We start from the raw sequence: 126,107 nt of genomic DNA, 5'->3' as shown, positions 1-126,107 counted from the left end.
ATAGTTTGCACATGAAAATATTAAGTTATCAATGCATGCATCATAATTCTTGTGATTGTATGACATCATATATTGCATGATAAATTTGATATTTTCTTTATCATAAATTTGATGATTCTCTTTTAATTGGTTAGGATACTATTTGTAACATCATACTATAAAATGATTGCAAACCGTGAATAGATGTACCGTAGGATAGTTGACAATGAATTATCGCATGAATATATGGATGGTGTTGAAAGTTTTATTAAATTTGCAACGACAAGTGTCAGTATAGTGGATCCTACAGGTCGGATTAGATGTCCCTGCAAGATTTGTAAGAAAAATCAATTTGTAGAACCTCATGGCGTTAGACATCACCTATACAGGAAGAGTTTTGTGAGCGATTATCAGAATTGGACGTTTCATGAATGATGTGAATGATTTAAAACAATTTGAATATATTACATGACATTTTTTATTTGTTAGAATATGGTTCATGGAGCTTACAATGGTCATTAATCCAGTAGTAGCCAAACTCAGTCTTCATCTTCACGGACTCCTTTGATAGGTATATCATTTAACTAATTGGATGCTTGATTAGTTGAAATGTGCATTCTAAGAATTTTTAACGTATTTTTTTACAGATGATGTTTCGCCTGTACATGACCCACCTACACTAGTTTATCATACAAGTCAGGAGTCAACACAGGATGCAGAGTCTTCTCAGTCTGGCACAAGAAGATTCATTCGAATAGTGTATATCGATAATTGACTATAAGTATTTCATTTTCACTTATTGCATATCTTATAAATATTGTATATTGATATTTATTGTGTACCAATTCATGTGCAACATGAGGTTTGTGCCACAAGAAGTAGTACACGATATTGGAAATTCACTACTTCAACATCTACCAGGACCGGTCGCTCAATGAAAAGAGTATCCAAAAGAGGTGATAGACAGATTGTGGTCCTCATTCACGGTATACAGTTGTTTGTCATAGTTAATGTGTTTCATATTTAATTTTTTGTTATAATCGTGTCTACTAACTTTCTAAAATATATATATAGGCTTCGAATCGCTTCACGACTACGATGAAGGAACATGATACAAGAAAGTTGTGACAGAAGGTGACTGTCAATCGATTTGCAGACATGCTGCACAATATGAAGACTGCAGCAAAAAAAACATCTGACGGAATAAATGATCCACTACAGTGGAAGGGTCATGGCCCTATTACTGTCAGGAGAGATTATTGGGAGGGAATGTGCGATAAGTGGGCGGGGGATGCATTTCAAAACTGCTCAGCGAAGGTTGTACAAAATCGAGTGAAAATGCCCGAAGCCCATCTACACATAGGTAGATCTAGGACTTTTGGGAGCCACTTGAAGAAAATGGTAACTCATCAATATATATATATATATATATATATATATATATATATATATATATATATATATATATATATATATATATATATATATATATATATATATATATATATATTGTAAATTTTATAAGTATTGTTGCAAACCTGTTAACTAAATCTTCTATCATTTCACTTTGCAGGAAGCAAAAAATGAGGCATTGTGTTATAAAAGGATGTGTTTGTTGAAACACATAAACGTAAGACCATGGGTGAGTTCGTATCAAAGAAGGCGAGAATGACAACGATATGTATTTATTGTATTAATAATCATTGTAATATACAAGTTATCATAAACATTGTAATTCTTAATTATTAATGCATACTATAAATATTATTTTATATGAGGCATATGAGCAACAGATGGTAGAGCGATATGACGATGACTCTACTCAGCATCCATCATTTGATACGGCAACATGGGTGACTGCAGCAGGTGAACCCAAAAAAGGTCGTGTGTTCGGGTTTGTGAGTAATATAAACAACTCACCAGTCGTTGCTTCTTTCAGTCACGGTCGACAAACTTCTCCCGTCAACATCAACTTCAAGCATCCGATTTTTTCCGGTGATGATGTACGCCAGATCGTTAAGGACACAATGCGTGACTACTTCCATGAAACAATTGTTGACGTTCTCCGAGATGAGTTTAACAGTTTTTGCAGAATAGGGGAACATCGATTGCAGGTGCCTCTTAGGTATGAAAGTTTCATGTGATATATTGCATGTTGTTAGATTTCATATAACTTTGATTGCCTTAACTTAGGTGCATTGGATATAATTTATTTCAGTATATTTTGTTTATCAATACTGACCTTTTATATAATATTTCAGTATAATATTTTTACTACCTTTGAACACATATGAGCACGATAGAATCACATATACAGTTTTTTTATTGCCTTAGAACATATATGAGCATGGTAGAATCACATATACAGTTTTTTTACTGCCTTTGAACGCATATGAGCACGATAGAATCACATATACAGTTTTTACTGCCTTAGAACACATATGAGCATGGTAGAATCACATATATAATTTTTTGACTGCCTTAGAGCACATATGAGCATGGTAGAATCACATATACAGTTTTTTTGACTGTCTTAGAGCATATATGAACATGATAAAATCACATATACAATTTTTTGACTGCCTTAGAACACATATAAGCATGATAGAATCACACATACAGTTTTTTTGACTACCTTAGAGCACATATGAGCATAATATAATCACATATGTAGTTTTTTGCCTGCCTTAGAAAATATATGAGCATGATAGAATCACATATACAGTTTTTTGACTGCCATAGAGCATATATGAGCATGATAGAATCACATATACAGTTTTTTATTGCCTTATAACACATATGAGCATGATATAATCACATGTACAGTTTTTTGCCTGCCTTAGAACACATATGAGCATGATAGAATCATATATAAAGTTTTTTGCCTGCCTTAAAACACATATGAGCATGATAGAATCACATATAAAGTTTTTTTGACTGCCTTAGAACACATATGAGTGTGATATAATCACATATACAGTTTTTTGCCTTAGAACACATATGAGCATGATAGAATCACATATACAATTTTTTGACTGCTTTAGAGCACATATGAGCATGGTAAAACCACATATAGAGTTTTTTTGACTACCTTAGAACACATATGAGCATGATATAATCACATATATAGTTTTTTGTCTGCCTTAGAACACATATGAGCATAATAGAATCACATATAAAGTTTTTTGACTGCCTTAGAGTTCATATGAGCATGATAGAATCACATATACAGTTTTTTTGACTGCCTTAGAACACATATGAGCATGATATAATCACATGTACAATTTTTTGCCTGCCTTAAAACACATATGAGCATGATAAAATCACATATAAAGTTTTTTTACTGCCTGAGAGCACATATGAGTATGATAGAATCACATCTAAAGTTTTTTTGACGGCCTTAGAACACATATAAGCATGATATAATCACATATACAGTTTTTTGCCTGCCTTAGAATACATATGAGCATGATAGAATCACATATACAATTTTTTGACTGCCTTAGAGCACATATGAGCATGGTAGAATCACATATAGAGTTTTTTTTATTGCCTTAGAACACATATGGGCATGATATAATCACATATATAGTTTTTTGTCTCCCTTAAAACACATATGAGCATGATAGAATCACATATAAAGTTTTTTGACTGCCTTAGAGCACATATGAGCATGATAGAATCACATATACAGTTTTTTTGACTATCTTACAACACATATGAGCATGATATAATCATATATACAGTTTTTTTCCTGCCTTAAAACAAATATGAGCATGATAGAATCACATATAAAGTTTTTTTACTGCCTTAGAACACATATGAGCATGATAGAATCACATATAGAGTTTTTTTTACTGATTTAGAATACATATGAGCATGATATAATCACATATATAGTTTTTTGTCTGCCTTATAACACATATATATGAGCATGATAGAATCGCATATAAAGTTTTTTTACTGCCTTAGAGCACATATGAGCATGATAGAATCACATATACAATTTTTTTGACTGCCTCAGAGCACATATGAGCATGATTGAATCACATATAAGTTTTTTTTACTACCTTAAGAGCACATATGAGCATGATAGAATCACATATACAGTTTTTTTACTGCCTTAGAACACATATGAGCATGATTGAATCACATATAAAGTTTTTTTACTGCTTTAGAACACATATGAGCATGGTAGAATCACATATACATTTTTTTGACTACCTTAGAGCATATATGAGCATGATTGAATCACATATAAGTTTTTTTTACTGTCTTAAGAACACATATGAGCATGATAGAATCACATATACAATTTTTTTATTGCCTTAGAACACATATGAGCATGATAGAATCACATATACAGTTTTTTTACTGCCTTAGAATACATATGAATATGATAGAATCATATATAGAGTATAATTTATTTCAATATATTTTGTTTATCAATATTAACCTTTCTTTTCTTATGTAGGTGGCTGGCGATAATCAGCATAGTGGAGCTGAAGGGACAGATCAAAACAATGAATAAGAGGGCGCATAAAATCTTGGCGATTATTAGATTAATGTATTGAATTTGTTCTACCTTCTTTTTGTTTCAAAAATGTAAATGTTGAATTGTAAATAATTTGAACTTATGAATTTTACAGTGGATCGATTAGTTGTTTTAGTTTTTTTTATATGTATTTTGATATGTACTTTGTTTTTTATTCACAGGAAATATAAATTATATCACGGGAAATTTTTTCTCGATATTTAATTTTCAAATATTTTTTTAAATTTTTTCCTTGTTTACGACGGATTAGCGACTGATATATCAGTCGCTAATTACTATTACTGTTGAATGTATCAACGGATTAGCGACGACTATAAATCTGTCGCAAAACCAAAGCCATTGTATAGTAATGATGACCTTGCGACGGATGTTGGCATTCGTTATTTCGTAGCAACTTTGCAACGAAATTGGCGACAGGTACATTCTATCGCTACTTAGCGACAGAATGGGTGACAGATGTATTCTGTCGTGAATTAGCGTCAAAAAATTCGTGATGAAAGTTATCCGTCTCTAATCTAACACTAATTTGTCGCTAAGCTGTTTAGCGACATATTAGTGATGAATTAGCAACGAATTTAGGTCGTCGCTAATCCACGAGTTTCTTGTAGTGATAGCTAGAAATGATATTCTCGAAAGAATGTAAATTTCCACTATACTGAACAACCTTTCTCTATTTTGGAAATTGATGTCAATTGTTATAAGACTAAACAAAAAAAGTTTCTCTTTAATTGAGCTCCTTTTGCAACTGGCTCTTCAGCAAGAGCACATGACTAAAGACAAGAAGGGAGAAATCATGAATACTCAAGAGTCCTTCTCAACAACCTCTTAAAGGTCCAAGCATAAGGACCCATTCTTCGAGAAATTTAAGAAGAATAAGTTCAATAAGGGGCATATAGTGCAATCTAAGAACCCTAAATATGCAACTAAGGGTGCATGCTTCTTTTGTGTAAAAGTTAGGCATTTCAAGAAGGATTGGTCAAATAGATCCAAGAAAGAAAATCCATAAAAACAGGGAACTGGGGAGCATGAAGTTGTGTGCACTGTATCTGAATCATTGATCATTGATGACGATCTTCTAGGATGATGGATTGACTCAGAGGCGACGCAACATGTGACTCAGATCAAGGAAGAACTTGTGAAAATGAAGAAGTTAAAGTGAGGAGACCACAAGGTGTATATGGAAAATAACACCTATGGTCTTATAAGCTTCCATTATAAGGGACCAGTCTACTGCTAACAAATATACTATATGTACTTTGCATGAGAAGAAATCTTTTAGTAGTAGCGGATTTTGCCAAGAAAGGCTTCAAAATATGTTTTTGAGGTGACAAGGTCACTATTGAAAAAGATAGAAAAGTGAAGCTCAGGGATAGATAAGATGTTAACCATGGTCTCTTTTGTTTAAATGCAACTCCTTCAATAGGTAATGCAATGAATGTTTCTGGTTATATTGATTGTGCACTTAATGTGGATGTGTATTGATGACATTTAAGGTTAGGACATGCGAACGCTAACAAAATAAAAAGAATAATTCACATGGATTATTACCTTCACTTAAAAATGTAGAATTTAAAAAATGTGAACATGCATATCAGGTAAAATGACTAGACAACTACTTCCTAAGGATAACAGGGCATGTGACATACTAGTTCCAGTACATACAGATATATGTGGACCCTTAACAATAGAAACACATGAAAAAAAATCATATTTCATAGCATTCATAGATGATTACTCGAAGTATGAATATATTTATTTAATCTCTAGGAAATTAGAAGCTCTAAAAATGTTTAAGGCATATAAACATGAAGTTAAAGGATTATTAGGAAAAAAAAATTAAGTTACTAGATCTGATAGAGGAGGTGAATATAACCCTGATGAGTTTAAGACCTTCTATAGTAATAACAACATAACTCCCCGTACAACTATGCCTTATACACCTCAATAGAATGATGTAGCAAAAAGAAGAAATAAAACCCTAATGAATATGACAAGATCCATGTTGGCACATGAAAATCTTTTCAAAAAATTCTAGGAAGAAGTAATAATAAACATTGTCATGTATATTCTAAATAAGGTTTCTTTTAAGGCTATAGAGCATTCACCTCATGAGTTATAGACTCTCAGGAAGCCAAACTTGAGTCATTTGTAAAAATGGGGGTCTCTGCTCATGTGTTGATTCCTAGTTAGATGAGGGGCAAGTTAGATAGCAAGACTATCAAGCGCATCTTCATGGGGTATCCAAAAGGATCAAATGGATATCCACTATATAATCCTAAGAAAGGATTTATAAAAAGCAAATAAGTGAAATTCCTAGAAACCCAAGAAAGTGATTTTGATCTTAAAGATGATGGTGTCCTTCTAGATATCATAAATGACTCTTGGGTACCTACTTAAAAGTTAGAGCATAGTGAACAAATTGTAAATGCTGAACAAATTTCACAACCAGTAACTAGACAAAAAAATAAGAACTTCTTCATCTTATTTAAATGATTATTATACGTTATTGAGCGAGGATTTATATTATTCTATAAACTTGAATGAAACTCTTGATAACTTGAGTTTTGAGGATGCAGTTGCTTCTAATAAATCTGAATATTGGAATGAAACAATGAAAGATGAGTTGGACTACATAAAAAAGAATGTAGTTTGAAAACTAACTACTTTGCCTAAATGATATAAGACAATTGGTAGTAAGTGGGTTCTCAAGAAAAAATTCAAAGCTGATGAAACTATTGATGAGTTTAAGATTGGTAGCAAAAAGTTATTTTCAACGAGAAATGATTGATTATGAATAAACTTACTCTCATGTGGTCAAAATGATATTAATTCATATTGTTTTGGCATTAATAGCTTATTTTAATCTTAATTTATATCAAATAGATGAAAAAATGGTCTTCTTAAATGGTAAATTAAATAAAATTATTTTCATGCAACAACTGGAAGGTTGTAAAATTGAAGTCAAGAAGATAAAGTATATAAGTTAAATAAATTATTATAGAGACTTAATTTGTCACCATGACAGTGGTACTTGATATTTCATAATGTTATAACCAAGTTGGGTTATGAGGCAAATAGTCTGGACCACTGTGTATATGCTAAGAGTTGGAGTAAGTTTATTGTGTTATCCCTCTATGTTGATGACATATTAATTGCAGAAAATGACATAAATATGATAAATGAAACATAGTTATGATTAAGTTCTTGATTTAAAATAAAGGATATGTGTGAAGCCTTATATATCCTTGAAATTAAAATATAAAGAAATAAAAAATTAAGACTGCTATGTCTAAGTCAAGAGAAATATCTTGACCACATTCTAAAGAAATTTAGAATAAAAAGTATCAAAGCAAAAGACACTTCTCTAGTAAAAAACCTAAAGCTATGTAAAAATGATTGTACAAAAAAGGACAAGAAAAGTTTATAGTAAAAGGCTTAAAGCTAAGTAAAAATGATTGTATAAAAAAGGACAAGAAAAGTTGATTATTCTCTATACTTAGGCAATTAGAAGCCTGATGTCTGCAATGATTTGCACTATACCTGATTTAAGGTTTGTTGTAAGTCTACTGAATAGATATCAAAGTAATCTTGCGTAGGAAGCAGTGAAAAAGATTTTTTGATATCTAAGGAAAACTAAATAACTCAAGCCATGCTATCGGTCAGATAGACTAAAGCTTATGGGTTATTTAGATGCTGACTTTACTAGTGATAAAAATGAAGCAAAGTCCACATATGGTTATGCATTTATGTTAGGAGGTAGGACAATTGCATAATTATGCAAAAAAAATAAGGGTTTGTGACACAACATACTCAAGAAGCTGAGTATATTGCCTGTAACATGGCGACCACCTTTGGTGTGTGAATAAATCACTTTCTAGATTATTTGAAATTGAATATTCTAAAAAATCTAGTTCAACTTTAATGTGATAATAAAGTTGTTATAAGATTAATACAAACAAAAGCGAATAACTCTAAAAGTACACATAGAAGTTAAATATCAATATATTCATGATATGCTTATGAAAAATGAAACACCAGTGGATTATATTCCTTCAGGTGACATGGTAGTAGATTTGCTAACCAAAGCAGTCACTCAAGAGTTTTTACTAAACATGTGAGCCATATGTAACTCAGGTATGTTTAAATGGAGAGTGAATAAATTCATATCACTCAAAGTGTGAATGCAAGGTTCCTGTTGAGAACAAGCATAAAAAGACAAGGTGTGTATGCAAGGTTCTTGTTGAAAACAAGCATGAAAACACTGGATATCCCTTATGGCTAAGTGAGAGTGTAAGGTTGTGGCCATAAGAGGATCGTTAGGAGGCCACCCAAACGGTTACTCTCTACCAAAGGCTACAACTGTTCATATATATAATAATTAAAAATAAAATTATTTAAACTAAATTACCAAGATAATTAATTTATATTAAGATATAGTTATATGTATGAACATCAAGAGTTGTATCTCTTGGACTAAAGGAATTTCTCCCAAGGATATGTCTCAAATTAGCCTCTTACATGTTTATAAAAGTGCTCTGTGAAGCCAGGAATGGAATATGAGGAATCATATACAAAAGGACATAAGAGAAATTTGAGTTCCTTGGGTTTATAGAGAATTACTGCACAGTTGTGAGAGAGTTTAAAAAAACTGACCTTCCCTGGAGATTCAGGGCGTAACTGCACATGTGTTAGCCCACCAAATTCGCATTTCATCATAGTCTATTCCCAACAGTGATTTGCCATCCTCACCATTCACAAATTGTAGTGAAGATGTTAAATCACTTTCTTAAAGCTATTTGATGAATCACCTAATCTACTCTCCTAAGAAGGCATCATGAACACTTTTGTAATTGGCCTCTACATACTCTTAAAAAGCCCATTACTGTCTCTTGAGCATATTGCTATTTCTTATCATATAATTATGTTATTATCCCCAACCTTTTCTATTATGATACCCTGAATTTCCCAAGTTGTTATGTTTGCATCTTCGACGTAACTAATATGGTATCTACATGAGAATACTTTTTAAATTGACAAAATATAAAAGTTTGACCTAGATCTTGAGTCTTATTGCAACTTGAGTTATGTCGTTTGAACAGGTGAGTGAGACCCAATTGCCATATATTATGACTCTTGATGTAAACTTTTGGTAATTGCCATATATGAAGACTTTTCTTCTGGTAAACTTTTGGTAACCCATAGCAATGAGTGTGGAAAGGAAAAATAAGGAAGTTTCTTGGGTGTTAACGAAAAGTAAAAGAAAAAAAAGTCTTTTTTAAAAAATGAAGAGAAAGAAAGAGAGCAATGTTCTATCTTGAAGAAGGTAGTATGTATGCTTCTCATGAGGGTTTGAGAGAAATAGAAGAGAGAGAGTAGCGCTCTTGGTGTTGAGAGAGAGGTTCTCTCTTGGGCTTCTCTTGAGTTTGTGAGAAGGTGGTCTTTCTCAGTTTTAAATAAGGTGAAGTAGGTTCAGCACAATCAGTAGTTGAACTACACACATCGGTGGGTGTAGTTGGCTTGGTGATCTCTTGTTTAGTTTTAGTTTAGTTTTTTCTTATATTTGTATATGATCTGCTTATTAATGATAAAAGCTGTCCGTACTTTCTCCATGGATGTAGGTGTTTGCCGAACCATGCAAAATCTTTGTTCGTATGTATAGTTTACTTCTTTATTGGTTTTACTATGTTCATTTTTTCCCAATTTGTTGGTATCATATCTAACTTATTGTGATTCTGTGCACAAACCCCAAAAATTACAATAAGTGATATCATAATTGTGAGTTTGAAAAAAGATTTGAGGTGACCTCAAATATGATGAGTGTTTAGTTTGAAGTGGTGCAATCTGAGAACAAAGTGAACTGTGGTTTATGGCAAAGATGGCTAAAAGATTTGTTGATTAAACACGACATGAACAAGGCATTAGTTAGTATATCGAGTAAACCGATTATGGGTAAAAAGTGCAAAATGATGAACAAATGAGTCTTGCAAAGAGACGCAAACATTCCCCTTGTTGCGGTTCTTGGGTTGGGTTAGGGGAACTTTTGAGCAATTGCCTTTGCGGATCCAAACATGCTCACAAAGCACACAATAAGAATAGGACCAATAAAGATTTCATAAGAGACCATTTGAGCTGCAGATCATAATGCTCCGAGAAAGCCATGTTTCAAATATAGAGGAGTTCCAGTTCCCAACAATCAACGAGATGATCATAGTCGCACCCGGTCCTCTATGAACCGTAAGAGCATGTCCTCCTTGAAAATAAAATCCTACCTTGAAAATGTTTTTTTTCCTCAACGAGTAAAGCCCTAATGCAAAGTTTTAGGGGTGATTTGATCTCTACCCTACTTATTTTTCAAGCTTTTGGGCAAGAGCAAAAGCCCTCAATAGGGTTTTGACAAGACTTAGCTAATGATGAAAGGAGTAAAGTTCAGACATTGACTGAACTTGATTCATTTTATGAGTTAGATTGCTTGGGCCCCAAGGAGAGGGGGTGTTGATTGAGAGCTGATTGAAGAGAGTTCAAGCCAAAGTTGAGTGTTACTCAATTGCCAAATATGAAGACTCCTTGAAGTAAACTTTTGGTAACCCCTAGAGATGGGTTTGAAAAGAAAAAATAAGAAAATTCCTGAGTGTTAAGGAAAAGTTAAAGGAAAGAAAGAGTCTCTTTTGAAAAAGAGTGTACAATGAAAGGAGAGAGGAAGATGTTGTTTTAGATAAGGTAGCAAGTATGCTTCTCTTGAAAGTTTGAGAGAGAGAGAGAGAGTAGCTCTTTTGGTGGTTAGTATCTCTTGATGTTAAAAGAGAAGTTCTATCTTGGGTTTCTCTTGGGTTTGAGATATGATAGTCTCTCAATTTCAAAGAAAGTAAAGATAGATCTGGCATGGTGAACGTGTTCAACCGATTAATAGTTGGACTACACACATCAATACGACTTTAAGTGATTGACAATGATGAAGTTTAGGGTATAGTTGGTTTGATGCTCTCTTGTTTATTTTGGTCCTTTCTTGTATTTGCATGCGATAAGACTCTACTTTCTGTAGATGTAGCGGGTTTTGCTAAATCATTTAAATTCTTTATGTCTTGGGCATGATTTGTTTCTTTGTTGGGTTTATTTTATTTGTGTGTGTTCCCTAATCACATTGGTCTCAGATCTGACTTGTCGTGATCTTGTGAATGGGCCCTCAAAACCTCAACACAATTATGGATTTATTTAAGCTCAATTGTTAATCAATTTCACAATTCCATTTTTTGGTTGATCATGCCATTGGTTGGTATAAGCTTTTGGTATAGTCACATAAGAACTCGCTATCTCAACAAAGCAATAAAGAATTTTCACTATCATTTCTTTTATCTCCCTCTAGCTTTTCCTTATGACTCCTATTTTTCGTGGGTTCGTCCTTTGGACACCTCAATTTTGACCAAAGGGACTTTTAAGAACTTGATATTAGGTTGAGGGCCTGTTTGGAATCTCTTCGTTGGGATTGGCGTTTATGCATTTAGTGGTCTCAAGGTAAAATCTTGGTCAAACAACCTTGGTGATCCTGTTTGGAATCTCGACACTGGGATGGGCGTTTATGCATTTGGGATGGGAAGTGATGCCCTTTCTCCTTTGTATTTACACTAAATCTTGGATTTGGCAGCTGCCACTTCTTCAAACTCATAAAGTCTATAAATGCCCATCCCAGCTACAGATTCCAAACAAGCCCTGATTTTTCAAAGGCATGGTGTTTTCAGTTGAAAAAGCTTGACACTTTTGACACATTTTTAACCACTAAGATAATATTTTAGTATTTTGCACATAAAATAAAAAGCAAGTGTTAGCTTTCCCATGCAAAAAATAAAAAGAAATCACTTTATTATAAATCAAAATCAGAAGATGGGAAAGAAACAAGTTGATTTCTTTAAATACAATTTTGTAATACAACCATACCCAAGTTGAAAAATCACTTCCCTTTTCCTCTTTTCTCTCTCTCTCAGGGCATTTTCTAATACAGCCAAACCCAATCCACTTAACCCAAGTGGGGACCATCAGGACATTTGAGGATCAAGCCAAGTACCTCTTGGGCTTAACCCAAACTTGGTAAGAACTAGGTCAGATTGCCATCCATTTAGATCTAGAACTAGACTAGGGGTATAATATGATCTCAACTAACATTGGATCCGTTAGTGTTAGGGTTTGGAAATAAAAGAATAAAAAATGATCATACTGTATGACTAAATTGACACATTTTCATAAAAATCCTATAATTTTTTTATTCAAAATTACAAATACCCGATCTCATTAGGACCCTTTTACCCTTCAAAATTGTGAATTGATGGGTTATTGCAATAAAATTTTACCACTCGTTGGCTAGTTCAAACTCTCACTTAAATCTAGAATCGTATGTTTTCTTATGCGGACCATACAAACTCTTGTAAATTTATTTGCGAACATTCGATAAACTGAAACCACTAAAATCACAAATATCCTACTTATTCACATATACTTCACAAATTCACATAAATTTATTTGTGAACCTTAGATTGAAACCACTAAAATCACAAATATCCTACTTATTCACATAAACATCATGAATTCACATAAATATTGTGCGAACCTTCAGTTAGACTGAAACAACTAAAATCACAAATATCCTACTTATTTGCATATATTCATGAATTCGCACAAACATATGTGCAAACCTTCGGTTAGACTAAAACCATTAAAATCACATATATCCTATTTATTCACATATACTTTATGAATTCACATAAACATATGTGTGAATCTCCACTTTAGTTTACCTGAACATCACAACATCGCAAATATCATACTTAAATATTTGTGAATTTATAATACATATGCAAGGTTTCTTGTTTTTTGTGGAGTCTGCGAATCATATATAAACCCGCTATTTCAATATAAACTAGGGTTCTTTGTGGTTCCCAACCTGCTTCCCTTTGCCGTAATAAGTTGCCGAAAGAAAAGTAAGTTAGGGACCACAAAGAACCTTAGTTTATGCAAAAATAAACCTAAGGTGCAGACAACAGGTTTATATATGATTCACAAACTCTAAAAAGAAAAAGAAATATTGCATATTTGTTATGAATTCACAAATATTTAAGTATGATATTTGTGATGTTGCGACGTTCTGTTAAACTAAAGTGGAGGTTCGTACATATGTTTATAGAATATTTATGATTTTAATGGTTTCATTCTAATCGGAGGTTCACACGTATGTTTATGCAAATTCGTAAATATATACGAATAAGTAGGATATTTACAATTTTAGTAGTTTTAGTCTAACCGAAGGTTTACACAATATTTATGCAAATTCGTGATATATATGCAAATAAGTAGGATATTTGCGATTCTAGTGGTTTCAATCTAACTAGAGGTTTCACAAATAAATTTATGTGAATTTGTGAAGTATATGCGAATAAGTGAGATATTTGCAATTTTAATAGTTTCAGTTTATCGAATGTTTGCAAATAAATTTATGAGAGTTTATGTGGTTCGCATGGGAAAACATACAATTCTGAATTTAAGTGAGAGTTTGCACTAGCCAATGAGTGTGAGATGCAAGCATACAAAGCGAGTATGATTTATGAAATCTCATTCTGTATTTAGGTCCAACTTAAGTTTTGATCAAGATCCGAAAATTTCAATGTAAAACACATATACACTGTTTTACCCTCAATATCATTTCTTAAAAAAAAAACTTGAAAAAGAGGGAAGGAATCCTTGAAGGGTTAACTAATAAATTAACTCCCTTAACTCATTTGGGTTAGTGATAACCTAGGTTAAATAGATGAAAATTTGTTTGTGAATTTTGAACTGCTCTGCAAACATTTAGGTGCTTTTTTAAAATTTACAAAACTCAGATGCGTTTTTGGTTAATTCTCTAACATTAGGTGCGGTTTTGAAAAATTTCTGTTTTTTTCCCAAAACAAAAAAGACGATCCTTATTTGTTGAAATTGCAAGGCGACTCATACATTAAAACTGGGGTGGGAGTTGGTTCTGGGCTAAAAAGAAAAAGGAAAAAGAAAAACACAAAAACCAGGTCGGAGATGCGAAGCACCGGCGGCGAACCATGGGGAAGCAAAAGCAAAAGCAAAAGCAGGCGAGCGACGCCGTAGCGGAAGTCGCCGCTGAAGCAGGCGGCGCTGCCGGAGGAGTTGCACTTGGTGGTGGTGGTGGTGTGGATGAGGAGGCTTCGTCGGCCATCGACTTCCGAGGACGCAAGGTGAGGAAGGTGTTGAGCTCGTCGGGGCCGAAGAGGGAGAGGAGGAACGGCAAGGGCGATGTGATCATCATTCCCCCCCTGAAGACACTCTCCGAAGAAGGTGCTATCTCCCTCGCCATTCAGCACCTCAAGGCTTGCGACCCTCTCCTGGGTCGCCTCATCGACGGTCACCATCCTCCCATCTTCCACAAGCAGCACACCCCCTTCCACTCCCTCACCCGAAGCATCCTCTATCAGCAGCTCGCCATCAAGGCCGCCGCTTCCATCTACTCGCGCTTCATCGCTCTGTGCGGCGTAAGCCCCTCTTCCACAGCAGCTCTCTTGCCTCCACACCCCGCACCCCACCCCCCCTCAAAAAACAAAACTTCCTCTTTTCATTTCGTTTTTTTCCTTTGTTTTTCGGCGATTTATGTAGCGAATTGACAGAGGGGATCTTTCTCTTTCTCCTCTAGCATGCGAAAATGATTATGTTATTCTCTCTTGATTTTCTTGAGCGTTCTTGATTTTGATAACGAAACGCGGTTGATCCACTGGTTCCCATGCGTTCTCAGCTTTAATTAGATGAATGTAGAATTCTCTCTTTTACCGATCGATGCTTCCTTCAACACGTTGCAGATTTAGGGCCCCCTTATACTCCCTACATTTACATGTTGCCGCTTTCCTTCGAACGTTCCAAATGCTAGGAATTGGCTTTTGGATGGTGTTTTTTCAACCAAAAAACACGATTTTATGAGTCATGAAAATCTTGTACCTTGTGGGCCGTTGATTTTGAAGCCCTTGGACGAAACAAGAGTCGATTCCCACTAAACAAAACATGTAGACCACATCTGTAAGGTTAAATTCTTGAAAAAACAACAAAAATATGAAAAAAAAGATACTAGGCATTTGTACCTCATGGCGCTGTGACCAAGCTCTATGAAATCCTCTGCATTACGGCAACAACTGGTGTATATGAATGGAGCTACTCATTCTATTCCTTTTTTTTTTCATTTAATGAACTAAAGCAAGAAAGCATTTTGGTTAGAATGGCTTTTGCACACGTCTCTGAGATCTGGATTCACTTGCTCAGGGTGAAAGTGGCGTGCTTCCTGAAACAGTGTTGCGGCTAAGTCCACTCCAACTTCGGCAGATCGGTGTCTCTGAAAGGAAGGCCGGTTATCTTCATGATCTTTCAGCCAAGTTTTGTGATGGTCTTCTCTCGGATGCAGCCATACTCGAAATGGATGATCAGTCCCTTGTGTCTATGCTAACCATGGTGAAGGGAATTGGTATCTGGTCTGTTCACATGTTCATGATCTTTGCTCTGCACCGACCTGATGTACTCCCTGTGGGTGATTTGGGCGTGCGCAAAGGTGTGCAGATTCTGTATGGCCTCAGCCAATTGCCTCAACCCTCTCAGATGGACAAGTTCTGCGACAGATGGAGACCTTATAGGTCTGTTGGCTCTTGGTATATGTGGAGATTGGTAGAAGCGAAAGGAACACCAGTACCGGTGGATCAACTTCCGAGGCTTGTATGAACGTGGTGAGGTCTTTTCTCTACTGCTTGGCATAACGACTTTGAAGTGTCTTCCTTATTGCAGAAAATGTGTACTTTAGCTTTTCTTTCACTTGAGCATGATGGGGTTGCTGCGATAGGTGAACCCTGACATGATGATATGCAGAATGATAGTGACTATGCATAAGTATATGGGCTGGATGTTATTTTCTTGTCTGATTGTATTATCATTCAATATGTCGATTAATATTTATTATATGTTTGATAATAGTGACATTGGTATGCTAGTAAAAATTTGCAACTATCTGCTAGCATCTTGAACCCTTGAAGACACTTTCTGCCGCTAGGGATTTACTTTTGATCTATGTCACATGGGTGCGGGTGCGACACGGGTGCGGCACAATTTTAAAATTTTTGGACACGGGGACTCGGCAAAAAAAAAAAAATATATATATATATATATATATAATTTAATTTTATTTTTAAAATACCACAGCTGACAGGCACAACACTGTGCACAGGCACAGCACTGTGCACTGTGCACTGTGCACTGTGCACAGGCACAGCACTGTGCACAGGCACAGCACTGTGCACTGTGCACTGTGCACAGGCACAGCACTGTGCACTGTGCACAGTCTGTGACTGTGCACTGTGCACAGTCTGTGACTGTGCACTGTGCACAGGCACAGACTGTGCACTGTGCACAGGCACAACACTGTGCACTGTGCACTGTGCACAGGCACAGCACTGTGCACAGTCTGTGACTGTGCACAGGCACAGACGCAGCACAGTCACAGTCTGCACTGTGCCTTTTTTTATATATATTTTTAAATAAAAAATATAAAAAAATGGTTTTTTAGGGACATTTTTGGACTCGGTCAAAGTTGACCGAGTCCAAAATGTGGAAGGACTCGGCCTGGACTCGTTGACCGAGTCCGACTCGGCGTTGACCGAGTCCGAAGCCGCACCCGAGTCCGCACCCGTGTCGGGGCGTGTCGACTCGGGTGCAGCACCTCCTTAGCCGAGTCCGTGTGACATAGCTTTTGATGTTCTTATAGTCGTTGATTTGGTCATTCTCATGTAGAATTTGGTGCTTGATAGTGGGTCACCTTGATTGGCACACTATATACCCTCAAGCAATCAAGCTTGCTTGTGGGGTTGGCAACACAATTCTTCATCTTGGCATACAACCTATGTCACATGGGTACGGGTACGGAGGGTACGACACAACAATTTCAAAAAATGCGGTTACATGGACACAACTATATATATATATATAATGTATTAAATATCACATACAACAATAACAACAACAACAACAACTACGCCTTCATCCCAAAACAATTGGGGTCAGCGATATGAACCAAAAAAGAAATTCATTTTGGGTCTTCCACATGAATCCTTTTCCTCCAATCATTTCTATCCAATGCCATGTCCTCGGTGAGGTTCAAAGCATTCATATCCTTTCCTATCATCTCCATCCAAGTCTTCCTAGGCCTACCCCGACCTCTTTTAACTAATATATTTTCCCATTTCTCCAACCTTCTAACTGGAGCATCATTAGGCCTTCGCCGAATATGTCCAAACCACCGTAAACGATTCTCTCGCATCTTATTTTCAATGGGTGCAACACCTACCTTCTTACGTATCTCCTCGTTCTAAATATAAAAAAAAATCAAAATAAACTGAATATAATCTAAATATATATGCTATATCTAAAATATATATTATATACTGAAAATATAAAGTTATAAACTAAAAATATAATTATAAATTGAATACAAACTTGTATGTACGGAGGGTAAAATGGCGTGTCCAGGTGTCGACATGGGTACGGAGGGCAAAATGGAGTGTCCGTGTGACAGCATACAACTTGATGATGCTATACTTTTATTATTTGAAGGCACAAGGCAGTCATAGAGTTGAAATTGGACTAGATGCATTGCTTTTTCTAGGGTAAAACCATATCTTTTAAGTACTGTTTTAGGTTAAATTATCACTATCCTCCTCCATTTCAAGCACAATCTTTTTAGTTTCATTATCACTAACCTGGTTGACCAGTGCTTGATTTTCAGCATTTAATACTTGTGAACCAGCAATACGCTCCAAAGGTTTGCTGCTAAGTTGTTCTTTATGATATATCAATGAGAAAAAGTTCGTGGCTAACCTTGTAATCTCCTTGTGGTCATACACATGCTAGATGTTATTTGAGGAAATAAAATGGATCACATTATGCTATAAGTTTTTTTTTTAATGAAGCATGGGAGTAAGTGGTGTTTTTATCACCATCCTGCCATTGGTGGCATGACTTTTGGTGCCATAAGCTTTTCTTCAGCAGCAGGAACTGAAGTTCTTCAAGTTGTAGACCATCCACAATCAACATAATCTGGCTTTCATCAACCTTCTGCACCTCGGCCAATTCCGATCTAACCAACATAATTATCTTGCATTATTCCAAACAGTGTTGTAAGTATCATAGCGTATATGTATAGTATCTAGGGTGTCTTGATATGATACACACCTGTATCTCAAGACGGGTGTGTATTGTAACTTCATCAGGTGTATCTTACAATACACCCTGATATGTGGCATATCTTATGATACACAATAAATGCAATTTAAGTTGCATTTATCTTATTTTATTTTATTTTGAAACATATAAGGCTCCTTGGGGCCAGTTCATACTCATTCCTAAAGAGCATAAAAGTAATTTGGGGAGATTTCTTGCAAAAAAAGGAGATATTATAATAATCATGATTGACTCTATCTAGTTCATTTTTGTTTGAATTTTGAAAAAGTTGGCTATGTAAAAATTTTAAATATTGAAAAACACTTTATGATATTGCCTTTTTTTTTATGTAAACACACTATTATGAATCTTGTGACTTATTAGCTTAGTTTTATTGTTTAATATGCCTATTATTTCATAGTTTGCATTTTCTCTTGTGAGATATGCATGCCATTTATAGCATATTATGTTGATTATTGAATGTTTGATGTCTTATGCATGCCATTCATATGCATAATTGTTTTGATATGTGATATTATAGTTTTATCTTATACAATTCGTCGTTGTTTCTTATGTTATGATTTTTTTAGAAATTTTCCTTTTTTTTGGGATTTTTTTAAACATACAATATCTTATTTTGGGCCCAGCCAATACGAGTTGCAAAACAATATGTTTTTTACAACCTTGATTCCAAAATCCAATTTATTACAACTACTCTTGATCTCATCCAACTTCATCATGATTCTATACATAGGACAGCCTTGGAACTTCATAGGCCAAATATTTTATCTGAAGCCCTCTTTTACAGAACATCCTAAAAGACTGGAAGAGAACAATTATAGTATTAGAGGTCTCTCTATACCTACCAGCATGGCATTGTGGCCAGTGATATGCATAGGAATAAGTTCTACCCGCGTGAGAGGGTGCATGTTAATCTACTTGGAATTAACAAATGCTCGATCAATCTTGTTAGCTTTAAACCCCAATTTCACTTGGTTGTACCAAGTATATTTGGCCTCCATGCTGGTAATCTCCAAGAGACCACTGTTCTTGGGTGGCCTCATTGAAATCGTGCATCGATATATTGTTGATGTGTCCCCCATCTCTCGTCTGCCAACCTAACAGAGTCCAGTCTCCTAAAACCAGCCATAGTATATCTGGTCGAATCTCTATGAGAGTGCTTCATAATTCCCAGCACCTAATATAATATATATGGCCATAGACTCCCATGACAATGAATTAGATTATGGCTTTCTTAATCAAAACTGCTAATCTTAGTTTGCAGGGTTCCCATAAGAAAATAATCCAATTGATGGGGAAGCGTTAAAAACTTAAAGTTACCTCTTACTTGAAAGGTTGGGAAAAAAAGTTTGATCTTGTTCAATGCATTAGTTATCACCTTTCATGCTTTTTGAACAGCTGTATCTATCTCTTTCCGTGTCCATTTCTGACCAAGTCATCACACATTCCAGACAGGCTTCCCTTGTAACATAGATTGTTCAGTAGTTTCTTAACAAATCTCATTCTCCATCTGTTGGCTTTAAACTTGGTGCAACATTAAATGACCCATTAGCGTGCTGATAGTAATGGCTTGGCTATCTTCTGTATTGTTAAAATCTAAGTTGACTTTCAGAACTTTTTTCTCTTCTTTGTAGGCCCTACCGGTCTAAGGTGGTCATCCATGACCAGGTCAACCATGATATGATTGTCATAAGAGTCAACTAATTAATCCACTCTGGTCTTCAATCCAGGCTTCTTCAGTGACTTTCGGATCCAGAGCTTTGCCCCAGGGAATCCAATTTGGGACTAGGAGCATGTTTCTCTTTAGGAAGTTGGCTTCCTTGCTATTATCAGATTTACGTGTGTATATTTGATATATCCATTCATGTTATGGCTGAGGAAGGATCTTAGTAGTTAAAATCCCACATAGGTGCTTGCCTAGGCTGCCTTGGCAACCTAGGTGCAAGCCTACTGCTTAGAAGCGCCTAGGTGCTTAGGCAAGTGCCAAGGCAAGTGTTTGTTCTTTTGTAATGTTTAAAACATAAAAATCACGTATTGGTTCCGTATTTTAAAATATTAAAGTTTTTCAATTTTTTCTTATTTTTATATATATTTATATTTTTATTCAAAACAATTATATTTATTTTGTGAGCCTCTAGGTGATGCCTAAGCACTCGATTAGGCATAACCTAGCATCTAGGGGGCCCCACTCCTAGGTGCTGCCTTGCCCCTTTTGACTCCTAAGGGAAGGATCTTTTGATAATGATCCATACATTGAAGCTACCAAATGAGGATTAGTCAGCTGCTCCTTAAAAATAGGTAATCAAATTTTCAAATCTATCCCTGCTGGTTCTTGCATATTCCCATTATGACCACCAACTTTTGGTGAAATCCCAATCATCATCTCTCTCTTGGCCTGTTGGTTGACAGAATCTTGCACTTCTAGATCCTTAGATGCATGGCACTCCAAAGTTGCTTCGATCATGGGATCTAAAGCTTGTTCAGGCGACAAGGGTTCCATCTCCATAGAAATGCTGTGGATCACATTGAGTGAGTCGTGTGTAGTGATAAAAGGAGAAGGTTCGAGTCTTCATCCAGATGAAGGGTATGCCAACTAGGGGCAGACACTGAGTCTGAGTCTTCACTATCTTCCACTCCTCTGCAGGTTTATTACTTGCCTGCATCTGATTATTTCTGTGGTCTAGATATGCATGGCCTCCATGGCAGGTCGAACCACGACTGGAACAAAACATGATAAATGTTTCATATCTAATAGCGTGAGTGATATGCCTACTGTCCTGAAAGGTTATGTCTAGGTTCTGAACAAGATGAAACTTGGCATCCATCTTAATACACACACGAGCAAAAATCACTCTCTTGGTATCTAGTATAGCCATCAATCTCATGCAGATTCACATCCAAGAGTGTAGCGATCCCCATGAGGTCATCGATATATAGTTCTATTGATAGATCCAGGAGTCTGAATTAGCATCTCTGCCTTATTCATCTTAGATATCATTACGACAAAAACATTAGCTGATGGTGATCAGAAACAACCGGTCAGTTTCTCCAACTTGACCAAATAAGATGTTGTGACTCCTTAATTGATCAGGGATTATACTTGACCAGAACATGTTAAGACCTAATCCGGGGCTCTACTTGATTACAGCCGGATATGTGGCTGAAAAGAGAAAAAAGTGAAGATAAGATAGAACTCAAACAATGTAATCTCCATATAAAATAGAGAACCCAAGCAATTTAATGTAAGTTCCTATGCAATGCTATCAGTGTAGAGAGGCGAAAAACAATTAAAAGGCAAGTGTAGAAATGCATCTTTCCTCTTGAAACATAATGTGTACTGCCTAATAAAGGTTGTGGTGAATAATATTAGTTCTAACTCTAGGTGAGCTTAGGCCCATTATTAAACCCTACGCATGTTGATTTTTTTCCTAGTTGGCACCATCTTCCCTATGTTGGAAAATATATTGGGTTTCAGGAGTTGTCATTTGTCAATGGTATGCCAGTAAAGATATAAATTTCCATTAGTTAAGAATTTCCATGTACCTGAACTATTTCACATTCTCTAGTTTACTATCTTTCATTATATGTCATTCTAATTAGCATCTGCACCACACGATCTCTTATTGCTTCTCATGTATTCGGTAACACTGACAATTTATCTACCATGATTTTTCAAAATTTTCATTTTCAGAAGCTTTTTTTGCAAAAATCTCGACAAATATACAAACTTGAAAATCTCAAAAACTAGAAAACCGATGGGCGAAAACTCTAACAAGTTTTTTCCCAAGGATTTGTCAAGATAATTTTATATTTAACAGTATATTGATTTAAGTAATAAACCATGATTTTTTTATATTGTCACAAACTTATCAGCAGTTTTAACTTTTACAGAAACATCATACCTTTGTAATGAGTTTAAGGCTTTAAGCCTTATACTCTCTCTCTCTCTCAGAGTTGCCAGTCGAGGAAGCGGGAGCGGGAAGCGATACGGGAAGCGCAAGCGGGAAGCGAGGCACTTTCAAAAATTTAGGAAGCGGGAAGCGTGGGACCACTTAGGAGCGAACCGGGAAGCGTCTCGGAAGCGACATAAGAAGCGAACCAGAAGCGACCTAAGAAGCTATAAATTTCTAAATTGTAAATTATAAGCTACAAAGTTCTAAACTCTAAGTCTAACCTTAAAATTAACATAATCCACTACTTCACTTCATCATGCAAGATGCAAAATAAAAGTATACCAAAAAAATATTATAAGACCATGACAAAAAAGTAACATAAAAGTTTTTAAGTTGGACTACTACAACTACATCATAAAAAAAAATAATAATTCAAGAGTTCATTAATCTGTCATCTTTCTCTTCCCCTTCAAGTCAGCAATAGATCGCGAACTTTCTGCATCATCACGTGCATCTTGTCCTCCACGACCATGTCTTCTGCTCCTTCCTTCATTTCCTATAATGAATACGTTAAAAAGTTAAAATGTTCAAAAACCATAATTTAAAATATAAAAAACACAATATCAACATACCTTGCCTAGGTTTCCGGCTAAAGAAACGATCAATCCGACCATGAGGAACTGATGGTCGCTCTTGTATATCTGCAGTTCTACTAGCTCTGATGGATTGATTTGTATGCTCTTCAACTTCATTTGTACGTATAATTATTGGAGGTAATGGAGCTCTTGGTTGTGCATCTTTATGTTTGGATTTGGAAATAGTGCTTGATTGTTGTGCACTATCATCCAAATCTCTCCATCGCATATCCTCTAATCTCAACGTATTTTCTTCTACAATAGGAAGTTCTGGATTGATATCCCATTTTCGACTAGGCCCTTCTTTATAGCGATTGTTGCACCTTTTATAACAAGAATATAAAATATGAATGCTAGCTATGTCACATGGGTGCGGGTGCGGGTGCGACACGGGTGCGGCGCAATTCCAAAAAATTTGGACACGGGGACTCGGCTATATATATATATATTAAAAAATATATATTATAAATATATATATTTTAAATATTATAATTATATATATATATATAACAATAAATTAACACATAAAGATTGTAAATTTTAAAGCAAAAAAAAAGCAATTCTTAACAACACAAACTTACCAAAATATAACACATAAAGAAGCTTGTGAGTGTGATAAACAACAAAACTTATCATAAATTTGCCTCATCGTCTGAATTAGAAGGAAGAACATGATCGATGTAGTCCATGTTGAGATTATGTAAATTATGTTCTCCCTCCAAGTCAAAATCTTCTGGATTTACATCCCAATTCTTGGATGGTCCACAACTGCATCAAAAAATCACTATATTAGTATCTAACTTAAAACTTTGAATACAAATATGAAATATTTAAATACAAACTTTGAATACAAAGAAAAAAAAGTACCTATACTCTTCTTTGGTGCGGCGAGAAATTAATCGTAGATTTGAGTGAACATATACCAAATCCTCTGCTCTTTTGCTAGTGAGTTTGTTTCTTTTAATGTTGTGAATTTGAGCATATGTACTTCAATTTCTTTCACAACAAGATGATGTAGCAGGTTGAGATAACAACTTCATTGCAAGACGTTGCAGATTTGGTGTCTCTGATCTATATGTTGCCCACCAATTAAGGAGATCTTCCTCGTCCCTTGCCACAAGTGCTGCTAAAGAATCAAATCTTCCAGTAGAAAACTTGCCAAACTCTCTATTTACAACCTTAAACATGTGAGGATCATTAAAAACTCTTCCCAAATATATCATTCTATTTCTTGATATCTCAGGATCTTCATTTGGAGAAACACGACCAACACCTGCTGTCAACCATTTTTTTGCATAGTATTTTGGATTGAGAGAGTGTGCCATGCAATGCAAAGGTGTATTGCTTTTATCCCATCTTCTCACTAAAACTGAATGTACATGATTGTAAAATTCTGAATCATCAAGTGCAATATCTTTCTTCTCATGTTTAAAAATGATACTTTGAACTTTTTCAATCATATTGTCCCACATTTCATAAATTCTATGAAGCATGGGTACATCTCTGTCAACTTCTCTCAGCATTTCCCAAATAGGCTCTGTAAATTCAACAAAATATGTAATTTTATCCCACCAAAAATCATCACAGATGCATTTTTTGATAGCTTGAGCCTTGACATCATCTTCAGTACGATAAAAATCCCAATCTTGATCAGCCACCATCATCATCAATGCATTCTTGAGTTGCTTAATTCTTTTTATCATAACAATTAGAGAAGCAAAACGAGTTTCAGCAACTTTCAGTAACTTGAGATCAGAATGCCTATTAAATATAGAAAGGGCATGATGATGGTTTACAACAAAATTTGTAATATTTCGAACATCATGCTCTATTTCCTCAATCCATAAGCACATTTCATGTGCATGTGCATCATCTTTTGATGGATTGCATATACTCTTAAGTGCCAAATTTAAACTGTGTGCTGCACAAGGAGTCCAAAAAATATGTGAATATGTATCTTCACTTGCCAAATTCATTCCTGCACGACTGCAAACTGGAGCATTGTCAGTAATGATTTGCACCACACTTTCTTCACCCACTTCTTTTATCACTTCAACAAATAATCTCTTTAAATATTCAACATCTTTATACTCTCCAGATGCATCAACAGTCTTCAAAAAGATTGGCCCATTTAGTGAGTAAGCAATGAAGTTTATCAGTGGTCGCCTTTGTATATCAGTCCACCCATCAGAAACAATCGACACTCCATGTCGTTTCCATGCAAATTTTTGGGTCTCTAGCAAGTCTTCAATTCTATTTTTTTCCTCTGCAAGAATGACTGTTCTTAGTTTTTCTGAACTAGGAGGCACATAACCACTCAAATTGCAATTAGCCAAAGATGTAATCATATCTTTCCAGTATGGACTTCTAGCTACATTAAAAGGAATTGAGCTTGAGTAAAAGAATCGACCAATCTTTTTATCAATTTCTGCTCTTGCCATGTTTTTGAATGACGCTTGTATTGTTTTATTGCTTTCCATCTTTCTTTTCTTTAAAAGCTCTTCTTGTGTATCACTAGCAGTAGGAAAAGACAAATTAATCGAATCGCTTTTCATCTCTGCAATTTTCTTCTTTTCAGCTTCCTCTTGTTCTTTTTTTAATTGCTTTAACATGTCTTTATCAACCCCAGAACATGCCCTAATTCCTTGACCACGAATATGCAAAAGATGTGCTTTCACACGCGTATAAGAACCTGTGAAAACAGTCTTACATAAATTACAATGAAACTGCACATTCCCACCACCACCACTAGTAGCTTTTATCCCTTTTGTCACAAGCCTCCAAAGTGGTTGAGAAACATCTAATTCAGGGTTAGAACTTGAACCAAATGTATTGACACTACCGCTAGAACTCGCCATTATATCTGAAAAGTGAAAACTGAAAAGAAAATAATTAAATAAGTAAGTAAAATAAAGTTAATAAAACAGAGAATATTGGAGGGGTCGAGCCCCTCTTCTGCGAGCAGAGGGTGCAGGGAGGGGGGCCGAGCCCCTCCTCTGTGAGCAGAGGGTGCAGGGAGGGGCCGAGCCCCTCTCCTGCGAGCAAAGGGTGCAGGGAGGGGGGCCGAGCCCCTCTTCTGCGTGCAAAGGGTGCAGGGAGGGGGGCCGAGCCCCTCCTCTGCGAGCAGAGGGTGCAGGGAGGGGCCGAGCCCCTCCCCTGCGAGCAGAGGGTGCAGGGAGGGGCCGAGCCCCTCCCCTGCGAGCAGAGGGTGCAGGGAGGGGGGCCGAGCCCCTCCTCTGCGAGCAGAGGGTGCAGGGAGGGAGGCTACGAGTAGGGTCGACATACCTGACGGAGGGGGAGACGGTGGCTGCCTGTCGCCGGAGTTCGGATCGCCGGCGTGGTTGCAGGAGAAAGCTGTAGGGGCTGAGGGGGAGAGGCAAAATCGAGAGGGTAAGCCCCTCTCCCTGTCGATAAACCCCTTTTAGGGTTCGGCTGCCAAAAAAAATTTGGATCTGGGTCGGGTTTGGACCCGACCCGACCCGGATCCAAAACAAAATTTAAAACTCGAACTGGACAATTTTGGACTCGGTCAAAGTTGACCGAGTCCAAAATGTGGTCGGACTCGGCCCGGACTCGTTGACCGAGTCCGACTCGGAGTTGACCGAGTTCGGGCCGAGTCCAAAGCCGCACCCGAGTCCGTGCGTGTCGACGCGGGTGCGGCAACCCTTTAGCCGAGTCCGTGTGACATAGAATGCTAGTAAACAATCAATGATAAAAAAGAGAAAAAAAATACCAAAACAAAAGTACAACACAATTTAATTATACCTTCAATCGAAGATTGGAATGAATATACACTAAGGTATCAACACGATCTTCATTGAGCATATTTCTTTTAACATTGTGAATGTAACTATAGGTGCTCCACACTCTTTCTGCAGAAGATGTGCTAATAGGTTGAGATAAAACCTTAATGGCTAATGCTCTCAACTCCGGTGTATCACCACCATAAAAACGCCACCAATTAAGCACTGACATTGTAGGATTCAGTGCATCTATTCGTGCTGCATTTCGGCTAAATCTTCCACTTCTTGATGCAAAAGCCACAAGTTGTGACCTATAAAGTGTAGATAACTCTTCATTTCCAGAAGATATGACTTCAAGCGCAAGCATTGCACCGTCTAAGATATCATTATCCTTTTCTGCAAAAAAAATGTTTAGTAACTATAACAAGAGAAATGCAAATGAAATAATAAAATAATTAAATCATTTAACTTTAAACTTTATTAAATAGATAAAATTAAATTTTTACCAGGAGAAACTCGTTTGACCCCTCCTGCTGCTGGGATTTTGAGATACTCCGACTCGTAATATTTTGGAGTAAGCATGTGGGCTAGACTATGGAGAGGCACATTCATTCTATCCCATCTATTTGAGACAATCTTATTAATCTTTTCATATAAATCTGGTTGTCCTTTTAGATTGTCTTTGATTTTCCTCAACATGTTGTCCATGCCTTCATACACTTCACTAATTATAGGGCCTTCCTGATCACAAAATTTAATCATCTTATAGATGAGTTTTGTAATCAATAATGCTAAACGTACAGAATCCCAATATTCTTCATCAAGAACAGTTGTTTCTGTTGTAACAACCCTTTTTTTCATAATTTCATCCATGCATGATTGCTTCCAATCGCTCCATATATCTGAAATTACTGTGAGCCTTAAGCTCTCCCTCACATCAAGCAAGCGTTTCAAAGTAGTATAATGTGAAGCAAACCTTGTTTTTGCAATCTTTATTAATTCTAATTTTTCATTGCTTCTAAAGATTGCTAGTGCTTTTGAATGATTTGTGATATACTTCACAATTTCTTTACTCTGCAAATATGTTTCTCCCAACCAATGAAACTCATGTGCCAAATCCTTGAAGATCAAATTAAGTGTGTGCACAACACAAGGTGACCAAAAAATATACTTGTACGTTTGTTTTAATTCTTCACCTACTAACTTGCAATTTGCTGCATTGTCTGTAATCACTTGCACTACATTAGAAGGCCCCACAAGTTTAAATCCGTCTTCAAAAACTCGGCAATGTTTGCAGCTGACTGTTGCACATTAGAAAAATAGCTTGCATATAAGAACATAGAGCCAAAACAGTTTGAGGCAAGTATATTTATCAAGTGTTTGTTCTTGATATTTGTCCAACCGTCTGAGACAATGGAAACTCCAAACTCCTCAAACTTTTCTCGAAATTCATTTAACTCCCTTTGAACACACTCTTTCTCACTGTCAAGCAACGTTGTTCGCGCTTTTTCATATGATGGGGGTTTATATCCGGGCACTTTACTAACTGCAGATATCATCTCTTCCCAATATGGTGATCGAAGCACATTGAAAGGTATGCCATTTGCACACAAAAATCTGATAATTTTGTGATCTACATCATCTCTTTCTACCTTTTTAAAGGTATCACGAATATCAACTGTTTTTCGGCTTTCACTAGATGATGTAGTCATACTAATAGGCTTCTTCGGAGTATCAATTCTTGATCTCCTCAACTCAAATGCACTTGATGAAACCTCCACTCGACGAACTTGCCTCTTAATTTTTTTTGCCAATTCTGCATTTTTTGCAACTACAGGGCAAAACGCAATCCCAACACTTTGTCCCTTTGGAGATCACATGAGATGTGCAAAAACTCGAGTATACGACCCATGATAAATATTTTTGCAGTGCCTGCACATAAAAACTTGGGTTCCACCTTGCTTTCCTTGCCCACTCTTCTTTTGTTTCAATACATGGCGCCATAACACTGTTGTTTTATGCATGCTAGGTGGTTCATCATCTTGGTCATCTTCAGAATAGTAGTCATCCAAGTCATATTCTTCTTCATCTTCCTCATCAAAACAATTTTTGTTTCGGTCCTCAAACTGATATGGACAAGCAGAAGACCTCTTCTTGCCCTTCCCAACACCACTAGATGATTCATGCTCCAAATTGTACAAAGAATCGTCATCGTCATCAGAATTATCGTGATCATAGCTTGAGATGGTCATTAATGAAGCAAAGAACATGCAAATATATCTGCATCATAAAAGTATCAGAATCAACCTAAAACACTTTAAAAAAGCTATTATTAACAGTAAATAATGGAGAGTGAAGAACACAAATCATTACTCATAATTTACCAATTACTAAAACAAATAAATAAACATCATTTAAGGAGGTGAAAGATCTATGATTCTATAATATACTATGATAAAGCAAACAAAATTTTAAAAAAAAAAGGTCTTTCAAAAGTTTGCATTTATGAAAAAATGCCAAAATAAGATAACATAACAATGAAGAAAAACAAAATTCATATTGGCCGACTGTTACTAGCAATAATGATATTTATTTAAAATTTTAAACAACTAGCTGCAGCATACTAGTTGCCCCACTCTTCTGATAGAGTAAATGAGCCGAGCCTGGGTGTGCCCACGCTCAGTATATCAAAGAATTCATACTTAATAGGGATGATAAGCTCAATCATGCTTGGTATACATTTTGTATAATATGTTTTTATAATATGAATTCAAGAATTTTCCTATAATATATTTTTTATATATTATAGGATACTTATAAGTATCTCTTTTGTTTTGTTTCTTTTATCATGCTTGGTTCACTTGATCAACATGTAAGTTCAGAATTCACATAAAGCAAAATCACTTCAAGAGATCAAGGAGAGAATAGATTCTAAAAGTCTGCAAGATCAAACACCATAATGAAACCATAAGACAACTTGTGGAGGCAGAACATGTTTTTCATTGACTTTGAAATTGAAAACAATAAATCAATAATCCATATATATCCAACAGTAAAAGAATAATAAAAGTGATCCAGTCAATCTGATCAGGAATCGGGATTCAAGCAATCGTCAAAATGACTTAAAAGTTAAAACCTACAAGAATGATAAAAAAATACTGCATTAACCCTTATTTCTAAAAAAGACGACCAAATAAACTCAGTTAAACAACCACAAAATGTGAAATGTTTCTCAACCAATATACTGTTCATTCATGGGTCTCAAATAAGAATATAAATGATCATCATATGATAACACAAAACAAAAGATAAAGACCATCATGTTATTGCAACGAAAAAATGAAACAAATAGTCTCTAACAATCCCCTGTTCCTTAAATGTACTTTCTAGAGAGAATGAAGGAATCAAACCTCTGCTCACGAGCTAAACCTCACACCACACAAGTCAGACACCAGCCCTATATCACTCGAAAACTCTTCATCAAAGCAAAATATGGGCCTCCCGGTCCAGTTAAAAAAAAAAATTTAAAAGCTCAGTATTAGCCCAGCTCCGATTCCATATGAAATAGATTTTTATCCATTTTTGTAGCCCAACCCTGACTGCAGCAAATAGTTTGATTTGTCCATATGAAATAGATTTTTATTAATAATTGTAGCCATTTTTATTTTATCTCAAAAAAAAAGGAGGATGCTGCCCCTGAACCCCTATCACACCATTTTTTTTTCTTGCTACACCCCTATTTGCGCCCCCGAACCCCTATTAGCAAAGTTTTGTTCATTTCTGGGTTGACCCAGTAAATGCCTGAGTGAAACCGAGTCACTAGGTTGACTCGACCAGTTTTTAAACCATCATTAGATAGCGCGTATCATGGAGACAATAAAAAACAACCCACTGCTGTTAAAATATATATATATATATATATACATATACTTATATATATACATTCGTATATATACAAGTATATGTATACATATATGTATATATATACATATTCTATTTTATTGAAATACCCGATAGGGGTATTATTGTAATTCTGTCAATGTACTTTTCTTTTTTCTTTTTTATCTTTTTTCCCTTTTCCCTTTTTGCTTTTTACTTTTTTATCTTTTTATTTTTCTCTTTAGGATGACCACAAGGGGCCCCACTCTTGTAGTCGTTGGGGCCCCAACGGTCATATTTCTGACCGTTGGAGCTCCCAACGACTACAAGGGAGCCCCCTTGTAGTCTCTTTCTTAGAGCCTCCCTCCTCTATAAATAGAGGAGGTGTTCTCCTTCTTATGTATGGGTTTTATACCCCTCTCTCTTCTCTTCTTCAATAATATCCAACTTATGACTTTAAGTCATTTCCATATTTGAGAGTTTTGTGTGTGCACATTTGGTGATTGTGTTCTTGGCTTTAGTGGTCACTCTTTAAGAGTGACATTTGCCCTATTGGTGCTTCCGCCTCTTTTCATTACATGGTATCAGAGCTCGGTTGGTGATTGGGCTTCTCTCTTGTCATCTTGGAACACGTGCCTCTCAAAGTTTTTGAAGAAAAGAAGAATATTTGGTGCCGATGGAACGTGACTCTAAAGTGGAGCTCTCTTTTAAGCTAAATGGGTCCAACTACCTCATGTGGGCCTCCGCTATGGAAAATCACCTTAGAGGTAAGAAACTTTGGGGTTTTGTTATGGGAACTACTCCCGAACCCTCTCTTGTTCTCACCAAAATTGAAAATGAGATTGAGAAGGCTTTAGATGGCGATGAGCGCATCAAAGCCATTAATGATCATCAATCCAAAATTGAAGATTGGGAAAGTAACCATGCCAAAATTTTGGCATGGTTTATGAACAATGTAGATCTTAAAAATTGTGCTAATATTGCCAAATTTAGAAGGGCCAATGAGACTTGGTTTTTTCTTAAGGGTATGTATACCCAAAAGGATCTTGCTCGACAATTTTTTTGTCAAGAGAAAATCCGTTCTACCAAACAAATGGACATGAGTGTCCGGGACTATTTTAGCTCTCTAACTCCCTTTTGGGATGAGCTTGCTCTTCTTGAGCCTAAGTGGGTTGCCCCACAAGATATTGAGCTAAGAAGAGAACAAATTGAAAATGAGCACTTTTTTCAATTCCTTCATGGACTTCGCCCGGAATTTGAACAAGTAAGGGCATCTCTTCTCCATAGAAGCAAAGCCCTACCTATTGAAGATGCCCTTGCCGAGATATGTCAAGAAGAAACTCGGCTTGGTTTGAGCATTAAGAGTGATGATGTTTTGGTCGTTACTAGGCCCGGATCAAATGTTAAAGCATATAGACCTCCCCACTTTAACAAAAATAACTATGGACCTAGAAAGGGGATTATATGCCATTATTGTAATGAACCGGGGCACATAAGACCGGTTTGCCCAAAGCTTAAAGGAAAAGTTGCCGCGGTTGGAGAAGATTCTCCAAAGAAGGAAGAAAGCACCAAAGAAGGAGATATCAAAGAAACTCTAAATCACATCTCTGAAGTTCTCCAACATCTACTCAAGGCTTCTCCTTCAACATCCAAGGCCGCCATTGCCTACTCTTCATCTCCTCTAGGTATGTGGATACTAGACTCCGGTGCTTCTTTTCATATGACATCTCATAAAAATTCTCTTTCAAATATTTTTTCCGAACCTATATCTTCTTGTGTTTCAACGGCCGATGGTACATCATTAAAAATTGAAAGTATTGGATCTCTTAATTTTAAATTTTTTTTGTTCCTAAAGTAAGAATCGTTCCTAAAATAAATTTAAACCTTTTTTCCGTATCTCAAATTACCGATCATGGATGCCAAGTCTCTTTCTCACCCAAGGATTGCACCATGCAGGATCTCCAGTCAGGGAAGCTGATTGGGCAAGGCCATAGAAGGGGTGATCTCTATTTTATGGATTTTTTGACTCTTCCATCTAAGCCATCGTGCAATCTTGTAAAAGACAAAAGTATTGGAATATGGCATGAGAGACTTGGCCATCCAAATTTTGTAAAAATGTCTCTTTTTCCGTTTTTGAACAATACTTGTAAAGACAATCACATGCCTTGTAAAGATTGCATTTTTGGGAAATCTAAAGCTATTCCATTTCCACAAAGAAGTTACTTTACCACTCGGTCATTTGAACTTATCCATTCCGATGTGTGGGGACCTTCCCCTATTTTGTCTAAAGGTGGTTTTTCGTATTACGTTGTATTTATTGATGATTTTACTCGATTCACATGGATTTACTTCCTAAGTCGTAAATCCGAAGTTTTTTCCTTCTTTAAAGAATTTCATGCAATGGTCAAAAACCAATTCTTGGGAAATCTATCTATTCTTAGATCCGATTCGGGAGGCGAATATATGTCCAATGATTTTCAAACCTATTTGAAAGAAAATGGAATTTGTCACCAACGTTCTTGCCCCAACACTCCGCAACAAAATGGCCTTGCGGAAAGAAAGCATAGGCACATAATAGAGACTACAAGAACATTATTAATCTCAAAAAACATTCCTTAATCTTTTTGGGCCGAAGCGGTTCTAACTTCTTCATATCTTATCAATAGAACTCCTTCGTCCTCTTTGAAAAATCTTTCTCCATTTGAAAAACTTTACAATATGTCTCCCGATTATAAAAGACTAAGAATTTTTGGATATAAATGTTTTGTTTTAACCCACAAGAATGATAAACTTTCCCCTAGGGCTATTGAATGTATTTTTTTGGGATATGGCGAAAAACAAAAAGGATATCGATGTTTTGACATACTTAAAAACAAGCTTTATATCTCTAAAGATGTCACATTTCTTGAAGAGGAAAGTGGTTTTTCGCACCAACCAAATGAAAATATTGATTATTCATTCTTATTTGACTTATTGCCTAAAGATGATCATATTGATCCTAATGAATCCCTTAGTGAAGATCTTGTTGAACATCCAAGCGATGATCAAAACCTAGAAGAAAATGTTTCAAGACCAATGCAAGTCTACTCTAGAAGGAGTGAAAGGAATCCTCCTTGTGCCTTTGAAAGATTTTCCCAAAATGAGTCCATCGAAGAGACTTCTCAAAGAAGGTCAAATCGGATTTCTAAAATACCAAATAGATTTGTTTCTTATGACTCTTTTTCGCCTAATTTTCGAGCATGTCTACTTGCCCTTCACTCTTTTCATGAACCATCTCATTACAATGATGCTAAGCAATATGCTCATTGGAATGATGCTATGCAACTTGAACTTAATGCTCTTAAAAGGGCACAAACTTGGGAAATCATTGATCCTCCCAATGGCAAGAAACCCATTGGATGTAGATGGGTCTTTAAAGTGAAAACTAAGAGTGATGGTTCATTGGAAAGATATAAGGCTAGGTTGGTAGCCAAGGGATATGCCCAAGAGTATGGGGTAGATTATGATGAAACCTTTGCCCCCGTTGCTCGAATGACTAGTGTTCGAGCTCTTATTGCTATAGCCGCAGTTAAAAAATGGCCAATCTTTCAACTAGATGTCAAAAATGCCTTTTTGAATGGTAATTTAAATGAAGAAGTGTATATGGAACCGCCTCCGAGTATGGATTTAAATGGAAAAATCTTGAAATTAAAAAAGGCCTTATATGGTCTTAAGCAAGCCCCTAAAGCTTGGTATGATAGGTTTAGTAATGTATTAATAAATTTAGGTTTTTCTTCTTGTTATACTGACACTGCTCTTTTTGTTAAAAGGACAGGTGACTCCATTATTATGCTTTTGTTGTATGTTGATGATATGATCATTACTGGGAATGACAAAAAGGGAGTAAATAATGTCAAGTCCATGTTAAAAGAAACTTTTGATATGTCTGACCTTGGTTATTTGAGATATTTTTTAGGGATTAAAGTGGCTTATTCCCCGCGAGGATACATCTTATCTCAGATGAAATTAGCTGCAGAAATTTGTGCCAAATCAGGAATATCTGATGAAAAGAAAGTTGAGACTCCTGAAGTCATTAATGCAAAACTGAGACTTGAAGATGGTGTTCTCCTTGAGGATGCAACCCCCTACCGTCAATTAATCGGATCTCTCACCTATCTATCCATCACACGTCCAGACATTGCTCATGCGGTTCATGCAGTAAGCCAGTTTCAGCATGCACCTACTTCGGTTCATATGGCAGCCGTATTAAGAATTGTCAGATATATCAAAAATACTATATCCAAAGGACTCTTCTTATCCTCTTCCTCCTCTCTTGACTTAACTGCTTTTACTGATGCTGACTAGGGAGGAAATCCCAATGATCGTATCTCAATAACGGGTCTGTGTATTTTTTTAGGTGAATCCCTCATTTCGTGGAAATGCAAGAAGCAGCAGAAGGTTTCACTGTCATCCACTGAAGCTGAATATCGGGCCATGGCAATGACAACCATGGAAATCGTATGGCTCAGAAGTCTCATTGCTGACATGGGCGTCCCCACTTCTACTCCCACCAAGCTCTGCTGTGACAACAAAAGTGCGATTTACATTGCTAGTAATCACACCTTTCATGAGCGGACCAAGCATATTGAAATGGACTGCCATTATGTTCGAGACGAATACCTCAGAGGGACTATCTCATTACCATATGTTACTTCAGAGCATCAACTAGCGGACTTCTTCACCAAGGCGCTCCCAACTCCACGATTTATGTTTCTCCTTAGCAAACTTTCGGTCTTCTCCCCGTAAAGTTTGAGGGGGCGTGTTAAAATATATATATATATATATATATATATATATACATATACTTATATATATACATTCGTATATATACAAGTATATGTATACATATATGTATATATATACATATTCTATTTTATTGAAATACCCGATAGGGGTATTATTGTAATTCTGTCAATGTACTTTTCTTTTTTCTTTTTTATCTTTTTTCCCTTTTTCCTTTTTGCTTTTTACTTTTTTATCTTTTTATTTTTCTCTTTAGGATGACCACAAGGGGCCCCACTCTTGTAGTCGTTGGGGCCCCAACGGTCATATTTCTGACTGTTGGAGCTCCCAACGACTACAAGGGAGCCCCCTTGTAGTCTCTTTCTTAGAGCCTCCCTCCTCTATAAATAGAGGAGGTGTTCTCCTTCTTATGTATGGGTTTTATACCCCTTTCTCTTCTCTTCTTCAATAATATCCAACTTATGACTTTAAGTCATTTCCATATTTGAGAGTTTTGTGTGTGCACATTTGGTGATTGTGTTCTTGGCTTTAGTGGTCACTCTTTAAGAGTGACATTTGCCCTATTGGTGCTTCCGCCTCTTTTCATTACAACTGCTTCATGCAGAATGAATAAAAAAAACCGCTGCGATAATGAATCAGAAACTAAAAAAACTACAAACAAACCCTTAATCTACAGGAACAAAAAAACCCTTGATATACACCCAGAAAAAGAATCTTACACCTAGCAACCCCTGCGATAGATCTACACCGAGAAAGAAAAAACCCTTGATCACTTTCCCCAAAACTACCCTATTGGATCCCACTGGTGTTGCTGACTGGAGGGGAGCTCGCACGACAGAGAGATAGAGAGAGTGACAGAGCGTGAGAGAGGGGGGTAAGAGAAGATAGCGTACCTGAAGGTGAACATCTTCATCTTCGGAAGTCGGTGGAGGCCACCGAAATTTTTTGAGGTCGCCGGAACTCGGCGCTCGCCGAAAACTCGAGAGAGAGAGAGAGAGAGAGAGAGGAGTCAGAACGCGTGAAAAAACAAAACCCTAAGCCCCTTTCGATTTTATTTTTTCACGGGTTTTATAAAATACCCATTTTAACCTCGGTAAAAAATATATTCATGTGTAAAAAAAAAAAATTAAGGGAAAATTTGACCTTTCCATAATAGCGTCCCCCTTTAAAGGGGTACGCGTACCCCTTTAAAGAGGTACGTGTCTCCCATTAAAGAGGTACGCATCCCCCTTTAAAGAGGTACGCGTACCCCTTTAAAGGGGGACGCGCTTCCCTTTAAAGGGGGACTCGCTTCCTCAATTGAACCTGCGCTTCCCCTCGTGTTTTGGAAGCGCTGCGTTTCGCGCTTCCGAAGCGCGTCCCGGGGAAGCGCGCTTCCCCTATTCTATAGACGTTTTCGGTAACTCTGCTCTCTCTCTCTCTATATATATATATATATATATGGGTTTCCTATTTTGCTACTCAACCACCATATCTTATCGTGGTACACTCTTGATTTAAATAGATCTAGACTCCAAAAGCAAAAACTGAACTTTTGATCATGTTTAACATGATCTATTTATTATTTTCATATAGTAAAGTTGATTCCAACATTATGTTTTATGCTATTTTAAGTCATCCTCTCCTTTATGAATTGTGAACCTTTGATTTTTCACTACTTGAAAATTGAATCCCATGAGATGTTGGAGATGATTAAACCTACTAAGATGGTAAATAAATTGTGAGTTGTGAACACATCTGTATGTATGGATCTGACATTTGATGTATGGATGTATGCAAACAATTCTCTCTCTCTCTCTCTCTCTCTCCCCATACACACACGTGCATGCACATACACATACACATACACATACACACATATCTTCATCATCATCATGCCTTACCCAACTACATGGGTCGGCTTTATGAGTCTTATTTTTCCATTCCTTTCTATTTGAAGCTACACCTTTGGCACTTTGCAATCCTTCATATCTCCTCTGGCTGCCTCCTGTGTCTTCAATGGTCTTTTTTCTTTTCCTAATTCCTTCACTTGTATCATGTCAACCTTTGTTACATGTGACATAATATGTCTCTGATCTTTTATTGGTAGGAATCATAGGTGCATTTTCAGATATTCAACTCTAATCTTATCCTTTTTTGTAACCCTAGACTTCCATCTTAACATATGCATTTTTATGACATGCACTCTATCTTCTCTTCACTTTGTAGTCGCCCAAGATTCAGCTCCATGTAATAGTACTAGTCTGATATCAGTCTTACAGAAGTATCTTTTCGATATATATATATATATATATATATATATATATATATATAGAGAGAGAGAGAGAGAGAGAGAGAGAGAGAGAGAGAGAGGTACACATCCACACATATGATTGATTTAACATTATCCTCTTTAGATTAGTGCTAGCAAGTCATCTGAATATTTAGTGGTTCTTAACACTGGTTTCTCCCCCTCCAAGTTTCAGTCCAGATTGATATCAGGAAGTGGTCAAACTTTTGCCATTTACAGCTTTTCCTTCTTTGTTTTGATAAAAGTATGATGGGGTTTTTTTCCCTGAATTCATTAATATCTTTGTAAAGCACATTATAAACAATAGGACAACAGTAAAGGTGCCATTAACAGGCTTGCTAGTATTGGAGAACCGTATAAATTTTAGTTATTTTTTGATATTTTAATGAAATGAGCTTTAGTTGAAGTCTGCTAGTGTGAAAGAACCATTAAATCAGTGAACATTTTTTCCATCAATCATAAAGGATTAATGTCGGATTAACACCCTAATCCACCCCTACATGCATAAATTGTCTGCAAGTATATGTGTGGATTTGTTGTTTTTGTGCAATTGTGTGCACTCATGCATGCCTGTCGGGTGAAAGAGGAAACAGGTCAGGTCAAGCTTCTCCATCTGAAGTTGCCTAATTGAGATTCATCCATGTCCTTTTGTGCTGTTTTTGTTGGGAGAAAACCATTGATCATGGCCTGTTGCAAATTATATGCTGTTTTCTTAGACGTGTTCATCATGCATATGCCATTCATCCAATGTCAACTTTGGAAATGCTGTTCAAAATGTTCATATTTCTGGACTCGTGTGATCCTGTTCTGCTTTAGGCTTTGTTTGGGAGTTCTGTATTGAGATGGAATCACCATTTCCATGTGTTGCCAAAATATGGTTTTGTGAAAATGTGGTGTTGAGGATGGAGTTGCCAAAAACATCCTCTTGTGAATGGTGTTGAAATGTAGTGTTGGGGCTGCCAACTCCATTCTCAATGCAGTGTTTTGGCAACACCATTGTTCTAAAACAGTAGAGAGCATAAGAGCACTGGGGGAAACTGCAAAACCTCCGATAAAAAGGCTCCTACACGAGTTTTGGCAACACCACTGTCTTAGTGATGGCCCAACATGCGTATCTCGCTCTCGTGTCTTATCCTGCTCAGTGCAAATGTTTTATTTTTTTTAAAGACAGTGCAAATATTTTTTGTCCATCTTTTGTGAACATTTTGAAAATTTGTGCAGAAAAACTGGTGGGCGCATTGGATTTCCGCTGCGATCTGCTTCAACTTTGTCAACCACGAAGTTGGATTTAAATCAATCTGCTTTACAAGAAGCTAATGGTTGGAAGTCTGTTTTGCACAACTGTTAATTGTTCCTTATTGCGTGTGTTTTGCTCAATGAATATCTGTTAGTTCATCATGAATTTGAGGTACTAAAAGTATTTTAGGCCCCTCTGATGGTAGGGTTGTCAATGGGTCGGATACCCTCGTGATGCGGATTCAATTTGTAGGATTTGGTTCAAAATACAAAAATGCAGATGTAAAAAAGTAAGGGTATGTGAGTGTAGTTGAAATCCAGCTGGATTCGGTTATGGGAAATGAATTAAAAGATTGGATACTTGACTTCGTAAGAGAATGGTCCTGGTAGGATATCTGATCCGTTTGCCTTGAGCTCCGCTCTCTAACTTCATGAGTCATAACCACTGTGCCCTGTGGTATTCGTTGGTAATGGAATAAAAAACAAAACAAAAAAGAAAAGCTTTTACTCTTTCCACCTGATTTAGACATCCGAGACTGCCAATGAGCTGACATCCTTAGGTTCTGATCCGATGAGCATCTGAACCTAAACCTAGTTACTGTTTATTTGGGCGGGTTAGGGTTGATCCAGACTCAGCCTTGATCCGACCTGTTGACAGCCATATCTGATGGTATCATAATCACTTCATTTCATTGACTCTCTCTCTCTCTCTCTCTCTCTCTCTCTCACACACACACACACACACACACACACACACACACACACACACACACGAGGGCCTGTAGCGAAAACTCCACAACGGACGCTATCCAAACCCAAAATCGAAAGGGCTCTACTATAACTCAATCCTACTGTTTTAATGACCCTTGACAACGTATGACACCAATATCAGCCCATGTCTGTAACAAAGGCTCAAAATTTCACGGTTTGGATTATAAACAACTATGAGAGTGAAAAGAGAGTATTGGGTAGGATTGATATATAGATGAATAAGGATGTAAACTTTTTGGGTTCAGGTCGGATGTGGCCAATATCAAATCCTATTGGATGTTGACCAAAGGCATAGCTAGGGGGGTGCAGGACTGGGCTATCCTCCCTAAACAGTTAATTTTTTTTAAAAGCCCAGTCCTAGCCCAGCCCTAACTGCAGCAAATAGTTTGATTCATCCATATGAAATAGATTTTTATTAATAATTATACCCATTTTTTATTTTATCTCAATAAAAAAAAAAATCGGGAGGCGCTGCGCCCGAACCCCCGACTATCACACACATATATATATATTTGCTACACCCCTGTTTGCCCCCGCCCCTCACATGAATCCTAGCTATGCCACTGATGTTGACTAAACGTATTTGGATTCTAATTCGGATTCAGATGGTACAAAGGTCAAACCAACATCTGGCTTTCTTGCATGTGATCAAATTCAGTAGCAAAAAATCAAAATCATATCTACATCTAATTACAATCAGATATGGTTTTGGCTTACCAAATCCATCCCAACTGAGTCAGATTTGGCTGGATATAAGATAAAATCTTGTCTATTGATATTCTCATGGATGGAGCTCCCCAGAAGTTGCTTCGGCTTGGTAATGATTGGTCGAAAAATGTAAAACCTTAAGGTTGAACGAGCAGAGTTTGAATAAGCGGTGTGCAGCTTGTTTAAGTCAAAATCCTTGTCAAAACTAGATGCATATTTACCAACGGGGCTAAAACCCAATGGTATAGTTGTATCACTGGTAGGGGTCTGCCTAACCCCAGCTTGCCTTTAAAAAAAAAAGATGCATATTTGTAATATATGAATCATAAAGTACAAATTGATTGCTAGGCATGACTTTAGATTGCAGACAAGGTAGGATGTTTTGCTATGGAAAAGCCAGAATATCAATACGGCGCCAGAGAGAGAGAGAGAGAGAGAGAGAGAGAGAGAGAGAGAGAGAGAGAGAGAGACTATTAGAAACAAGCACTAGATTAACAACAACTACGCCTTCATCCCAAAACGATTGGGGTCGGCGATATGAACAAAAAAAGAAAATCATTCTGGGTCTTCCACATGAATCCTTCTCCTCCAATCATTTCTATCCAATGCCATGTCCTCGGTGAGGTTCAAAGCATTCATATTCTTTCCTATCACCTCCATCCATGTCTTCCTAGGCCTACCCCGACTTCTTTTAACTAATATATTTTCCCATTTCTCCTTCCTTCTAATTGGAGCATCATTAGGCCTTCGCCGAATATGTCCAAACCACCGTAAACGATTCTCTCTCATCTTATTTTCAATGGGTGAAATGCCTACCTTCTTACGTATCTCCTCGTTCCGAATCTTATCTTTTATTGTATTTCTACACATCCATCTCAACATACACATCTTAGCTACACTCATTTTTTGAATATGATGTCTCTTGGCAGCCCAACATTCCGTACCATATAGTAAAGCGGGCCTAATAGTCATCCTATAAAACTTTCCTTTCAACCGCAATGACATTCTACGATCGCACAACACTCCAGTTACACTTTTCCATTTCATCCACCCAACCTTTATCCTATGATTTACATCTCCATCAATTTCTCCATTCTTTTGAATGATAGATCCCAAATATTTGAAACAATCATCCACCGGTATTTCTTGCTCACCAAGCTTCACTACACTCCCATCACTACTTCGTTGCTTACTAAACCGACATTCCATGTATTCTGTCTTACTCTTACTCAACTTAAAACCTCTTGCTTCCAATGTTTGTCTCCATAATTCTAACTTAGCATTAGCCCCAGCTCTAGACTCATCAATCAAAACAATATCATCAGCAAACAACATACACCACGATACATTTTCTTGAATTGATCTCGTAAGCTCATCCATCACTATAGCAAATAGGAAAGGGATTAAAGCAGATCCTTGATGTAACCCAACCGTTATAGGAGAATTGGTTGTCACCCCTCCACAAGTGCGGACATTGGTTACTACTCCTTCATATATATCTTTATTTATACTAATGTACTTGAGAGAAACACCTTTCTTCATTATTGTCTACCAGAGAACGTCCTTAGGTACTCTATCGTATGCCTTCTCCAAATCAATAAAAACCATATACAAATCTTTGTTCCTCTCTTTATTTCTCTCAATAAGTTGTCTAAGAAGATGTATAGCTTCCATAGTTGAACTTCCAGGCATAAAATCAAATTGATTCTCCGATATCATGACAACCTTCCTCAACCTAGACTCAATCACCCTCTCCCAAAGTTTCATAATATGACTCATGAGTTTTATACCACGATAGTTTGTGCAATCTTGTATATCACCCTTATTCTTATATAGAGGCACCAAAGTACTCTTCCTCCACTCATTAGGCATCTTATTTGTCCGTCAAATCTTGTTAAAAAGATTTATCAACCATTCTAAACCTTTCTCTCCCAAGCATTTTCAAGCCTCGATAGGTATACCATCTGGGCCAACTACCCTTCCAAGTACTAGATTAAGCATTGGAAAAAAAATATGTGATGTAAAGTGCAACTGCCCCATGCCTCATGGTTTCAATACCTGGTGGTAAACTAAGAAGATAGGCAAAAATGGTCAAGTGATGGATGAGACTCACACCCAAGACCAATTGCAGATGAAAGAAATTAGACTACCTTACAAGTGTCATCTTGGCAAAATGCATGAGTAAGATATCGGCAGTTTATTCATATCATGCTCAAGGATGCCAATGTTTGGACATTTATGGTAAGATAATCTTGCACTGCAGTCATTAATGATTTTAAGTGGTGGTTTAGTGATAGACGTGAGAGATGGATTCAGTAGTGATGATTTAGAGAACTTGGTCTGTTCGCAACAAGATTATACATGACTTTAGGAAGATCAACTGAAGTGCTGAAGATAAGGAGTCGATCAGAGTATGGGTTGAGAGTGATCTAATGCCTGGGAGAATTATTAAACTTGCTATCAATGAAATAGTAGTTGTGTTTGCATACAGGGAAGATTGGATCAGCTGTGAAGCCTGTCATATTGGGTGCCTCTGTTATTAAACATGCAATTGTTGCTTATGCCAAGGATATGCCCAGAGCGGTACCTGTGTTTTATGGGGCCTGAGGCGGAGGGAAAAAATGGGCCCCCTATTAATAGTAGGAGTTCGGGGGCATCACCTCCGATTTTTTTTTAAAGAATCAAAATAACAATAAAATTCGCATTCACATTAAACAAATATAATATTCCAAATATTTATATTATATTAAATAAAAATAGGGGAGCTCGGGCCTTAAAAATGGGCCCCTAAATTTTTTTTGGGCCCAGGGGCCCTGAGGCCCAAGCCTCATTGGCCTCTTTACAGGTCCGGCTCTGGATATGCCGCACACAGCTTGCTATGCTACATGCTCTATACAGCTTGCTCACACTTTACAGTCCACAAATGCAGATCACCACCATGTCTAACAGAGGAAGGATAACTGCAGTTAAAACTGTTCATGAAGGAGGAGGTCCTGTGATCTCAGATCTGCCTATTTTTGTGGACTTTGTTCCCGTCAATCGCATACTTTGTAATAGGCTTTGCTTAAGGAGTGTTTGGTTGCACGTTCCGGAAAAAAGAGTACTGATAATTCTTTTGGTATAAAATTGGACAATGCCTAGATTTGAGTCTGCAACCCATAAATTCATCACCAACCCACTCTTGTGAGCTGGCAAAAACTCATCAAATGTGTATAACATATTTACCTGAGAAAATAACTTACTTCTGAACATCTTAACAAGCTTGAAGTCACTCATGAGGTAGTTTCTCATCTGATTACAAGGGTACACATCAGACTTTTCACATCTAAGGAGTGCAACTCTTGAGCAGAAAATATACAGAAAGCAAATCATGTTCAAAGAAAAATTCAAAGGTGAAAAAGGGAAGTATCTGCCACATATTGTGGAGGGAAAGCAAATTTAAAATGTTAGTAGAAAAAAAGCTAAGATACATCCATAAAGAGAGTAGCCAATAGCAAAGAATGGATTTATACTATATTCAGTTTCCAAAAGACAATCACATTTCTTTTTCCACTTCTCCTCCCTGTTTTTATGTCAAAGGATACCGGCACATTCCATTTACAAAATTTTATAAAAAATAGAAGCTATAAATTTACAAAGAATAAATGTAATTAAGAAAAGAGTAAAATAAAAATCTAGAGCAAGCTAGGACTTCCATGCATATATGATGCACTTGACTGATTGGTAAACGGATCACCAAATGGGTTGGCAGCCATTCCCTGCTGTGGTGGATGGAATGAGTAAGGGCTGTACATCATCGCCATTTGCTGCTGCTGCTGAGCCATTAAGGCCATTTGTACATTGGGCGGGGGAGCTATTCCATTTGACATAGCAAATGGATCACGTGCATCAAAGGGATTAGGCGTCCCAAGACCAACTCCATGTGCTGGTTGCTGTTGTCTCCGTGTCTCTGCATCATCATAAAGACTATCCAACAAGAGTCTGTCGAATCCACCAGCCTGTTAACAAACAGAATGCCATCGGATAAACAAGACCTAAGAGCAGCTAGTGTGCACAATAACTTAATTTTTTGGACTTGAGCATGAATACAAGAAGTATACGATTTGGGTCAGTCCTAGTTCCTCAGAGACTCAGTCTCATAGACCACAAAGAACTTCCCAGAATTTTTAAATCTTAAAGACTTGCTTAATGTCGGAGTTCCCAAATCTTTTACATCACTCACTCTTCATTATTCAAATGCCAAATCCAGCCAATCTTTTTACTCGCCAACTATGTCAAAGGATTCTTAATGTTCTGCCCATATCATGACCTTTATATACTAGTCTTAATGGAAAACTGCACAAAAGCAGAATCTTATCCTGTTCGGCGTGTCCATATGACATAGCTCACCAAACACCATATAAGACTGTCAAACACAATTATTCTATCCAAGACTATTCCAAGTCTACCCAAGTCCATTTGGTCATGCCCAGTCCATGCAAATGATGAATTTGCCTGATGAGCAATTTGGAACCTCCTGAACCTGTCCAAGCTCCGAACTTTTAAGTCAAGTCTTACAGGATTCTGAAGCACACTGTTTCATTGCTCATCCGTTCATCCTAATCGAGTATAAAACCCATAGACCTCACAGATAAGGGGAGGATGATCTAGCATAAGATGCCTAATAGCATAAAATGGGTAGGCATGCTTATTTGACACCCTTGAGGATATGATATAAAAGCCACGGTTGTTGACAGTTGAAACAGTACCATTTATAATTTCATATTATTGACAGCATGTTCAGAAATGATGCAGGCAATACTAGGAAAACTACCCTAGTATAGATGTAAACCATTTTCTTTTTGTCCCAACTTAATTTGACAAAAACAGATTGATTTCATGACAAGATTGGCCCACATTCCCTCATGTTGTGTCAATACCTTTAAAAGTTTCATGAAGGGAAAGAAGCAGCTTACCAATTTACTTTCAGTCAAGCTGCTAGTGTTACTGGTATCTGTAGTAACCAACGCTAGCTCCCATCCTGCAGGATCTGACAAACTTTTTGAAAACCCATCAGATTTTGAAGCCTTTGTAGCATCATCTACAACATTTCAAATAAGAATTTGAGTCAACATTTATGAATTATATGTCAATACCGCAGATGGTGTGTGATGCCTAATTAATGTTTATAAACCAAGGCCCTAAGGATACAAACCAGATGGCACTATGGCAAGAGCCAATGCATTGCTTTCTTCTATTAGTGCAGCATCAGGATTAATCTCATTCAGACCCTGCCAAAAAAAGGTTCATTGTAATTCCTTAAATATAAGAGAGAAAAAATCTCCTAGAGAAACTAGTGTTTACCAATAAATCTCCAGTATCAGGAGTTGGAACTGGTGGAGGAACACTCTCGTTGCTAGTTTGTGCAGTTTCCTCCTGGATCTCAACATCTGGACTCTTCTCAACTTCCACAGCTGGTTTTTGACTCTCAGGGGAGGCAATTTCTGGATTGTAAGTTAACAAGTTCCTCTCCTGGTATTCCTGGTTGGGAAGAACTCAGAACATGAGAATGCAGCACGGAGAAAATACATGAAAAATAAGAACCATGATCAGATAAGATCAGCATAGCTGTGACAATCCATGAATTTAATAAACATAAAATCTTGTTCACTTAGTACATAGTTAGGCTATTAACATATGTACATGTGCATCGTTCTCATTACTGTTATCCTTGCAGCATTAAAAGATCAAACCTTTTTCCGAAAGACTATATAAGACTTTTCCATTGCTCACAGAGCCACTTGTAGGACTCGTGCTTTTTAGAAAAAAAAAGTTTTGGATCCAACCCGGATCCGGGTCTTTACCATCACCCCCCCCATGTTCTATTTAAAGTTTAAACCCCCACAGGGGGTTTTCTTTTTTATAAAAAAACATCGAGGCCCTCCTGCCCCGACTCTCCTGACCCCGACCCCGACCCCCTGCCGGAATCCCCCCTCTCGTCTTCTTCTTCCTCACGCCGAAGCACGACCCGACCCCGACGCCTTCCCTGCGCACCCCGAGACCTCGACCCCGAAACCGACGCCTTCCCTGCGCACCCCGAGACCTCGACCCCAAAACCCCTCCCATCTCTCGTCTCTCTCCTGTTCACGCCGGAGCCCCCCTTCCCTCGCCGGAAAACAGGCCCGACACCCCCTCTCTCGACTCTTCCCTTGCTCACCCCAAGCCACACATCCGTCACGCACATCGGAGCCCCTACATCCCCTTGCCGGAGGCACGCCGGAGCCCCCTCACCTCCCGATACCCCTCAGGTACACTGCCTTCCCCTCTCCTCCCCGTTTCTTCTTCTTCCTCTCAGTTCCCCCATTTCTTGTCCCTCTTTTCCCTTTTTCTGTCGGCAAAACCAGCACCACCACTGCTGGTGGCTCTGGCTTGCCAAGAGGGAGGGTGCCAAGCACCCCACCCCCCACCCCCCACCCCCCACCCCCATCTGCTTTTGTTAATTTTCCTGCCGACCAGGTGGGGCGGCTGAAGCTGCCACCCACCTTCCGGTTCGGGACAAGGACCGTTGTGCCCAGCCCTCAGAGCCAATCCTTTTCCCAAAGTTACATATCCGTTTTGCCGACTTCCCTTGCCTACATTGTTCCGTTGGCCAGAGACTGTTCACCTTGGAGACCTGATGCAGTTATGAGTATGATCGGGCGTGGGAAACACTGGGTTCCGCTTTTTTCTTCCCTGTTTTTGCCGAGTTGAGCCCCGACATGGCCAGCCCCTGTCGCACTTCTTTGCCGAGCTCAGCCCCCATAGGGCCATCCCCTGTCGCACCACTGGCGTTGTCAACGAGTCAGGTTGTTTGGGAATGCAGCCCTAATCGGGGCGCCTGAGAGGGTGAGAGCCCTATCGTGTCCAGACCCTGTCGCTTAGCCCCCCTTCCTGCCCCAAGATGGGGACCACGCCAGGCTTGGCCTAACCACCGAGCTCACTCCCTTCCGTTGGTCACTTAGCTAGTCGAGCTAAGCTCGGCTAGGATCGAGCTCAGCTCAGTCTTTGTTTTCAGACGGAGCCGACTTCAATGACCTTTACCCCCGCCTCTTGTACCGTGCACGGCTCTGGTTGGTTGGCTCGAACTGAGTTCGGGTTTGGCCCCTGCAAGGTTTTTAATACCATCATTTATGCAGGGCAAGGTAATCGTTTTAGCGCTCCATACTGGCATAACAGATGAGCCCTTTAAAACCTACGCTCAAAATCATTAGCGAGGTAGGAAAAAGTTGCATTATATATATATATCAAGGATGCAGTTTTGCGTATTTTTGTCCATGTCAATTACTTTGCCGCCGCACTAAAATGTGCATAGGCTGCTTACACAATTTATTTAGTCGATATACAGTTTCGTATATCGCTTACATAATTTATTTAACTGATGTATGGTTTCATACATCGTGCATCGCTTACGTAATTTATTTAGCCGATATATGGTTTCGTACATCGTGCATCGCTTACACAGTTTATTTAGCAGATGTACGGTTTCATATAAAGTGCATCGCTTATGCAGTTTATTAGCTCGATGTGTGGTTTCACACATCGGGTCTTGCTTTATGTCATTTACTTTGCCGTCGCGCTGGAATGTGCACAGGCTTATGCTTTAATATATATAAACTTTGTGAAGTACGCAGTTTTGTGTAATCCTGCTTACTTTGTATTATGCTTGCGTTAAAAGATGCAGATTTGCGCATCCTCGCCAAGTCTTTATTTTTAAAAGGTTTTCACCTGCGAGATTTCAAAGCTCATAAAATTTGTTGTCACGAAAAGCAAAAACAAATATTTGGCGTTTGCGTATTCACAATCGAGTCTTTCTCTCAAACCTGTATCAGGAAAAGGCTTTGACTATGTAGCCCTAAGTGGTACATATGTTCGGTCATTTGTTTTGGTATCTAAAATGACTCGGATATTCTTCGGTCTAAAGTACGAAACATTGAAATTTCTAAATAATGTTGGGGTTTCTTTCTGAAAAACCGATATCTCTCTCTTCGTAGTGGTACTATCAGACATGCACAACATGCTAATACTATGATGATTGGATGAGAGGTTTATAACAACCTCGTAGCGTGAAAATGTATGATGATTAAAGAAAAATCACATAAATAGTGATGATCGCCTTCACAAGCAAGATGCTCGATTTGGTTTGAAAGACTAAATCACGTAGAATGGGTCGTTAGTTAAAATAGAACCTGACATACTCATTTGTTTCTTTGGTTCCGTCAAGGGAGATGATGAGATGATACAAGAACTCTGATAGACAGGTTGTTAACAACTACACTCCTCGAGTAGCAATTAACTTGGTGTCTCTGGTCGTCAGAGTTAGGGGACGGGGCTATAAAAAATTATCCTAAGTGGTAGATCCCATAGACTTTTGCAGAAGTTGAATATATCTCTTGCCATGAATGCTTCTGGGGAATTCTCTCTCGGTTGCAAGCCGTCTCCTTAGGAACAGACTCAGCTAGTTGTCCAGAGTATCAAAATACATAGAATAACAAACCCCTAGACAATTTCAGTTGTTTCTACGTTCCTCCTGTGCGCACCCTCAAGACAATTAATGTCAAAACAAGATTATCATGCTTATTTTACTTATTCTTAATTGCACATCATGAAATAAACAACATATATGTTAGTTTTGTTCTGAATTCTGATATCTATGCACCTACCAGATTTTTATAAGTCTGAACTGTTTTATGAGGTAAGGTGATGATTAGGTCGGTACGGCTAACGTGATGATATCAAGATCCCTCTCTTTCTCTGACATTTTGTTCCTAAGCACGTTTTTTTGTAATTTTGTATAAGGGTTTCCTTTGAAAATTCATTTTTTGTATAAACTTTAAATTATCAAAAACCTTGTTTTCAATCTATGTCGTTTCAATGCTTATATGGAGATACAAATATATTTGTGTAAAGGAAGGTTCGCTTGTAATGCGCCTAAGGCCCGTTGAGTTGTTATTTCAAACACCATTTTCCACTGAATTGCCATTTTAAACTCTAAAAAAGGATTGATTACAAAGCTTTTAATTTTTTTCTAAAAAGTTACAAGTTCAGGATTTTGGGGAGTTACAAATGATATTAGAGCGACATGGAAAACAATGATTCTTGATCATCCGACATCTGTATCGTACTATAAGTATTTATTGATTTAATTATTTTTTATCTATCTTGATTAAAGAAATATGTTTCGGTTTAGATATCATATAATGGGATGATCGAATAGATGCCTTGATTGGAGAAGTTGAACAACTCCAATCAATGGTCCAGAACCTGAATCATAAGGTGGATAGGTTGATTTACGAAAGCACCAACATAGGACGACGTGATAACCGAATGGAATGCCATCAAGCTCATCTGGGTCAAATGTACCATCGGGAACTTGCAAATTGTATATTGTATCTTTTGTTGTAAGATAGGCCATTCTGTGGAAGAATGCCACCTTAAACAAAGTCATGACAAGTGACAGTTGGCCGTGAAGGCCTTGAAAAATGGGAGCGAATTAAGGGTATACAAGATAAAAAGTCTATTGAAAATAGTGAGGGCAACAAATGACAACCTGCTAATGACAAAATGTAGAGACCCCCATTTAAAAAACAAAAACAAGGTAGAGGAAACAAGCCACAACAACCGCCAAATCATATATGCCCGAAGTGCAACTATGTTCATCTTGGATAGCCATGCCCCTGAAGCACTAGGGGATGTCTATATTGCAGGAAGATGGGGAATTATGTCCAAAATTGTCGCAAGAAGGCAGCAGATTGGCAGAGATGAACCGCAGGTGAAGGTCAACAGTAACAACAACAACAACCTCAACAACAATCACAAAAAGTAGTATATGACCGTGTTTATGCCACCGTGACCGAACAAGTAGAAAATAGCGAATAAACATTTTGATAGTCATAAGTTAAGACTTTTTGTGATTCGGTATGAATTTTGTCAGGCAAAAGTTAATCTATGAAATCACGTACAAATTTTGTTCAACTGAATGATTAGCCCAAAACTTTTCCCAGGAACTCATTGTAAGTTGTCTTGATCACTTTAAGAGCTCATATGTTTGGGTTCACACACACACATTGTGCACCCTCGTTAACCCCGATTGATTTAGACTACGATCTTTACAGATAACCTTTGAAAGAAATTTCGAAGACGAAATTCTTTTAAGAGGGGTAGATTATAAGACTCGTGCTTTTTAGAAAAAAATGTTTTGGATGTAGGTTGGATCCAATTGGATCTAACCCAGATTCAGGTCTTTACCCCCCCCCCCCCCCCCCCCCACACACACACACACATGTTCTATTTAAACCCTCCACAGGGGGTTTTCCTTTTTATAAAAAACATTGAGGCCCTCCTGCCCCGACTCTCCTTTGCTTGACCCTGACCCCTTGTTGGAATCCCCCCTCTCGTCTTCTTCTTCCTCATGCCGAAGCACGACCCGACCCCGGTGCCTTCCTTGCGCACCCTGAGACCTCGACCCTGAAACCCCTCCCGTCTCTTGTCTCTCTCTCTCTCTCCTGTTCACGCCAGAGTCCCCCTTCCCTTGCTGGAAAATAGGTCTGACATCCCCTCTCTCGACTCTTCCCTTGCTCACCTCGAGCCATACATCCGTCGCGCATATTGGAGCCCTGACATCCCCTCGCTGAAGCCTCCTCACCTCCCGATACCCCTCAGGTATGCTGCCCTCCCCTCTCCTCCCTCATTTCTTCTTCTTCCTCCCATTTCCCTCATTTCTTCTCCCTCTCTTCCCTTTTCTGTTGGCAAAACCAGAGCCACCACTGCTGGTGGCTCTGGCTTGCCAAGCACCCCGCATTCTGCTTTTGTTATTTTTCCTGCCGACAAGGTGGGGCAACTGAAGCCGCCACCCACCTTTCGGTTCGGGACAGGGACCCCTGTGCCCAGCCCTCAGAGACAATCCTTTTCCCAGAGTTATAGATCTGTTTTGTCAACTTCCCTTGCCTACATTGTTTTGTTGGCTAGAGGCTGTTCACCTTGGAGACCTGATGCAATTATGAGTATGATCGGGCGAGGGCAACACTCGGTTCCCCTTTTTTCTTCCCTGTTTTTGCTGAGTTGAGCCCCGATAAGGCCAGCCGTTGTCGGACCTTTTTGCCGAGCTCAACCTCAACAGGGCCAGCCCCTATCGCACCAGTGGCGTTGTCAATGAGTCAAGTTGTTTGGGAATGCAGCCCTAATCGGGGCGCCAGAGAGGGTGAGAGCCCTCTCGTGTCCGGACCCGCTCCCTTGTAGCCCCATGTCATCCCCCCTTCCTGTCGCAAGATGGGGACCAGGCTGGGCTCGGCCTAACCACCAAGCCCACCCCCTCCCGTTGGTCGCGTAGCCAGCTGAGCTAAGCTCGGACTCAGTCTTTGCTTTCAGACCGAGCTGGCTCAGTTAGCAAACTAAGCCTGTCTCAGACGAGCTTTACCCCCGCCTCTTGTACCGAGCCCGACTTGGTCCGGTCGGCTCGAACTGAGTTTGGGTTTGTCCCTTGCAACACAATCATCGTCACGACAAGGTTTTTAATGCCATCCTTTATGCAATGCAACATAATCTTTTTAGTGTTCCACGCTGACTCAATGGACGCGACATGCTTACCAAGGTACAAGCCCTTAAAAACCTATGCTCAAAATCATCAGCGAGTTTGACCATCTCCAAGGTAGGGAAAGGTTGCATACGAGAACAAATGATGGAATACTTCTAACTTATATATATATATATATATATATATATATATATATATATATATATATATATATATATATATATATATATATATATATATGCTTTTAAATCAAGGACGCAATTTTGCATATTCTTGTCCATTTAAATTATGTCACTTACTAAGTCTGACGCAATGTATGAAACCGTATATCGCCGCGCTGTAATGTGCACAAGCTACTGCTTATGCAATTTATTTAGCCGATGTACGGCTTTGTACATCGTGTATCGCTTACGTCATTTATTTAGTCGATGTATGATTTCATACATCTTGCATTGCTTATGTAGTTTATTTAGCCGATATACGGTTTCATACATTGTGCATTGCTTACGCAGTTTATTTAGCTTGATGCATGGTTTCACACATCGGACCTTGTTTTATGTCATTTACTTTGCCGCCGCGCTGTAACGTGAACATGCTTATGCTTTAATATATATGTATTCGATATATACATATATATAACTTTGTAAAGTACACAGTTTTGTGTACTCCTACCTACTTTGTATTATGCTTGCATTAAAAGATACATATTTGAGCATCCTCGACAAGTCTTTATTTTTAAAAGTTTTTACATGCGAGATTTCAAAGCTTGTAAAATCCGTTGTCTCGAAAAGCTGAAACAAATATTTGGCATTTGTGTATTCGCAACCGAGTCTTTCCCTCAAACCTGCATAACGGAAAGGCTTCGACTACGTAGCCCTAAGTGGTATGTACGTTCGGTCCTTTGTTTTGGTATCTGAAATGACTCAGATATTCTCCGGTCTAAAGCATAAAACATTGAAATTTTTAAATGATGTTAGGGTTTCTTTCTGAAAAACCGATATCCCTCTCATCGTAGTGGTATTATAAGACGTGCACGACATGTTAGTACTACGATGATTGGATGTGAGGTTTATGGTAACCTCGTAGCGTGAAAATGCACGATGATTAAAGAAAAATCATATAAATGGTGATGATCGCCTTCAGAGGCAAGATGCTCGATTTGGTTTGAAAGACCAAAGCACGTAGAATAGGTCATCAGCTAAAATAAAACCTGACATACCCATTCATCTCTTTGGTTCCATTAAGAGAGATGATGGGATGATACAAAAACTCTGATGGACAGGTTGTTAACAACTACGCACCTCGAGTAACAATTGACCCGGTGTCCCCGGTCATCGGAATTAGGGGATAGGGTTACCAAAAATTATCCTAGGTGGTAGATCCCATGGACTTCTGCAGAAGTTTGATGCATCCCTTATCATGAATGCCTCTGGGGAATTATCTCTCAATCACTGACCGTCCTCTTAGGAACAGACTCAACTAGTTGTTTGGGATATCAAAATATATAGAATAACAAACTCTCGGACAATTTCAGTTGTTTCTACGTTTTTCCTGTGCATACCCTCAGGACAGTTAATATCAAAACACGATTATCATGCTCATTTTACTTATTCTGAATTGCACATCACAAAAGAAACAATATATGTTAGTTTTGTTCTGAATTTTGATATCTATGCACCTGCCAGATTTTATAAGTCTGACCCGTTTTATGGGGTACAAGTGATGATTAGGTCGGTACGACAGGCGATGCCGCGATGATATGATGATATCAAGATCCCACTATTTCTCTAACGTTTCGTTTTTTAGCATGTTTTTTTTGTAATTTTGCAGAGTTTTCTTTGAAAATTCTTCTTTTGTATAAACTTTAAATTATCAAAAACTTGTTTTAAATCTACGTGGTTTCAATACTTATATGGAGATACAAATATATTTGTGTAAAAGAAGATTCACTTGTAATGGGCTTTGACAGAAATATCCACCTGCAAGGGTTAGAGATGAGGTAAAGAGAGAAGAGAGAGAAGAGAGGGGTCGGCGGCAATAGGGTTTTCCCTCTTCTACTTAATATTTATAAGTGTTGTACATAGTATGACATTTACACAAGAAGTAAAAACAAATTATAAACATGCCACCGCCCACAAAAAGTAAAAACAAATTACAAACATGCCACCACCTACGCATCCCAAGATGGATCCTTGGAATGTGGTGCGGGTCGGATCCATGATCCAAAACTAACAGCCTCCCTCAAGTTGAGTGTGGTCCTTGATCATGCTCAACTTGCCTTTGAGTGCCCAAAACTGATGAGTGGATAATCCCTTGGTAAAGATGTCAGCAACTTGCATATCTGACCGAACATATGTAGGTTCAATTTCTTTTTCTTCCACCTTTTGCCTAACAAAATGTTGATCAATCTCGATATGCTTCGTGCGGCAATGAAGGATGGGATTGAAGGCAATATTAATAGCACTCTGATTATCGCAAAGAAGCATAGAGGACGAGATTGGTTCTCGTAATTCTTGCAGTAGATGTCTCACCCATGTAACATCGGTTGTTCCTGCTGCCATTGCACGATATTCTGCTTCAGTACTAGATCGTGCCACTGCCTTTTGCTTCTTGCTACTCCATGTTACAATATTATTGCCGATAAGAATGCAATACCCCGAAACTGATCTTCGCTCGTCAAGATCACCCGCCCAGTCCGCGTCTGTGTAGGTGAATAGTCGATGCCCTGACATATAAGCTGTGTCCTTGGTGTACATCAAGCCATCTCCAATCGTACCCTTTAAATACCGAAGGATCCTTTTTACTCCTTCCATATGTACATCTGTAGGAGCATGCATAAACTGTGAAGCCTGATTGACAGAGTATGCTATGTCAGGCCTAGTGAATGTTAAGTATTGTAACATCCCTACAACTCGACGATACAAAGTAGGATAATGATAAGTAGTGCCTTCTTTAGCACTTAGCTTATGATTTAGAAGGCAAGGTGTGCTAATTGGTTTACAATTCTCCATCCCTGTAGCAAGTAAAATATCAATGGTGTACTTATGTTGGCTCAATGTAATAGTCTTATGTCGACTATCAACTTCCACACCCAAAAAATATCGCAAGGGACCCAAGTCTTTCATCTTGAATTAAGCCATCAGCATAGACTTAACCCAAGATATGTGAATCTCATCACTCCCGGTAATAATGATGTCATCAACATATATAAGCACCCAAACAATAGCTGAATCATTTTTGAATATGAACAATGAATGATCTAGAACGCTTTTAGTGAACCCATAATGCTGGATCTCCGTGGAAAAACTCTCAAACCAAGATCGAAAAGCTTGTTTCAAGCCATAAAGAGAGCGTCGAAGTTTACATACCCAATTGGATGAATCATGCATACTATAACCAGGTGGCTGCTCCATGTAAACTTCTTCTTTTAGTTCACCATGCAAAAAGACATTTTTAACATCAAGTTGACTGAGTGACCATCCATGTTGTAATGCCAATGCAATGATAATCCTGACGGTGCCCAATTTTACTACTGGGTTGAACGTTTCATTGTAGTCCTGCCCATACTGCTGTGTGAAGCCTCATGCGACCAAACAAGCTTTATAACGCTCAACACTGCCATCCGGTTTGTGCTTGATCTTGTACACCCATTTGGACCCTACAACATTCTTGTTATCTGGCCTTAGTACAATTTTCCATGTATTGCATTCATGCAATGCTTCCATTTCTTCATTCATCGCCTCTACCCAGGCACGGGAATGTACAACATCATGAAAGGAGGAAGGTTCTGTTTCTTTGGACACTCTGGTTAGAAATGTTTGAAAATCCAAAGAGAAATTGTTATAACTTACCCAGCGATCTATAGGATGTCTAATCCGAGTGGAACGTCGTAGAGGAGTCTCATCATTGACTGGATGAGCTCTACGAGAATAAACAAGACCAGAAAAACGTGAGGATGTTGTTGTAGGAGGAATGTCTTCCATATGCGGTTCCACATCGAAAGTATAGGGTTCATTGTCTGTCAATAAAGATGAATCCTCATAAGGCAACGAGTTATATAAAAGTGAGTCACTGAGCCAAGGATCATAACTATCCAATGTATCTGTGGAAGACGAACCCAGAGTGTCAAAATTTTCATCATAAAAAACAACATTTCTAGATACCCAAATTTTGCTTGTATGAGGATCATAACATCTGTATCCCTTTTAGTCATCTGCATACCCAAGAAACTTGCACTGTACAGCTCTGTCTTGAAACTTATTTCTCAATGAATGATCAATGTGAACATAACATACACAACCAAAAGGATGTAGTTCTTCATATGATGGATGACAATTATAAAGAACAAAATATGGAGAATTATCTTCAAGGATGGTCATGGGCAACCTGTTGATAACGTAAACAACTGTATGGAAAGCCTCGGTCCAAAGAGAGAAGGGAATACCCACAGTGTGCATCATGCTCAAGGCTGTCTCAACAATATGCCTGTGTTTTCTCTCAGCTACTCCATTTTGTTGAGGGGTATGAGGGCAAGAAATGTTACGTGTAATGCCATGCTCCTTCAAATATTCACTAAAATCATGGGATATGTATTCTCCCCCCCATCACACTGGAAATATACAACATTGGTATTGAATTGGTTTTGGACTAGTGCATGAAACTGTTTGAACAACTTGAAAACTTCATGTTTGTTTTTCATGAAGTAAATCCAACTAAAACGAGTGCAAGAATCAAGAAAGAGTACATAGTATCGAGATCCAGAAAGAGAGGCAGTGGACGCAGGACCCCAAACATCTGATATAATCTCAAAAGACTTTATTGCTCTTTTATTGATACTATGAAAAGGAAGTACATGACTTTTGCATAAATGACAACTTGGACATTTTGACTCTAAACTGACTGCGGGTATTAGACCTTTAGCAGACAACTTGTCAAGAAAAACTTGACTACAATGACCCAAACGAAGATGCCATAAGTTTGGCTTATTAAGTTTCAAGACTCTAGATGAAGAACTATGATCTGTGGATCGACTCAAAAATGTTGGAAAGGAAGGAGCTGAAGAAGCCACGACTACGGAAGACGACATCTTCAAAGGCACATGAGATTCTTCAAAGATGTACATGTTCCCGCGCCGTTCACCTTTAGCGAGCGTCTTCTTGGTGTGAAGATCCTTAAGATAAACAGAAGGAGTAAATTCAACGAAAGAATTTGTTTCATCAACTAATTTAGACACAGATAAAATATTCTTTTGAATAGCAGGTGTGAGTAAGACATTTGACAAGGGTAATTGAGATTCAGGCAAAGAAAGGGAGACATTTCCAGTGTGAGAGATGGGGTGGTGAGATCCATCTCCTATGACTATAGTGCCATTTCCAGTGTAAGGAGTCAAGTGAGAAAATTTACCTGCATCAGAAGTAACATGTGCTGCTGCCCCTGAATCAATATACCATATACCATCATCATTTTGACGCAAGTTCATCTGATTGAAAGTAGTCATAAGGATATTTTGTACGTCCTGTGGAAGAAACTGTCCCTGAGGAGTGCGTGCAAACGTCTGAGTTGCCCTCTGCCCTGACCTCCCTGTTTTGTTCCGGTTCTGACAATTTGCTTTAACATGTCCCCGCTTGTTGCATATAAAACAAGTAGAAACACGTCTCCCTCGTGGTACACTGCCTGAGCCAAGGCCTTTTCCAGCTGGTGTAGGTAGTAATCCTCCTTTGTTTGTAGTTGTTCCATTTGGACGAGGAGGAGTAAATAAGGCTCCTGTTTGAATAGGCGTATGTGCCATCATCACAGGATGAGTATCATCTGACGCGTGTTCCTGATTGAAACTGACCTCATATTGCAAAAGCTTAGATTGAAGATCATCAAAACATGGAAGAACTGAGACAACCTGGAGTGCTGTGCAAAACATGCGATATTCAGGTCCAAGGCTACCTAATACCTGTTGTACCATGTCCTTATCTGATACAGGACTTCCAATGGCAGCTAACTGATCTGTAATAACCCTGACATCCCCCATGAACTCTGTAATAGATTTGTTTCCTTTTCGCATGGATTGGAATTGCCACTTGAGTTGCAAAGCCCGAGATTCAGAGACCTGAGAAAAGGAATGAGCTAGTCCATTCCACAACTCGGCAGCAGATTGATCATCAGAAATAGTTTGTAAAACACGATCAGAAAGTGTGGAAGTTATGTAAGCAACTAATGTCTGATCCCGTTGTACCCATATGTCATAAGCAGGATTGGTGGTTCGAAGTTGACTCACCTTCCCATCTTCACCTGTTATTTCTTGCATGATATGTATGGGTGGGGCGGGTGATCGCCCATCTAGATGCCCATAAAGACCATGACTGCGAATAAAAGGCACAATCTGACGTTTCCAAAGTAAGTAGTTATCATGAGATAACTTGTGGGTCATGAGGTGAGTAAGAAAACTAAGGTTCAACTTGGAATCCATGGATTATATGAAGAATAAGAAGCCAAAACTGTTCTAACAGTGTATTGAAGAGGAGACAACAATGCTGTGTGCTGAAAATAATATCAGCACACACGTTATTCAGAGAAAGAGGAAAACAACAATGCTGCTGTGTGCTGAAAATGATACCTGCACACACGTTACACAGAGAAAAAGAAACAGCAATGTTGCTGTGTGCTGAAAATGATATCAGCACACACGTTACGCAGAGAAAAGGAAACAACAATGCTGCTGTGTGCTGAAAATGACATCAGCACACACGTTACACAGAGAAAAGAAAGCAGCGATGCTGCTGTGTGCTGAAAAAGATATCAGCACACACGTTACACAGAGAATAGTAACGTGCGAACCTAAAAAAGGGAAAGAATCAGAAATATTTTGGGGAGAAAACAAAAACTTGGCAAACTGAAACAGGATGTTAAGACGTGCGTACCAGAAATATTGAGAATGAGAAGAAACAAAAAAAACTGGAATGACGTGAAAGAGGCGTGAAAGAGGATTAAGAAAAAAAAGGAAAAGAAGCAAAGCTGATTAAGAAAGAAGGGACATAAATAAACCCACGTTATTTAGCAGCACATGTTGGTCTTTAGAGGCCTTCTAGATGCTCGATTTCCGTGCCTGTGCTCTGATACCATGACAGAAATATCCACCTGCAAGGGTTAGAGATGAGATAAAGAGAGAAGAGAGAGAAGAGAGGGGTCGGTGGCAATAGGGTTTTCCCTCTTCTACTTAATATTTATAAGTGTTGTACATAGTATGACATTTACACAAGAAGTAAAAACAAATTACAAACATGCCACCGCCCACAAGAAGTAAAAACAAATTACAAACATGCCACCGCCCATGCATCCCAAGATGGATCCTTGGAATGTGGTGCGGGTCGGATCCATGATCCAAAACTAACAGGCTCAAAGTCTGTTGACTTGTTATTTCAAACACCATTTTTTGCTGAACTATCATTTTAAACCTTAAAAAAGATTGATTATAAAGCTTTCAAAATTTTCCTAAAAAGTTACAAGTTTGGGATTTTGGGGCGTTACATCACTAATGTGATCTAGGACAAGACCAAGATGATTCAAATTTACCTACGCAGAAATTTACAAAATTTATAATTTGATCAATATAGTATAAAGGCTGCTCACTATGAAGGAATGTCTAATTCAGGACCTTCCGTGACCCTTTGTTCCAAGTTATCAGAGCTTAATCCAGCGGATTTCCATGCTACAACTTTCAAAATGAGGGTTCTTTTAAGATTCTTACTTCACAGTCTGCCAGTTACTGACAACAAATGCCAGCAGGGGGGAGCATCCTTCGTCTCCATCCAGCAAGCAATACAATTCTTGCCATAAACACCAAGTTGTCAAGTCCCAACTGACCCAAAAAAATCAAATCATTTATCTTGTTGAACTTAGGATTGCAGGTAATCGTAGTTAATATATATCTTAGTATGGGTCAAACCAGGAATCTGCTGAACATGAAACGACCAGCCAGAGATCTAAACCATTGGACCTCCAACAACAGCATGAGAAATTCTGCAGCCGCTAATTTTGTAGGCAACCCTAGGTTCTAGCTCGTTGACCAGGATATAATTTCAACTCCCATGTTGAATAGAGCTCCAGTGACTGGTACAGCAGTAGCATGGTAAACAAAGTTCTAAGATATTTTTGCACATAAAGATATCCAGCTGAAACCCTAACTAAATTATAAAGGCTCAAGCTCAACAGATAGGTTCATGATAATATAACATCTTCACATTAAAAAGAAATCTTGACTCAACATACTTTAATCGCAAAAAAATTTCAAACAGAAATTAAGAATAGAAAAGCTGAGAAAATAGCAGAATCCAAGAAAAATTGCAAAAAAAAAGGAAAAAAGAGAATGAATGTGTTTATAACAGTCACAGATATTGGTGTTATTTTCAAAATATCGCGATATTATCTCTGTATTTTCAGCAAATGATATTATAGGTAAAATATCGCAATATTTTGAAAATATCACCAATTTGATAATATCATGATATTATCACGAGAATATTGTGACATGCTCATGATAATATCACAATATTATCAATTATTGTTACCGTTTTTATTTATTTTCTAAATCTTAAATGTGTTTTTCTTCTTTATCTTGCATCTTTTACTTATTTCTTTTATTATATATGTATTTTATTATCTAAACATGACATTTTCTTACTTATTTTTGTTATTTATATATATATTTTTATTTTTTTAAGCCCCAGGATTTTCCAAGAATTTTCCAAGATTTATCACCAAACCTATAATATCATGAGAAATAGCTTCACTGAACTATAGACGATACCGATATTTGTGACTGGTTTAGAAGGATAAAATGATAGAATGTTGGCTTACACACATTGAAATGAAACAAGGGTGAACAAATATAATGCCAACAAAGGGCTTATATACAGACGAATCGAGGTTCAAATAAACCGATTACAATCTCATATGAGATGAAATACAAAATAGCAAAAGAGAGAGAGCCTTTATAAAATACCAAAATGCTTCAAAGAGCATTGAAATACAATTAGGGAGTGAGGCTCTACTTATAGAGCCTCACTCAAGGAGTGGGAGGCAGTCCAACGACTAGTTGGACTGTCTCCCAACAATCATAATATGACTTGTTAAAAAGTTAAACAACAAAACTAAAAAGAAAAAAAATATTACACTTAAGTCCCTAGTGGACTGTACTATATATAAAAAGACAAAAAGACCCTTGTTGGGTATTTGTATACATATAATTTTAACACTCCTCAAACTTGCGGTGAAATCACCGAAAGTTTGCTAAGAAGATACAAAAATCGGGACAGTGGAAGAGCTTTGGTGAAGAAGTGTGCAATTTGAAATTCGAATTGGATATATGGCAACATGATAGTCTCCTTCAAATATTCTTCGCGAACACAGTGACAATCCATCTCAATGTGTTTCGTTCGCTCATAAAATGTGTGATTGCTGGCTATATAGATGGCACGTTTGTTATCACATCATAGTTTTAAAGATTCAGAGACATCAACACCCATATCGAAAAATAGTGCTATCATCCACACGACTTCAGTAGTTGTGGTAGCCATTGCCCTGTACTCAACTTCCGTAGAGGCTAAAGATACTTTTTGTTATTTTTTGCATCGCCAAGAAATGAGAGAATCACTTAAAAATACACAAAAGCTAGTAGTTGAGTGACGGTTATTGGGATCTCCTTCCCAGTTAGAATCAGTATAAGCAATAAGATTTAAGGATGAAGAAGATGATAAGAATAACCCTTTAGATATGGTTTTCTTGATCTATCAAACTATTCTTAATACTGCACTCATGTGGACCGTCGTGGGCGCATGTTGACATTGACTCGCAGAGTGTACGACATGCGCAATATCTGCCCTTGTAATGGACAAGTACATTAATGATCTAATAAGCTGTCGAAAAGGAGTTGGATTATCTAATAACACTCCATCTTCATATCGTATTTTCACATTTATCACTTCAGGAGTATCAACATATTTTGTGTCAGTGATTCTCGAACGCTCAATAATATCAACTGCAAATTTGATTTGAGATAAAATGTATCCTCTTGGTGAATATGCTACTTCAATTCCTAAGTATCTCAAAAAACCAAGGTCAGTCGTATCAAAGGATTTTTTAAGCAAAATTTTAATATCTTTAATTTCCTTTTGATCATTCTCTATGATGATCATATCATCAACATACAAAAGAAGAATGATTAATGATGTACCTTTAGATCTCACAAAAAGAGCAGTGTCAGTGTAACAAGATTTAAATCAAAGTTTTAACATCGTACCACTAAATCGATTATACTATACTTTGGGGGCTTGTTTAAGCCAATATAGGGCCTTTTGAAAACGAAGAACCATACCATTTTCAATAGTCAGACCAGGGGGAGGATCCATGTATACTTTTTCATTTAAGTTTTCATTTAAGAATGCATTCTTAACATCTAACTGATATATCGATTATTTTCTAATGGACGCTACTGCAACTAGAGTCCTAACTGTAGTCATACGAGTTACTGGGGCAAAAGTTTTCTCATAATCTATACAATATTCTTGATAATATCCTTTTGCAACTAGCCTTGCTTTATATCTCTTAAGAGACCCATCACTTTTTGTTTTAATTTTAAACACCCTATTGTCTTCTTTCTGATAGGAAGAGGTTGAATTGCTCATGTGTGAGCCTTATATAATGCATCTAATTTAATTTTCATGACTTCAACCCATTCTTTTATGTTTTTAACTTCGTTATAGTTGGACGGTTCATGATAGGAATGAATGGATAGAAGACAAGCCCTATAGTTTGAGGAGAAAGATTCGTATGAGACAAACCTACTTGGAGGTCCATGTGTTCGTTTCGACCTTCTAACACTAGTTTCTTCAATATTTGTTAGTTGATTATATCTTTCAAGGGTACTTAGATACTCCCCATTATTTCATCTGGAGTATTGAAAAAGATCATGAGATGACTCGCTACTTGAGTCATTAATAGACTCGAAAGTTTCAATATCATTACCAATACCTTTATTGGGTAATAAATCAAATAATAAAGCATAATCAGATTCTTCCTTAGGAATTTCAAAATCAAATCCATTGTCATTTTCTAAAAAAGTAACATTTCTAGAAACGTAAAGTTTATCATTTGTTTTATCATAACATCGATATCCTTTTTTATTATCAGCATAACCAAGAAAGACACATTTTATGGCTTTAAAAGAGAGATTGTTATATTTTTCAAGAAGCACGAAGCATTTACAACCAAATACCCTTAGCCTTTTCAAATCAGGAGAATTTTTAAAGAGTTTTTCAATATGAGATTTGTTTTCCAATGTTTGAGAATGCATTCTATTTATTATATAAACTGCGGTTAGGGTGGCTTCGACCCAAAATTATTTTGGAATTTGAAATTAGAGTTCTAGTAGTTTCAATGATGTGACGATGTTTTCTTTCAGAAATCCCATTTTTTTGAGGGGTCGTAGGACATGATTTTTTATGAACAATTCCATGATTTTTTAAATATAGTTGAAATTCATTTGAAAGAAACTCTTCCCTAGAGTCGGAGCAGAAGACTTTAATGTTTGTTTTAAATTAATTTTTAACAAGATTATGAAAGTTTTTAAAACATGAAAAAGTTCAGATTTGAGTTTTAAGAAGTAAATCCAAGTATGTCTACTAAAATCATCTATAAATATAACATAATACGAATAACCACCTTTTGACATAACAGGAGCAGGACCCCATACATATGAATGCAGTAATTCAAAAGTTTATGTGACACAAAGGTTCTAGATTCAAAATGTATCATTTGCATTTTTTTAAGTATATATAATCTTCACATATAAAATTTTTATCTTTACAAAATTTTTTCAAAAATGAAAAAAGAGATAATTTGGATATACTTGGATGTCCTAATCTTTTATGTCAAAGATCCAGATTAATGTCTTTGACATGATTACAAAATGAGTTTTTTGGTAAACAAATGAAATCCATGTAGTAAAGGTCTCCTCGTCTATGGCCTTGCCCAATCAACTTCTCTGACTGGAGATCCTGCACTCAATAAGTCTTAGATGAGAAGAATACTTTACAACCGTAGTCAGAAATTTGAGAGATCGAAAAAAGATTTAAATCCAGTTTGAGAATAACTCTCACTTTTTGAACAATATATTTTTTTTAAATATCATTAAGGTTTCTTATGCTTTTGACTTTTAAAGAGGTACCATCGGCAGTTGACACACATAAAAAATATGATTTAGTGCAACCGGATAAGAGAGACTCATTGTGAGTCATGTAGAAAGAGGTACTCGAATCTAAAATCCAAAAAGTTTTACCTGGAGGAGAAGAGGAAGAGATGACGGCGCCGAATGTAGGAGTGACTTTGAGAATTTGTGAGACTGCCTCTGCTACATGAGCAAGGTTTAATTCATTGAAGTTGCTCCCTTTTCTTGATTCTTGAAGGTCTTCACTTAAGGCGACCACTTTTTTAAATTTGGGACACTATAGTCTTATATGCCCTGATGATTCCTTACAATGATGATAGATAATTTTACCTTTGTATCCTCTTCCATTATGTCCTTCCCCATTGAACTTCTCAAAGTGAGGGGGTTTATATATTTTCACAAAGTTTCCGGGTCTTGCCATAGCAAGAACCTCATTATTAAACTTGTGCATTCCAAGTCTTGTCTCTTCTTGACAAATTTGAGCAAGAGCCTCACTTATGAAATGAGTAGTGGCCCTATGAAGTAAGGAAGATCTTACTTGCTCAATCTTTTAATCATGATGAATACTTGAATATTTGAGTAGAGAAATGATCAAAGGATTGAAGAACACTTCTTCGCGTGAAGTAGATACGCGATTCACCTTATGCCAAGCTCTGATATCATGAAATGAAACAAGGGTGAACAAATATAATGCCAACAAAGGGCTTATACACACACGAATCGAGGTTCAAATGAACCGATTACAATCTCATACGAGATGAAATACAAAACAGCAAAAGGCATAAAAAGCCTATTGGAAAAGAGACAGAGCCTTTATAAAATACCAAAATGCTTCAAAGAGCATTGAAATACAATTAGGGAGTGAGGCTCTATTGATAGAGCCTCACTCAAGGAGTGGGAGGCAGTCCAATGACTAGTTGGACTGTCTCCCAACAGTCATAATATGACTTGTTAAAAAGTTAAAATACAAAACTAAAAAGAAAAAGAAATATTACACTTAAGCCCCTAGTGGACTGTATCTGTACTACATACAAAATGATAGAAATACCCTTGTCAGGTATTTGTATACATATAATTTTAACACACATGTATATATAATTGCTTGAATTTTTTATATATGCGCCCGACAAGTTTAATGTTTCTCATTTCTCATTTCATGACCTAAGAACCCATGTGAGCTGCTTTCAATTCATGCAGCCATCATCCTTCTGTCAAATATTTAATTGACATAACTGTAATAGAATATGTTTATCTTTGCTGGTTTCGAAATCATTAGAAGAAAAAACAAAGTAGACAAGCCAAGAACATTACACTGACTTTACTCACACCAACACCACTTCAGTGACCACTATTATTTGGCATCCATCCTGAAAAATATAAAATAGTCACACAAACCACAATAGTATGAAAGGAACAATTTTCAAGCTGAGAGGTTGAGCTATATCCAGAGCAGAAAATGACAAAACCTATTGAATTAGTATGTATTACTTATTAAACATGTTTGTTACTGAATTAAGATATTTCTGAGATGTTCATGCATGTATACATATATGCATATGCATCATAGCTCATAGGTAATATGGATATAAATATAAATAAACATACTTATAGGGATGTAAATGGAACAGACTCGGTTTAGATCTAGGCATTACTGAAACTGACCTAATCAGAGCTAGCCTAATTAGACCCGGCTTCGTATTCAGAATCAGAGGAAAAAAAATACCAAATCTGGATCTGATTAATTAATCAGATATATTTTACAGTAATCGGCTCATCAATCAGAGTCGGATTTGGAATTGGATTCAGATGAAAACGTGCACACAGAATCCAAATCCCATTATTATCCGGATTCAATCCGCTTTACCAAATCTGACTATCACTGGATTCAATTTTCTTTACCAATTCTGACTAATTTGATTCAGATTTGGTCGGATATCCAACTAATTGGATATCTGTTGACATCCTGCCAGTCGTTTTAGCATATGAATATAAATGAAATATGTCAGTGCATCATAGGTTAAGCTTATAAATAGAACATACTCACCAACCGGTTACTTGAACTAGAGGCTGACCTAGGTGCTTCCCTTATATATTCTTCCATTGTTGCAAGAAACGAAGGAGGTGGCTGGAAAAATAAAAGAAAAATCAAATGAGTAAAATTAAATCATACATATTGACACAATACCCAAAAAATTACAAAAGTATTCACATATGGAAGTGTACGTAAATGTATATGAATGCATGAACTGAAGAAAGTTTGCAGAACCATACATGCGGATCCTACACGTGAACCTTTGCCCTCAAAACCAGATGAATGCCATTTGTAAATGTTCGCTAGAGATAACCATGTCATTCAGTTCCAATTTACAAAAGACAAATCATCATTAAATTGGAGAGAGAACTTGTTTATTTTCCTAACTGAAAAAAGAATAAGAGAAGAAGACATCAATGTTATTGATATTTTGGGACTAGTGAGATCCAACGAGTTCAAAAATATATGGTTCAAAACTTGATCCTCAGAAATTCATTTCCTTAAGTATAGGAATGATTGTGCGGAAAAAGGTCCCATTTTACCGCATGAAAAATGGATAAGAACAAGCATCCAAAAGTAAGAATTCCAACTCACTGCTTTTCCAGTTCTAAAGAAAATTGATAGCATTATCTTTTAGGTCTGTTCAAAATTGAACTGCTTGTGCCGTCTCGCTGTAAACAAATGAATATGAAAGCAATCTGCTGTGGTATGCCAGCATGACTAGATATTATGCACATGCATTTGCTAGAGCAGGTCCTATCACCCACAAACAAATTCAAGCCTTTGGATACATCCAATGTGGCCAATTTACTATCCCATGACCTATGACTGAGATGAGCAGGAAAGTAATGTCAATACCCAATTGGTTATAGTAAGGCACAATATAAACCTTTAGTTTCATAAATGTTGTAAATGAATTTTGAACTGATTGGTTTAATCAGTCCTACCATAATACCACATCAACTAGATCTATTCATACCACACACGCACAAACAGCACCTCCATAAAAGCACAACAGAGTACAGTTTAGCCAATAGTAAATAAGAACTAGGTTTCTTACATTTCAATAAGGAGAACTAGGTTTACTGGATTTCATCATTAACTGCTTAAATCATAATTTTTTCTATCATAATTCTTTGTTTTTACCCTCTCTTTCAATGGGCAGTTGAGGCATACACACACTTGATAGGGGTTAACCAGTTTCTGGCTTTCAAACTTTTGGTGTCTATGGATGCACTAAAAGAAGTCACAAAGAGCAAAATAAAGCAAACCCTCAAAGCAGTATAAACACAAAAGCCAATTAAGGGCTAATCAAGAACACTCAAGCATAAAAAAATATATTCTTTATTGATGATCAAATGCACAAAAAATGTCTTGGTTACAAGGGGGCCATAGCCCCATATGTATACAAAAGGCTAGCTGTTGGGGCCCAACAGCTAGATTTCTAGCCGTTGGGGAGTGCCCTTGACAATACCAACTAAATAAAAAAAAAACAAAAAAGAAAAACAGAAAAAATACAAAAAAAATAAAGAAACATGAGATGACAGTTCTGCTCCTAATAGGCCGATCCTATTACATGGTCAAATGACCAAAATACCCCTAAAAGGTATTATCTATTACAAACTCCTAAAATACATATATATGTATATATATGTATATTCTAATACCCCTCGTCAAACTCACGGGGTGACAACCGAGAGTTTGCCTAGAAGAAAGTGAAATATGGGAGACAAAAGCGCTTTAGTGAAGAAGTCTGTCAACTAATACTCGGATGATATATATATATATATATATCGCATATTTTCACACTTAGAAGTTTTGAGATTTTTCAAAAAATTGGCTAAGTATGGGAGAAAATTTGTTTGAACCTTGATTTTAGATCGATGCTTTTGAGTCTGGGCTTTGCCCAAGTCTCATCAACTAGGTCGAGATTTGCCAATCAAAACGTGGGAAAAGTTTAATTTTTGACTTTTAAATTCAAGCGAAATTCAGAATTTGATATTCATGTAATATGTCGTTGGATGCGTCTCGACATGCCGAGAGCAACGGTCTGTCACTTTTTCGAATTCGAGTTTCGGTTGGCCCGAAAATCATATTTTTTCAAAAAAGGAGCAGTTTGTCGGTTTGGATCCAGAGTTGGATCAGACTAGATTCGATGGTTTGGATCCAAATTAAAATGGATCTGGACTCTATCCAAGACTCATATTAATCTAGATTTGGTCCAGTCTAAAAATTATTTGGATTTTTGAAAATGGATTTGGATCTTGGATCCGGATCCAAATCTAAATCCATGCCCAACATTTTTTATAGCTTTAAATTCAATAGCAAGCTTTAATTTGGGGTTAAATAAGGTTGAAAAGTCTCCTAAGTTAATTTTGCTATTTTTGGAAGCTTTTAGATAATTATTAATTAATTAATTTTTATTAATTCCAAAATTTTTATTGTTAAGGTTGTTTAGGACTTCCTAATGAAGTCCTTATACATACCTAAAGAGACCTAAGAGAGTCTAAGAAAGGACTTCAAAAAAAAATTAGAAACTTTTAAAAAAAGTCAAACTTAAGAGTTTTGGAAATTTTTAGAGAGAGAGAGAGAATCCTCCAAGGAGGAAACTCTCCTTCTCCAGCCCATTTAGAGAGAGCTGGAAAAGGGGGAGGGTATCACCCCCCTCTTGTCTATATAAAGTCAAAAAAAAAAAGGAAAGAGAAAAAGAAAGGAAGAAAGAAAGAAAGAAAGAGAGAGGAAAAGAGAGGAAGAAGAAGAAAGGAGAGCTGCTTCTCCACCAACGTTTTTCAACCTTCACCTTCATTTTTCTTCATTTTTTTTATTCAAGGTATGGGTTTTCTCTCTTGAATCAAGTAGGAAATTGATATATATTGGATTTCCAACCAATAATTTAATGAAAATTCATGAAAAAAGTGTTTAAAACACGTTTTTGTAAATATACACGGAGGATGAATGGGTCCTCCTCTACGGTAGAATTCTTGAAGATCTCTATTCTTTCAAAGAAATAAAATTTTGTATATATAAAAACAGAATTTTTATTGGTGGTAAAACTGTTTATTTAGAGGTTGTTTTTTTATGGATATCGATTTTCATGGATGTGTTCTTAGTTCTTTTCATTCTTTCTTAAATAAATTTCTGTACATGTCTATTTTATGCTAAAACAAAATTTATTTTATGATAACTATAGTTTGTTACATGCTTGTTGATGTTTCATAAATATCCTCTTGAAGAAGCATTTGGATGTTTTGGTTTATTGCTAGATTTAAATTATGTTTATGCATGCGTATCACTTGAAAAAAAATCTGAATATTTTCTTCTAATGTATTAGCATGCTTTGAACCTCACCGAGGACATGGCATTGGATAGAAATGAATGGAGGAGAAGGATTCATGTGGAAGACCCAGGATGATTTTCTTTGTTGGTTCATATCGCCGACCCCAATTGTTTTGGGATGAAGGCGTAGTTGTTGTTGTATTAGCATGCTCATGCTTGCATAATAGTTCTTGAACATGCATAATACATATGCTTGCAACCATGTATACAATGAATGCATTCATAGACTCTTAAATCTGAAATATGCATGCCTTCAAAAACCCCCCTGTAAAATTTCTGTTATTGCTGGCCATGCTTACCTCTTTTAATAGCCAATACTAGGCTCAATGACAGCCCAGTCGAGTCATGCTCGGCTGGCCTGTCATAGCATGGCAGACCTGCACTGGTGCAGCTTGTGCAGGGCTGCTGCCATGATGTTTTGTAAAAAGGAAAAAAAATTCAGCAGTCTACAGTCTGGCCAACTTGAGCCAGACTGAGATTCAAGATCGTGGTCTCTGCTGGACTTGCCAGACCTGGTGGGCTGTGGGTCATTAAAAAAAACAAACAAACCTGAATTAATGATAGGGTGAAATATTTTCTGAACTCAAAATTCCAAAGTGTTATATACCTGATGTAGTTTACAAGTAAATCATACCCAACATAGAGGTGGAACCTGATGACTATGAGCTCGTTTATATGCAACCTGTTAGGTACCTGAACCTAATGACCAGTATGAGTGTAACATGCATACCATAATGAAAGTTGAATGTGAGCATGATTAATATCAGTTCAGAACTAGATTCAAATTTTGGATCTAATATAAAATGGGGACTGATGAAACCTAGCTGAACCACCCATTGGCGTATAGGGACAACTCCACCTGATCTTAATAGGTTAAACATCCCTTCTTTGAAACTAGAGCTGATTTTCCTCCACGCTTCATCCACTATACCTGCAACTTTCTGGTTTTTAAGTGGGCAAATGCAATCTTAAATTGTGTTTGCATACGATGAGAAGACATCTTATGAAGTTTATTTTCTCTGAGACATCAATTCCATGATTTGGACTAGGCCTTTGCCAGTTGAAGTTCTAATTCAGTGGAGATGGGAAAATCAAATTATGAAAAGCTCATTTCTTATCATAAGATTTTTGTAGAAAGAGGATGTACTTGAAGAGAACATAAGCTTCTATTTCTACCAATGCTCCATGGTGAGAGTGGAGACATCTAGCAACCATTATTCCCAGATCATAGGGGTTAACATATGTCAGTTGTATGTGTGCATGCCAAGCCACTATTTGTGCAAGAGGGAGGAACATAAAAATACATAGAACTCTGTGCATATAAGTTTTATACATGTGAAGACTGGTTTACAAGCAACATGTGAACCCTTTTTCTTTTCTCATAGCTTGCAAACATGTGCACTCACACACGTGTGTGTAATGAGATAGTCGTCCCTAGTGCTATTGGAGAATCACCTTTGGCTGCAAATTATATCACCATCATCATCTCCTCTTATTGTCACTCTATGCAGAAGCGGAATAAGTATAACAATTCATATCAGTTGGCTGCGTAAAACCCGATAAAAAAAAAGTGTTTTCGGACTAGGGTCGGGGCCATACCCGACCCGAACCCGTTAGGGTTGTAAAACCTGACGCACGGGCGAGGGTTTTTAAGAAAAACCCTCGCCCGTGTGCGCCGCACCCCGCCCGTGCTGTTTCCCTCCCTCCCTTTGCAAAAATGAAAACCCCTTTGGGGTTTCCCGAATTGGCGCATCACCCGTGTCTTTAAGAGCACACATGGGGAGGGGACGCCCTCACCTCCCTGTGCTCCTCTTCTCCTCCTCTTCTCCTCCTCTTCCTCACTCTCCTCGCGCCGACGCCCCCTTCTCGCAACCCTCAAAGTTGTCATGGCCAGCCACCTCACCGGTACGCATGCAACTCTCTCATTCCCTGCGCGTGATAGCCCCGACGATGCCGACCGTCGACGCCGGCTGATGCCGCCGATCCCTTCCAGGTACACCCTTCCCTTCTTCTTCCTCTGTTGCCGGGAGGCTGGCAGGAGGTTGTCGACCCCCTTCCGTGCCTCACCCTTCTTATCCTCCCTCTTTTCCCTCTCCCTGAGGGCTTGCCGGGAGGCCGACAGGCAGCCCACAGCCCCTGTCGTGCCCTCCCACTCCCTCTGTTGTCTCGCTGGGAGGAGGACAGAAGGCCGGCGGCCCCTGTCGCTCCCTCTGTGTCCGTCGGAAGGTCGACAGGTGGCCAACGCCCTTGAGGTTTGCCGGAGAGCCGGCAGGGGGGCAGTGGCCCCTGCGACACCTTCCCTCTCCTATGGGTTATCGGAGGGCCGACGGGAGGTCGACAATCCCCCTGTCGCGCCTTCCTCCCTCTCTTTGTGTGCGGGAAGGGTCCGGTAGGTGGCCCCTGTCGCCCCTCCACCTCTCCTTTGGGGCCTGCCTGAGGGTTGGCAGGTGGTCGGTGGACCCGCCGCCCTTGCCCCTCCTCTGTTGCCTGCCAGGGGGTCGGTAGGTGGTAGATGGCTCCTGCCGCCCCTGGTCTCTCTCTCTCTCTCTTTGTTGGACGTCAGAGGTCTGATAGGGGGCTGGCGGCCTCTGTCGCTCCCTCCCCTCTCCCTCGCTTCGATGTTTTCGACCGGCAGGGGCTCTCCCTTGCCACCCTTTTGTTTTCGGCAGACAGGGGCAAGACCCTTGATGCCTCTTTGTTCCGACAGGTAGGGGCGATGCCCCTGCTGCCCTTCTATTCCTGCAAGTAGGGGCAAGGCCCCTACTGCCTCTCTGTTTTTGGCTGGCAGGGGGCTCGCTCCTGCTGCCCTCCTGTTCCAGTAAGCGGGACTGGCACTCCCTGCCTCACTCCCCTTTTAGTGGAACCAAATGGGTTTCCACTTGTGCTATTTGGTAAAACAGTTAGAACATGTAACCACGTTCAAAACCCTTTGGTGTTGAATGCCGGATTGGGATCGACCCCAACTCAGTCGACGCTTGCGATGTGTCGATAATCACGTTTTGTTTGTTTCTAGTTCATACAATGAATTGCGCTCTGGCTCCACGACCCGAGCCCCATATCATCTATACTCGTAGGCGCACGTAGCTACACAACATCCTGAGGTATGAGAAAGTTGCATGAGAATTTTGGATGAATGAAATAAAGTATAAAATTTTTAAAATAGAATAATTTATTTTGCATTCATGCTTACATCTAGAACAATATAACTTGTGATTACCTGTTTTGTGTTTTCTCGTTCCCACTCTTCAAAAATTACATGCTTGATATATACTGTATGGGTAAGCTCATTTCTACAATAATTCCTATTACTGTGTTTTTGTAGTGCTCACTGTTGTGATTGTACTGTAGATGCCTTGTTTGTCATTGCATGATGAATCTTGTTGTCGGCCTCAGGCAAGCCTCATAGGGTGTGCAGGTGCACGTACCACATCTTGTGCCTTTTAGAAAGGTGCAAAATTGTGTACAAGCACTAAAAGCTCGAGAGAAGGTGTTTCCTTGTGCAAGGTTGACTTCTCGAGAACAAAATTCTGCTTATAAAGCTTGTGATCTAGTTATGCGTTGCTAGATGCAACTAATTGTACCTTGAGTCGGTTACTCAAAAGAAATGATTGGATCCACAACGATCTCAAGACCTCTTTAAGATTTCTTATTTCGTAGTATTTGAGCATGCCAAGTATATTACTGACTATAAAATACTGTGATGGGTTATCCATCGAGAAACCCACAAGTTTGCTATCATAACCGAACCTTAAGACATGTACGGTATATATATTACGATAAGAACTATGAGAGGTCATTGAGTACCCTGAAGTGTACAATAAGCACTTTATTAAAATAAATGAAATAATGATGTCGGCCTCCACAGGCCAAATGCTCAAAGAGCAATGCATGTCATGTGTGAACTAAAGGAATTGCAAGATATTAAATGTTTGCCTTCTCATCGTAGTCATACCTTCAGGCATGTATGACCGTACTTTTAGACAAGTACATCACATTGGTGTTACGATGTTTGAATGATGAGGTTGTGGCAACCTCGAAGCGTGTATGTAGCACAAATGCTGAAATCACATAAATGATGACAGCTCACCTTCACAGGCAAGATGCTCGAGTGGGTCTAACAGACCAGAGCATGTAGAATGAGGTTACAGTTAAAAAACCTCCGTCGTACCTATTTGACCTTCACAGTTCATCAAGGGAGATGATGGTACAAAAACTCTGATGGACAGGGCAAAAGACTCGGCTTCCCCAGTCATCGGAGTTAGGAGAATTGGGATTACCATAAATTATCCTAGGTGGTAACTCTCAGGCACTTCTGCAGAAGTTGGATGCATCCTGTAATGAGATGCAAAAAAACAAAGGGTGCGATAAGCACTTACAATGTCCATCAATGGACAAACAAAATGGATGACACCCAAATCCACAAAGGGATAACACAACATAAAAATATAAATGTCTCTTATTGAAAATAGAGAGAGCTCTCAAGAGTGGAAATATACAAAGGGGGTCACCCCTATTTATACAAGAAAAATGAGAGAGGGGGGAGGCCAAGAGGCCTCAAAAGAAGAGCCACATAGGGGGCTCCCCATGGAGTCGTTGGGAGCCCCCAACGGTCACAAATGTGACCGTTGGGGGCCCCATCGACTCCATGGTGGGGCCCCTTATGTGGGTAAAAAAACAAAATAAAAAATAAAAATAAAGTGCAAAAAATAAATATAAAAGAAAGGGAAAATAACAAGTACCCCTATTGGGTACTTATGAAATGACTAAAATACCCCTATTGGGTATATTAAACAATATATATATATATATATATATATATATATATGGATTACATGCATTTTAACACCCTCCCTCAAGCTTTATGGGGATATAACCGAAAGCTTGTTAAGGAGAAACAAAAAACAAGGAGCGGCAAGGGCTTTACGTAAGGTAGTGCTATGGTTCCTCTTAGGTATTCATCACGTACGTAATGGCAGTCCATCTCGATGTGCTTAGTATGCTCATGGAAGGTGTGATTGCTTGCAATATAAATTGCGCATTTGTTGTCACAACACATCTTCGAAGGAGTAGAGATGATAATGCCCATATCACTGAGGAGACTTCTTAGCCATACAAGCTCCATGGTTGTAGTGGTCATAGCACAATATTCCGCTTCTGTTGAGGGCAAAGATATTTTGTACTGCTTCTTGCATCTCCAAGAAATCATAGTCACCTAAGAAAACACAAAAACCCGTAGTTGAGACTCTGTCATTGGGATTTCCTCCCCAATCAGCATCGGTATAAGTAATTAAATTAAGTGACGAAGATGAGGAAAAAAAACTCCCTTAGTTATGGTGTTTTTTATGTATCTGACGATCCTTAAGACTGCACTCATGTCACGGTTATAGGTGCATGTTGAAACTGACTGACAGAGTGGATGGCATGAGCAATGTCTGGCCGAGTGATGGATAAGTAGGTTAGAGACCCAACAAGTTGACGGTAGGGAGTAGGATCCTCGAGAGGTGTTCCATCTTCCAACCTTAACTTCGTATTGATGACTTCAGGGGGTTCTGTCTTCTTATCATCGGAGATACCAGACTTGGAACAAATATCAGCGACGAGTTTCATCTGAGAGAGAATGTACCCTCGAGGAGAGTACGCTACTTCAATTCCTAAAAATATCTTAAGAAACCAAGGTCAGACATGTCAAAATTTTCTTTTAAAACTTTCTTAATATCATTAATTCCTTGCTCATCACTTCCAGTAATGATCATATCATCAACATAAAGTAGTAGAATAACTACCAAAGACCCTGCACTTTTCACAAACAAAGTAGTGTCAGTATAGCATGAACGAAAATTCAAACTTGTAATTACATTACTAAATCTATCATGCCAAGCCTTTGAGGCTTGTTTTAAATCATATAATGCTTTTTTAAGTTTAAAAATTTTATTTTTACCAATGCATACTCCTGGTGGAGGATCCATGTAAACCACTTCATTTAATTCACCATTTAGGAATGCATTCTTAACATCTAGTTGATAGATAGGCCATTTTTTAACTGACGCAACGACGATAAGAGTCCTAACACTAGTCATCCTAGCTACGAGTGCAAAAGTTTCTTCATAGTTTATACCGTATTCTTGAGCGTATCCTTTTGCTACTAATCGGGTTTATAGCGCTCTAATGAACCATCACTTTTAGTTTTAATTTTGAAGACCCATCTACATCCAATCGATCTCTTTTCCAGTGGGTAATGAAGTTATTTCCCAAGTTTTTGCCTTTTCAAGGGCACTAAGCTCTAAGTTCATGGCTTTAACCCATTGAGAAATGTTTTTGGCTTTATTATAATGTGAAGGTTCATGAAATGAGTGTAACGCAATTAGTCACGCTATATACCTTGGAGTTAGAGACTCATAGGAAACAAACCTATTAGGAGGATTGGAGATTCGGCCAGATCTCCTTAAAGAGGTTTCTTCTATGTTGGAACCTTGAGAGTATTTTTCTAAGGCGCTCATTTGAGCTTGTTGACTACGCCTAACATAGGTTTGGATTGGTCTATCACTTTCATTTTCAACATTGTTAAGAGGAATATCCTCTAGGTCATTCAACAACTCATTAGAGATTTCCTCTTCTTGAGGAGTCACATCTTCTTGAGAGAGAAGATCAAATAAGAAAGCATATTCGCTTTCGTCAATATTTTTAGTTTTCACAAAACCATTTTCATTTTCCAAAAATGTTACATCTTTGGATACATAGAGTTTGTTATTTTTAAGGTCAAAACATCTAAAACCCTTTTGATTTTCTCCATATCCTAAGAAAACACATTCAATAGCTTTAGGAGATAATTTGTCTCTTTTATGTGAAAGGACAAAACATTTACACCAAAAAATTCTTAATCTATTGAAATCAAGTGTTCTTTCAAATAGTTTTTCATATGGAGATGTATTTTGTAAGGACGAAGATATCATTATATTTATCAAGTAAGTTGAGGTTAAGGCGGCTTCGGCCCAAAAACTCTTTGGAATTTCCTTGGAAATAAGGAGTGTCCTAGTGGTTTCCATGATGTGTCTATGCTTTCTTTCGGCTAAACCATTTTGTTGAGGAGTCTTAGGACACAATTTTTGATGACAAATTTCATTTATTTCTAAGTAATTTTGAAATTCATTTGATAGATATTCTCCACCTGAATCAGATCTAAGAGTAGAGATATTACTTGAAAATTGATTTTTGACTATCATGTGAAATTTCTTGAAGAAGTCAAAGACTTCAGATTTTAAATTGAGAAAGTAGATCCACGCATACCTAGTGAAGTCATCAATGAAAGTAACGTAATAGGAGTATCCTTGTAACGCCCCAAATTTCAAACTTGCGAACCTTTTCAGAAAAACAAGCAAGAGACTAGAAATATCTCTTTCCTTTAGAGTTTGTTTATGAAATCAGCGGAAGATTTTTCTTTTGTTAAATCAGAAGGCAAGCTGACAACTTTGGGCACATTAGTTAAAAGAACCAAAAATCACAAAATTCGGGTATCCTAAGGAAAATCCGATACAAACCCATAGCGTCCAGGACACGAGCTAAGAGCAGGAAGAAGAAGTTTTGAAGCCATCTTGCAATCGCGCCATCGCCTGTAGTGTACCTAATCATCACCTGTACCCATAGAATGGGTTAGTTTCGCGAAAAACTAGTAGGTGCACAAGAAAGACTACAAGAAACTGAATTAAGTACATTTAATTCAGTATGCTAAGCAGTTTAAAGCAGATATGCAGTTAAACAGGTAAGCAATGCACGACAAGTAAGCGGTGCAAATGGTAAGTAAGCAGTGCAAATGCGTAAGTAATGCAAGCGAGTAAGTAAGCAGTGCAAGCGAGTAAGTAAGCAGTGCGAGCGAGTAAGTTGTTCAAAGCAAGGAAGCAATGCAACTGACAAACGCAGCATACGATTCAATTGATCGTAGGCTGTGAACCACCACGCAACTAGCTTGTTCTCGTTCCTAGAACGAGGTCTCTGCATTGAATCAGTATCAAGAGATCGTTTGTCGCTCTCACGACTTCTAACAAACTCTTTGTCCTGAACAACCTTAATCTATTCCCATCTCTCAAAGCCTTACACAGCCAGCAGTCACCAGTTATGACTCACTAAGGCGTCATACTTTCCCCAAAAAGCCCACCCTTCCGTAAAAGGTCCAAAACATGATCACTAACTGAAATCACTAACGATCTGATCCTCACATCTGAGTCATGTATGTAATCATGCTAAAACAGAAAGTCGAAGCTATAAATTTATAACTGGCTATCTCAAACAATCTTAGAAGAGCATCACAGCTCACCATAACTTTTTATGGTAAGCAAAAACACAAGATCCACGTCGGATCGCTCGGTCCAGGAGATATATGACCTGACAAGGAATTACCGCCCTAGAGGGTATACCTGGTCTTGGACCATACACTTCCTCACAGGAGTTCACCGTCTTTGCGGCTACCCGTTCGTAGACAATGTACATCCTCACAGAGATTCTATCGCTCTAGCCGGATTACCCGATCTGAGAAATGTACAACCTGACAAGGAATTCCGCCCTAGATGGTATACGTGGTCTTGGACCATACACTTCCTCACAGGAGTTCACTGTCTTTGCGGCTACCCGTTCGTGGACAGTGTACATCCTCACAGAGATTCTCCCACTCTAGCCGGGTCACTTGATCTTGATCATACATGCCCCCACAGCGAAACCTTTAGGAAGCCGGTCCCCAACAAATGCCATATCCAATGAAAATCATTGCGATACACGCATCAACACAAATGACAGCTCTCAGGGTCGATAACCACTAATACAAACAACAAGTCAACGTCGAATCACCTGGTCTGGGAAATGTATAACCTCACAAGGAATTCCGCCCTAGATGATATACCTGGTCTTGGACCATACACTTTCTCACAGGAGTTCACCGTCTTTGCGACTACCCATTCGTGGACAGTGTACATCCTCACAGAGAATCTACCACTCTAGTCGGGTCACCTGGTTTTGATTATACACGTCCTCGCAGATAATCCTTTAGAGATCAGGTCCTCAACAGATATCATACTCAGTGATACACGCATCTATACAATCGACTGCTCCGAACAGTTGATCGCTCTTGGGATCAGTAGCCACAATATGGGCACAAGCATGTATATCAGCAATATGCATTGTATCACTCCACACAGAAACATATAATCCTACGCATTGTGTTATTGCCACGAGAAACATTACAATCCTCAAATAGGACATCAAAGCATGTGTAAACGACACATGAGAACACACATATATGACAATCCAGTTGATTCTATGGGCGAAGAGTAACTAACTCTACCCGTCAGCCAAACAAAACAACTGAATAAGATGAGCACTCATAACAATGCTCATAAAATATACAATTATCATCAAATGGCTCAGTTCATCAACAAGTAATTAAATTAATCGTAAGACATAAACCATTGCATCGCAAGCCATTTATAAGCAATCATACGACAACAGTTATATCACAATATGTAAGCAGCTTATAAGACAAGCGGTCACATCAATCCTAGTTGCCACCAGTTCGTAGATTACGAGTTGTATGCAATCATATCAATTATAAGAGATGCAAGCCAACAAGTGCTACGCTACAATAATCACCAAACAGTTCGATCAAGGGATAAAGCAAGTCACATGCTAATATATAGCAACTGGCATAATGCTATTATTATAAGCATTTAACTAGTATGAGAAGCTCCTTATTACTCCGCAAAGAACTGCGTAAGCAGTTTAACCAACTAGAGTAATGCCTTGACAGACGTGCATAGCTCAATGAGTAACATACTGAACTACCGAGCAAACAAGTAATCGACCAGTGTGAACACACTTTATGTTTCAATATTACTGGCCTGCGGGTACGCGCAGGCAAAACGTAGAAACAACTAAGACTAGTTTGGGCGTCTGTTATTCTATGTATTTTCAATAACCCGAATAGCTAGTTGAGTCCGCTCCAAAGGGGACGGCTTTAGCCGAGAGAGGATTTCCCAGAGGCTGAAAAGCAGTGCCACAGATGCATCCAACTTCTGCAGAAGTGTTGAGCTAACTAATGTAGCCCCTTTCCCCTTAACTCCAATGACTGGGGAGGCCGGATCAACTGCTCGTAGGGTGATTGTTAACAACCTGTCCATTGTCCTCTCCCTTGACAGACAACAAGAAGCGAACAAGTACATTAGAGATTGCTTAACTAACAACCCATTCTATGCTGTGGTCTTTAACCCACTCGAGCATCTTGCCTGTGAAGGCGAATGTGAGGCCATTTATGTGATTACATCATTGTGCATTTAGCACTGTTCGAGGTCGCACAATCGTCTCATCCGATCATCGCAGTACTAGACGTGTCGTGCACGACTACAAGTACTCTAAGATGAAGGGGGTATAGCTCCTCAATAGAAGCCTCAATAGGAGTGTTTCACAAAGATATAAAGTTTATCAACTTTACTTTATCTTTTAAAACAACAGTACCTTGTGCCAACATTATGCATATGATTATCTCGAATCTCATCCGCTATCAGGGTATCTACATGTCTCGTATGACTCGATACCGGCCTCGATAGATGGGATACAGGTTTCTCAACAGAAAACCCTCTAAGAAGTTTGCTCGAACCCCCAATTTAGGATCACCCGAGATATGCCAAAAAGGCGAGCAGAACCAGCCAATCACATCCTTCCAAATGCTTCGATTTGGGACAGTCTTTGATGCTTTTGCGCAACTCCCTAAAATCTCAAGTCGACTCTACAGGACTTCGCATACGAAGAGCCAGGATCCTTGTGAGGTATCCCTCTCCTTAGACGAAGGTGTATCGCCAGCTCCTGACTGAACTCTTGTCGCAAGAGGGAGTGATAGATGTCTCTTGCATCGTCCACAAGGATGCCTCAAATGCGTATGCAATGAGCGAGAACCTGAGTGTCATCTGCAATAGCAAGGCAGTAACAACACATATGCAAAAGCAAGAGGCTGCGTGACGGCAAAGTAAAGACTGTAAGCAGGAGTGCAACGCAAAACCTTTGCGCGGTGCGCGACGGTAAAGTAAAGACCGTAAGCAAGAGTGCAACACAAAACTTTTGCGCGATGCACGACGGCAAAGTAAAGGACAAGGATCGCGAAACCTCGTCATTGAGTTAAATGCATACTCGTATAAATATATATATATTTCTCTATATATATATTTATTTAATGACCCCTTTTTAGTTAATTGAATTTAATTCTATTGTCCAAGTTTTCCGTGCAATCTTTCCCTATCTTGAGAGGTGATTGTCCTCGTATGCCAGCTGCGTAGGTAAGCACGAGCTCAAGCCATGAAGAGCGAGCAGGATCCACCGTTCAACCTGTGATGCTAAAAAGGTTAGCATGCCAAAATACAAATAAGAAGTGGGTCCGGTAAGACCTGCAGCAGTACCAGACCCCGATACGAGGGTAGGCAGGGTGCTCAACTCCCTGCAGAATGCAGAAGAGCAACAGAGGCAACAAGATCAAGGCAGAGGGGCGAAACCCCCTACTGGAAAACAAACAAGGTGCAGGGGGCAACGGTCCCCGCCAACCTTGAAGAAATGTGAGGCAAGGTCCAATGACCCTTACTGCCGAAGAACAGATGCAGGCAACAGGGGGCGTCACCCCTGTCAACAAAGGACAGGCAAGGCTCCAACCCCTGCCGACCTACCAGAAACGGCAGGCAGGGGCTTTAGCCCCTGCTGATTCAAAAATTTCAGGCGACATGGTCGATGCCCCTATCGTCCTGTCAAAAGATGTTAGGTAGGGGCCACAGCCCCTATCGGCCAAAGGTGTGTGAGAGAGAGAGAGAGAGAGAGAGAGAGAGAGAGAGAGAGAGAGAGAGAGAGAGAGAGAGAGAGGTTGGAAACCCCTGTCAGTCGATCAACAACAGGCGGCAGGGGGGCATCACCCCCTGCCAACCAGTCGGACATAGGCGACATGAGGTGTCGCCCCTACCAGCCTGCCGACTGAAAAGGAGGAGAGAAGAAGAAGACGATGGTGCAGGGAGGGGGGCTTGACCCCTCCCCTGACCAAAAGAGGCAGCAGGGTGGGCTCGACCCTCCCCTGCCGTCAAAGGTAGCAGGGAGGGCACGACCCTCCCCTGCCGTCATGAGACGCTGGGAGCAGGGAGGAGGGGCTCGACCCCTCCCCTGCCGGAAGAACCATGAAGAGGCAAGGGCTCTGCCCCAGCCGAGAAATCCACAAAAGGTAAGGAGGCGGAAGCCCCTACCGAAAAGGTGGGCCGACACAGGGAGCTCCGCTCCCTGCCGGCAAAACAAGAGGGACAGGGGGCGGAGCCCCCTGCCGATGAATGGCGACGACAGGGGGCTCTGCCCCCCTGTCAGTTGACCCAAAGAGAGAGGCAGGGGGGGGGGGGGAGAGTCCCCCTGCTGACGACAGGGGGCTCAACCCCCCCCGCCCCCCCTGTCGGTCGATTTTGAGAAAGGCAGGGGGTAACCCCCTGCCGATGAGAGGCGACGGCAGGGGGCTCTGCCCCCTCTGTCGGTCGACCCCTCACCGAGCAGAAGTGGAAGAGGAGGCGGAAGGAAGAGAAAAGAGGAGAGGTGGATGCGTACCTGGGGTCGCCGGAGCAGAAGGCGGTGGGTCACCGACGCCTTCGCAACAGAGAGAGGGAAGGAGATGGCTGACATCGGCGGCGTCAGAGGGAGGTCGCAGGTGGCAGCGACGTCGAAGGGAAGAGAGAATGAGAGCAGGAGAAGGGAATCGGGAGAGAGACGATGAGGGGGGGGGGGGGTCGTGTTTGAAACCCCATGCCTCGCTGTCTATAGAAGACCCGAGGGAGGCAGTGCCTCAATTGGGTCCGGGTCCGAATCCGACCCGAATCCAAGCTAATAAATTTTTTTTCGTTTATTACAATCCTTCTTTAGACATGACCGGAGAAGGACCCCAAACGTCCGAATGGACTAACTCAAATGGTCTTTTGGACACAAAAGTTTGATTTGGAAAAGAAGTGTATTTCATTTTTCCAAAAATACAATTCTTGCAAACAAAATGTTTCTCATTACAAAATTTCTTTCCAAATGGAAACAAGTACATTTTTGAGAAACTTGGATGTCCAAGTCTTTGATGCTAAATTTCAATATTTTTATCTTGGACATGGTTACAAAAAATAGTTAGTGGGAAGTTTCAAGTTGCTCATGTAATAGAGATCTTCCCTCCTATGGCCTTGCCCAATCTTCTTCCCGGACCGGAGATCCTATATAGAGCAATCCTTAGTTGAGAAGGAGATTTCACATCCATGATCACATATTTGAGCAACAGAGAGGAGATTTAAATTAAGTTGAGGTACCACTCTCACGTTTGGCATAAAGAAATCTTTGGAAAAATTTAAAGTTCCAAAACTTTTTACTTGTAAAGATGTACCGTAGGCAGTTGAAACATAGAAGTTTTTAGAGTTATTACACAAATCGGAAAGTTCATTTTCAAGAGGGGTCATATGAAAGGAAGTTCCAGAATCAAGGATCCAAGAAGACATACCTAGAGGAGAGGAAGAAGCTATGGCGGCACCTGAGGTTGATGGTATCTTGAGTAGAGTTTGTAGTGCTTCCGATAGTTGAGCAAGAGAAAATGATTCCTTTCCTTTGATAGTTTCCTCCTTCTTTTGAGTAGCTTCTTCAACGGAGGCAACCTTATTCTTAGGTGCTTCATTCAACTTAGGGCAATTAGGTCTTATATGACCCGGTTCTTGGCAATGATGGCAAATGGCTTTTCTATAGTTGCCATTATAATTATTTTGCCTCCCAAAGTGTGGAGGCTTATAGGCTTTCACATGGTTGCCGGGTTTAGATGTGACCAAAACGTCATCTCCTCCTTTAATCATGCCAAAACGAGTTTCTTCTTGGCATATTTCGGTTATGACATCTTCCAAAGGAAGAGGCTTAGATCTATGAAGAAGGGAAGATCTAACTTGTTCATATTCGGGCCTAAGCCCATGTAGAAATTGGAAAAAGTGTTCTTTTTCCATTTGTTCTCTTCTTAGTTCTACATTCACACTAGAAACCCACTTTGGTTCTAGTAAAGATAGCTCATCCCATAAGAGTCCAAAAGTGCTATAAGTAATCCCTTACACTCATTTCTCCTTGCTTGATAATCTGAATTTTTTCTTGGAGGAAGAATTGACGAGCAAGGTCTTTTTGAGTAAACATACCTTTCATAAAGAACCATGCTTCATTCGTCATCCGAAATTTAACAATGTTGGTGCAAATTTTGAGCTCCACAATGTTCCAATCCAGAATCTTTGCATGCTTACTTTCCCAATCTTCTACTTTAGATTGGTGATCTTCAATGGCCTTCATGCGGGCATTTCCTTCAAAAGCTTTTTCTTGATCACCATCCATCTTGGTGAGTTGGAGTTGTGGTTTCGGAATGGTGCCCATAACGTATCCCCAAAGTTTTTTACATTTGAGGTTGTTCTCCATGGCGGCGGCCCACATCATATAGTTGGAGCCATTAAGCTTGAAGGAGAGATCAATCTTTTGTTCCCCTTCCATTTAATCTCTCACAAGAAAACAAACAAAGAGAGATACAAAAAGAAAAACAATATATAACTACTCAACTAGCTATATTAAGAATCAAGAGCATACACAAGGCTCTGATACCATGTAATGAGATATGCGAAAAAACAAAAGGTGCGATAAGCACTTACAATGTCCACCAATGGACAAACAAAAGGGATGACACCCAAATCCACAAAGGGATAACACAACATAAAAATATAAATATCTCTTATTGAAAAGAGAGAGAGCTCTCAAGAGTGAAAATATACAAAGGGGGTCACCCCTATTTATACAAGAAAAATGAGAGAGGGGGGAGGCCAAGAGGCCTCAAAAGAAGAGCCACATAGGGGGCTCCCCATGGAGTCATTGGGAGCCCCCAACGGTCACAAATGTGACCGTTGGGGGCCCCATCGACTCCATGGTGGGGCCCTTTATGTGGGTAAAAAACAAAATAAAAAAGAAAAATAAAGTGCAAAAAATAAATATAAAAGAAAGGGAAAATAACAAGTACCCCTATTGGGTACTTGTGAAATAACTAAAATATCCCTATTGGGTATATTAGACAATATATATATATATATATATATATATATGTATATATATATGTATATATATGGATTACATGTATTTTAACACATCCATGGGCCACGAATGCCTTTGGGGATTTACTCTCTTGGTCACTGACTGTTCCCTTAGGAGCGGACTCAGTCAACTATTCGGGTTAATAAAAAACACCTGACATAATAAACTTTCGGATCAGTCTCAACTGTTTCTACGTTTCGTGTCTGTGCGTATTCACATGCCAATTAATATCAGAACTTAAAGAATATCCCTTTTATAATAAGTTGTAGATGATTGAAATTTATACTACTTGAAATTTTGTTGTTATATCTATTTCAAGACAATAGATCTTTGCATAGTTTGCATATGTGGCACCTGCTAGAATAAATTACATTGTACTTGTTGCTTCTAATATAATAAATTGCTTATCTCATGAATGTCTTCCTTTATTTTATTCTACATTTTCTATTCGTACACCTACTAGTTTGTTATTAAACTGACCCATTTCATGGGTAGGTGATGAGTAGGACTTCACAGGCGGATGGCGCGATGCAACATGGCTCAAGATTGTCCTTCTTTCTGCTGGCGTCTTGGCTCTGAGTTGAGTTTTTCTTTAGGTTATTGGATAGTGGGAAAATGCTCATTTTGTAATAAACTACAGATTTCATTAATAATCTATTGTTTCATTTTCTTACTTTCTTTGAGTAGTTGTTTCATGTGAAATGATGATTTTACAACGTACCCAGAATTTGGTAACTTGTGCTCCATTCCAAATGTCTTCCGCTGTCAATTTTTAAAGTAAAGAAAGAAAACTTTAATCTTTGAAAGGTTTTTCGTCAATGTTTTCGAAATCACAAGTTGAAATTTTGGGGCGTTACAACTTGGTATCAAAGCCAGATCAGAAAGAGGTGAATCTTGACCATTGAGCATCCCATCGCGCTGTAAGTCTTTGATATTTTATAGCATGTTTAAATTAAATTGTATTCTTGCTTCTATTAGTATGGTCCGAAAGATGGATTCGTTCATTGTTCCTAGTGGTAGTCACGGTAGGCGCACATAGGTTGCATGGCCGTTCTAAAAGGGAGAGAGGCCCTTTCATGGAAGGGGTGGACATTGGATGTTCGAGGCTGGCTACTGGGCTAACCGCCCATCTTTACGGATGTTCAGGGCTTTCCACTACCGGCTGCCTACCATATACCCTTGGTAGCGACATGAGCAGAAGTTTATGCCCGAGAGGATAGACCCTACGAGGAGTCACCTCCCTTCACCCTTAAGCGCAGATTCAGATGCATAAGCAATAGAAGGGAATATCTTAGGCAGTATTCTAGCCGTCCCTGAGTGGAGGTAGCATCTGCCAAGTTTTGATGGAATCTGCAAACTCCTTTATTGTTTCTGAATAAAATATTTTTGCTTATGTACCATCATTGTTGGATTTGGAAATGAACGACTTTCTTAATAAAGACTTATATTTTTCTTGTGTTTTCACGACTTATTGAACCTTACTCTTGATTACTTTTCAAGGATGACGGGAAGCACGAGCAACAACATGGCTGATAAGTTGCGCGAGCAGAGGGGATTCATGATGGATACCCTCAACTCCCTGGCAGAGGCGATTCAAAGTCAGGTTCACCCACAACAGGATCTGGTTTTTCTTACTGGGAGTACACCAACCACCACTTACGAAAAATTCCTGAAGCTCGACCCTCCAACCTTCTCTGGAAAGGTTGACCCTGACATGGCAGAGAGTTGGGTCAAGGAGGTGGAATGAGTGTTTCAAATTTTGTCCGTCCCTGACGCTAAGAAGACGATGTTTAGGTCCTTTCGACTTTATGATGACGCTCGTGAATGGTGGGACACTACTCAGGAAGTGCGATTCCCGGGTGCTGAAGTGATTCCTTGGGAGGCCTTCCGAAGGGCTTTCTTAGAAAACTACTTCTCTCTTCATGCGAGGGAAAAGAAGGTGGAATTTCTGGAGTTATATCAAGGCAACTTAAGTTTGAGCGAGTACATCGCCAAATTTCAACGGTTGGAACGTTATTGTCCCAACCTGTTCAAGGATGACCATGAGCGGGCTGAGAAGTTCATTCGTGGTTTGAAGGAAGGACTCAAGCATCGGGTCCTCACTAGTATGCCTGTGACTTTCTCTACGGCTATAGCGGTAGCCAACCTACTGAACGAGGATTGGGAGCATTCGGAGAGCGCTCAGGCGAAGAAGCCACCTGCAACAGGTGGTGATTAGAAGAGGACCCACTTTGGCGGCCCAGAGCAGCGACCACCATTACATATGAAGACCAAAAGAGGAAAAAAGCAATTTCCTCTAGCAAAACGCCAACAACAACAGGGTCACCCCCCGCCCAGGCAACCTTCTGGAGATAGCTGCCCCAAGTGCAAGAGGCCCCATGGCGGAGAGCCCTGTCCGTGGGACATTGGCGGATGTCTGTATTGTGGCAAGTTGGGCCACTTTATACATGACTATCGCAAGAAAGTAGCAGATGACCTCAAGCGAACTGGCAACATACCTCAGCCGCCTCGACCACCTCAACAGTAGCAACATCGGGCACAATCAAGCGGTGTCAAGGAGTTGGGTCAAGTTTATGCAACCACAGTCGAGCAATTGACAAAAGGGGATCTCGTGCAAGGTACCATTCTTGTTGCTGGTCAAGCAACTTTTGCACTTTTTGATTGTGGTGCCACACACTCGTTTGTTTCAGAAAAAATTATAGAACAATTGCATATAACTGTAAAACCACTTGACAATGTTTTAGATGTGTATAACCCTATTGGGAAGAACACGATTTGCGCCACATACATACCTGAGCTGGATGTAGTCGTGACAGAGCGACACTTGCCTGTTTGTGCCATCCTGCTTGAGATGACAAAATTTGACATCATCCTAGGCATGGATTGGTTGCACAGGTATTATGCCAAGATCTTTTACAGTGATGGCAAGATCGTTTTATCCCCGCCAGGTTTTCCAAGAGTAGAATTCAAAATTCTCAAACCTGTGCGAGCAAGTCCGATGATCTCAGTGCTAAAGACGCACAACTACTTGCGGAAGGGATGCACTGCCTTTCTAGTTAGTGTCATCTAATCAGATCTGATGCCTATTTCCATCAGTGAGCTGGATGTTGTTCGCGATTATCCCAACGTGTTTCCCAAGAGGTAGAATTCAATATTGAATTGCTACCAGGTACGACGCCAATCTCCAAAGCACCATACAGAATGACGTCATCTGAGCTTAATAAGCTCAAAAAGCAGTTGCAGGAGCTGTTGGATCAGGGATTCATTCGCTCCAGCGTATCTCCCTGGGGAGCTCCAGTACTATTCATGAAGAAGAAGGACAAGACCTTGCGATTGTGCATCGACTATCGAATGCTCAATCAGGCCACGATAAAGAATAAGTACCCATTATCGCGTATCAAAGACTTATTCGATCAGTTACAAAAGGTTAATTTTTTCTCGAAAAATCGACCTTAGGTCTGGATACCATCAACTCATAATTAAGAATGATAATATTCCTAAAACTGCTTTTCAGATGAGATACGAGCATTATGAGTTCACGGTCATGCCTTTCGAACTCACCAATGCCCCCGCAACTTTCATGAACTTAATGAATAGGGTGTTCAAGCCATTTTTAGACACCTTCATGATCGTATTCATCGACAACATCGTGGTGTACTCAGAAAGTCGAGAACATAGGGAACACCTAATCATTGTGTCAGAGACCCTGCGAAAAAAACATTTGTATGTCAAGTTCTCTAAATATGAATTCTGGCTCGAAGAAGTTATGTTTTGGGGACACGTTATTTCTAAGGAAGGAGTGTCCGTGGACCCTGCAAAGGTTGAGGCTATACTCAATTGGCAGCAACCGAAGAACGCACGTGATATCAGGAGTTTCCTTAAATTAGCTGGATACTATAGAAGATTTATCCAGGATTTTTCTAAGATTGTGTTACCCCTGACGAAGTTGCTGAAGAAAGAGGCTAGATTCATATGGGACGAGAAGTGCGAGGCAAATTTTCAGTTATTGAAGGAGCGACTTACCAGTGCTCTTGTTTTGGCCTTACTTTTTGGTAAAGGCGGATTCATGATTTATACTGATGCCTTTTGGTCAAGCTTAGGGGTCGTGCTGATGCAGAATGGGAAAGTGATCGCTTACGCCTCTCGGCAACTTAAAATTCACGAGAAGAACTACCCAACTCATGATTTAGAGTTAGCTGCGGCTGTGTTCGCCTTGAAGATATGGCAACACTACTTGTATGAGGAGAAGTTCAAGGCTTTCACCGATCATAAGAGCCTTACGTATCTATTTTCGCAGAAGGAATTGAACATGAGACAACGACGTTGGCTTGAATTCCTCAAGAATTACAACTTCACCCTCTCCTACCACCCAGGAAAGGCGAATGTTGTGGCTGACGCCCTCAGCCACAATGCACCTGAAGTTTCGATTAACGCCTTATTTGTTGGATGGAAGTTGGTCGAAGACCTAGCCTCTTAGGAACCTTTCGCAATCACGCAAGGTTCAATCGGTTTATCCCATCTTGTTGCTCAACTTGAGCTACTGGCTAGGATCATCAATGGACAAAAGACAGATGCGCGCTACGAGAAGCTGAAGGCTCAAGCGATGCTGGCATATACACCTTTTCATCTGAAGGAGGATGAAAGTATAAGGCTGAAGGAGCACCTTTGGGTTCTAGATGACCCGGTCTTGATGAACGAAATTCTTGCGGAAGCCCACAAGTCTAGATACACTATTCATCCTGGTGGCACAAAGATGTTCAGAACCTACAACAGAGTTATTGGTGGAATGGTATGAAGCGAGACGTCACTGAGTATGTCTCAAAATGTTTGACGTGCTAGCAGATCAAGATCGAGCATCAGAGACCCGGTGGAGTCATGCCACATATAGAGATCCCTCTATGAAAGTAGGAAGATGTCGGTCTACCAAGGACACAGAAGAAGCATGCCGTGATTTGGGTGATCGTCAATAGACTCACCAAGTCTGCTCGCTTCCTACCTATCTGTCTCAACCAGTCGTTGGATAGTCTCGTTGATCTCTATGTTAGAGAGATTGTGAGACTCCATAGTGTTTCGGTCTCGATTATCTCTGATTGTGATCCTAGATTCACTTTGAGGTTTTGGGGGCATCTTCTTCAACTAGCTTTGGGCACAAAGCTGAAGTTCAGTACTGCATTTCACTCTCAGATTGACGGGCAGTCTGAGCGTACAATTCAGACCATGGAGGACATGCTCTGAGCCTGTACGATGGACTGGAAGGGAGAGTGGGATTCCCACACCAGTCTAGCAAAATTCACGTATAACAATAGTTATCATGCTAATATCAGTATGGCTCCTTATGAAGCTTTGTACGGGAGGCCTTGCCGATCACCTGTCTACTGGGATGAGGTCGGTGAACGAAGGCTGGAGGAATGATTTAGGAACGACTCTGTACCGCTCGGAGTCGGCAGAAGAGCTATGCAGATAGACGTCGACGAGAGCTTACCTTCGTAATTGAGGAGATGGTTTTCGTTAAGGTATCTCCAACGAAGAGTGTATTTCGGTTCGGAAAAAAGAGAAAGCTAAGTCCTAGATACGACGGTCTGTTCAAAATCCTGAAGCGAATTGGAGAAGCAGCCTATCGCGTGGCGTTACCTCCTCAGTACGCTCAGATCCATAATGTTTTTCACGTATCCTTACTGAGAAAGCACATTCACGACCTGTCACACATCATTCATTACGATGATATGGACATTCGATGGGACTTGACATTCGAAGAAAGACCAGTGGAGATCGTCGATCGTCGTGAACAAGTATTGAGACCGAAGACCAGTTTTTTTCTAAAAGTTCGGTGGCAACATCATGGAATTCACGAATGTACTTAAAAACCTGAGAACGATATCAGAGAAAAATACCCTAACCTGTATCTTGATTCTTGAATGCAAAAAGTATTTCGTGGACGAAATTCTTTTAAGAGGGGTAGGATGTAAAACCCGCAAAAAAAAAGTTTTCAGACCCGGGTTTGGGTCGGACCCGACTCGGGCCATTTAGGGTTGTAAAACCCGACGCAAGGGCGAGGGTTTTTAAGAAAAACCCTCTCCCCTGTGCGCCACACCCTGCCTGTGCGTTTCCCTCCCTCCCACTGCAATAACGGAAAACCCTTTGGGGTTTCTTGAATCGGCGCCTCCCCCGTGCCTTTAAGAGCACGCATGGGGAGGGGACACCCTCACCTCCATGTGCTCCTCTTCTCTTCCTCTTTCTTGCTCTCCTCGTGCTGGTGCCCCCTTCTCGCAAGCCTCAAAGTTGTCGTGTCCGGCCACCTCACCGGTACGCTTGCAACTCTCTCATTCCCTGCGCGCGATACCCTCGACGCCGTCGCTGATCCCTCCCAGATATGCCCTTCTCTCCCCTTCTTCTTCCTTTGTTGCTGGGAGGCCGACAAGAGGCTGTCGGTCCCCTGTCGTGCCTCTTCCTTCTTCTCCTCCCTCTTTCCCCTCTCCCTAAGGGCTTGTCGTGAGGCCGACAGGCGGCCCACATCCCCTGCCATGCCCTCCCACTCCCTCTGTTGTCTCGCTGGGAGGACGACAGGAGGTCGGCGGCCCCTGCTGCGCCCTCCCGCTCCCTCTATGTCTGTCGAAGGGCTGACAGGTGGTCGAGCCCCCCCCCCCCCCCCCCTTCTCTTGAGGTTTGTCGGAGAGCCAACAGGGGGCCAGTGGCACCTTCCCTCTCCTATGGGTTATCAGAGGGCCGACAGGAGGTCGATAATCCCCCTGTCGCACCTTCCTCCCTCTCTGTGTGTGCGGGAAGGGTCCGGCAGGTGGCCCCTGCCACCCCTCCCCCTCTCCTTTGGGGCATGTCTGAGGGTCGGCGGCCCCTGCCGCCCTTGCCCCTCCTCTGTTGCCTGCCAAGGGGTCAACAGGTGGCTGGTGACTCCTGTCGCCCCTGGTCTCTCTCTCTCTCTCTCTGTTGGACGTTGGAGGTCTGACAGGGGGGCTGGCGGCCTCTGCCGCTCCCTCCCCTCTCCCTCGCTTCGATGTTTTCGACCGGCAGGGGCTCACCCCTGCCACCCCCTTTTGTTTCTGGCAAGCAGGGGCAAGACCCCTGCTGCTTCGCTGTTCCGACAGGTAGGGGTGATGCACCTGCTGCCTCTCTGTTTTTGGCTGGCAGGGGGCTCGCCCCTGCCGCCCTCCTGTTCCAGCAAGCGGGATTGACACTCCCTGCTTGACTCCCCTTTTAGTGGAACCAAATGGGTTTTCGTTTGTGCTGTTTGGTAAAGCGGTTAGAGCACGTAATCACGTCCAAAACCCTTTGGTGTTGAATGTCGGATTGGGATCGACCCCAACTCAGCCAATGCTTGCAATGCATCGATAATCACATTTTGTTTGTTTCCAGTTCGTACGACGAATCACGCTCTGGCTCCGCGGCCTGAGCCCCATATCATCTATACTCGTAGGCGCACACAGCTACACAACTGTTAAATTATGTAAATCAAACTTGTTATTTTCGTATATATATATTATATATATATATATATAAGGTAATACATATACATATTATATATATATACCTATTATATATATTTCTATCTTTAGTCTTAGGGGTAGTTTAGGCATTTTACACATATTCTTTTTCGTGAATATGTTTTGTATTTTCTTTTTTTATTTTTATTTTAATAAAGCTCTTGTACTCACCTTGGGAGGGGGCCAACACACTAGTCGTTGGACCCCTCAAACAGTCACATTTGTGACCGTTGGAGGGGCGTCAACGACTATGTGGAGCCCCTTCCAAGGTCTCCTTATGCCCTATAAATATGGGCACTCTCTCTTGTATTCTCTCAAGGTTTTTCGGGATTATTGCCCAACCTTTTATTGTTTATGAAACTTATGAGTGCATTTGCACATTTGTGATTTCGTGCTTTTGTGCTTATGTGCACAAGTGTTCCAAGTGTTCTTGGTGTGCGTATGTTCACACATTTATTATCAAGAATATTGTTCTATCGATTACAGTATCTTGTTGAAGATACTTTTACATGGTATTAGAGCCTCGTTGAAGAAGAAGAATTGTGATTCTCCTCCGTTTGAGTACCTCGAAAAGCGTGTCTTCAAGCTTTTTGAGATTGAAGTGGATCATCTTCTTCGAGCAATATTTTAGAAGCCTCTTTTATCAAGAAAGACGTGAAAAATACTTGAGGTACATATTATTTCTTGTCTTCTTTCCTCTCTAATGGGCGAAAAAGACTCTCATTTCTCTCTCGGGTTTAAGCTTAATGGCTCAAACTATCATGTTTGGGCCGGTAATATGGAAACCCATATTAAAGGAAAGGGGCTTTGGGGTTATATTCATGGATCAATACCGGAACCGGAATCCAAAATCACCATCATTGAAGGAGGGGATATTAAGATCCTTGAAGGGGATGAAACTCAAAAGGCTCTTGAAGAATATTCTAAAAAGCATGATGATTGGGAAATGAAGAACTTCAAAATCTTATCTTAGATTTTTTCATCCGTTGAGACCACGATAAACGCCAATATCATCAAATTTAAAAAAGCTTCCGAAGCTTGGTTGTATCTTGAGAGAATGCACACTTCAAGAGACTTATCTCATAAGTACTTTCTCCAAAAGAGGGCTTTGACCCTCCAACAAAATGAAATGACCATTCGGGAGTACTTTGCCGAATTATCCTCTATTTGGGACGAGCTTGCCGTCCTTGAACCAAAATGGAGTGGAGAAGCAATCGAATTAAGGCACAAACAACTTGAGGAAGACCGATTCTTCAATTTTCTAAATGGGCTTAGACCCGAATTTGAACAAGTTTGGTCCTCTCTTCTCTCTGCTTTCACATCTCCCTCACTTGAAGATGTAATCACCAAGCTAAGTGGTGAAGAAACCCGTATGAGGATTAGCAAGAATAATCCTAGCATTCTTGTTACCTCTTTTACTCAAGAAGATGGTGAAATGGTCAATGTTGTGTCAAGACCGGGGAATAATGTGAAGACCTATAGACCTCCTCATTTCAAGAACCAAGGTCAAGGATGAAATGATCGGTATGGCAAAAGAGACTATAACAAATTGAATTGCCACTTTTGTAAAGAACCAGGACATATCAAACCTATGTGTCCTAAATGGAAGAAATTAATTACAACGGCTATGGCATCCCAAGCAGAATAACGACCTTCATCATCAAGTGAGTCTCTTTCCCTTCAACAAATCGTAGAAGCATTGCAACCTCTTCTCAAGGGAAGCATTTCCGAAGCGGCCATGTCATCTTCTTCCCCCGGTAAGACATCTTGACTTTTAGATTCCGGGGCATCCTTTCACATGACCCCAAGCACTTGCTCTCTTTCAAATTTTTCTAAAAATTCTCTTCCATCCTTTGTCTCAACCGCGGATGGTACACCTCTTGAGATTAAAGGAATAAGAAATTTTGAAAGACAAGACTTCTTTGTTCCAAAAATTCATCTTAATCTAAATCTTCTTTCCGTCTCCCAACTCTCGGACCATGGTTGCGATATAAAATTCTCTTCTAATAAATGTTGGATACAGGATAGCGAGTCCGAGAGATTGATTGGGGAATGCTCTAGAAGAGGAGACCTCTACTACGTTGATTTTCTTTAAGTTCCCAAGAGTTAATTTTGTAATGTTGTTCAAAACAAAGATATTCATGTATGGCATAAGAGATTGGGTCATCCCAATATTGTTAAAATCTCCTATTTTCCTTTTATTAAACATCTTTGTAAAAGTGATTTTCTATGTAATGAATGTATTCTTGGAAAAATGAAAAGTTTGCCTTTTCCTTAAAGATCCATGTTTACAACAAAACCATTTGAAATTGTCCATTCCGATGTATGGGGTCCGACTCCTGTAATGTCAAAAGGAGGATTTTCATACTATGTGATTTTTGTGGATGACTACACTAGGTTTTGTTGGATCTATTTTCTTAAATTTAAAAGTTTTCATATGATGATTTTAAATCAATTTAATGGATGCCTAAAAATCCTTAGGTCCGACTCTGGAGGAGAATACCTCTCAAATGAATTCAAAAGTTACCTTGAAAATTTTGGTATTCTTCACCAAAAATCTTGTATGAAAACCCCCCAACAAAATGGGTTAGCCGAACGAAAGCATAGGCACATCATTGAAACAACTAGGACTTTACTCATTTCACAAAACATTCCAAAGAATCTTTGGGTTGAGGCAACCCTTACCTCTGTCTATCTCATAAACAGACTTCCATCGAAAAATTTAAGCAAAAATTCTCTCTTTGAAAAATTATACGAAAAGGAACCTGATTATAGCAGGTTAAGGGTCTTTGAGTGTAAATGTTTTATCCTTATTGATAGGAATGACAAACTTTCTCCTAAGGCCATTCCTTGTGCCTTTCTTGGCTATTCTGAAACCCAAAGGGTTTTCGTTGTTATGATGTCAAAAGTGATAAACTGTATGTTTTCAGAAATGTGAGTTTTTTGGAAAATCTTAGTGGATTCGAACATTGTGAATCTTATAATGAGAATGTGAATTATTCTTTTCTATTTGATTTACTAAATAAAGACGATGACACTAGTGATGATGAGTCAAATCAAAGTAACTCAAATGAATTTGAAACTGAGGAAAACATCCCCTTGCTCCCTTCATCACATCAACATATTGATGAAAGATTACCTAGAGACCCTATCACCTATACTCATAGAGATCAAAACAACTTTAGAAGTGCTCTTGAAAGATATGATGATGCGAGTCCAAGTGCTCCTCAGAGCGAAGTGATCCCTCGTAGAACCGAAAGAAGTAGAAAGACTCCTTCTAGGTTCATTTCCTATGACTCTTTTTCACCTAAATATAGGGTCTGTCTTAGTGCCATCCACTCTTATATAGAACCTAGAAATTTCGAAGAAGCACAAAAGTGCCCTAAATGAATTAGTGCAAATGAACAATGAACTTGAAGCTCTCAGAAAAGCCAAAACTTGGGAGTTTCAAAATCTTCCTAAAGGTAAGAAAACAATAGGGTACATATGGGTTTTCAAAGTAAAGACTAAAAGTGATGGATCCCTTGAAAGATATAAAACTCGATTGGTTGCAAAAGGATATAGTCAAAAGTATGGTATTGACTATGAAGAAACTTTTGCTCCTGTAGCCCGTATGGTCACTGTCCGATGTCTTATAACCGTTGCTTCTATCAACAAGTGGAACATCTATCAAATGGATGTTAAAAATGCTTTTTTAAATGACAATTTAAACGAAGAAGTTTATATGGATGCTCCACCTGGAATGGAGACTCCCAAGGGAAAAGTGTTTCGCCTTCAAAAAGCACTTTATGGTCTAAAACAAGCCCCCAAGGCTTGGTATGATAGGTTTAACTCTGTAATGATTGAAAATGGTTTTTCCTCTTGCTTTACTGACACTGCTCTATTTGTTAGAAAATCCAATGCAGGGATTGTGATTTTATTATTATATGTTGATGACATGCTCATCACTGGGAGTGATTCTAACGGGGTTAAGAGTATAAAATCTATCTTGAAAGATAAATTTGAAATGTTTGATTTGGGTTTTCTAACTTATTTTTTGGGGATTGAAGTAGCATACTATCTTAGAGGATAGTTTTTATCTCAAACTAAGCTTGCTTCTGAGATCATTGACAGGTCAGGTATTATAGATGAGAAGCTTTGTGAAACTCCTGCAGTAGTAGGGGCAAAAATGAAAATTGATGATGGGGTTCCTCTTTCGGATCCTACACCCTACAGGCAGCTTGTAGGATCTTTGATGTATCTGAGTATTACCTATCCAGATATATCCCATGCAGTCCATACTGCAAGTCAGTTTCAACATGCGCCTACATCAGTTCACATGAGTGCCATCTTGCGAGTCGTAAGATACATAAAGGGTACTCTAAATAAGAGGGTTTTTCTGTCCTCTTCTTTCGATTTAAAATTAATTGCTTATATTGACTCTGATTGGGGAGGCGACCCAAATAACCGTCACTCCACCACTGTTTTTGTGTATTCTTAGGAGACTCACTAATTTCATGGAGATGCAAGAAGCAACAAAAGGTGTCGCTCTCCTCAACTGAAGCTGAATAGCGTGTTATGGCAACTACTACCATGGAGATTGTTTGGATTCATCAATTGCTGGAAGACATGAGGATCACAATAGAAGGGCCCACCAAGCTGTGTTGCGACAACAAGAGTGCAATCTACATTGCAAAAAATCACACCTTTCATGAGCGGACTAAACACATCGAAATGGACTGTCACTATGTTCGTGAAGCATATCTCCGAGGAGTCATTGATCTTCCTTATGTCACGTCCGAATATCGGTTGGCAAATTTCTTTAATAAAGCCTTGTGCGTTCCGCGGTTCAACTTCTTTCTTGGCAAACTATCGGTCATCTTGCCCTAAGTTTGAGGGGGGGGGGGTGTTAAATTATGTAAATCAAACTTGTTATTTCCGTATATATATTATATATATAAGGTAATACATATATATATATTATATATATATATATGTATCTACCTATTATATATATAAAATATATATATTTCTATCTTTAGTCTTAGGGGTAGTTTAGGCATTTTACACATTCTTTTTCGTGAATATGTTTTATATTTTCTTTTTTTCTTTTCTTTATTTCTTTTTCTTTTAATAAAGCTCTTGTACTCACCTTGGGAGGGGCCCAACACACTAGTCGTTGGACCCCTCCAACGGTCACATTTGTGACCGTTGGAGGGGCTCCAACGACTATGTGGAGCCCCTTCCAAGGTCTCCTTATGCCCTATAAATATGGGCACTCCCTCTTGTATTCTCTCAAGGTTTTTCAGGATTATTGCCCAACCTTTTATTGTTTATGAAACTTATGAGTGCATTTGCACATTTGTGATTTCATGTTTTTGTGCTTATGTGCACAAGTGTTCCAAGTGTTCTTGGTGTGCGTATGTTCACACATTTATTCTCAAGAATATTGTTCTATCGATTATAGTATCTTGTTGAAGATACTTTTACAACAACATCCCGAGGTAGGGGAAAGTCGCACAAGGATTTTGGATGAATGAAATAAAGTATAAGAATTCTGAAATAAAATAATTTATTTTGCATCCATGCTTACATGTAGAACAATATAACTTGTGATTACCTATTTTGTGTTTTTTCGTTCCTACTCTTCAAAAATTACATGCTTGATGTATACTGTATGGGTAGGCTCATTTCTACAGTAATTCTTATTACTGTGTTTATGTACTTGCTCATTGTTGTGATTGTACTGCAGATGCCTTGTTTGTTATTGCATGATGAATCTTGTTGCCGCCCTCAGGCAAACCTCGTAGGGTGTTCAGGTGCACGTACCACATCTTGAACCTTTTGAAAAGGTGTAAAATTGTGTACAAGCACTAAAAGCTCGAGAGAAGGTGTTTCTTGTGCAAGGTTGACTTCTCGAGAACGAAAATTTGCTTATAAAGCTTGTGATCTAGTTATGCGTTGCTAGATGCAACTAATTGTACCCTGAGTCGGTTACTCGAAAGAAATGATTGGATCCACGACGATCTCAAGACCTGTTTAAGATTTCTTATTTCATAGTATTTGAGCATGCCAAGTATATTACTGACTCTATAAAATACTGTGATGGGTTATCCATCGAGAAACCCACAAGTTTGTTATCGTAACCGAACCTTAAGACAGGTACAATATATATATTACGATAAGAACTATGAGAGGTCATTGAGTACCCCAAAGTGTGCAATAAGCACTTTATTGAAATAAATGAAATAATGATGTCGGCCTCCACAGGCCCAATGCTCAAAGAGCAATGCATGTCATGTGTGAACTAAAGGAATTGTAAGATATTAAATGTTTGCCCTCTTATCGTAGTCATACCTTCAGGCATGTATGACCGTACTTTTAGACAAGTACATCACATTGGTGTTACAATGTTTGAATGATGAGGTTGTGGCAACCTCGAAGCGTGTATGTAGCACAAATGTTAAAATCACATAAATATGGACAACTCACCTTCACAGGCAAGATGCTCGAGTAGGTCTAATAGACTAGAGCATGTGGAATGAGGCTACAGTTAAAAAACCTCCGTCGTACCCATTTGACCTTCACAGTTCATCAAGGGAGATGATGGTACAAAAACTCTGATGGATAGGTTGTTAACAATCACCCCACGGGCAAAAGACTCAGCTTCCCCAGTCATCGGAGTTAGGAGAATTGGGATTACCATAAATTATCCTAGGTGGTAACTCTCAGGCACTTCTGCAGAAGTTGGATGCATCCATGGGCCACAAATGCCTTTGAAGATTTACTCTTTTGGTTACTGACCGTCCTCTTAGGAGCGGACTCAGTCAACTATCCGGGTTAATGAAAAACACCTGACATAATAAACCCCCTGATCAGTCTCGGTTGTTTCTATGTTTTGCGTCTGTGCGTACCCACAGACCAGTTAATATCAGAACTTAAAGAATATCCCTTACATAATAAGTTGTAGATGATTGAAATTTATACTACTTGAAATGTTGTTATATCTGTTTCAAGACAATAGATCTTTGCATAGTTTGCATATGTGACACTGCTAGAATAGATTACATTGTACTTGTTGCTTCTAATATAATAAATTGCTTATCTCATGAATGTCTTCCTTTATTTTATTCTACATTGTTTATTCGTGCACCTACTAGTTTATTGTGAAACTAACTCATTTCATGAGCAGGTGATGAGTAGGACTTCACAGGCAGCCGATGGCGCGATACAACATGGCTCTAAGATTGTCCTTCTTTCTGCTGGCGTCTTGACTCTGAGTTTTGAGTTTTTCTTTAAGTTATTAGATAGTTAGAAAATGCTCATTTTGTAATAAACTCCAGATTTTATTAATAATCTATTGTTTTGTTTTCTCACTTCCTTTGAGTAGTTGTTTCATGTGAAATAATGATTTTACTGCTAACGTACCCAGAATTTTGTAACTTGTGCTCATTTCTTAATGTCTTTCGCTGTCGATTTTTAAAGTAAAAAAAAACTTTAATCTTTGAAAGGTTTTCGTCAATGTTTTCAAAATCACAAGTTGAAATTTTGGGGCGTTAGAGGCTGAGCATGTGTTTGGGGCTGCATTCAGTCATTAAAAAAAGGGAGGGAAAGAGTATATATATATATGTATATATATTTGTTTATATATATATATATGCCTTGTGGTGTATCTAAAATGTTTCAGATTTAACTGAGTGTGTGCATTCTGAGTTGAGCACATGCCAAAAATGAAAATGCCTTATTCACATGTTCTAGCTTGACACAACATGTTTTAGTATTATGTTACTTCCATATTGTTATCAATGCATGTGCAAACCTAGAGCGAATGGGTTCGACTTCATCATAAGATTTTCAGATTTTGTTGTAAGCATGCATTTTGGTTCTCATTTAGATTGTGAATGTGATTTTTCACTTGCCTTGATGAGATATGACCTAAGTAAAAAGTTAATATAAAGAGTGTTTCTAATGCTTGAGTATACATAAAATTTATGAGGGTTTTCAAGTACACGGTTGCATGAATGTTCACAGGTAGAAGTATGCATTGACGTAAATATGGTGCATTTAGTGAACACGTGTACTTGTCATAAGTATATGAATTGCTTAAAAGTATATGCATAAATGACCACACTTAATACACTTGCACACAGAATGACAAATACATGCATATGAATGTTATATTCCATGCACATTTTTAATTTGTTAAATTGGTATATATGAATGTGCATTTAAAAAACATGTGACCTTATTACATATGTGGCATGTTGTTATGGTTTTTGCATATGATGCATCGATGATCAAAATGAATCATCATGAGCCAGGTGGGCCTCGAGCTGTGGTTTGCTCTTTTATTTATTTTAAATGCATCGTAAAAATCACATTAATATTTTGCGTTGCATTTCATTGTTCTATGTGTTTCCACTGGCGGGAGTCCCGTGATGACTCTCGCTGGGGTATATGCGACTTATTGCCTTTGTTTGCATGCTGAGTTGCAAATTAAAGAAATGGGGTAATAATAATCTAATGAAAATAAAAGAATAGTGTAATGTACTTTCTACGATGTCTCGTCGGGAGTACAGGACTCATGTAGTTGCGGTTTTGGGAAAACCACAATGATACAAAAACTCTGTGTGCATTGTTGTTGCCCCTGAACCCGATATTGAGGTTTTTTCTCCTGGCCACAGTTTTATGGAGAATCTACTACTTTGCCTAAGGTGGTGTGTAGATACAGTTGTTGTTTTGGTATATCAAGAAAAGTGACACTTGTGGATGTGTGGTCTCTGGTGTCCCCGACATTAGATGGGTGGTCTCTGGTGTCCCTGACATTAGATGGGTGGTCTAATGTTCCAAAGGCTGTTTTGGTCGAGGGTTAAGTTTGAAACCCAGTAATAAAATACAAATTGTTTGCTAAGCTACCCTGAGAACTTAACTTGACCTCAGAGATTTTACCCGTTTGGTGTATCTGAGGGCAACGGTAATTAAAAAGAGAAACTTAAATTGTGTGCATTTAATAGGGGCATGCATATGAAAAGAAAATTTTAATAAGAGGTAATAATTTACTCATGCATTGCACTGAAGCCATGCATATTCCTGTTATGCATTAGATCATGCATGTTTTCCTGTTTCCGTAACTGTTAAATGTTGGTGAATGCATAATGTTGTTCCCTAATGATTGTATTGCTTAATTTGTGATCCTTGTTACTTATTAAATGTTTTTTCATGCTTAATAATTGTCTCCAATGCATAAATGCTTAATCGAATTATGAATTTGTCATAATTGCGTACCTCTAAGTTATTGCATGAATCTTATTTATATTTTTTATACTTATTTGTTTCATTAGAGAGATTCATACGCAAAATTTCTTAGATTCTGACATACTACTTTTGGTGTTTTTCGCAGCCTTAGATGCCCAGTGAGGTGACTTGCTCATAAGATGAGTTACGAGAGGACTACACGACTGCTTGACAGACTTCTATTGACAACGTGACTCTTTTTTTTTATTTCCTTTTATGCACTCAGATGTTCTTATTTATTTGTCTCATGACTCTATCATTTCTTAATTTAATAAAGTTGATTCAATTTGGGTTTAGTTTGAAGGATGGTGTGTAAGATCCCTTATGGTTTTGTGGATGCGAAATAGAACTGTAAAGGCCCCGGGTTTCTGGGAAACTTTCCACAATTGATTTAAAAAAAAAAATCCACACTTTTTGAGGGTATAAGTTGGGGTCGTTACAGGTAATATGATCGTCTTCTTCAAGAAATTTTCTCAGACATAGTAGCGATCCATTTCAATATGCTTCACAACCAATGGCTCCGATACCATGTAATTCAAGAAACCTCCACACACCTCATGCAAGAGGCACAAATCAAGCCCTAAAAGAGGCATAAACACAAAAGCCACTTGAGGGCTAATCAAGAACACTCAAGCATAAAAAAAATTTCTTTATCGATGATCAAATGCACAAAAAATGCCTTGGTTACAAGGGGGCCACAGCCCCATATACATATACAAAAAGCTAGCTGTTGGGGAGCGCCCAACAATCGTATTGTCAAGGACAAAAGTGCCCTTGACAATACCAACTAAATACAAAAAAAAAAAGAAAAAGAAAAAGAAAAAGAAAAAGAAAAAGAAAAAGAAAAAGAAAAACAGAAATAAAAAAATACAAAAAAATAAAGACACATGAGATGACAATTCTGCCCTAATGGGAAAATCCTATTGCAAGGTCAAATGACCAAAATACCCCAACAACTAGATTTCTAGCTGTTGGGGAGCCCCCAACAATCATATTGTCAAGGATAAAAGTGCCCTTGACAATACCAACTAAATACAAAAAAACAAAAAGAAAAACAGAAATAAGAAAATACAAAAAAATAAAGATACATGAGATGACAGTTCTGCCCCTAATGGGCAAATCTTATTACAAGGTCAAATGACCAAAATACCCCTAAAAGGTATTATCTATCACAAACTCCTAATATATATATATATATATATATATATATATATATATATATATATATATATATATATATATATATATATAAGAAAACATATATTCTAACAGTAATGTCAATACCCAATTGGTTATAGTAAGGCACAATATAAACCTTTAGTTTCATAAATGTTGTAAATGAATTTTGAACTGGTTGGTTTAATCAGTCCTACCATAATACCACATCAAGTAGATCTATTCATACCACACACGCACAAACAGCACCTCCACAAAAGCACAAGAGAGTACAGTTTAGCCAATGGTAAATAAGAACTAGGTTTCTTACATTTCAATAAGGAAAACTAGGTTTACTGGATGTCATCATTAACTGCTTAAATCATATTTTTTATATCATACTTCTTTGTTTTTACAGTCTCTTTCAGTTGGCAGTTGAGGCATACACACACTTGATAGGCGTTAGCCAGTTTCTGGTTTTCAAACTTTTGGTGCCTATGGATGTACAAAAAGAAATCACAGAGAGAAAAATAAGAAAATCTTATAGCACAAGACCTGTCTCAAAACTGGAAATTGAAAGTTCCTTGCAAGCTCCAAAACTTTGCAAAACTCATAGAAGTCAGACAGATTTTCAGCCTGCAAAAAATATTGTCATTACTAATCCATCTCTGGACAAATCTAGAAATATGTATATTTGAGCATAAAGTCTCAAAAATGCAGGTTTAAACGACAATATTATTGCAGAGTTCTATGCATTCATAAACAGCTGAGATGAGCATATATGGATCACATACCTGTTGTCCAGCTCTTTTATAGATATCAAGAGCTTTCACAGCTTCAAGTCTAGACATCTCAAAGAACTGCAATCATGGGACAAGATTAACATTTTCCCAGAACAAGGTCCGGCACTTACATAAAATAGCAATGGAATTGACTGATCACCATACCGCATCGACCAAATTAATAATGCCATCATTGATGGCACAATAGATTTTGAAGCTTTCTTTCAGTACCTGCAAGCCACAGAGGAAACAATATGGGACTACATGAAAAATGAATTCAACATAGTTCTATAATAGAAACAGTAAAAAACAAGGTCTTTTTCATTTTCAAAAACAGTTCAAAGCTGATGACATGTTCTTACGAAAATTGGCAAAAATAAAAAAAATTCTTATGAGAATGACCACAACCACTACAGCGATAAATATGCTAAAGATAAAATCAGAAAATAAAGAAAATAGTTCACTCTGAAGCAAGATGATCACACCAAATACCAGGAAGCCTGGTCTATGTGGATCCTGCTTAAGGCCTCAAATAAATATCCTAAGGTTATAAAGTGAAAAACATAGCCATCCATTATAAATATGCTATCGTGCTGCATGAAAATAATAACCAGATAACAAAGAAGCCCTGGCATTTTTGAAAACCATGGTAACAGAATGCCTATCATATTAGCTCAAAAAGGTGGTAAAAATAATCTGGAAACTAATAGATAAGCATCAATTTTACTTCAATGAGTTTTAGAAAATGCAATAACATAATGCTTCACTATTGTCTTCATTTATTGTTAAATAGAAGTATCTTTTATAAAGTTAGTTTTGACATGGATCTTTGACTTCATGGGATTATAACAAATAGGTCTGTTGAACAGAACATACCAGGGCCAAAGCATACTGTATGAGGTAATTGCCAAAAGCTGCTCCCTCGGGCTAGAAAGACAAGCTTAAGTATTAGGACACTTGAAAAATAAAGGGAACTGAGAAGAAGACTTACATATGCAAGGCTCGTAAAAATTGCATAATGAAATCAAACTACCTGGCACCCTACAAGACGGTACAGAAGTTGTTGCAAAGCAGGCAGTTGCTCCAAAAGTGCTTCACTGCACAAATCCCTTGTTCTGCAATGATTCTGTCATTGAACAAATAGGGGAGAAATTAGTCCTTGTATAAACCCAACCAAGGTCAAATAGGATAGTTTGACATGCTAGAGCTGCATTATTCTAGCTGAGCGATCTTGGGTTCAAATGCCAAGTAGTCATTCTTAAAGCCGATGTGTTTACCTTTGTAGATCCCCCAGATTTTGTAAACCTCTCAGCTTCAATGTCATACTTCAGGACTCTAAAACACTCCAACCTCTCCTCTAGGAAGAGGGCATAAGTACGAACCCATGCAGAGCAGTCCCAAGCTGAAAAAGAAAATCACTATGATTTGCAAGAGAATAGACACTAATATAATCACACGAGGCCTGAAGTGTATCATCCACAAGGAAATACTTACCAAGAGGGCTAGAGTCGTCTTTAAAATTGGAGAGCTGCAGTATGTGACCCCGCTGTGAAAAGTTAAGCAGTTCCTCTCTGAAGGTAGGATCACCTTCTCTAAGTGTTCTGTGGATAACTATTAATGTTTTCAAAGCAACCTGTTCCACCACAAATTTGGGAACCAAAAGAAAGATGTGCATTTTACATTATCAGTATCTTAAGATAGAAATACAACGTTGACCAACAAACTGGTCATATCTAATACGTAACCCCAAAATGACATCATTATTGTAAAGTTCTGTCTACACCTAGATTGTTTCAAGACAAATGACAAAAGTACTTATTTGCATCATGTGACAAATTTCAAATTTCATGACATCAAGTATCTTACGTATTCTCATCAGAAGGCACCTTAGGTATCCATTTCAAGATGGCTTCAGCATAGAAACCTTATAACCTGAACTGAATATAACTTGTATAATGAGCACGATGCTGAAAGAACAAATATAAAGTTTGAAATTTTGAATATATGTCGTCTTATTCCTCAAGATATCAACATGATATGCTAGAGAAACTAAATGTTTCCTTGCTGGTTCATGTCTTTTGCATTTCATGTGTCCGTCATGATTAAGTGAACTCATAAACCCAGACATGGAGAACGTAAACTTATAAACCCTGACAGCATCTTAGTATTTTATATTCTAGTTTTCTGTAGATACACTTGTCAAGAGGAACAGCAACGTCAAGTTTGTGAAAATAGTGAATGCTAGCTCTTCTTCCAGGGTAGTTTGGCATAATGCAATCCTCTTGGCAAGATAAACACGATGATCACCATCCAAATCTAATACAAAGTCCATATATGTACCTTCCAAAGACGTGAAATTCTATATAGCTCATCTATCGTATAGTCCAATTTGGATATATTTCCAGATATAAGAGAAAAGAACCCTTTACTTGGGTAAACAACAATGAAGATTATTTCCATCTTTCTGAAGAAATACTTTTCAGAAAAAGAAAACACAGAAGTTTTTATCTGATCTATAAACATATTGACGGCATCCCTAAGAATTCTAGCGTGTCATATATAACAATAACTAAAGTCTAAAGAATAATTAAAAGTTATCACACACACACACACACACACACATGCAAAAAATGCACTATTATACTACGTGTTACGTACAAAATACTCTAAATATGTTACTGTAAATTATGAACTAAAAGTCTAATGCATATCAAAGGTATATAATTAAAATTAAAAACAAGTAATTTGTCATATTCCATGCTTAGACATTAAACCGAATCCATTATGTTCTCATGTCACCTGAATGATCCTGGATTTCCACGTCATAAACTGTGCTGAGTAAATTATGTGACTGCATCATTGTGGTTGCTGGAAAATCTTTTAGCATTGAAATGTGGACCTTTTCTTACTTAATAAAATATTTCAGTGGCACCGTCTTAAGGGATAACATGTCTAACAAAAAATCCACACTATGATTCCAATGTCAATATTCCATAACCCTTCCAAAGCATATCTCATACAAGATCTGACATCACAATCCCTACTCTGAGCCCACAAAATACAGCTTCCCCCTTAGCATTTTGTAACCAAAGTAGATCTGTGCCAAGTGGCACGAACCATTACCATGGTGTCTTTGGAAAAGGGATTGTGCCATATTTAGTCCCAGTAGCTAGATTTTATGGAAATAGTTCCCAGGATCCAAAATATATATGGCATGTCTACTCATTTCCTTGTCTCCCAATTATTCTCCTTTTGACCACTAATAAAGTAACTCACTCTTTTGGTTCTGCCGGTGAATTATAGACAGTAAACACAATCACGACCAAAGAGTTCCCAGTAGTTGATAACTGAACAGTTAAATATTTGACTTAACAGTATGATGTGCGCAAGGAGTAGCAAGAAGGGGGGACCTAACGTGTTTCTTATTACTCCATATGAAATTCTCTGTGCCAATGAACTTATAAGGATTGGTTTCATAGACATTGAGTTCTATATCCAAAATATTCTGCTCTAATGGTCTAACCCAAGGAACATCCTAGGACCAAGCTTTCTGATAAAGAATTAATGGAATCTTCGACTATTTGTTTGTTGAGTCACATTCATGATTATTGATGAAATCATTATTTACTTATATTATACTGAAATTTCATATAAAAGACATGCCTATAGAACAAATTGATGAATAAACACTTCATTGATTCACAAGAAATTCGAATCCGTAGGTATTGGTGCTTCTAAGGAAGCATGATATAGATAACAAAGTCGATTCATTGAAAGGATACATATATAGAATGCTTTACTAACATGCATATATATGTTGGCTGTTTTCTGCTTGGTGGGCTGTTTGGAGGGAGCGAAATGCAAGGACCTTCAAGGGAGGGGCTCGCCCTGCTTCTTCTTTGCTCTTTCAGGTCCTATACGATGTTTCCAATATGGCTGTTAATAAATGGCCGGCAACGGACCTACACTGGATTCGCCCCATTTTCGCTAGCTGCCCTGATCTTCTTGTAAAGCTGGGAGCCGATATGTCATCGCCCTAAGCTAGTTTTACTTATTTTTAAATAAAATTAAGTTTCCTTCTTCCTCAAAAAAACATAATCAACGAACATAAATGGAATAAGAAAAAAAAAAGGTTGAAAATTGAGCGTACTGTCCAATTATGTGTCTTGGCTAATCGCCTGGCAAGCGCATGGATACAATAGGCTACATCTGCACGCTGCCGAACTATAGAAGTAGCAGCAAATATTTCTGGAGATAAAAGGTAAAGAAGATAAATCATATATAGACATATCAATTATTGAAACAAGGGCAATCAATATCAAAATTTAAATAAAAGATAACCAGAGTAAACCGCCTACCTAATTATCAAAGACACTAATGAATTAAACGAATTGACGAACTATCACAAATTGATATAAGGACAATTCTCAGGCATGTGAACACAATCTAATCGGCATAATTGAAATGAAATGAATAAATCGATAAACGGAGAAAATTACTCACTCCGAACGTGGCGCTCTTTCGGTGGACATTCAACGTGATTCGTTGCTTTGACGATGGCAACATCCAAATCCTTAAATTCAATCCGAACAACAAAGAATCATGCAACAAAAACCATAACAAAACAATGAATCCCATTTTCCAAACAAAACAAAGAGACCACGATCGATCCACGAAACGTGTTCAAATTTCCAATCCAAACAACAAACCAACAAGATGGTAATCGTAAAGTCATCAGAGAAGAGAGATCGACCGGTCGATAGATCGAAAGACCCACCTTGAATTCGCTATTGACCTTGGCGAGGCCGACTTTGGTGGAATCCTTGAGGGCTCCGTAGGCCTTCCTCCAACTCTGCAGAGTGCCCATTTCCGCCTATGGGGAAATCCTCTAACCCTGACCCTAATCTTCCTCTCTGGTGGGATGATGGGGTAGAGATGGATAGAAATCCTTCCTGGTGCAATGATGGTTCAGAGAGAGAGAGAGAGACGTAACGGTTCGATATTCAACCAACGAACTTTTGATTATCCTTTGAGAGAGAGAGAGAGAGAGAGAGAGACCTGTCCAACTTATCTTGTTTATTTAAGTGACACATATGTCCCCCCTCTAATTCATTTTTGGGGCATGGTTAAATTTGGTAACCATGATTGTTTTCCAGCCAAAAAATTATTCAATTGTGGGGCTTTAAATGGGTTACAAGCCAACATGTTGGTCATTATATGGAATGGGGTCTGATATGATTATTATATTGTATAAATCAGATGCCGCCTCCTCGTCTAGTATGAAAAGGACACCAAAATTTCTGTCATTGCAATGAAAACTGTTCCTTTGAGTTCTTATACATTGGTTAATGTGGTTTAGCGGGATAACTAGTTCTTGTAAGGCCTTCACCATGCATGCAGGTTTGGATTTGCAATACCTTGGTATTTCTCTCTCTTTTTTTCTTTATATGTATAGTTTGGTTGAAAAATCACCTGTGAAAGTTGTCTTCACTCAATCCCCCCTTATAGATGTGTTCAACATAGTTTTTTAAAAAATACACATTGGATCGTATATGATTTTTTTATTCATAAAATTTTGATGCACGAATCTAAAACCTAATTCATATATATATATATATGATAAGTCTCTAGTGCTGATGTGCATACAGTATCAATGAGTTGAAAAGACAAATAGTAACCATATAGATATGATCTAAATGGTCTATTTGGTGTGGACTTTTAACTCACTGGAATCTAGTGTGTACTGATTTTTATAGTGATTAAAAAAAATCAACGGCCACAAATGTGTCAATTTTTTACAACTTAAAAAGCCAATTTTTGTCAAAAAATCATGATCCAAGGGTCAATCTCTAACAAATTGACTATCAGATCAAGAAGGTCAGATTGAGTAAAAACAACTTGCACATTGATACTGTATGCACATCGGCCAACTCATTGATATTGTATGCACATCAGCACCACACACACACACACACACACATATATTGACTACTACTATCGAAGGTAAGAAACTAATGAGTAGAAATTACTTTTCAAAATTTTCAAATATTTTGTAAATCAAATGTTACATATGTGATTTTCATGGTTTGTTTATTTAGAAATTTGTTTTGAATCATGTGATTATGACAAGTAATTAGGTTTTTAGAGGGGTCAAAAATCAGGGGGCCAAAATGTATTAAAAATTAATAACTCAGAAAATCATGCTTTTATATTAAAAAAACATCATCCAAGGCTTGATCATTCAACAACAACAACAACTACGCCTTCATCCCAAAACAATTGGGGTCAGCGATATGAACCAAAAAAGAAATTCATTTTGGGTCTTCCACATGAATCCTTTTCCTCCAATCATTTCTATCCAACGCCATGTCCTCGGTGAGGTTCAAAGCATTCATATCCTTTCCTATCATCTCCATCCAAGTCTTCCTAGGCCTACCCCGACCTCTTTTAACTAATATATTTTCCCATTTCTCCAACCTTCTAACTGGAGCATCATTAGGCCTTCGCCGAATATGTCCAAACCACCGTAAACGATTCTCTCGCATCTTATTTTCAATGGGTGCAACACCTACCTTCTTACGTATCTCTTCGTTCCGAATCTTATCTTTTATTGTATTTCCACACATCCATCTAAGCATCCGCATCTCAGCTACACTCATTTTTTGAATATGATGTCTCTTGGCAGCCCAACATTCCGTACCATATAGTAAAGCGGGTCTAATAGTCGTCCTATAAAACTTTCCCTTCAACCGCAATGGCATTCTACGATCGCACAGCACTCCAGTAGCACTTTTCCATTTCATCCACCCAACCTTTATCCTATGATTTACATCTCCATCAATTTCTCCATACTTTTGAATGATGGATCCCAAATATTTGAAATAATCATTCACCGGTATATCTTGCTCACCAAGCTTCACTACACTCCCATCACTACTTCGTTGCTTACTAAACCGACATTCCATATATTCAGTCTTACTCTTACTCAACTTAAAACCTCTAGCTTCCAATGTCTGTCTCCATAATTCTAACTTAGCATTAACCCCAGCTCTAGACTCATCAATCAAAACAATATCATCAGCAAACAACATACACCACGGTACATTTTCTTGAATTGATCTCGTAAGCTCATCCATCACTATCGCAAATAGGAAAGGGCTTAAAGCAGATCCTTGATGTAACCCAACCGTTATCGGAAAATTGGTTGTCACCCCTCCACAAGTGCGGACATTGGTTACTACTCCTTCATACATATCTTTAATTATACTAATGTACTTGAGAGAAACACCTTTCTTCATCATTGTCCACCAGAGAACGTCCCTAGGTACTCTATCGTATGCCTTCTCTAAATCAATAAAAACCATATGCAAATCTTTGTTCCTCTCTCTATATCTTTCAATAAGTTGTCTAAGAAGATGTATAGCTTCCATAGTTGATCTTCCAGGCATAAAACCAAATTGATTCTCCGATATCATGACAACCTTCCTCAACCTAGACTCAATCACCCTCTCCCAAAGTTTCATAGTATGACTCATGAGTTTTATACCACGATAGTTTGTGCAATCTTGTATATCACCCTTATTCTTATATAAAGGCACCAAAGTACTCTTCCTCCACTCATTAGGCATCTTATTTGTTCGCCAAATCAAGTTAAAAAGATTTGTCAACCATTCTAAACCTTTCTCTCCCAAGCATTTCCAAGCCTCGATAGGTATACCATCTGGGCCAACTGCCCTTCTTGATTTCATTTTCTTCAAAGCCTCTGCAATTTCTTTCTTTTGAATCTTGCGCATGAAGTCACGATTTATCTCATGAAAAGGAATGGAGAAGTCTCCAAGATCTTGAGCATGACTATCATTAAATAGCTTATCAAAATAATCTTTCCATCTCTCCTTAATCTCCTCATCTTTGACTAAAACCCTTTGCGTTTCATCTTTGATACATCTAACCATACCCAAATCCTTCGATTTCCTATCTCTCATCTTTGCAAGCCTATAAATATCCTTCTCGCCTTCTTTGGTATCCAACTTGTCATAAACCTCCTTATATACCTTAGCCCTCGCGTTTCGAACAACTTTTTTAGCTTCCTTCTTTGCTATCATATACTTCTCCAAATTCTCATTATCACGACTCTTACTTAGATTTCTATAACACTCTCTTTTAACCTTAATAGCTAATTTGACATCCTCGTTCCACCATGATGTATCCTTACCTAGTGGTGCACCGCCTTTAGACTCACCCAATACCTCCTTAGCTACTTTTCTCATACCACCCGCTATCTTATTCCACATTGATTCTGAATCCTCCTCGAGACACCAATCAACTTCCTTAACTACCTGCGCTACAAACATTCCTTGTTTAGCTCCTTTCAGTGCCCACCACTTAATTCTAGGATCTATCCTATGTCTATCCCTTTTGCGGCATTGTCTAATTCTAAGATCTAAAATTAAGACTCTATGTTGTGTAGCTACACTTTCTCCTGGTATAACCTTACAATCGATGCAACAACCCCTATCACTCTTTCTAAGTAGGAAAAAATCTATCTGACTCGTATTAACCCCACTTTTAAATGTTACTAGGTGAGACTCCCTCTTCCTAAACCAAGTGTTTGCTAAGATCATATCATAGGACAAACAAAAATCTAAAATCCTTTCTCCACTTTCATTTCTTTCTCCTATACCATAGCCTCCATGGATATTCTCAAATCCATCCCTACTAATGCCTACATGTCCATTAAGGTCACCGCCGATGAAAAGCTTTTCTCCATAAGATGTCTCTTGTACTACTCCATCTAAATCTTCCCAAAATTGATGCTTAATGGAATCATCTAAACCTACTTGAGGTGCATAAACACTAATAATATTAATAATATCCGTACCTAATACTAATTTAATAAGTAAAATTCTATCACCCTTCCTACGGACCTCAACTACATTATCTATAAACTGACGACTCATAGCAATCCCTACTCCATTCCTATTCCTATTTATTCCTGTATACCAAATCTTATATCCCCAAGGTTCTATCACTTTAGCTTTCTCACCTACCCATTTGGTCTCTTGAAGACATAAAATATCAATCTTTCTCCTACACATAACATCTACTAACTCTACCAACTTACCAGTTAAAGACCCTATGTTCCAAGTGGCTAACCTAATTTTATGGTCTTGGACTAACTTCTTTACCCCCACCCGTCCAACAAAGTGAGGGAACCCTTGCCTATTTGACACCACACCCGGGCGCCGGTGTGACGCGTCGCTTCTGGGCGACGACCTAGCAACCCTTGCACATTTATCACTGCCTCCGGGCCTAGAGAGTACAGCGCGTCGCTCAGTAGTGAACGCCCCAACGAAATTCTCATATTGGTTCATTTTCATAGGATATGACAAAGTTTTTATGCTGGCTGTCACAGGCCTACCGCAACCCTCCTCCTTTATCCGGGCTTGGGACCGGCAGTGTATAACTACACAGGCGGAGTTCCAAGGCTTGATCATTAATTAAAAAAAATGCTTAACACATCTACGTGGTTAGATCGAGTCAATACAACTTACACCTATGATTTCTAGCTCATTGGTTTCTTACCTTCATTAGTAGCAAATAATTTCACACACACACACACACACACACACACACACACACACACACACACACACATATATATATATATATATATATATATATATATATATATATATATGTGATAATGACACTACAAGAAACCTGTGGATTAGCGGCGACCTAAATTCATTGCTAATTCGACGCTAATCCATCGCTAAACAGTTTAGCGATGGATTAGCATCGGATTAGCGACAGAAAACTTTCATCGCAAATTTTTCAACGCTAAGTAGTGCCAGAACTTATCCGCCGCTAATTCCGTCGCTAATTTGCGATGGATATGATCCATCGCGAGTCCTTCGCTATTTTAAAATTAGCGATGGATAATATCCATCGCTAATCCTTCGTTAAATTTAAAAAAAAATAAAAAAAAATTGCTCGCTGCCTGAGCGTTCTCTGGCAAGGAGCAATTTTTTTTGCACAGAACCAGTGCGTTCCGGCATCGGGACGCTCTTCCGCAGCAAGCCAGTCACGGCGGGAGAAGGGTCGTAGTGGATACGGTATCTGGCAAGGGAGAGGCGGGACGAGCGGTGGAGACCGGCGAGGGGCACTGCCGGGAGGAGCGGTCAAGACAGGCGGCGTAACCAGGGTTGACAGGGGGAGCTCCTCTTCAAGTTTCAGGTCTGCCACGAGAACCAGCCGAAGAGCTTCACGACGGGGGTGCTCAGCTTCAGCTGCGACTCCGCGTGGATCTTCGCGAGCTGCAGGGGGAGGAGCAATGAGTACCTATGACATAGGGGTGTGGGACGACCACACCGGGAAGCAATCAGATTTCTACTACGAGACCCCCGTCTGGTCCGTCGACGACTCCGGTAGGCTCCAGTGGCTCCCCAACAGCAGCCTCCTCTTCGTCGCCACTCTCTTTGACTCTGGCAGACTCCAGTGGCTCCCCAACAGCAGCATCCTCTTCGTCGCCCCCTTGACGTCTCGGCTCCGGCGAAGCCACGGCGGCTCCATCTGCGACTTCTCCATAGGTGGGGATCGACTCTTTGTGTGCGTCGTCAGCGGGGCTTCTGGCGTCCTGAGAAGCGCCTCAAGTGGGGATGGTTTAAATCAAACGGGAGGGAAAAACAAAGGGAGGAAAAATTTTGAACGGAGGGAGGGAAAATTTCGCGCCTTAGGTGGGACGAAAATTAGCGACGGAATTAGCGAGGGGATTTTTCTGTCCCTAATCTGTCGCTAATTAGCGACAGATTAGGGACGGGAAAATTCTCTCGCTAATTAGCATTTTTTGTAGTGTTTTGGCGACGAAAAAATGTTGTCACTAATCCCTCGCTAATTAGTGACGGCTTTAGCGACGAAGATATTTCCGTCGCTAATTTTGCAAATATTTCAAATGTTAGCGACAAATAGTTTTCGCTCGCTAATTCGTCGCAAATTGGCGACGGAAAAAATCCGTCGCAAATTTTCGTCGCTAAGTAGCATTTTTCTTGTAGTGTGATACAATTCTCCTAGAGCACATATTCTCTTTTATTAGCAGCTGGATCTTTTGAGATCCAACAATTGTGATTCACTTTAAATATGCATGCAACTTACTTAAATGACAGTTGCATGCTTTCTAAATTCCTATTAAAAAGGAAACTGAGAATTTAAGATAGAGTTTGCTTTCTTATGACTCTTTATCACTCTCACACACATGCATACGTTAATCTTTCTTTTCTCTCTTATACATAACATGGAAGATGGCATGTGAACACATGCATCTATGTTCATGCATGACACCTATTAGTTTGTGCAACAAAAGTTCTTATATCATGGGAGATATAAAGGATTATAAGAATTACCTAGTCAAACAAGGCCTAAATATATTATATTTCTTTTCAGTATAATGTGTGAAGTTATTTTTATTTTTTCAAATTTGTTGTGCAACAAAAGTTTTATATTTTTTAATGTTTTGCAAACTAGTGTAGGGTAGGCATAAACAAAAGAGGGAGATTTACAAAAGAGAGCTTTTTTTGGAAGACCAAATTTTGTTGGACATGGATGCATGTGCTCAATGCCATCATCCATGTCATGTGTGTGAGAGAGAGATCTAAGAATGTAAACCTTATCTTAAATTCTTAGTTTTTCTTTTAACAAGAATTTGGAAATCATGATATTACCATTTAAATAAGCTGCATGCATATTCAAAGTGCAACACAATTATATTTAAAGTGAATCACAAGATTCAACGGCTAATAAAAGGGAATAGGTGCTCATGGAGCACCGTATCATTAGTAATACACACACACACACACACACACACACACACACACACACACTAGGAAATGTACTTTGGATTGGATGATTTCAATGTAAAATTGTGATTTTCTTAATATTGAGATTTTGAAGCATTGCAAACTGTTGAACTCATAGAAAATATGCTTATACAACATGATTGGATGATCTAAATCATGTTTTTTACTAAGCAAACCATATTTATCATATTCGTAGTGCTTGATTCACAAAAAAACCCAAGAAAATGTGAAGGAATGGGTGCTTTCTATTAGAGTGGTACAATAGACTTGAGGATATATATATATAAATATTGGCTACCCTCAAGGGTTCTAAACCCCCTTAATTAATACTCATAGGAGAGAGGTTGTTTTTACCAAATCTAACCTCGTATATATATTTAGTGTGGTAAAAATAATAGAAACCGACTCTTGGGTCTTTTTTACATAAAAATATGCTTTTTTGAAGGTTTAAAATTTTGCATATTGTAGACCATTGCTTTTTCAATCCTTGGAAAATTCAATATATGCAGTAGAAAAATATGATTCAAGGGTCAGTTTCTACTAAATAAAACATGCAGATCATATATAAAAAAGCATGATTTTCGAAATGCCTCATAAATTGTTGAAATCCTCCCCATGCCCAAAATTTTGATTTCTGACTTTTTTAAGACATTTTTACCCTTCGCACAAGCAAACTTACTGATGTTCGCGTGATAGATACTTACGTCGTCCGAAGGTCACAACATCTTAATAATAAGGAGATTCACATAAACATTTTGCAGACTTGATGAAATTTGCATAAAAGAATTTGTTTACCTCGCTAAGTTGAATCCCAACAAAGAAGATTCACATATCAAATGCATATATCTTCTGAGGTTCACAATCCCTATGCGAACCTTCTAGAATTGAAAAGTTCTAGTTCAGTGCATCAAATTTGTGCATTTTTTGACATTCGTGTAGACATCATGCAAACCTCCTTTAACTAAGAAACTCGTTTAAAGTCAAGACGTACATCCGCAAATGTTTTCAGTCCTTCATAAATCATTGTTGTGAATGTCCCTAAACTTTACATAAAGTCTGCACGTACATCCATAATTATATATACTAACTTTCATAAACATGTATTGCAAACCTCCTTACCTTTGCATATTTTATGATTTATATATATAAAGTCATTGGCTGCTTTTTTATCATTTTTTTGTTTCTTATTAGAACCCTAACCATTTTTGTTTTAGATCCCTAACCCTTTTTCATCTCACGTTGTGCAATTCATATTGTAGCATTCTGGAGAAGTTACAGTTACTTTTTTGGTCAACCACCATGTGTTTCAGTCCTTAAAATCTTTGGACAAAAAGAAAAGTGAGTTTCATATATTTTTCTTGCATTCTTAATAATATATATATATATATATGTTGGTCTTGTAGTATCTATATTTGGTTGTTGTCGTTAATGTTTTAGATTTGTTCACTTATCTTTTATTCAATATTTGATACAAAATTGTATGTTTAAGGTTGTTTACATTTAGGTTATATATATATATATATATGTTAGTCTTATAATAATTGTGTTTAGTTATTGTTGTGGATGATTTATGTTTGTTTGCCTGCCTTTTATTTAATATTTGGTTATTTTGTTTTGAGATAATGGGGTTAGGGTTGACTATGCACAAACATTCATTTGGGGTAATGAGGTTGAGGTTGAAGTGATTGGTTTTCAATGTGAGATAACAACTGAGGTATGTGTAAGTAATTGTGTTAATTGAATATATGAAGGCTATATGGATTATTTGTTCTTATATGCTATTTTTATTTGATGCATGATATGTTGTATAGTTGGTGTAAGCAATTAATGATGGTTTAAAAAAGGGTTAAAGTACACTACCGTCTCATTAATGATTTTTATTGGAGTTCTATAATAATGTAAAAGAATAGTTCCTTTAAGAAATTTATGACTTTAATGTCTCGTAAAACTAGATATGCCAAAGAGTATATGAGCTTCCAGTATGGATATTTTGCTAACATAGAAAGCCAACAACAAATATTGATACTCATTTTGGATGACGATGATATAGACTCTATGTTATATAATAGTGATGTTTACTTAATTATTTTGATAATACAATATGACAAAGTTAAATAAGTAGTTGAAAGTGACCTTTAAGAAGCAATGGATTTATCTCAGGCAATATATGTTGAGGGCAATCATGAGGCAAACATCCAACTCTCCCAAACACTTGACAATATTGATGTTTGTAACATGCACGAAAAGAACATGCAGTTGCCCCAACCAATTAGGGATATATATGTCATATGTGCAAGCAATGAACAACTTGCACCAATAATTAATGTTGTACATGATCATATGATGTGTGTAGACAATGTGCAGCTACGTCAACAAAATAGTACTATTGACGTTCACTACAATAATACATATAACATCTAGCCTTCCAAGGTGGACGACGTAACTAGATACAAATTGTTGGATTGTGTAATCTATGCTTGAGGTATATGTGCTATTTTTATCATAAAATTTGAAAATGCAAGAATGATGCATACATCCAAGGAAATGAAGAAATAAATATGATGTCTTGTGATCTATGCTTGAGGTATATGTGCTATTTTTATTATAAAATTTGAAAATGCAAGAATGATGCATACATCCAAGGAAATGAAGAAATAAATATGATGTCTTGTGATTTAGTTTGTGCATCCGAACAACTATAAGAGGGAACCAAGGCATAGATGACATGGGACAATTAATAGCAGATGTAACTGATAATTGAAAAGTTGAACCATTGGTATGTTATATAAGCTATATAAGCATTTATTAGACAGTAGAATTATTTCTTTTACTAATGAGACATAGTTGAATAGGTTCTCATTCAGTGGATTCTCATATAATAAAGATAAATTGAAAATCATTGAAGCGGAGGCATCTAAAATGATTGACAAGTTGTATAACAAAAAACTCAATGGCCGAAAATCTTTTCAATGGTTAATAACATACTCAAATAATAAAGACATTTTTGTCGATCGAAGGTTTAATGATATAAAGCATTGTCATGAATTTTTAAAAGATCATGTGATTAGGCAGAACTGTAAAACAAAATTCTTGAAGAGTTGTAGTAATAGAGTGATTGTTTTATGCATGAGAAAAAACCCACATACTGTTACTAATTGCCCTTTAAGATCCATTGCATAAAAGTGCATAAAACAACGTTCTTTCAAGTGAAGATGTATAAAAAAAACATATATGTGGTGATTCATTGGGTAACCTTCAAGTGAAAAATCCCTTTCACGTGGATTGTATGTTTTATTTGCAAGCGCCTGCATGATAACCTCAAAGAGAAATCATTAATAACATCAATCGTGATGAAGGTGTGGAGATTAATTACAAGCATGCATGGCATGGACGTGAACACACAAATGAAGAGTCCTTCAAGATATAGGTATGATTGTGGTGTGTTTGTGCTAATGTACATGAAGTACTTAGGCAAGAGGGAGGAACTCACTTTCACGCAGGTATACTGTTATGTATAGTTTTGTTAGGTGTTAGTGATGTAAGCTAATTAATTGTTTGGTAATAACCTTTTGAAGAGCATGCAAAATACATAAGGATGTCCATGGTCAAATTCTTCGAGGAACTCAAGAAGAAGGCGATAAAAGCAGAGGCAACCATGACAATGAATCCATAGGTGAAAAAAAAGTGGAGCCAACCATGACCCGAGTGTTTTTTAATGTATGAATGTTATAGAAGGTTCATGATTTTTTACAGAAAGATGAGTTGAAAAAGTGGATGTATTTGAAGGAATTAGTTGACAGGTTTATATCATTGTTTTTACAGGTTTTAAATGATGTTCACACATCAGATTCTATGAACTCATGATAATTTAATGATGTTCGCATATCTTAGTATATGAACCTCAGAATATTCATGTAGGAACATCATCAAATTAGAAGGTTAATGCTCTGTACAAACTTCAAGATATTTGTGTAAGTCAGAGTGTGCTAACTTTAGGACATTCACACACGTTATTAACCTTCCAATTAGATAATGTTAGCATATCATAGTGTGCAAACATCATGACATTATCGTACATGTCATGTGAACCTCTTTTAACTTGAAACACACTTAAGTCCACAAATGTGTCCGAACATCGCAAACATACATTACAAAAGTTTTTAAATTTGCAAACTATGTTGATTAACGAGTTCAAAAGGTTCACGCCACACAATTGCAAATGTTACCTTCGCATTGTTGATTGCATGTGAACCTCTTTTAACTTAAAGTTCGCTTAAGGTCAAGACGTATGTCCACAATTGTATGTTTAAACTTCAAAAACATATATTGTGAAAGTCTCTAACTTTACAAATTTGTGTTCATTAATGAGCTCCACAGGTTTACATCACACAATTACGGACATCATGACCTTTGTGCGGTTGATTGAATGCAAACCTCCTTTAACTTAAAACTCACTTAAGGTCAAGACGTACATCTGCAAATGTATTTCAAACTTCACAAACATATGTTGCGAAAGTCCCTAACTTCGCAAATCTAGAGCTCCACAAGTTTGCATCAAACAATTACGGACGTCATGAGCTTCACACAGTTAATTGCATGTGGACCTCCTTTAACTTAAAACTCGCTTAAGGTCAAGACGTATGTTTGAAAATGTGTTTTGAATTTCACAAACATATGTTGTGAAAGTCCCTAACTTCACAAATTTGTGTTTATTAATGAGATTTGTAGGTTCACATCAAACAATTGTGAATGCACGATCTTCGTGCAATTGATTGAGTGCAAACCTCTTTTAACTAAAAGCTCACGTAAGGTCAAAACGTACATTCATAAATGTGTGTCTGAACTTCACACATTAGAGTATGTGAACATCATGACATTCAAGCAATTGATTAACCTTATGATTAGATGATGTTCACACCTTAGAGTATGTGAATGGTTGGACATTCATGCAGTTGATTAACCTTATGATTAGATGATGTTTTCATATCATAGTATGCATATGTCTGGACATTTATGTAGTTGATTAACCTTTTGATTAAACGTTGTTTGCATGTCAATGTCTACGAACATCAACTAATGATAGAATAATCTTCTTGTTGTGAATGTTCTGATACACTCTGATATGTGAACATCATCCAATTGGAATATTAATATCAAAGTGTATGAATGTCTTGATGTTCACATGCCAGTGTGTGTGAACATCATCTAATCAGAGGTTAATATTAGAGTGTGTGAATGTCTTGATGTTCGCACTCTGATATGCAAACATCATCGTTCAAACTCAATATAATTTTTTTTTTATTATATAAAAGCTTTCAATACATCTAGATATTTAGACATTTAAATACATTATAAAATACTTGTTACAAACCATGCCAATACATCCATACACAGTATAAAAGAAACTTATTACAAACCTTGTTAGAAAGACTTAATCCAGTAAATACATCCATACACATTATAAAAAACCTGTTACAAATCTCTGCCAATACATACATTCATTAAAACATAATATATATATATACACATTCATAGTACCTAAAAACATTCATTCATGCACGATATATACATTCACACATTTACAGTATATACATTTATACATTGAAACAAAGTATAAACCTGCCAATTAATTTAAGGATCATAATAACATTACACAAAAGTATATACAAATAATTACAACATTATAATAGTATCTATACAACATTTAATATTTTTTAAGGATTAGATAGTCAAGAAATTTAGGGGTTGTGACTCTTGTGGATGTTGCACATCCTGCACTCATGCTTTTAGGTCCTGAAGTTCCTTATTCTTCATAGAAAGCGACTTTGCCTGTGCCTGTAAATGTTGCCCATTCGTAGCGAGCCGTTCTTCTCGGGTATGTAGGAGCTTCTCCTTTATTGCAAGCAATTCATGAAGTTGGCGGATTTCAACCTTTGCACCTACTAATTCTATCTTTGCATCCACTCCACTTGAGGTCCTTCTAAGCTTCAAACTTCTAGCCCAAATTTGCTTGCCCCCTTTGCATTTGTATTCAAAGTATATATAAGTTTCAAACTAAATTATGAATGTGTATGAGGTAATCAAAGTATGCAATTTATATTTGTAATCAATGTATTTAGATAAGTTTGATACTAAAACTATGACTATGAAAGTGTATGAAGTAATAAAAGTATATATATATATATATATATATATATATATATATATATATATATATATATATATATATATATATATATATATATATATATATATATATATATATATATTTGATACTAAAATTGTAAGACCTGCAATTTTTCAGAAACTTTTTGAATAAATTCATGAGGCATTTTCAGGTAAAAATACCATATAAACTCAAAATGCGAAACAAATTGGTTTCTACGAACCAGTTATATTTAGGATATTTGTATCTTCATGAATATATGCTCAAACAGTCAGAGAGCCATAACTTCCTCTTTGAGTAAAATCAAGAGATTTGTACGAGCCAACTTTCTTAGTTATGTCAATACGAAGAGAATGGCGTACTTAGAATTTTTCGAAAAAAAATCATCGAAAACCCAAATTTTTTGTGGGATCCATGAAAATATTGGTGAGACCCACAAAAATATTCTTCAGAAATTATCTTGTGGGTCCCACAAAATATCCCATGGAAATATCTCATGTGGGCCCCACTTCAAAAGGAACCTCTTATCTTTATCCGAAAAGTCAGGGGCAAAATGAAAAAAAATAACTTAAAAGCTAAGTTTTCTTAGCTATAAATATCCTTGCTTCCTCTCTCTCCTTTCATAAAAATCCCCCCCTCTCTCTTGTTCTTCTTCTCTCTCCTAAACCTCCTCTACCTAGCCCATTTGGTCTGAGCCCACCTGACCTCGCCTGAGCCTGCCTGTCCTGGTTTGAACCTGCCTGACCTGGTCTGAACTCACCTGACCTGGTCCAAACCCACTTGACTTGGCTTAAACCCTGCTGGGTCTAGTCAATGCTCAAAGTCCTTTTTGGTTTCAAACCCAAGTTTGATTCACTTGACCCAGACCCAGGCTACTTGGGCTAAGTTTGAACCTGCCTTACCTAGTTGACTTGGATCGAACCCAGTTTGGTTCAAACCACTTGGGCTTAGCAGCTTGACATGCTCTTCCTCTTTCTCAACTAGGTTGACCTCATCTGACCTAGTTTGATCTCTTGAAGGAAGGCTCAAACCTAGTTTGAAGTAAAAGAAGCATTCCAGAGTCGTTCTTCATCGATCAAAAGTAAGTTAGCTTCATCGATCCATCTCTCTCAAGTATTTGCTTGTTTGTATATAGCATATACCTTTTGAAGTAGTATCTGATCATAGTCCTTGGTTGAGCCTTCTAGGACACTTTGGTATTCATGTGCTCTCCTGGTGACTATCGTCGGATATATATGTTTGAATGCATAGTATATGCATTCTTAAAAATGATACCTCACCCTAGTCCTTGGTTGATGCCCTCTAGGATACTTCGGTGTTTACACACATGCCTTGCGACTATCGTTGGATGTCGATTCCCGTGTATATTGTATTGAGATTACCATCACATTATATAATATCAAGGCTCCTACTTTCTGTAATTTAAATTATGCATTTAGTATTACCGTCACGTCGAATGATGTCAAGGCTCCTACTTTATGCAATTATATATGTAAGATATTTCGTTCAGTTTCACCCACCGAACAATAAGTATATGCACTCATTTACAACACCATCATATAAAGCACATGTTTCTGCTTATATTATATATAGTGCACGTAAATGAGCATTCAAATATAGATCAACTCCAAATCGCCAATGCGATTCTTTTGCCACTTCTCGTTCAAGATTCTGCTTGACGAATGAAGCTCCTATTGGAAAGGTTTTGCCTTTGCACAAAACCGCTTTTTCGTAAAGACATAAGTCACTTGCGCATGACCTAGATATGGCCCAAGGTTCTATCGAACCTCGATGGATGCAAAGTATGCACAACGATGTGCATCCATTCTTGAGTTAAAGCGTAGCGATTTTCTCGTCAAAGAGGAGAAGTGCTACTGAAAAATTTGAAAAGATGCTCACCGAGTTTAAAAGAAATGCACGCTTCCTTGGTTAAAGAGAGGGAGTGCTGAAAAAATTTCTGAAGAAGCTCAACCAAGCTCGAAAACAGCATAGCATGTTACTCCATCATACAAAGGAGGTGTTGCCCATATTTCGTCAAGTACTTTCTACAACATAGAAATGTTCGACACACTTCTGTCGTCAAAGCAGAAGAAGTGTTGTTGAAATGGTTTGCAAAAGAGTTGCCTGAACCAGTTGAATGGCACGAGGATGCCCTGTTGTTGGAACGCTGTCAGAATGACTCATTCTCATGTTCGCCTGTAAGGGCACGTCACTCATAAGGGACGAAGAGCCAGAGTAGTTGCTGCGCCTTAACTATGCTAGGTGTTCGTTGCGATGATATGTGTTGAGCAGTCGATCCATTGAGATCGTATCATATGCATGCTCATTGAGATATTGTTACACAACTTGACTCGTAAGGGTCGTCGTGCTGGAGTACATTGTCCACCCGAAAGAGGTGAGATGCTCATGATGTCCGTAGATGCCGAGAGCAGAATCAAGCATGCATATGAATAAGACTTAAGGTCACAAACCTCACAATTTTGACCGCACTGGGGATTACTGAATGGGGTCAGGTACATATGTCCTCAGTGCAGGAGGCACTGGCTTGCCCGAGTAGCATGCACATATCCGATAAGTAATCATAAGACCGACAGACCCCTTCAGGACTATTGCTCACTGTGGCATACGGTGATGGTACAACCGTGAGTGACATGTATTTGATTATGAACTTGATACAGTTCAATGGGACCTTCAGTCACTCAAGGGTTTTGAGGTCGTGGTTATTCTTAAATATCTAAGGATTGAACCCAACTACTATAGTAGAGGATGCATCTGAACCGGCCTGTTAGGGTTATCCCGGTAAGAAAACTATCACCCTAACATGGATATGGTCAACAGACTTATGAGGTATCTAAAATACATGGAATAATCAACCCCCAGAACATTGCGTTGATGCCTGGACAAAACTTCTTCCGTGTACCAGGGTGAACTGCTAATATCAAAACAATGCATTAGCTCTAGGTTAAGTGATGTATGAATGTATGAGTGAATGAACGTTGTTATGTCAAGTCCTGCATAACCTCAATGGAGGTGTCATGATCGGTATACTACTGGACCGATTGGGCAAAGACCCATGTTATATTCGTATGGCAAGTTAAGCTCAAGGAGCTCACACTTGGATTCATGGGATACAGATGTGCCAAGTATGAAGATTTGAGCTTAACATTCCAGATAAGACCCTAAGGAGGTCTATGCTAAGTTATGGAGACTTGAGCGATATATTCAAATCACAACACTAAAAAGGTGCACGCCAAGTCATGAAGACTTGAGCGAAGTGTTCAACTCATAGCCCGAAGGAGGCTCTTGCAAGATACGCTAAGTCATGGAGACTTGAGCATCGTTATTGCGAACTGTGACCCTGAGTGGTCAATGCATTTACTTGAGTTGAATGGATGATTGCTTACTTACTAGACCATCAGTGGTTCTAACCCCGTTTAATGGAGATTTCAGGTGTTGAACCTGCGTTGAGATATACAGAGCAAGGTGGCATCAAGTTCCAGGGTTTCTTTAGACAGTGTTGTACTGCTTCCTTTATTAAACCAAATACTGCTTTTTTCAAGTAGTGATGTTTGTAATAAACAAGTGGATTTGATAAATGGAACACCTTGGTGGTCAAAGAGAGCTTGGTCACATACCTGTGACTTGCCCAAAGTTTTTTAAAATTGATGACTCATTATCGTCTGATTCCGCTGCTAAAAGTTTTTCTAAGTTTCGCTGCAAAGAAAAGAAAAAGAAAAGAGAAATTCATGAAAATTTTAACTTAGCTTTGTTTTGAAAATTCGGGGCGTTACAAAAATTATAAATATCAAAGTACATTACCATCTCATTGCTCCTCTTGATGCTAAAACTACTAAATGATTGTTGGTTGTGAGCATCAACGTTCTCTTAACAGACACGTACAATGGAATAGTATGCAATGGCATCACCATCCTCATGTCAATTTTGTAGTTTGTTGAAGAACAATATGGGGTAATCATTCGAAAGATCCTTCAAACATGGTGAAAGGGTGACTAGGTTGTGGCTGACCATAGCCAAACTATCAGACCACTCGACTCGTTATTTGATATTCAACTTCATTCATGTAATGCAACCAAATGTCCTTTTTTTTAGCTTTATGGCATAAACAACTACATCCATGTCATCATCTTCATCTCCTCCATAGGGACAGTACGTTACCTATACAATGAAGTTTCATTCATTAATAAGTATATTGTATTATTTATAAAATCTAAAATCACTTGCTTTGGGTATACTTATATGTCTTCCAAGGTGATGGTCAACTCAAAATCAGAAAAATGAAACATGTTCATTATGGGATTCAAAAAATGCACCATAGAATCTATGAGATTATGATGAATAGTCCATGGTGCAACCTTCAGGAATCATCGAAAGTGCATTTTATCCAGGCC

At 38.4% G+C, this 126,107-nt stretch overlaps 2 protein-coding genes and 1 non-coding gene across 7 annotated transcripts; 1 reads left to right on the top strand and 2 right to left on the bottom strand.

The window, feature by feature from the left end:
• The first annotated feature begins 14,536 nt into the window (after window positions 1-14,536).
• Window positions 14,537-39,605, top strand: LOC149815463 (DNA-3-methyladenine glycosylase 1-like). Of its 3 annotated transcripts, none has more exons than XM_089990289.1 (3): window positions 14,537-15,054; window positions 15,830-16,284; window positions 39,231-39,605. In XM_089990289.1, the coding sequence occupies exons 1-2, from the start codon at window positions 14,608-14,610 to the stop codon at window positions 16,277-16,279; spliced, it is 897 nt and encodes a 298-aa protein (XP_089846415.1). In that variant the 5' UTR covers window positions 14,537-14,607; the 3' UTR covers window positions 16,280-16,284; window positions 39,231-39,605. The 3 variants fall into 3 exon arrangements, with proteins under 3 accessions (XP_089846415.1, XP_089846416.1, XP_089846417.1); XM_089990290.1 differs by having other exon boundaries at window positions 14,542-15,054; window positions 15,830-16,289; XM_089990291.1 differs by having other exon boundaries at window positions 14,543-15,054; window positions 15,830-16,281; window positions 39,231-39,564.
• Window positions 16,915-17,036, bottom strand: LOC149815464 (small nucleolar RNA SNORA17). Its single transcript, XR_016428157.1, has one exon. It is a non-coding gene; the product is annotated as a small nucleolar RNA SNORA17 (small nucleolar RNA).
• Window positions 39,606-44,199: 4,594 nt separating the features above from the next.
• On the bottom strand, window positions 44,200-108,664 carry LOC149815462 (putative clathrin assembly protein At5g57200). 3 transcript variants are annotated; one of them, XM_089989943.1, is made up of 15 exons: window positions 108,458-108,664; window positions 108,184-108,253; window positions 107,831-107,928; window positions 105,175-105,313; window positions 104,958-105,082; window positions 104,714-104,806; window positions 104,557-104,607; window positions 103,846-103,911; window positions 103,693-103,758; window positions 103,454-103,534; window positions 66,531-66,611; window positions 46,068-46,244; window positions 45,919-45,994; window positions 45,680-45,804; window positions 44,200-44,722 (listed from the first exon to the last, which is right to left on the bottom strand). In XM_089989943.1, exons 1-15 carry the CDS (start codon window positions 108,545-108,547, stop codon window positions 44,399-44,401), a joined length of 1,662 nt encoding a protein of 553 aa, XP_089846069.1. In that variant the 5' UTR covers window positions 108,548-108,664; the 3' UTR covers window positions 44,200-44,398. The 3 variants fall into 3 exon arrangements, with proteins under 3 accessions (XP_089846069.1, XP_089846070.1, XP_089846071.1); XM_089989944.1 differs by having other exon boundaries at window positions 46,068-46,235; XM_089989945.1 differs by lacking the exon at window positions 104,557-104,607.
• Window positions 108,665-126,107: the final 17,443 nt, after the last annotated feature.

The sequence above is a fragment of the Nuphar pumila genome, chromosome 15 (assembly GCF_984573655.1).
Source record: "Nuphar pumila chromosome 15, dmNupPumi1.hap1.1, whole genome shotgun sequence".
Classification (NCBI taxonomy): domain Eukaryota; kingdom Viridiplantae; phylum Streptophyta; class Magnoliopsida; order Nymphaeales; family Nymphaeaceae; genus Nuphar; species Nuphar pumila.
This window is presented reverse-complemented; position numbering and strand designations above follow the sequence as displayed.

Excerpts from the sequence above, each read along its gene's own strand:
- LOC149815463 (XM_089990289.1), top strand. The coding sequence starts at position 14,608 with ATGGGGAAGCAAAAGCAAAAGCAAAAGCAGGCGAGCGACGCCGTAGCG. Across the intron at positions 15,055-15,829 it reads GCTTCATCGCTCTGTGCGGC|GGTGAAAGTGGCGTGCTTCC; the intron begins GTAAGCCCCTCT and ends TCACTTGCTCAG.
- LOC149815462 (XM_089989943.1), bottom strand. The coding sequence starts at position 108,547 with ATGGGCACTCTGCAGAGTTGGAGGAAGGCCTACGGAGCCCTCAAGGAT. Across the intron at positions 105,314-107,830 it reads CCAAGACACATAATTGGACA|GTTGCTTTGAAAACATTAAT; the intron begins GTACGCTCAATT and ends GTGGTGGAACAG. Across the intron at positions 104,608-104,713 it reads ACCGTCTTGTAGGGTGCCAG|CCCGAGGGAGCAGCTTTTGG; the intron begins GTAGTTTGATTT and ends TTGTCTTTCTAG.